Source organism: Oncorhynchus keta, chromosome 3 (genome assembly GCF_023373465.1).
Source record: "Oncorhynchus keta strain PuntledgeMale-10-30-2019 chromosome 3, Oket_V2, whole genome shotgun sequence".
In the NCBI taxonomy this organism is placed as follows: Eukaryota; Metazoa; Chordata; class Actinopteri; order Salmoniformes; family Salmonidae; genus Oncorhynchus; species Oncorhynchus keta.
In genome coordinates, this window is record NC_068423.1 from 3,872,076 (window position 1) to 3,981,323 (window position 109,248).

General features: G+C 42.6%; 3 protein-coding genes across 9 annotated transcripts; 1 reads left to right on the top strand and 2 right to left on the bottom strand.

Annotated features, from left to right (window-relative positions):
- Window positions 1-1,272: 1,272 nt before the first annotated feature.
- Window positions 1,273-55,796, bottom strand: LOC118363975 (ataxin-2-like protein). Its single transcript, XM_035745255.2, is given in 25 exon segments — window positions 1,273-1,974; window positions 3,973-4,147; window positions 4,548-4,726; window positions 5,089-5,130; window positions 5,133-5,198; window positions 5,390-5,528; window positions 5,756-5,931; window positions 6,512-6,575; window positions 7,183-7,320; window positions 9,920-9,989; window positions 10,724-11,028; window positions 12,787-12,848; window positions 13,272-13,349; window positions 15,611-15,724; window positions 17,376-17,462; window positions 17,915-18,342; window positions 18,819-19,052; window positions 19,425-19,516; window positions 24,114-24,235; window positions 25,932-26,085; window positions 37,946-38,017; window positions 38,270-38,326; window positions 38,661-38,700; window positions 54,920-55,046; window positions 55,506-55,796. Coding segments are annotated over 24 exon segments (3,057 nt in total). The 5' UTR covers window positions 55,033-55,046; window positions 55,506-55,796; the 3' UTR covers window positions 1,273-1,924.
- A 6,571-nt stretch (window positions 55,797-62,367) lies between these two features.
- mto1 (mitochondrial tRNA translation optimization 1) lies at window positions 62,368-87,233 on the top strand. Of its 5 annotated transcripts, none has more exons than XM_052486427.1 (14): window positions 62,368-62,383; window positions 63,304-63,452; window positions 64,466-64,679; window positions 64,828-65,027; window positions 65,450-65,567; window positions 77,869-78,167; window positions 78,406-78,518; window positions 78,608-78,798; window positions 79,465-79,595; window positions 80,071-80,275; window positions 80,702-80,873; window positions 82,800-82,909; window positions 83,107-83,264; window positions 84,215-87,233. In XM_052486427.1, the coding sequence occupies exons 3-14, from the start codon at window positions 64,484-64,486 to the stop codon at window positions 84,386-84,388; spliced, it is 2,067 nt and encodes a 688-aa protein (XP_052342387.1). In that variant the 5' UTR covers window positions 62,368-62,383; window positions 63,304-63,452; window positions 64,466-64,483; the 3' UTR covers window positions 84,389-87,233. The 5 variants fall into 5 exon arrangements, with proteins under 5 accessions (XP_052342387.1, XP_035601157.1, XP_035601161.1 ...); XM_035745264.2 differs by lacking the exon at window positions 62,368-62,383 and adding an exon at window positions 62,427-62,505; XM_035745268.2 differs by lacking the exon at window positions 62,368-62,383 and having other exon boundaries at window positions 62,576-63,561.
- Window positions 84,433-108,251, bottom strand: LOC118364024 (tectonic-3-like). Of its 3 annotated transcripts, none has more exons than XM_035745288.2 (15): window positions 108,114-108,251; window positions 107,528-107,791; window positions 107,334-107,448; window positions 104,269-104,369; window positions 104,060-104,178; window positions 103,844-103,952; window positions 103,311-103,423; window positions 97,425-97,466; window positions 94,498-94,578; window positions 94,260-94,379; window positions 90,830-90,925; window positions 89,400-89,503; window positions 89,025-89,172; window positions 85,396-85,539; window positions 84,433-84,840 (listed from the first exon to the last, which is right to left on the bottom strand). In XM_035745288.2, the coding sequence occupies exons 2-15, from the start codon at window positions 107,712-107,714 to the stop codon at window positions 84,604-84,606; spliced, it is 1,716 nt and encodes a 571-aa protein (XP_035601181.1). In that variant the 5' UTR covers window positions 107,715-107,791; window positions 108,114-108,251; the 3' UTR covers window positions 84,433-84,603. The 3 variants fall into 3 exon arrangements, with proteins under 3 accessions (XP_035601181.1, XP_035601174.1, XP_035601170.1); XM_035745281.2 differs by having other exon boundaries at window positions 108,043-108,251; XM_035745277.2 differs by having other exon boundaries at window positions 107,528-108,250.
- Between the last annotated feature and the right edge of the window lie 997 nt (window positions 108,252-109,248).

Sequence of the window (109,248 nt, forward strand, 5' to 3'; positions counted from 1 at the left end):
GTAGGTATGGTGTTCTTTGGATGCAACTCAGCATTCTTTGTCCTCCAAACATGACGAGTTGAGTTTTTACCAAAAAGTTATATTTTGGTTTCATCTGACCATATGACATTCTCCCAATCTTCTTCTGGATCATCCAAATGCTCTCTAGCAAACTTCAGACGGGCCTGGACATGTACTGGCTTAAGCGAGTCCCTGGCGGCGTAGTGTGTTACTGATGGTAGGCTTTGTTACTTTGGTCCCAGCTCTCTGCAGGTCATTCACAAGGTCCCCCCGTGTGGTTCTGGGATTTTTGCTCACCGTTCTTGTGATCATTTTGACCCCACGGGGTGAGATCTTGCGTGGAGCCCCAGATCGAGGGAGATTATCAGTGGTCTTGTATGTCTTCCATTTCCTAATAATTGCTCCCACAGTTGATTTCTTCAAACCAAGCTGCTTACCTATTGCAGATTCAGTCTTCCCAGCCTGGTGCAGGTCTACAATTTTGTTTCTGGTGTCCTTTGACAGCTCTTTGGTCTTGGCCATAGTGGAGTTTGGAGTGTGACTGTTTGAGGTTGTGGACAGTTGTCTTTTATACTGATAACAAGTTCAAACAGGTGCCATTAATACAGGTAACGAGTGGAGGACAGAGGAGCCTCTTAAAGAAGAAGTTACAGGTCTGTGAGAGCCAGAAATCTTGCTTGTTTGAAGGTGACCAAATACTTATTTTCCACCATAATTTGCAAATAAATTCATAAAAAATCCTACAATGTGATTTTCTGGATTTTTCCCCCCTCATTTTGTCTGTCATAGTTGAAGTGTACCTATGATGAAAATTACAGGCCTCATCTTTTTAAGTGGGAGAACTTGTACAATTGGTGGCTGACTAAATAATGTTTTGCCCCACTGTATATGTCTGCTGCAGAGGGACAAGAGAGCCACGAGAAAGCACATTTTGTAGATAAGTACTCAAAACATGTTGGCTCGCCATTTAAAAAGAAGACGGAGAAAAGGCTATGATGAGAAATACAGCCGACCAGCACTAGCTATTGTTAACTACCTAGCAAATCAATACTCAGTCACAGTAGCAATATAAAATTGGCAAAATTATATCACGGTACCCTATACATTTTTTGGACACATTACTACATAAATAGTGAGCATTTAAGAACTCTGGGTTGGACTGTCATTTTGCAACCACGCGTCATGTGTAGACATGTTTATGTGGTTATTATGAGATGAGACTTGACAACTAATATATTCTTCCAGTAAAAAGTTATACATTCAACAAACAAGATGTTTCTGTAGTTAAGTTTAAAACTTTATTTTTTTTGGTATTTTCCATATTTTTATTATTATTATTCATAATTTGCTATAAGAGAGAGGAAAGGGGAAGGGTGGGTTGATACCGGGTTAAAGTAAAAATACAATCTCCTCTTTTATGCCGTTCCGTTCACTCCTCCTTTTTGCGACACTCAACGATTTCTGAGCAAGTGTTTGTATTTCTTCTGTCCATTCGCCCAATATCAAGGAACTTAAACTAAAGGAGTCAGTCTCAAAGCGATTTGATGTTGTCAAACGTTGTGTCCTTCGCTCATTTGGTGTCCATGTCTTTTCTCTCCACTATGATGATCTCATGTGGTTGTGTCTTTTGTCTTTAAAATGGAAGGAGCTGGAAGAGAGAACGGGACGAAGGTTTGGATTGGGTGCGGCTTCTGTTGGCGCCGCTTATCATCATCATCCTCAGTTGGGCTATAACCAAGGCTTTAGCAACGATGCAGCTGAGAAGTGTAGCTGACCAATGAGGTCTTGCCGCTTCTCCCTGCAAGCCAATCACTGTGTCACGTGATTGTGTCACTTCTTGGTCGGGTGTGGTCATGTCCAGAGGGCGAGGGGGGGTGGACCGTTCCAGAGGGACAGTTCTTTTGGAAGGGGAGAACAGAGGAGCTCAGTTTCCAGGAGGGTGGAAGGGAGAGGGGTGCGTCTGTACCTGCATCGCTGTGGGGGAAAAAACAGAAGGAAGAATTGAGTATCGATTAACACAATATTACTATGGATGAAAAAATAAGATGATTAGTAGTGTTTCAGTTCAAAAGGCCACCATTCACCCATTTGATATTTATCGAGGATGTAATAGTACCTTTAAACAAAATATTACAAAAGTACTTTTCAACTACAGTCATCACAAAACACATTAGAAACCAGCATTTTAGGAGTTTCCCAGTTTTTAGGAAAGTTCTATATACACGGCCAACAACAAGACTGCACAAGACAATATATATGCAAAGAAGTCCAGATACTGCTTCTCCAATAGAAATCCCAGATGACGCTTGTAGGTGATGTCATGGCAGCTAAACTCATATACAAAAACACATCCTAGGGTCCAACGGAGTCGCTCTGAACTGTGCATGTGCAAACCCGTCAAATGAAAAGGCACTTATTCGCTATAGTTTTTGACAAATGTAAACGTGTCAGTTTGTAACTAGTGATGACATGTTCAGCTACTTAAGACATTGAATCAGGGGTGAAAGTAGATTTAATTTCTTACTGGTACGAGACACGCAAGCACGCTTAATTACACATTGAATCCCTATTAATTTTACATGTGATCTTTCTATAAATAAAAGGGGCCAATGTGTCACATTAGGATAAACATTTCAAAATGTTTTGAAACAAAAATAAAAAAGGATTTTCATGCAGTTCCACATGTACTTAGAGGAATATATAAAAGTGAATATATTCAAATTATCCCATAACTCAACCTATACAACAACATAGGCCTAGGACTAAACATCCTTTAACTTTAAGCAGGGTTCATAAAGACTAGATGGAGATCTTTTCTAAATGAAACGTTGAGTATTTATCTAAAGTTATCATTGGTAAGTCAAATTCAAGAACTATCAGGGACTTTTTCGAGAAATTAATTGTAATTTTCAAGGACCTCAATGTTATATAATTGTGCATTCGGGAAGTATTCAGACCCCCTTGACAGCCTAATAATGACAAAGCAAAAATAGAACCGGAAATATTTAATTTACATAAGTACTCATTTACATAAACCCTTTACTTTGATGAAGCACCTTTGGCAGTGATTATAGTCTCTTGTCATCTTGGGTATGCCGCTACAAGCTTGGCACATCTTAATTTATGGAATTTCTCCCATTCTTCTCTGCAGATCCTCTCAAGCTCTGTCAGGTTGGATGAAGAACGTCGCTGCACTGGCTGGGCCACTAAAGAACATTCAGAGACTTGTCCCAAAACTACTCCTGCATTGTCTCGGCTGTGTGCTTAGGTTTATCAAGAGTTCAAAGCTGTCATCGAGGTTACTTTGAAGAATCTCAAATATAATATATATTTTCATTTGTTGAACAGTTTTTTTGGTTACTACATGATTCCATATGTGGTATTTCATAGTTTTGATGTCTCCACTATAAAGAAAAACCCTTGAATGAGTAGGTGTGTCCAAACTTTTGACTGGTACTGTGTGCCTATTGTAATGACATTCAGCGATTGTATAATTGAATTGCATCCACTGTTTTCCGCGCACGTCTGTCACTCACCTCCTGCGTCGTCTCGATCTCGGCCACTCATCTCTGCCTTGGGAAAATGTAAGTGTTCTCGTCGAACCACAACACAAGTTGTAGCGTATACCACCCGGTTTCAAGTTAATTCACTCATTTCATGCGGTAATGTAAAATAGTGATGTAATAGCCTAGTTTTCTTGTTATTTTGTATTAATTGTGATCGGCTCACGTTTTACCGGATACGGCGTAGCCCCACTATTTATTTTGCAGGGACGCCGGACCGGCTTACTCTTACCCCACGCTGAATCAAATCCAGGTTGTGCCTTTAGATTTTAGAGAAAGTTAACAACAAAGGATGCATTTTTTCACTTCCCAAACCCCGGTCTTTTTGCACTACGGAAATGTCGCGCCCCCTAGTATAACACTCCGATTACCTTCTCTGCACTAATACAAGCTTAGGGAACCTTCATACCTTGTGGATGTCCTATGTAGAAGTGTTGGTGGGCCCCTTGTTGGAGGCCGTGTTGGGGGTGCTGGGAGACTTGTCCAAGGCCATGCTGGGGGGGCGGGGCCTGGAGCATCACTACCTGCGGGTGGCCGTGTTGGCCCTGGTGGTGGGGTCCCTGCAAGGCCCCTTGGACGTGAGCCTACGGAGAGGGACCAGGGACATGCAATATGCAGAAACGTACATAAAATGTGTCACACGATATGTAAAAAGACATGGATCTGCCTAAATATAAACATTAGGACATTGTGTTCTTACAATCACTCTAAATTCCTTATTGCTTGGGCATAGAATTTGATGGACAGTTATGCTTTTTCATTTTAGTCATTTATCTGACTGATCCAAAGCAATTTAGGTTGAGTGCCTTGCTCGAGGACACGGAGACAAACGTTTTACCTAGTCGGCTCGGGGATTCGAACCAGCGACCTTTTGATTACTGGACCAACGCTCTTAACCACTGCCACCCATTTTGGATGGAATTGAGTATTTTTTTTTCACCCTAATGAACAGAAGCCAGAGTAACTCCAGCAGTGTAAATGTACCTGTGTTATCTGCCCCAGGCCGGGGTACGTGTGCGGGATTCCCTGGTGGCCATGCAGGCTGTAGCCCTGAAGGGGGAACGAGCCCTGGGGCGATGTTTGTCCCGGGGGCATATTAGAAGGGGTGGGGGCTGAGAGCGCCCCGGAGTGATATAGAGACTGGGTTTGGGGTCCCGACTGGGCAGAGATGGAGAAGGAAATCATTAGCATAGGATAATCTTAGAGAAAAAAAAAGCTCAGACTCAGCAATATGACGTGACCACGAGTAGTAGTGTGAAACAAAGATACCGCAGATTGTGATAGCCGTGTGACGACAACAGTTGAGAAGATTCATCTCTTGCTTCACGCTCTTTGTATTGAAAGTCAGCCCACTTATCCTATCGCTGTCTGAGTATACCTTTAACATGGCCCTTCAAAAGGCCCAACAACACTGTATGTCGATAAAAGAAAACGTGGCCAAGACAAAAAGGGGTATGTTCTAGAACTGGTATACGGTCCGGAGAGGGATGGTGAGATTTGAAGCTGTGATGAGGGGGTGTTGGTTTTACCTGTCCAGGGCTGGGGGCGTGCTGCTGGGGGGGTGGTTACATGTAGGGGTGCTGGAGGGCCGGGGCTGGTGCACTGCACCCTGGTGATGGGAGAACGACTGGGGGGCTAGAGAGGGGCGAGAAAGAGAGAGCTGAAGACACTTTCCATGATAAATTTCCCAAAACAATGATCCAGTAGCCTGGTACAAGATGTGTTTGGCTATACAGCACAAACAGCAAACAGATCTTGGACTAGGCTACCCCCCCAAAAAACAATGATCCAGTCTAAATCCAGGATCCAACAAGTTTTGGACTCACCATAGATACCCTGCTGTGGCACCAGAGGCCCCTCACCTTGGCCGGGGAACTGGGGGCCCCCTGGAGGGCCCATGACCTGGGGGTGACTCCCTCCCTGGCCCAACATCCTCGCACCGCCCTGCAGCATGGAGTACATCGGCTGGGGAAGGGAGAGCGGGTTAGACACATAGAGAAAGACAGAGACATTGTTTTCAGTATCTGACCGCTACAGTTATGATGACCAAAACTGGATAACCAATAAGGCAAAGGGAGGCAGTTTGATTCAAAACTCTGGGGATAGGAAATTGAGGTCTGACACCCCCCCCACAGTACAGCCATAGACACGGACAAACACACACCTTCCCACCCACCTTCCCACACACTGACCTGTCCTGGGTAAGGCGTCATGGCCTGGATGACCTGCTGCTGGCTGTACTGCAGGTAGGGCTGGGGGTAGGGCGATGGCACCAGGGGGGCTCCGGCTGCAGACCCTGCCGCCTGTAGCATGGCTTGCGGCGGGCCAGAGTTGCCATGGTCCGAGCGGGGGGCCCCCAACCCTAAGCCTGGGGGAGACCAAAACATGACTGCATAACAACATTGACAGGGAGGGGAACTCTGACGCACTAGCAGATATGAACATGCTTTAAAAAGAACAATAAAGAACTGATTTGATCCCCAGGGTGAAATTACGTCACATGCTTACGATTGAAACTTCGGAACAAGGATAAATTCACTACTAGTTTTGCCCGACATTCAACTTTACTATTTTACCTTAATTTAACTAGGCAAGCCAGTTAAGAACAAATTCTTATTTACAATGACGGCCTGCCCCGGCCTCCCCTAACCCGGACAACACGATGCCAATTGTGCGCCACCCTATGGGACTCCCGATCACGTCCGGTTGTGAGACAGCCCGGGATCAAACCAGGGTCTGCAGTGACGCCCCTAGCACTGAGATGCAGTACCTTAGACCGCTGCGCCTCTCGGGAGCCCCTCTTTGTAATATCTTGCCAACTCAGACTGACCATAGTAGTTGGCCAGACAGCACAAACAGATCTGGGACCAGGCTAGAGTATGTCAAGGTGTAAACAATGCATGCACACTGGTAGGGAGTCGTAGAGGAGGCGTGCAGAGCGTGCATACCTTTGACTCGGGGGTATTTCCCCTGGCAGACTGTAGACATGGTATACTGGTACATATGTGGAGGCTGGAGGGAAACAGAAGCCAGGAGACAAGAGGTCAATACGAAGATACAAGCCGCATTGGCTTTTCAATGAGGGGATTTAGGCAATTTTAACATGAACTTGTACTAGATCCTAAAATGAGCTCAAACAATATCGTAACACTGTATATAGTCACACACTACATCACCACTGGTGAAACTCAAGTATAGCATTGACTATAATTAAGCAATAAGGAACAAGGTGGTGTGGTATATGGCCAATATACCACGGCTAAGGGCAGTTCTTACGCACGACTCAACGTGGAGTGCCTGGATACCACCCTTAGCCGTGGTATATTGGCCATATATCATAAACACCCAAGGTGCCTTATTGCGATTATAAACTGGTTACCAATGTCATTACAGCATTACAAATTAATGTTTTGTCATACCCGTAGTATACGGTCTGATATACCACGGCTGTCAGCCGATCAGCATTCGGGGCTCGAAACACACAGTCAAGTATAATATTACCAATAATCCCAAAGCCTCGCATTCATACAAACAGGGGGAGCAGTATTTGATGGGAAAACAGAATGTCCCACAGCATGCAGTCAATTCAATCGCAGTGTCAGAAGTGTGTGTGCGTTACCTGTACAGAGTGGATCTGGGAGATGTAGGAGAGGTAGGGGGCGTTGTAGATGGGACCCTGGCTGCCTGGGTGCTGCAGCACCACCGCAGGGCTGGGAGGGGGTGGCCGGGGGGGCGTGGGTGAAGGGTTGGGCTTCGTCTGCAGACACAGAGGGAAGGGGAAGAATCATTTATATTTGTTTGGTAAGTAGATGTCTAGGCAGTGTTTGGTACACTCCAGGGTGAACTTTCCCCTCGATACAGATAAGATCAGCTTCCCCTCCCCCCAATCTAGGGATGGGCACGTTTATTTGAATATTCGATATCTCCCCAAAATGAATGACATTATTTGAATATTGAAATGATTTCAAATGCCCATCCCTACCCCAATCCTAAATCATTAGTGGGGAAAATGTAAAATGGACACAAAAATAAGTGTCTACGGGCAACTTTACCCTACAACAGGGATGGGCAAATGTATTATTAAAAAAAGTTGAGTTAGAATTAGTAGAATACACACGGTGCAAATGTTTTTCTGTTGATTTTTGCGCAACAGCAATCTCTTATGTCAGACAGCTAGGTTTCCATCCAATATACAACAGATTTTCATGCAAAGTTTAAAATCTGCATAAAATATGCACATTTTCCCAACAGAGATGTGTTTCCATCAAACGGACTTATTGCGAATAAAAGTATGTGCTTGATGACGTTGCGCACATAAAAATCAAATTTGCGGTTAAAATCCCCATGTACCGAATAAAAAAAATACAAGTTAAATGGTTTCCATCGCATTTTCAACTCTGATGGTTGTGTCACAAAAACAAATGTACCCACTCTGGTCTTGGCACGTGCGCTCTAGCCAACAGCTCGCAGATACAGTGCAGGTAGGCAACTAACAGTGGCTGTGAAAAAAGTATTTACCCTCTTTCTGATTCTCTATTTTTGTATATTTTTGACACTGAATGTTATCAGATCTTCAACCAAAACCGAATATGCAGTGTTGGGTCCATTTTATTTCTGCCGGAAACCTATCTCGTCCAAAAAGTTGATTCAAGTTTGCCAAAAGCACCTGGATGATCATCAAGACTCTTGGAATAATGTTCTATGGACAGATGAGTCAAAAGTATAACGTTTTGGACGACATGGGTCCCGTTATGCCTGGGCGAAAACCAAACACTGCATTCCACAGTAAGAACCTCATACCAACGGTAAAGCGTGGTGGTGGTAGTGAGATGGTTTGGGGATGCTTTGCTGCCTCAGGACCTGGACGACTTGCCTTAAAAGAAGGAACCGTGATTTCGGCTCTGTATCAGAGAATTCTACAGGAGAAAGTCAGACCACCCGTCTGTGAGCTGAAGCTGAAGAACAGCTGGGTCATGCAGCAAGACAACGATCCAAAACACACAATCAAGTCTCCCTAAAAATGGTTCAAAAGCAACACATTTGAAGTTTTAGAATGGCCTGGTCATAGTCCAGACCTCATCCCAATTGAGATAATGTGGCAGGACTTGAAACGAGCAGTTCGTGCTTGAAAACCCACAAATGTCGCCGAGTTAAAGCAGTTCTTTCTGCATGCCATAGTGGGCCAAAATTCCTCCACAGCGATATGAGACTGATCAACAACTGAAAGGAAAGCATTTGGTTGGAGTCATTGCAGCTAAAGGTGGCGCAACCACTTAATGAGTAAAGGTGCAATTACTTTTTCACACAGGGGAATTGAATGGTGCATACATGTGTTAAAATAAATAAATTAAGTCTCCATTTTTTTTGGTTATTTGTAAACTCAGGTTCCCTTTATCTAATATTAGGATCTGGTTGAAGAGCTGATAACATTCAGTATCATTTTTTTTCTTCAAAACTAGAGAAACTTAGAAAGGGAGCAAATACTTTTTCACAGGACTGTACATTATGAGATAATTATGGATAAGAGTGATATTCTTGTTATTTGTCAAACGGCAGCGAAGCATCGATCATCATGTCACAGAAATAGGACCCTCGATATTTTATTGGAAAGAAACATCACATGCAATTTCGCCACCCTGTGAAGTTCATCATAACTTATTTCATCTGTGGCCTAGTACACTGCATGGCTTTCCAAGTCGTAGTGGGAGAATCACACGACATATCATCGCGTGACTCCAAGTCGACTTCAATATGGCGGTTATTATCTCAATATTATATCAATATAAAAAGGCATTTCCACCACAATCTCGCATAATTCATTTTACTGGACACACAAAAAAAAAAGAGCCCACCAGGTCGAACGAACAAATTGTCCGTCTGCATTTATCAAATTGTACCGGCATAATTCTTTTTCCATCCACATGAAGTGGTTAGATAGAAACCTGGTTAGACACTCAAAAAATGCAAAACACTTAGGGTTCTCAAAAAAAAACGTCTGACTGCATGTGTGGGTACGCGGACCCACGAGCCACTGCGGCCCCTCATAATGAGTTTTTGTGGCCTTCCCCCCCCGATCGAAGTTGCCCATCCCTACCCTACACCATTTAGTGCGTAGACCTCTAGACATCGTTTGGTACATAGGCGCATCTAGAAAGTGTTTCGTAGTATAGATACAGTAGATAAGCAGACGCTTTTAACCAAAGCGACTTACAGTCATGATGTGTGCAAGCACCATACTCTACCAACTGAGCCACACCTCAAGAAAAAGTCATCGTTTGGTTAGTAGACATCAAGACATTTTAGATCCTAATTATTTTGCTCTTCTTGACAGGTGTCATTACACCTTCTTTGCTTACCAGAGTGAGCGCGATTTTGTTTGGGTTGAACTCTTTGGCGTTGGGATTCAGAGTTGACTTCCTGACTTGACTGAGAGTGAGAGAGAGAACACTGTTAGTACTGTATACACAATGATATCCACTGCTCTGTAACCAAATCCATCTATAAACCAGAAAGTAGTGCTGGGCGATGTGCTTTTTGAGGTAGGTTCAGTTTAGATTATTTTTTTAAATGATCCCGGTTATTGATTTAGGTTTAGATCATTTTAAACATAAAATGCATGTAGTATGTCAGTTGAATGCTTTAACAGAATTAAACTATTATTAAAAGTAGTGACTGCCCATTACTGCTTCAATAAAATATTTATAATTTCTATAGAGTGGCTGTCTATGTATACTTATGACTGCTAAATACCAACTATCAATCACTTAGATTATGTATTTTCAGGGAGGGATACCTCGTGGGGCAACTGCTCTTTATCCCCCTCGATCGCAAGTCTTCTTTCTCTTCTCTCCATTTCAGTGTCTTGACAAGTAGACGCGCAATGGATTATGGTCATTGGCTAAACTATGTTGAATTTTGGCCTGTTGGGGACTACAACTCCACACTACATTGCACAGTTTGGGCTTGATCTGATTCATCTCTAGATAAACTGCATGTTGAGCTCACAGAAGAAAAAAAAACCGAACTAAATTGAATTCTAATAATTGAACCGACTTTGGTCAATTCGTTTTTTTTTTTTTAAATGAAAAATAACTGACATTTTGGTTAATCGCTCAGCAGTACCAGAAAGAATTCTCCTTTCAGTCTTCAGCAAAACTCACTCAATCACACCCTCCACTTGCTCTGCCTTCTCCTGTCTGGACTCCTCACTTCCTGGGGTCCTGGCTGACTGGGATTGTCCTGGCAATTGCCTGTCTGAAATGGGGCTGGCGGTGGTAGCGGCTGCGCTGGAACTGGGCTCCTTGGCGGGGTCCCCTGAGGGGGAAGCGGAGGGCAGGGAAGTACTTTGGGGGGCGAGGGTCTGTTTGGAGTCTGAGGTGGCGGGGCTGGGGTACGAGGGGAAGGACTTGGCCGTGTCAGAGGGAGATACCGCTGCAGCACTGGAGCCACATCCGCTGGGCTGAAGCTGAGGAGAATCACATCAAATCAATCTTTATTTATATAGCCAATTCATACAAAGCAAGTGCAACCAAATGCACTCTATGCCAAAAAGAAAGAAACAAGAAGGACTTGCATTTCTAAAAATACATTTCCAAGTTCATTTACAAACACATGTTTAAAAGGGTTTAACAGTAGAAATGGGTTATAAACTAGAAATGTAAGTCATTTATTTCTGACTACTTATAAACGTGAATAAACTCAGCAAAAAAGGAAACGTCCTCTCACTGTCAACTGCGCTTATTTTCAGCAAACTTAACATATTTGTATGAACATAACAAGATTCAACAACAGACATAAACTGAACAAGTTCCACAGACTAACAGAAATGGAATAATGTGTCCCTGAACAAAGGGGGGGCCAAAATCAAAAGTCAGTGTCTGGTGTGGCCACCAGCTGCATTAAGTACTGCAGTGCATCTCCTCCTCATGGACAGCACCAGATTTGTCAGTTCTTGCTGTGAGATGGTGGAAGAGTGAGGTAACAAGGCAACTGCAGGTTCCCGGACATTTCTGGGGGCCATGGTAGAACCCTGACATTCCTGTCTTGCAGGAACTCACGCACAGAACGACCTGTATGGCTGGTGGCATTGTCATGCTAGAGGGTCATGTAAGGATGAGCCTGCAGGAAGGGTACCACATGAGGGAGGAGGATGTCTTCCCTGTAACGCACAGCGTTGCGATTGCCTGCAATGACAACAAGCTCAGTCCGATGATGCTGTGACACACCGCCCCAGACCATGACAGACCGTCCACCTCCAAATCGATCCCGCTCAAGAGTACAGGCCTCGGTGTAACGCTCATTCCTTCGACGATAAACGAGAATCCGAACATCACCCCTGGTGAGACCGCGACTCGTCAGTGAAGAGCACTTTTTGCCAGTCCTGTCTGGTCCAGCGACGGTGGGTTTGTGCCCATAGGCAACGTTGTTGACGGTGATGTCTGGTGAGGACCTGCCTTTACAACAAGCCCTCAGTCCAGCCTTTCTCAGCCTATTGCGGACAGTCTGAGCACTGATGGAGGGATTGTGCGTTCCTGGTGTAACTCTGGCAGATGTTGTTGCCATCCTGTACCTGTCCCGCAGGTGTGATGTCCGGATGTACCGATCCTGTGCAGGTGTTCTGCACAGTGGTTTGCCACTGCGTGGACGATCAGCTGTCCATCCTGTCTCCCTTTCTTAGGCGTCTCACAGTATGGACATTGAAATGCATTGCCCTGGCCACATCTGCAGTCCTCATGCCTCCTGCAGCATGCATAAGGCACGTTCATGCAGATGAGCAGGGACCCTCCTGGGCATCTTTCTTTTGGTGTTTTTCAGAGTCAGTAGAAAGGCCTCTTTAGCGTCCTAAGTTTTCATAACTGTGACCTTAATTGCCTACCGTCTGTAAGCTGTTAGTGTCTTAACGACCGTTCCACAGGTGCATGTTCATTAACTGTTTATGGTCCATTGAACAAGCATGGGAAACAGTGTTTTAAACCCTTTACAATGAAGATCTGTGAAGTTATTTGGATTTTTATGAATTATCTTTGAAAGACAGGGTCCTAAAAACGGGAGGTTTCTTTTTTTGCTGAGTTTATCTGTCCAACTTGGTCTGGTCCTGCTTCTTGAAATACCACCAGCCCAGGACTTGACAGAACAATTATTTTCACCAAGAGAATTTAGACTCAGAGGTAATTGCAGATTTCTCGTTTCACACACGGCTAAGGAGCAGCGACAGAAGTCTTACCCTGAATTCTTTGCCGAATTTCCGCAGCTCTTCAATTTGTGACCTTTGCTGAATGGAGGGAGCTGAGAGACAAGGGGGAGAGAAAGGATACAAAAAAAGTTCTCTAGCAGGGGAGAATGTAATGTGGGTGTGTTTGACTGCACTTTTCTTTCAGACAGCACCTTATGGCAAACAAACAAATGCTTTTCGACAGGAATACTCTTCTCATCTGCGACAACAGCTAATTGACACACTAACATGCACACACTTTTTGAGGTGAGACCCCGCGACAGCAAACAGTTAAAAATAGGGAGTGGCCACCAGCCATCCTACCGACCAGAATATCTGCCATCATTTTCCAATGGTGTCGACATGTTGAATCAGCGCAAAGAAAGTCCCCGCTCAACGACACCCAGCAGGTGCTTTAACCATTCATTGTCGAGGCGTGTCTGACCTCTAATACACACAAGCTCCCTCCCACAAACACACATTTCACAGACACACACCTTTACTCTTGCCATCTTCCGTGGTGCCTGGACTCTCCGCTGATCGTTCTTTGGCAGCCATGCAGAGGATGTCGTTCACTGTAGAACAGACAGACAGAATGAGAGACAGAGATATTTTTTTTAAACACACAGGGGAACAATAAGCCACTGGAAAACCCCAACCACTTGAACAGATTCCGACAAAACACCTGTCTGGTTCTTGTACAGGTGACCCTGTCCTGACGACAGTTGGGGCCATTTTCATGACTTAATATAGACTCGATAAGCAAAGTGAGAACAAATGGAGACCGGAGATTTGCTTTCAGCCAAATGTATGAAAGTTTGTTTTTATAAATACTTATTATCATGAGCAATTTCATTGTCGTCACTACTACTTCAACTACTTCAACTGAAAGAGCTGCAAAATCTGGACCCCTACAAATCAGCCGGGCTAGACAATTTGGACCCTTTCTTTCTAAAATGATCTGCAGAAATTGTTGCCACCCCTATTACTAGCCTGTTCAACCTTCAACCTCAACCTCTTTCGTGTCGTCTGAGATTCCCAAAGATTGGAAAGCAGCTGCGGTCATCCCCCTCTTCAAAAGGGGGGGACACTCTTGACCCAAACTGCTACAGACCTATATCTATCCTATCATGCCTTTCTAAGGTCTTCGGAAGCCAAGTCAACAAACAGATTACAGACCATTTCGAATCTCACCATACCTTCTCTGCTATGCAATCTGGTTTCAGAGCTGGTCATGGGTGCACCTCAGCCACGCTCAAGGTCCTGAATGATATCTTAACCGCCATCGATAAGAAACATTACTGTGCAGCTGTATTCATTGATCTGGCCAAGGCTTTCGACTCTGTCAATCACCACATCCTCATTGGCAGACTCGACAGCCTTGGTTTCTCAAATTATTTCCTCGCCTGGTTCACCAACTACTTCTCTGATAGAGTTCAGTGTGTCAAATCGGAGGGTCTGCTGTCCGGACCTCTGGCAGTCTCTATGGGGGTGCCACAGGGTTCAATTCTTGGACCGACTCTCTTCTCTGTATACATCAATGAGGTCGCTCTTGCTGCTGGTGAGTCTCTGATCCACCTCTACGCAGACGACACCATTCTGTATACTTCTGGCCCTTCTTTGGACAATGTGTTAACAACCCTCCAGGCAAGCTTCAATGCCATACAACTCTCCTTCCGTGGCCTCCAATTGCTCTTAAATACAAGTAAAACTAAATGCATGCTCTTCAACCGATCGCTATCTGCACCTACCCGCCTGTCCAACATCACTACTCTGGACGGCTCTGACTTAGAATACGTGGACAACTACAAATACTTAGGTGTCTGGTTAGACTGTAAACTCTCCTTCCAGACCCATATCAAAGTTAAATCTAGAATTGGCTTCCTATTTCGCAACAAAGAATCCTTCACTCATGCTGCCAAACATACCCTCGTAACTGACTATCCTACCAATCCTCGACTTTGGCGATGTCATTTACAAAATAGCCTCCAATACCCTACTCAACAAATTGGATGCAGTCTATCACAGTGCAATCCGTTTTGTCACCAAAGCCCCATATACTACCCACCATTGCGACCTGTACGCTCTCGTTGGCTGGCCCTCGCTTCATACTCGTCGCCAAACCCACTGGCTCCATGTCATCTACAAGACCCTGCTCGGTAAAGTCCCTCCTTATCTCAGCTCGCTGGTCACCATAGCATCTCCCACCTGTAGCACACGCAGGTATATCGCTCTAGTCACCCCCAAAACCAATTATTTCTTTGCCGCCTCTCCTTCCAGTTCTCTGCTGCCAATGACTGGAACAAACTACAAAAATCTCTGAAACTGGAAACACTTATCTCCCTCACTAGCTTTAAGCACCAACTGTCAGAGCAGCTCACAGATTACTGCACCTGTACATAGCCCACCTATAATTTAGCCCAAACAACTACCTCTTTCCCTACTGTATTTAATTCATTTATTTATTTTGCTCCTTTGCACCCCATTATTTTTTATTTCTACTTCGCACATTCTTCCATTGCAAATCTACCATTCCAGTGTTTTACTTGCTATATTGTATTTACTTTGCCACCATGGCCTTTTTTTGCCCTTACCTCCCTTATCTCACCTCATTTGCTCACATCGTATATAGACTTGTTTATACTGTATTATTGACTGTATGTTTGTATGTGTCGAACTGCTTTGCTATATCTTGGCCAGGTCGCAATTGTAAATGAGAACTTGTTCTCAACTTGCCTACCTGGTTAAATAAAGGTGAAATAAATAAATAAAACTACCACAGCCTGTCTCCACTTGTTTATAAATATAGTTTGTTGATTGATACCATTCTTCGTACCGTCGATGGGGAAGAGCGGGGCGAGGCCTGATGTTTTCTGGGAGGGCGTGGAGACAGATGACGTGTCAAGGTAATGCACCGAGTCCTGCGAGCCAGATTTCGGGGAGCGGGAGGCTGAGGGAGGACAAGACAGAACAGAGGTCAGAATGAAAGACAATGAGATGTTATAAATGGTTAGCATTTTGGCTGTGTCTGAAATGGCACACTGCTCCCTTTAAAGTGCACCACTTTGTGCCATGGCACCCTAGTACCTATATAGGCCCAAAAGTAGTGCACTGTATAAAGTTGAAGTCAAAAGTTTACATACACCTTAGCCAAATACATTTAAACTCAGTTTTTCACAATTCCTGACATTTAATCAGAGTAAAAAATCCCTGGTCTTAGGTCAGTTAGGATCAGCACTTTATTTTAAGAATGTGAAATGTCAGAATAATAGGAGAGAATTATTTATTTCAGCTTTCATTTCTTTCATCACATTCCCAGTGGGTCAGAAGTTTACATACACTCAGTTAGTATTTGGTAGCATTGCCTTTAAATTGTTTAACTTGGGTCAAACGTTTCGGGTAGCCTTCCACAAGCGTCCCACAATAAGTTGGGTCAATTCTGGCCAATTCCTCCTGACAGAGCTGGTGTAACTGAGTCAGGTTTGTAGGCCTCCTTGCTCGCACATGCTTTTTCAGTTCTGCCCACAAATTTCTATAGGATTGAGGTCAGGGCTTTGTGATGGCCACTCCAATACCTTGACTTTGTTGTCCTTAAGCCATTTTGTCACAACTTTGGAAGTATGCTTGGGGTCATTGTTCATTTGGAAGACCCATTTGCAACCAAGCTTTAACTTTAACTGATGTCTTGAGATGTTGCTTCAATATATCCACATGATTTTCCAGCCTCATGATGCCATCTATTTTGTGAAGTGCACCAGTCCTCCTGCGGTAAATCACCCCCATAACATGATGCTGCCACCCCTGTGCTTCATGGTTGGGATGGTGTTCTTCGGTTTGCAAGCCTCCCCCTTTTCCTCCAAACATAACAATGATTATGGCCAAGCAGTTCTATTTTTGTTTCATCAGACCAGAGGACATTTCTCCAAAAAGTACGATCTTTGTCCCCATGTGCAGTTGCAAACCATAGTCTGGCTTTTTTATGGCAGTTTTGGAGCAGTGGCTTCTTCCTTGCTGAGCAGCCTTTCAGGTTATATCAATATAGGACTTGTTTTACTGTGGATATATATACTTTTGTACCTGTTTCCTCCAGCATCTTCACAAGGTCCTTTGCTGTTGTTCTGGGATTGATTTGCACTTTTCGCACCAAAGTACGTTCATCTCAGGAGACAGAACAAGTATCCTTCCTGAGTGGTATGACGGCTGCGTGGTCCCATGGTGTTGATACTTGCGTACCTTTGTTTGTACAGATGAACGTGGTACCTTCAGGCATTTGGAAATTGCTCCCAAGGATGAACCAGACTTGTGGAGGTCTACAATTTTTCTCCACTTCGTGGAGTGGTTGAAAAACAAGTTAATGATTTCAACCTAAGTGTGTGTAAACTTCAACTATATATAAGGAATAGTGTGCCTTATCAGATGCATATGAAATGTGAGTTAGTAGTTAGTTTACTAACCAACCTCTACCATTAGTAGCAATTCTCAATGGATTCATTGGACTTAAGTCTATGATGAGGCAGAATGTCTGTGTCTTGAGTTCTGGAGTGCGTCTTGAACAAGTGTGTAGACAAAGTGTGAGATAAAAGGCATAGTTGTATGTTAACCTGTGGACTGGGTGTGTGAGTTAGGTGTCCGGACCAGTCGGTTTGACTGGGCGGGTCTCTGTAATTTGGGAGACATCCTAGAAGACACTGAGGCAGGGAGAAAGAAGAGAGAAGGTTAAATTTCCCGACAATCAACTGGCAATATATTATTATAAGCTTCACCTATTACTTTTCAAGACTGCACACAGTGCAAACTTAAGAAATAAGGCCCGATGAGGACACAGCCCTTAGCCGTGGTATATTGGCCATATATCACAAACCCCCGAGGTGCCTTATTGCGATTATAAACTGGTTACCAACGCAATTAGAGCAGTAAAAATAAATGTTTTGTCATACCCGTGGTATAGGGTCTAATATACCACAGTTGTCAGCCAATCAGCATTCGGGGCTCAAACCACCCAGTCTATAAAAACAAATAATTCATGACTGCCATGTACACTTTCTGGAGTAACACATCCACGTAGACACACAGATATCCCATTACAACACAGATAACTCCCCGAACACACACAAACACACCCACTAATAACTTCACTCACCTCCGTTGACGGGCCTACCAGTGTCCGACGGAGACAGAGAGTTGGAATGGGGGGTGGGGGGACTAGCTGAAGAGGGGGCGGCGTTGGCCGAGGCCGGACCCCCAGGGGAGGCAGGGGCGTAGGGGCTGGCAGTGCCAGGGCTGCCCTGGGAGTGGTGGGGGGAGTAACCTCGGCCAGAGAGGGGGCTGCTGCACTCCGAAGACGGGAGAGGGGGCTGGGGGCCACCAGTGGCCAAGGGCAGGTGAGGTTTGGGGGAGGAAGAGGAGGGAGGGGCTGAGCGGTAGCCGGCGCTCATGCGGTTGTGACCTTGGGGTCCGCCGCTTCCTCCTCCAGGGCCTCGCTCCGCCCGCTCGCGTTCTCCTCGCATGCTGCCCCCCGATGCGCCAATCTCCCTAGCTCGCTGGGGTAACGGAATGTATTTGCCTTCCCTAAAAGAGAGAGATAAACAAAGAAAGAATGGGGGGGTACTGTAGATCATGTTTTCCCCAATCCATCCACTGCTGCCAAATACTTTCAGCATGATGAGGGGATGAGTTTGAGCAAGGTGAGGGGCAGAATCACTAACCTTGATCACATAATGAGTATTTAATTGGGATGCCAGTTGATTTGTAGACCAGCCATTCTACTCAGTCGGAATGAAATGTGGTCAATCTCAAATACACAAACCACTGAGCAGTAGCCAATAGTGACACCCCCCCCACACTAGCCAAAGGACACATCCCAATTTTCCACCCTTCTCCCAAAGTGTGGACTTTTTTACTCACCATCATGTATTTAAAAACATGAAATCATTGGCTAGAAAGAGTTAATTTCCACCATTGTTGAATCCATGAAGTGCACACTTCTGGGAAAGGGTGGAGAATTGTGATATAGCCAAAGAATACAGCCTGATCGGAGCATTCACCTGCTGACTATGCTGGGGCTGTCGCAGCCTTTCTCCCTCTCCCTGGGGCTTCCCCCCCCCTGCTCGCCACTGCGCACCACAGCGCTGCACTTGTCCTCCTCGCTCTTGCCCTCCTCGTTCTCCAACGAGACGCGTTGGCGGTACTGGGGGCTGGACTCGATCTCACTAGCCATGAGGGCGGCACGTGCCTCCCGCTGCCGGAAGCCCTCTGTGCTGCCCCTCTCCAGATGGACCCTGAGGGACAGGGAGGGAGATGGCGAGAGAAAAGGATAGAGAGATGGTGAAGATCAACACAATGCATAGATACATATATACAAACAATCATGTATGAAGATCAGATCTGGGTTCAAATACTTTTGTGTTTGCTCGAGTCTGCTTGGAGTGCCAGATGGGCGAGAATTGCAGTTTTGGGACTCCTCTATTGGATTATTAAGCCAGACATGCTCAAACAGGAACAGATTAAGTATTTCAAATTATCTTTCAAGTATTTCAAGCCCAGCTCTGATGGAGATTCAGGGGAATATTCTTTCAAAAGGTTGTCCTTTTGCTTAGACTGTTTAGGCCTTGAAGACTGTTTTTTTTGTCTTGACATGGAGGTGGACTTACGTGTACATTGAGAGGCTGGAGTCGTAGGTAGACTCGACACCGAAGTTCACCTTATTGTAACGAAACATTTCGTTGGCATCCCAACCGTTGGCCTGAGAGAGGGCGAGAAAACTTTGTGTAAGTTGCCAGAGCCTGTGGCGGTAAGCTCCAGGTTGTGTGTGTCAATGGAGGCTCCTCAGAGGAGGAAAGGGCGGACCATCCTTCTCAGTAAATTTCATAAAAATGTAAAAAGTGAAACTATACTAAATATAATCACAACGCCAAATAATTAATTATAACACATTGTTTTGCAATGTAGGTCTACAGTAGCTTCAACAGAACTCTCTGGGGTAGCACCATGGTGTAGCTGGAGGACAACTAGTTTCCGTCCTCCTCTGGGTAAACTGACTTCAATACAAAATCTAGGAGGCTCATGGTTCTCACTCCCTTCCATAAACTTACACAATAATTATGACAACTTCGAGAGGATGTCCTCCAACCTATCAGAGCTCTTGCAGCATGAACTGACATCTTGTCTACCCAACCAAAGTAATCGAGAATTAATCTAGTACTGAAAGAATTAGCTACATGTAGCTAGAACTGCAGAGCATAAAATGTGGTGGGTAGTTGACTAAAAGAGAAAGACAATAGTTGAAAAGTTTTGAACAAATTCATTTCTTCAAAAATGGAGAGAGCGAGAGCTAGCAATATTTCATTGTATTTAAAAAAAAGAATTGTACGTTCACTTGTTTAGCTAGCGAAGGCAGCTAGCTAGTCTACTCAAACACCTAGCTCAAACAGAGAGTGATACTATGAAAGCTCGCTGGCTATCAAACACTGGAACGCTTCCAAATCAAGGTAAGCTTTTGGTTTTATAAATGTATTGCCACCGGGGCCTGCCGGTGTAACTGCTAAACTGCTTGCTGTACTGCATGATTGCAGCGGGTTATAGTAGCTATGTGAACAACGATGTAGACAGTGTGTAGCGTTTATGGTATGAAGGTTTGGCTTGGGAAGGTTCTCTCACCTGGTCACGGATAGCTACGAAGGGAAAAGGTGAGAGGAGGAGACCGCAAAGATGCGAGAAGGAATTATACAACGAGTAAAGTGATCATGCAGTTTGTATATGGCAGCTATGAAAGTGAACTGTGTTTGTGGGTGACCAGGGGTGTATTCATTTCGCTGATTGTGTTGAAAAATGTTTCTTAAACTGAACGGGGATAAACATACCTGAATTTATCCAATAGAAACTTTAATTTTCAACTGTTGGACTAATGATTACACCCTAGATCAGCTGGATGCAGGCAAGAATGTGCAAGGCGGTAGAGGGCGGGTCCCAACAGAGATCATTGCGGCGCTGTCTGCATTTTTAATTCTGCGGGCTGGAGCGGGCAGACAGATGACGCTGGGCAAAAAACATTCTTGTTGTCCCTCAGATTATGTGGAAACTGTCATCTTTCTGCTTTGTATGCGTTAAACCACATTTATGCTTGATCTGTAAATGAGGCCAAATCAAGCTCTGTACCGCATCACCGCGCACCTCTCAAATTGTGAAACAACGCAAAAAGGCTCCGTATAGCTCCGCATTGACATGATTGGTTGACGGTAGGTGGAGGAGGTACGTCCTGTATAAACACAAACTCACTTCCTTGACAACTTCACACAATAGCTCTGCTCCGCTAAGCGCAAGAAGTATGTGTCAGGAGTTCACCTAGGGGTCATGATTGGGGCTGTACCAAATGATTGATGTATTAGAATAATTGATTATGCTTATGTTCTATTAATAGAAGGGGGGGAGTTATAAAACCCCTCCCTCCTTACATTTATAGGGTCCTAGATTACAGATTAAAAATATATATACAGTGGGGAGAACAAGTATTTGATACAGTGCCGATTTTGCAGGTTTTCCTACTTAAAAAGCATGTAGAGGTCTGTAATTTTTATCATAGGTACACTTCAACTGCGAGAGACGGAATCTAAAACAAAAATCCGGAAAATCACATTGTATGATTTTTAAGTAATTAATTTGCATTTTATTGCATGACTTAAGTATTTGATACATCAGAAAAACTTAATATTTGCTACAGAAAACTTTGTTTGCAATTACAGAGATCATACATTTCCTGATTAACCTGAAAGGCTGCTCAGCAAGGAAGAAGCCACTGCTCCAAAACCCGCCATAAAAAAGCCAGACTAAGATTTGCAACTGCACATGGGGACAAATATTGTACTTTTTGGAGAAATGTCCTCTGGTCTGACAAAACAAAAATAGAACTATTTGGCCATAATGACCATAGTTATGTTCGGAGGAAAAAGGGGGCGGCTTGCAAGCCGAAGAACACCATCCCAACTGTGAAGCACGGTGGTGGCAGCATCATGTTGTGGGGGTGCTTTGCTGCAGGAGGGACTGGTGCACTTCACAAAATAGATGGCATCATGAGGATGGAAAATTATGTGGATATATTGAGGCAACATCTCAAGACATCAGTCAGGAAGTTAAAGCTTGGTCACAAATGGGTCTTCCAAATGGACAATGACCCCAAGCATACTTCCAAAGTTGTGGCAAAATGGCTCAAGGACAACAAAATCAAGGTATTGGAGTGGCCATCACAAAGCCCTGACCTCAATCCTATAAAAACTTTGTGGGCAGAACTGAAAAAGCATGTACGAGCAAGAAGGCCTACGAACCTGACTCAGTTACTTACATCAGCTCTGTCAGGAGGAATGGGCCAGAATTCACCCAACTTATTGTGGGAAGCTTGATGAAGGCTACCCGAAACATTTGACCCAAGTTAAACAATTTAAAGGCAATGCTACCAAATACTAATTGAGTGTATGTAAACTTCTGACCCACTGGGAATGTGATGAAAGAAATGAAAGCTGAAATAAATCTCTACTATTATTCTGACATTTCACGTTCTTAAAATAAAGTGGTGATGCTAACTGACCTCAGCTCACTGGTCACCATAGCAGCACCCACCCGTAGACAATTCCTCCTTTGGCCGCCTTTCCTCCCAGTTCTCTGCTGCCAATGACTGGAACGAATTGCAAACATCCCTGAAGCTGGAGACTCATATCTCCCTCACTAACCTGAAGCACCAGCTGTCAGAGCAGCTCACAGATCACTGCACCTGTACATAGCCCATCTGTAAATAGCCCATCCAACTACCTCATCCCCATACTGTAATTTATTTATTTTTGCTCCTTTGCACCCCAGTATCTCTACTTGCACATTCATCTTCTACATATCTATCACCCCAGTCTCTATCACTCAAGTGTTTAATTGCTAAATTGTAATTATTTCACCACTATGGCCTATTTATTGCCTTACCTCCCTTCCCTTATCTTACCTCATTTGCACACACTGTATATGGACTTTTTTTCTATTATGTTATTGACTGTATGTTTTGTTTATTCCATGTGTAACTCTGTTGTTTTTTGTGTCGCACTGCTTTGCTTTATCTTGGCCAGGCCACAGCTGTAAATGAGAACTTGTTCTCAACTAGCCTACCTGGTTAAATAAAGGTGAAATAAAAAAAATACAAAAATAAGACCGGTAATTTGTACTAGGATTAAATGTCTGGAATTGTGAAAAACGGAGTTTAAATGAATTTGGCTAAGGTGTATGTAAACTTCTGACTTCAACTGTACTTCCTACATATGATTAGGCTATAGTTTACTACATTGCCTGGAAATAAATATGAATCACCCATATTTCTCTGTCTAAAAATCTTCCCACTACGAAAACGTAGGCTATAGAAAAAGCTCAAGAGAAAGGTCAAATCTCTCCAACTATGCTCTCTTAAACTACATTTAGCATATTGGCTGATATAGTCCAGTAATACAGATAGCCTAATATAAATGGGCCACGTGAAAATCTCTAGTAAGTTAACCTATTTCTTAAGTTATTTTTGTGTATTTGATATTGCCTATGGGGCGCAAAATTGCTGGGACCATGGCGGGCAAGTGAGCTGCGTCACATTGGCCTAAAATAATATTGCTGTTTGGGACCAGTTCTTGTGATAGCGGGTGGAAGTCGGACCCAAAGGCAGCAGGTGCGGGTGGGGTATGAAAAGCTGCGGGTGTTGGCGGGAGCGGGATGAAGATAGCACTCCCATGCAGACCTCTACAAGGCAGTATTGAATGTGTCACTGTCACCTTGCTTACTCTCGCTCTCGAGTGTTATCTTCATCCCGCCAACACCCGCAGCTTTTCATACCCATACCTGCTGCCTTTCAGTCCGACTTCCACCCGCTATCACAAGAACTGGTCCCAAACAGCGATATTATTTAAGGCCTATGTGACGCAGCTCACTTGCCCGCCATGGTCCCAGCAATTTTGTGCCCTGTACGCAAACATTGCTGTGTGTGTGTGTGTGTGAGAGTGAGAGTGAGAGTGAGAGAGAGAGAGGCTAGGGTGAAGCAACCTCATGATGGGTAACGGGAAAATTTGAGTATCATATAGTAGCCTAAACCTATCAATGTTACATTGAGCTGGGTGAATGGAATATGAGTGCTAGTCATCCAATATGCTGAAATAGAAATAAGGCCCATAAATTGTTTTTAAATCATCCTCCCTCATCTCAAAAAGGCACAGACCGCCACTGGTGTTTGTGTGTCAAAGAGAGTGATGGTGTGTGTGATTGTCAGAGTGAGTGAGCGGAGTATAAGCGGTTGTATGTGTGCATACATATAAACGTGTCAGACTCACAGGATCGTTCTCCAAATCGAAGGCCTCTCCGTTGCCATCTCCTCCCTCCCACCTCTGCAGCACCTTCTCTTTGTCTTCCCCGTTGACACGGGTCGAGCTGACGGACGTGTCTATGAACGTGTCTGCACATACAGGGTAGAGAAGCGACCGTTATCCAAAAAGTCATGCGTGAGACAGAGAAGAGGTATATCTCTTAATCGGACCCATGAAATGTCCCCACAACGTGTGTTTATCGTAGGCAGACAACACATTGCATTCTTACACAACATAACTATGACCGCATGCAAATTACCCTAACTTCTTATTAGTTTAGCACTCAAGATGTCAACTTGGAATTTTGCCTTAAAGGAATAATTCACTCAAAATCCCCTTTATTTGTTTTATTAGTACATTGTTGATACAGTCCCCAAAAGGTTTCGCATTACAGCAATCATGTTTTCAAGATATAGGACATTCAAAAAGCAAATTGCAACTTGCCACATCATCATGATGTGCCAAATTACAATTAGCTTTCTGAAAGTCTTATATATTTTAGATTTTAGAATATTCCGATTTTAGAATATTCACATAAACCTGTCACCCATTGGATGGAATCTTGATTGCTGACATGCAAAACATTTCCCATCCAATTGGTGACAGGTTTATGTGAATATTGTAAAATCTGAATAAGAAACAGAAGTTCAATGTGATTCCACTGCATTTTCTACTGATGGTTTGGTCTGATGGTTGCGATGAATAGCATACTTGCCCAATTTGGTTTTGGCGCATGCTCTATAGACAACAGTTCGCTGATAAAGTGGAGGGGCAAGTTTATGATGATGATATGGATAAACGCAAGATCATTTTTATTTGATCATTGGCAGCCAAGCACCAATCATCATGTCACCAGCATCATTCAAACAATACCCGACCCTCAATATTTATTTCCATGGCGCTCATCACCGTGCACTTAACCGTCCTTTCTGATGAAAGGACCGTTAGCGGGGGCGGCAGCGTAGCCTAGTGGTTAGAGCGTTGGACTAGTAACCGGAAGGTTGTGAGTTCAAACCCCCGAGATGACAAGGTACAAATCTGTCGTTCTGCCCACTGTTCCCAGGCCGTCATTGAAAATAAGAATGTGTTCTTAACTGACTTGCCTGGTTAAATAAAGGTAAAAAATTAAAATTAAAAAATGAAAATGTTATGAAACAAGTTGAGGTTCATCCTATCTTAACTATGCTGTTCCACATCGAGGTGGTGGTAGAAGTAGTGAAATGTAACATATCATTGTGTGATTCCAAGTTTAGTGCGACATGATTGTTTTTATATCAATATTTGCATATAAAAGTGTGTCCACCGCAATCGTCGCATAATCTACTTCACCGCCAAAAAAGTATCCAACCTTGTCTAGCGTATTTTGTTTCGTCGACATCAGGGCATTTTACTGACAAATGTCCTTGTTCCATCAGGCCTGTCGTGACTTTTTATATGAAATAGTTGGATGGAAACCTGGTTAATGTATCCATCGACAATGACCTACAAATCCATTAAACCACTCGTCCCTTACCGGACAATGCAGACAATCTACACGTTGATCAAACACTAACCCATAACACATTCCTCCCTCCGTCCAACCCTCCCGATCCCATTTCTCCCTAGCTGTCTCAATTGATTCAAAGTTCGTCCTTCTTCCTCTGCAATTGCAAAGTGAAAACAACATGATGGAAGATCATCATTAGGTTGGCTTTCACCTGGTATGTTCTTATAGATTAGTGAAGCTGAAAGAGAGGTGAGGGGGTGACAGATTTGATACAATTGAGAAAAAGCACTCATCTGTACCTCTGGTGGCGTAGTTTAGGTCCACGTCTCGGCAGGTCATGGTGACCACATCGTAAGAGCTGAAGACCATGGTGTCGGTGATGTCCTCCCTCCGCGGCAGGGCGGGCCTCTCGTCTTCGCCTCGCTTGTGGACTGCGTCCACTGCCAGCTCACACTGCAGACAGAAGAACATTTAAGTCAAAGGGAAGTAGGGCTGACCCCAACAAAAAATACCTTAAATCGACCAAAAGGTCATCTGTTCTTTCGACAAATCGATTGGTTTACATTTTAAAAAGTGTATTTTTCCATTTTAAAAAGTGTATTTTTCCATATGTAGACACCCCCTGTGTGTTAAATTAAATCAACTACACACAAAATATATATACAGCACCAATCAAAAGATTGGACACCTACTCATTCCAGGGTTTATCTCTATTTTTAGTATTTTCTACATAATAAATAATAATAATGAAGACATCAAAACTTAGAAATAACACACATGGAATCATGTTCTTCAAAGTAGCCACCCTTTGCCATAATGACAACTTTGCACACTCTTGGCATTCTCTCAACCAGCTTCACCTGGAAACTGTTCCAACAGTCTTAAAGGAGTTCCCACATATGTTTGGACACACTTACTCATTCAAGGTTTTTTCTTTATTTGTACTATTTTCTACATTGTAGAATAATAGTGAAGACATCAAAACTATGAAATAACACACATGGAATCATGTAACCAAAAAAGTGTTAAACAAATCAAAATGTATTTTATGAGATTTTTCAAAGTAGCCACCCTTTGTCTTGACAGCTTTGCACATTCTTGGCATTCTATCAACCACCTTCATGAGGTAGTCATCCAGTAATGCATTTCAATTAACAGGTGTGCCTTGTTAAAAGTTAATTTGTTTGAGCCAATCAGTTGTGTTGTGACAATGTAGGGGTGGTATACAGAAGATAGCCTTATTTGATAAAAGACCAAGTCCATATTACGACAAGAACAACTCAAACAAGTAAAGAGAAACGACAGTCCATCATTACTTTAAGACATGAAGGTCAGTCAATGCAGAAAATGTTAAGAACTTTCCAAGTTTCTTCAAGTGCAGTCGCAAAAACCATCAAGCGCTATTATGAAACTGGCTCTCACAAGGACCGCCACAGGAAAGGAAGACCCAGAGTTACAGTACCTCTGCTGCAGAGGATAAGTTAAGTAGAGTTTCCAGCCACATAAATTGACAAATAATTGCTTCCCAGAGTTCAAGAAACAGAGACATCAACATCAACTGTTCAGAGGAGACTGAATCAAACCTTCATGGTCAAATTGCTGCAGAGACACCACTACTAAAGGACACCAATAAGAAGAAGAGACTTGCTTGGGCCAAGAAACATGAGCACAAAGACCGGTGGGAATCTGTCCTTCAGTCTGATGAGTCCAGATTTGAGATATTTGGTTCCAACTGCTGTGTCTTTGTAAGACGGAGTAGGTGAACGGATGATCTCCGCATGTGTGGTTCCCACGGTTAAACATGGTGGTGGTGTGATGGTATTTTGCTGGTGACTCGGTCTGGGATTTACTTAGAATTCAAGGTACACTTAACCAGCATGTCTACCACAGCATTCTGCAGCAATACGCCATGCCATCTGGTTTGCGCTTCAAGGGACCATCATTTGTTTTTCAACAGGACAATGACACCACACACCTCAAGGCTGTTTAAGGGCTATTTGACCAAGAAGGAGAGTGATGGAGAGCTGCATCAGATGACCTGGCCTCCACAATCACCCAACCTCAACCCAATTGAGATGGTTTGGGATGAGTTGGGACCACAGAGTGAAGGAAAAACAGCCAAAGAGTGCACAGCATATCTGGGAACTCCTTCAAGACTGTTGGAAAAGCATTCCAGATGAAGCTGGTTGAGAGAATGCCAAGAGTGTGCAAAGCTGTCATCAACGCCAAGGGTGGCTGCTTTGAAGAATCTAAACTCTAAAATATATTTTGATTTGTTTAACACTTTATTTAAATACTACATGATTCCATGTGTTACTTCATAGTGTTAATGTATTCACTATTATACTACAATGTAGAAAATAGTAAAGATAAGAAAAACCCTAGAATGAGTACAGTTGAAGTCGGAAGTTTACATACAGTGGGGCAAAAAAGTATTTAGTCAGCCAACAATTGTGCAAGTTCTCCCACTTAAAAAGATGAGAGGCCTGTAATTTTCATCATAGGTACACTTCAACTATGACAGACAAAATTAGAAAATAAATCCAGAAAATCACATTGTAGGATTTTTAATGAATTGATTTGCAAATTATGGTGGAAAATAAGTATTTGGTCAATAACAAAAGTTTCTCAATACTTTGTTATTTACCCTTTGTTGGCAATGACAGAGGTCAAACAATTTCTGTAAGTCTTCACAAGGTTTTCACACACTGTTGCAGATATTTTGGCCCATTCCTCCATGCAGATCTCCTCTAGAGCAGTGATGTTTTGGGGCTGTTGCTGGGGAACACGGACTTTCAACTCACTCGGAAGATTTTCTATGGGGTTGAGATCTGGAGACTGGCTAGGTCACTCCAGGACCTTGAAATGCTTCTTACGAAGCCACTCCTTTGTTGCCCGGGCGGTGTGTTTGGGATCATTGTCATGCTGAAAGACCCAGCCACATTTCATCTTCAATGCCCTTGCTGATGGAAGGAGGTTTTCACTCAAAATCTCATGATACATGGCCCTATTCATTCTTTCCTTTACAAATCAAATTTATTTGTCACATACACATGGTTAGCAGATGTTAATGCGAGTGTAGTGAAATGCTTGTGCTTCTAGTTCCGACAATGCAGTAATAACCAACGAGTAATCTAACCTAACAATTCCAAAACTACTACCTTAAACACACAAGTGTAAAGGGATAAAGAATATGTACATACAGATATGAATGAGTGATGGTACAGAACGGCATAGGCAATATGCAGTAGATTGAGTACAGTATATACATACGAGATGAGTAATGTAGGGTATGTAAACAAAGTGGCATAGTTTAAAGTGGCTAGTGATACATGTATTACATAAAGATGCAGTAGATGATATAGAGTACAGTATATACATGCAGTGCCTTGCGTAAAGTATGCGTAGGTGCTCCCTTGAACTTGAAGAGGCGCTGCTGCGCCTTCTTCACGATGCTGTCTGTGTGGGTGGACCAATTCAGTTTGTCTGTGATGTGCCTACCCTCTCCACTACTGTCCCATCGACCTTTTGCCACATTTCAGGCTTCAAACATAAAGATATAAAACTGTATTTTTTTGTGAAGAATCAACAACAAGTGGGACACAATCATGAAGTGGAACGACATTTATTGGATATTTCCAACTTATTTAACAAACCAAAAACTGAAACATTGGGCGTGCAAAGCGGGCAAAAAGTTATTTAGTCTGCCTGGGAGCAAGACATCCTGGTCCGTGACAGGGCTGGTTTTCTTTTGTAATCCGTGATTGACTGTAGACCCTGCCACATACCTCGTGTCTGAGCCGTTGAATTTTTGCGACTCTACTTTGTCTCTATACTGGACGCAGGGAGTTAGCTTGTTTGATTGCCTTGCAGAGTACCCAGGAATAGCTACACTGTTTGTATTTCGGTCATGTTTCCGGTAACTTTGCCCTGGTTAAAAGCAGTGGTTCGCGCTTTCAGTTTCACTTTGCGTGATTGAATGCTGCCATCAATCCACGGTTTCTGGTTTGCAGAGGGGGAATGTTTTATTCGGTCATCGGTTGCTATCAGGGAACGTCATCTTCTGGTTTGGGAATGTTTTAATCGGTGCTATGGGAACGACATCTTCAATGCACGCTCTAATGAACTCGCTCACCGAATCAGCGTATTCGTCAATGTTGTTGTTGGACGCAGTGCAGAACATATCCCAGTCCACGTGATGGAAGCAGTCTTGGAGCGTGGAATCAGATTGGTCGGACCAGCGTTTAACAGACCTCAGCGCGGGAGCTTCTTGTTTTAGCTTCTGTCTGTAGGCAGGGAGCAACAAAATGGAGTCGTGGTCAGCTTTTCCAAAAGGAGGGCGGGGGAGGGCCTTATATGCGTTGCGGAAGTTAGAATAGCAATGATCCAAGGTTTTACCAGCCCTGGTTGCGCAATCGATATGCTGATACAATTTAGGGAGTCTTGTTTTCAGATTAACCTTGTTAAAATCCCCAGCTACAATGAATGCAGCCTCGGGATATGTGGTTTCCAGTTTGCAAAGAGTCAAATAAAGTTAGTTCAGAAAGTTAGTTCAGAGCCATCGTCGATCTGTCTGCTTGTGGGGGAGGGGGGGATATATATACGGCTGTGATTATAATCGAAGAGAATTCCCTTGGTAGATAATGCGGTCGATATTTGATTGTGAGGAATTCTAAATCAGTTTAACAGAAGGACTTGAGTTCCTGTATGTTGTTGTGACCACACCACGTCTGGTTAACCATAAGGCATACGCCCCCGCCCCTCTTCTTACCAGAAAGATGTCTGTTTCTGTCAGCGCGATGCGTGAAGAAACCAGCAGGCTGCACCGATTCCGTTAGCGTCTCTCGAGTGAGCCATGTTTCCATGAAGCAAAGAACGTTATAGTCTCTGATGTCCCTCTGGAATGCTACCCTTGCTCGGATTTCATCAACCTTGTTGTCAAGAGACTGGACTTTGGCGAGAAGTATGCTAGGGAGTGGTGCGCGATGTGCCAGTCTCCGGAGCCTGACCAGAAAACCGCTTTGTTTCCTTCTTTTACGACGTCTTTGTTTTGGGTCGCAGGCTGGGATCCATTCAGTTGTCCTGGGTGAAAGGCAGAACACAGGATCCGCTTCGGGAAAGTCATATTCCTGGTCATACTGATGGTGAGTTGACGTTGCTCTTAAATTCAGTAGTTCTCCCCGACTGTATGTAATGAAACCTAAGATGACCTGGGGTACCAATGTAAGAAATAACAGGTAAAAAAATGTTTTTTAAATACATAGTTTCCTAGGAATGCGAAGCGAGGCGGCCATCTCTGTCGGCACCGGAAGTACACGGATCAGTCGTCCTGGTCCCTTTGCAGAAAAACAGCCCCAAAGCATGATGTTTCCACCCCCATGCTTCACAGTAGGTATGGTGTTCTTTGGATGCAACTCAGCATTCTTTGTCCTCCAAACACGTCGAGTTGAGTTTTACCAAAAAGTTATATTTTGGTTTCATCTGACATTCTCCCAATCTTCTTCTGGATCATCCAAATGCTCTCTATCAAACTTCAGACGGGCCTGGACATGTACTGGCTGAAGCAGGGGGACACGTCTGGCACTGAAGGATTTGAGTCCCTGGCGGCGTAGTGTTTAATGATGATAGGCTTTGTTACTTTGGTCCCAGCTCTCTGCAGGTCATTCACAAGGTCTCCCCGTGTGGTTCTGGGATTTGCGTGGAGCCCCAGATCAAGGGAGAGTATCAGTGGTCTTGTATGTCTTACATTTCCTAATAATTGCTCCCACAGTTGATTTCTTCAAACCAAGCTGCTTACCTATTGCAGATTCAGTCTTCCCAGCCTGGTACAGGTCTACAATTTTGTTTCTGGTGTCCTTTGACAGCTCTTTGGTCTTGGCCATAGTGGAGTTTGGAGTGTGACTGTTTGAGGTTGTGGACAGGTGTCTTTTATACTGATAACAAGTTCAAATAGGTGCCATTAATACAGGTAACGAGTGGAGGACAGAGGAGCCTCTTAAAGAAGTTACAGGTCTGTGAGAGCCAGAAATCTTTCAATTCATTAAAAATCGTACAATGTGATTTTCTGGATTTGTTTCTCATTTTGTCTGTCATAGTTGAAGTGTACCTATGATGAAAATGACAGGCCTCTCTCATCTTTTTATTTTTTTAAACTATGTTTATTACGTTTTACACACACACACACACACACACACACACACACACACACACACACACACACACACACACACACACGACAAAGCAATACAAATAATATACTCAACTAGAAAAAAAATACAAATAAAAAATAGCTTTAAAGATACCATACTTTTGACAAGTTAAACACACCAGGCAGAAGGCTACAGAGGTTAAAGGGCAATCTATATTACAGGGACGGAGCAAACACCTCACCATTGTTCCTGTAAACAGTCAAGGGATAAGGGTGGAGAAATGCAACCACTCACAGACAGTCATGGTCACAGACCGACCATCCACTGGACCAAAAATAAAGTTTACAATGCTTTAAAATAAAAAATATAAAAAATAGAATGATTATTCATGTAGGCGTGAACAAAATGTAAAAATAACTGGTTAAATCAAGCTCACACTTCAGTCTCTGCCTGGGCAAGATGAACAAGGCATCCGCGGATCACAATCAATAAGCACATGGACCTTAATGCCCCCAGCAAAAACACAGGGCTCCTCAACACCTTAAGTCACAGACTTATTTTAGTATTAATTGGAATGCCATCAGAGGATTGACTGTTTTTTCATTAAACAGTTTGGGGTTCCCAGAATTGAATTGAATTTTTTCTAGTTTCAGAACACACACATCTCTCACCCAATATTTATAAGATGGGGGAGCTGCCATCTTCCAGTTCTGTAGTATTAGCCGTCTAGCTAAAAGAGTTGTATAAGCAACAGTGTCCGACTGGATTCTTGATAGGGGGGTACCCATGGGCAGTACTCCAAAAAGGGCTGTAAGGGGAGACGGATCTATAACAGTGTCATATATGTCAGAGAAACATTTAAATATTAATTTCCAGAAACCTGACAGTTTATGACAGCCCCAAAACATATGCAACAGTGTGGCTGGTTCCACTTTATATCTGACACAGGTAGGATCAAAATCAGAGAATATTCTTCCAAGTTTGGCCCCCGACCAGTGGATATTGTTTCAAGCAGTCTGCTAGAGCAACAAAGTTTTCCTGAAACAAATTTTAATATTTCCTTGTCACTTTGACTCCCAAGTAGGTGAATTGATGCCGGACAATCCTAAACTGAGAACTTGTAAAAGAGCACTTTAAAGCAGCCTTGTTTACCGGAAAAAGCTCACTCTTGCCGAGATTCAGCTTGCACCCTGAGATTGATCCAAACTTTGTAAGAACAGATAGGGCACGTGGCAATGAGGTATCGGGGTTGGAGATAAACAAAAGTCAGAGGTTGTCAGCATATGAATGGGCGAGCTCAGTTTCATGCTAACGCCAGCCCACCCCTGAATTATACCTTTGAATGGCATCATTAGAGCGTAGTGCAATGGCGAGAGGCTCGATTGCCAAAGCAAACAACAAGGGGGAGAGTGGACAACCATGTCTGGATCCGCGGTGCAAGGGAAAATAGTCAGAGGACAAGTTATTAGTCCGTACCGAAGCCATGGGGGAAAAATAAAGAATCTTTATCCACGCAATGAATTTGGGGCCAAAGCCAAATCTATAAAATGGCAGCTGTTAGGTAATCCCACTCAACGCGGTCAAACGCTTTTTCGGCATCAAGTGAGACCACCACCTCCGGGTCCTCCGACGCTGGGGAGTACAGTATATTCATAAGGCACCTAATATTGAAAAATAAATGCCTATTTCTCACAAAGCCAGTCTGGTCAGAGTGTATTAATTGGTGCAGCAAGCCTTCCATACGGATGGCTAAAAGCTTAGCTAGGATTTTGTAATCACAGTTTAAAAGCGAGATTGGGCGATAGGATCCACATTCCAGGGGGTCTTTGTTTTTCTTTAGTAGTATTGAAATGGAAGCCTGATAAAGACTAGGCTTTGAAGTATTAAGGCACTCTGCAAATAGTCGAGACAAGAATGGGCAAAGCAGCCCAGAAAACGTCCTGTAAAATTTGGTTGGAAAACCGTCCGGACCCGGTGATTTACCACTTTTCATTACGGACACTGCTGTTGCAATCTCCTCAAGCGTAAATTCTTCTTCTAGACAGTCATGGGAGTCTGTATCAATTGAAGGCATATTCAAGCCATTAAAGAAGGAGTCAATCAGCAAAGGGTCTTGAGGGGATTCAGAGGTGTATAGCGCAGAGTAAAATTGTTTAAATTGATCATTGATCTCTTTATGTATAACTGTGGTGGCACCAGACGGGGTCCTTATTTGTGGGATTAAACGTGAGGCCTCAGATTTACGGATCTGATGCGCAAGGAGTTTTACTAACCTTGTCGCCTTGTTCATGGACTTTGTATCGAGCTCGCAAGAGCAACTGTTCAACGTGCCTGGTAGAAAGCTCATCCAATTCAGATTGGAGTAGTTGGCGCTCTTTATGCAGATCAGAGGAAGGATCCGTAGCATATTTCTCATCCAATGTGGCTATGGACTCGCTCAGGTCCCGAAGTCGCTGGGAGCGAACACTGTTTTGGTTGACTGTATAAGAAATAATTTGGCCACGTAGGTATGCTTTGAGAGACTCCCATATGGTAGAGCAGGACATACCTGGTGTTGAATTAGTTTCTAGGAATAAGGTGATTTCAGAAGAAATTAAATTGACAAACTCCTTATTTGAGAGTAAAATGGGGTTGAGACGCCATTGATAACACATAGGAGGTCACTGGGGAAACTCTAGTTCAAGCACTAATGGTGAATGGTCAGAGATAACAATACTCTCGTAAGTACACTGCCGAAGGTTAGGCAGAAGTTTTTGTCCAAAAATAAGTAATCAATCCGGGAGTATGTTTGATGAACATGAGAATAAAAGGAATACTGTCTATCTGTAGGATGTAGGAAACGCCAGGCCTCAAACAGCATATTTCTGAAGAAAGGATTGAATAAGTAGGGCCCATTTAGATGGGCCTGTATTTGTTTGTGAGGACTTGTCAAGAACTGGGGACATTTTACAGTTGAAACCCCCCCTTAAAATCAACAAATGAGAATCTAAATTGGGAATAGCAGACAGAAAGGAAGAAATTAATCTTGTGTCATCCCAATTGGGAGCATAAACACTAGCCAAAACAAGAGGGGTAGAAAACAGTTCACCGGTTACTATGACGTATCGTCCCTTAGGATCAGCAATAACCTCAGAAGCTACAAAGGGAGTAGCTTTATCAACCAGAATAGCAGCACCTCTTGATTTACTATGAAAGTTTGAGTGGAACACTTGACCAACCCAGTCCTTACGCATCCTAAAATGCTCACCAGTCCTCAAGTGAGTCTCTTGTAGAAATGCAATATTTGCATTCAAACCCTTTAAGTGTGTCAACACCCTCTTACGCTTCACCGGGTTATTAACCCCTTTGGTGTTCCATGAAATGTACTTGATCGCATTATTTCGGCCCCTCTGGGCATTCCCATTATTCAACCCTGTCATTAGAGCATAGAATCGAAAAGCAATGAGCGCCCAAAACCCCCAGAATAACTTGTCTCGGAGTAATAATGTACGGTGGTAAATGTTTGGAAAAAGTACAGGAATAAAAACTAAAAAAGACAGAATGACAACATTAGAACTGAACAATTCAACCTGCCCCCCCACCCCCTCCCCCCATCCCAGACAATACCTCCCCAAACGAGGTACAAGCCTAAATAGAACATGTTCTCTTCGCACAGTATGTCTGTGAGAGTGCGGTCTTAAACCCAAACCCACAGTCCCACTCTTTAAAGTTGCGTTTTGTGAGTGGCTCAAGCAGCAAAAAGAAAGATTTGTATGTATTTTTTTCAAATACAAAAGGCGAATCCCTTGTGCAAATGGAATGACAAAAGCACCACTTGTAGATGTATATAATTGTATTCCCAGTCATATAACAGGCATTGAGAGAGAAAATAAATCAAATGTATAAAGGCTCTCAGCCAAAAATCTAATTTGAAGTAAGGAAATCGTAGTAAGACAATCAAAAATAATAGTAATTATAATAGTAGTCTAGTTGACGCTGAGACAGCTTTTACAACCAATACCAAAAAACTGTGTGCGCAACGTTGAACGTTTGCAGGGCATAAATGACGCTCAAAACTTTTCAAATTAAAGCGAGACCCCAAAAACCGTGTAGCCTCGGGAGACATTTACTGTTTACTGGGTCAATGCAAACAGATGCAGTAAACAAATAACCAAAAATATTTTGAGTCACTGAGACACTGTGTAAACAAACTAAATAGGTGAGCGAGCCAGCCTAGAAACACAGGAGTTAAGTAAAACCTTAATACAATTAAATTAAAATGACTGAATGCTTTGCACGCACAAGATGATCAAACATTAGATCACATCAAGTAAGCCTGATGATTTTACATTTCAAAGTCATTAGATCACATCAAGCATTCAATGCCTAGAACAGTCAGTTTACAATAGTGCATCTAAATCACCAACTATACAAGACTAGCCTGTTATATCTAAACACAATTGTACCACAGTTCGCAAGCAACAGTTGCTGAACTGTGAGCATGTTCAAGACTTATTGATGAGACGTTGAATGTGAGCCATAGCCTCATCCGGAGATTCAAATGTGTAGTCTTTACCCTCATGAGATATCCATAAACGGGCCGGGAATCGCAGTCCATACTTCACACTTGGATGGTCCCGAAGTACTCGTTTGGCCTGTCCGAAAGCTGCGCGCTGCCTGGAAACAGTGGGGGAGTAGTCCTGGTAGATGGAGAAGCTCTTTCCTTGAAAGCTCAGAGTGGTATTGCGGGCTTGTCGGAGGATCTCCATCTTCTCATGAAAAAAGTGCACTCGAAGAATTAAGTCACGGGGCCTCTCCCCATCCCGGGGCTTTGGGCGCAGCGACCGGTGGGCTCGATCAATCAGGGGCTTTTCATCTAAGGTAAGAACATCCTTCAGCAGCCCTGAAACGAAATCCGTGGCGCGATGCATTTCCGCTGACTCTGGGACCGATACAAGTCTCAGATTATTGCGGTGAGAGAATCCCTCTAAACTCACACAGCTCTCCTTCACCTTTTTCAAATCCGCAGCTAGGTGTTTAACTTCAGCCTCCAGGGATGTAGTTAAGTCGGAGACATTAGTAGCGGAGGTCTCCAGTGCTGCAATCGTTGTAGTGTGTGACGCAGTTGTTGTTTTGAGTAATGTGATTGCTGGCACAGTCTCGTTCCGCAGGATGGTTAAATCTGCTTTTAAAGTATCAGAAACCTCCTGTAGTCTGGCCTCAATCGTTGCAACCACCTGTGTTTTCATTTCAACTATCTCAGAGCGTAGTAGTTTGATGGCCTCGAGAATGTTCTTTCAGCGCCGCCAGGCCAAGCCGCACCCCCGGGTAAAGTGTGTGTCCCCGGGCCCTCAGACTCAGGAGAGGGCGGTGATGAGAGTGGGTCTTGTAGGCCGGGTTTTCTCAAAGTCATGCTTTTGGCCTTATGTTTGGTCGACATGCTGACATTCGGAAGCAAAGTAGTCTTGGTTTTTACGGAAAGGGATCACCAAATTAATAGTTGAAAATAAATACGGTTCTGCTGCAAAATTCACATAAACTTTAAGAATACCACGGGAGCAAACGGAAAACACGTCAGTCGCACATGGCGTCCCTCCTATCCTCTCTCATCTTTTTAAGTGGGAGAACTTGCACAATTGGTGGCTGACTAAATACTTTTTTGCCCCACTGTATATATTAAATGCATTAACAGAAATTACTGTAACAAAACAAACATTGTAGTTTAGAAATTATGGGAATTAATGGTAAATGTAGGCTACTACTGATGATACTGTATATGTAATGGGGAATTGATAGACACTAACAACCAAAGGGCAAACAATTTACACAGTGAAGTTATTAAACAACGAATGCGCACAAAGTGGCGGAAGAGAGCCGTGCATTGCGGCCTCGCAATGGATTAGTCCACCGAGACAGGCCTGAATCGGAAAGGTGTCTCGTTTGTCATGAAGAAAATACATCTGTAAATCTATTTGCGATTGCTCAACTAAAATAATCTTGGTCGACCAACAGCCTATCTACCAAACAATTGACCAGTCGACTAAATGGGGTCAGCCCTATATGGAAGACAACCTTCTTTAGGCCGTAAAGACTAGTAGAGACATCAGAGCCACGAACACAAACCGTGGTCCCTGGTCAAGAACTACACAGTGTGGTTTGGATCTTAGAGACTTTCATGTACTTACCCGTGAGCCGAGGGTCTTGAAGATGCCCTCGTACACGTTGCCGTTCTTCACTCTTACGTCACAGGTGGAGCCCTGTAAAGTAGGCAAAAACATAGAGGGGCATGGAGGGAGGTATGTAGGCAGGAGAATGAGAGAAGGAGCAGAAGATTGAAGAAAATACTATCTAACACAGTCTATGATGAGCCATGTCAACAACATTATGGTTCGATATAACAAGATGCTAAATGTCCGTGCAGACATAGCCCTGAGAAAATGGCTGTAGACTACATTGAATTCTACAGCCATGTCTCAGGACTAAAACAGACAACAACAAAAATAACTCACCACCACAGCTGTGAGGAAATGTATCATTCTGGCATTGTTGTAGACACCCTCAAACACCTAGGAAAGGGACCAGAACATTCACCTTGAAAGAAACTCCATTCATTAGACTGCAGCTTTGTGCAGTATGGCCAATGATTCAGAAATCGATGACAATATATGTGATCTTCAAATATCGACAAGAAATAGACACTGCTTTCAAACGGAGAACAAATGTTAGTTGCGTGCCTATTTCTTAACTGATATAATACTACAGCTGAAGACATAAAAAACTGAAAACAACATTCAAATGTACTGAACAGGGATGTATTTCAAAACAAACCCAGGGGGTAATAATTACGTAGTTCTATGGAGTTTTGGTTTTGTTGTTCTACAACCTTTGAGTCATACTCACAGGAGAGGACAGGAAAGGTTGCTTCACAGAGGTTCGACTCCTGGGGGGAGGGGGGAAGAGAGTACAATGGGGTTAGAACAGATTTGACATTGAACAAAAATGCAATAGTCCTTTCACTATATAAAAGGCTGGTCCTACTATACAGATTGCATTAGGTGTGCTAATGTCATAGCGAACCACAAAATTAAGAAAGTCACATTTCTAAATGGACTCCTACAAAGTGTAGATAGCTGTAATATGCACTTGACAAAACTGTGGATGTAGAACAATACAAAGCAGAGGTTTGGTGACTAAACTAATCAGCTAACATGAGATAACTCATTTGCTTACAAACCTAGCATGACATCATTGGAAAATAGCAAGATAACTTTGTATACCTTTTCGTCTGACAATCTCTGTGAATGAATTTATGACTAATCTCATGCTTTGTTAGCAGATGGTCATTAGTCAAAAATTCTTTATTTCGCGCCACAAAAAAAACCCCGCTTAGAGTCAACGTCCTCCTCTGCAACACAGTGAGCGGTTGGCAGAACGATCAATATCCCATATTGTCCCGCCTTATTTGCTCATCAAAGCTTTCAAACTTTTTACTCGCCTCACATTATCGTCTATTTGCCCAAACTCGATATGAAAACTCGGATTGGCTAGTATGTATGGAGGACCGTTCCCGCCACCCCCAAAATAAAATCTGACTAGGAGCTGTGATGATAGCAAGTCATTATGGGATGGTAATTAGAGCCTAACAAATTTTTTGGGCTGATTAGTTTTTCACAGAAATGTTTATAAAATTGGTCTTTATTTTACACATAAAGCGCATATATTATAAACATGGATTGAACAAATGCATACATCTGCTCATTTGTGGTCATTTTTTTTTAAGTCAATGATTGTCTGAAGAGGGCGCTCTACGCGCTGCTCAATGAACATCATATAGCTCGGAAGTCCCGATGTGAGAGAGTGGGCATGGTGGTTTGACGGTGAGTAGCTTGCAACAGCCAGCGTATTTGAATAGGTAAATAATCAAAAGTATTTTGTACATAGTGTTGATGCAACCGTCTCTTTTAACTGAAAATAGCTTCTGGTTATCAGATCAGCGATTACGCCCCTCGAACTGAAGTAAGATGTTCTCTTTCATGAGTCTGATGCAAAATATATAATGTTGCTCCCGGACTAAGAAAATAAGGAAATACAGGGGGTGCAGATCAAGATGCTTGTGAGAATTCGTCGGCGAGTGGGTAACCTGCCACTACCATCCGTTCTATTGGCCAACGTGCAATCACTGGAGAATAAACTGGATGAGCGAGACTATCCTACCAACGGGACATTAAAAACTGTAATAAACTGTAATATCTTTAGTTTCACAGAGTCCGCACAAGCTAATAAAAAAATAATAAACTCTAGACCACCTTTACTCCACACACAGACGTGTACAAAGCTCTCCCTCACCCTCCATTGGCAAAACTGACCACAATTCTCTCTTCCTGATTGCTGCTTACAAGCAAAAAGTAAAGCAGGATGTACCAGTGACGAGATCAATAAAAAAGTTGTCAGATGAAGCAGATGCTAAGCTACAGGACTGTTTTGCTAGCACAGACTGGAATATGTTCCAGGATTCATCCAATGGCATTGAGGAGTACAACACCGGTCATCGGCTTCATCAATAAGTGCTTCGACGACGACGTCCCCACAGTGACCGCACGTACATATTCCAACCAGAAGCAATGAATTAAAGGCAACATCCACACCGAGCTAAAGGCTAGAGCTGCCGCTTTCAAGAAGCGGGACACTAATCTGTACACATAAAAAATCCCACTATGCCCTCAGACGAACCATCAAACAGGCAAAGCGTCAATATAGGACTAAGACTGAATCCTACTACACCGGCTCAGATGCTTGTCGGATGTGGCAGTGCTTGCAAACTATTACGGACTACGAAGGGAAACCCAGCCACGAGCTACCCACTGACACCAGACGAGCTAAATGCCTTTCATGCACCCCAATTTGCATACTGCCGCAACAAATCCACAGATAACCCAATCTTAATTGCACTCCACACTGCCCTTTCCCACCTGGACAAAAGGAATGCCCATGTTTGAATGCTGTTCATTGTCAACAGCTCAGTGTTCAACACCATAATGCTCATCACTAAGCAAAGAACCCTGGGACTGAACACCGCCCTCTGCAACTGGATCCTGGACTTCCTGAAGGGACACCCCCAGATGGTATGGGTGGGCAACAACACATCTGCCATGCTGATCCACAACACGGGGGCCCCTCAGGGGTGCATACTTAGTCCCCTCTTGTACTCCCTGTTCACCCACAACTGTGTGGCCAAGCACGGCTCCAACACCATCATTAAGTTTGCTGACGACAACGGTGGAAGACCAGAGGTCAGGAGGAGGTCAGAGACCTGGCCGTGTGGTGCCAGGATAACAACCTCTCCCTCAACGTGAGCAAGACAAAGGGAGATGATTGTGGACTACAGGAAAAGGAGGGCCGAACACTCCCACATTCCCATCGACAGGGCTGTAGTGGAACAGGTCGAGAGACAAGTTCCTTGGTGTCCACTATCATGGTCCAAACACACCATGAAAAGTTGTGAAGAGGGCACGGCAACACGTTTTCTCCCTCAAAAAAGATTTGGCATGGGTCCCCAGATCCTCAAAAAGTTCTACAGCTACACCATCGCGAGCAGTCTGACCGGTTGCATCACTGCCTGGTATGGCAACTGCTCGGCATCCGAAAGTAAGGCACTACAGAGGGTAGTGTGTACAGCTCAGTACATCAAGCTTCCTGCCATCCAAGACCTATATACTAGGCGGTGTCAGAGGAAAACCCCAAAAACTGTCAAAGACCCCAATCACCCAAGTCATAGACTGTTCTCTCTGCTACCGCATGGCAAGTGGTACCGGAATGCAAAGTCTAGGTCCAAAAGGCTTCTTAATTAACAGCTTCTACCCCCAAGCCATAAGATTGCTGCTCAATTAATCAAATGGCCATCCAGATTACTTTTGTGATACTTTTATTTTTCACTTTAGTTTATTTAGTAAATATTTCTTAACTACATTGTTGGTTAAGGGCTTGTATGTAAGCATTTCACTGTATTCATTGCATGTGACAAATAACATTTACAGTAGTTGCATTAATCAACCCCCATAGTCTCCACAGCCGGACAATTTTCACTAGGCTTCTGAAAATAAATGCTGTTGGCATTCTCAGTGTCGCTCATTCAGCCAACAGAAACTTTCAACTGTTTTTTCCCGACTAAGCAACGAGTCGGAGCCCAAGCGTTCTCAGTTCTCACCTCCACCCATTACTGGGTCTGAGCCGCCGAAGCCTCCCCACCATTAGCTCTGACAAATTCAAAAACCCAAGTCATTGGTGACTTCATTACCCGCAATATTAGCCTTAAATAGAATCATCCAGCGATTATACATTGTTTACCACGAGGCAGGGCTACCGATGTAAAGGATCATCTGAAAACGTTGCTGGCTGATGTTCAAACTAGCGAGTGTAGAGAGAATATGGATATTGTTATCCACGTCAGCACAAGCGACGTTAGGATGAAACAGTCAGAGGTCACCAAGCGCAGTAACTTCAGCGTGTAAATTAGCCAGAAAGATGTGTCGGCATCGAGTCGCTGTCTCTGGCCCCCTCCCAGTTAGGGGGAGTGATGAGCTCAACAGCTGACTTGCACAACTCAATTGCTGGTTGAAAACTGTTTCCTGCCCTCCCAAAATATAACATTTGTAGATAATTGATCCTCTTTCTGGGCCTTTTGAGAAATGACAGACTCCATCCTAGCTGGAGGGGTGCTCTCATGTTACCGGTCAACAGACAGGGCTCTAACTTCTCTAGCTCCACATTGAGAGGGTGCAGGCCAGACAGCAGGCTGTTAGCCAGCCAGCAAGAGTGGAGTCTGCCACTAGCACAGTCAGCTTAGTGTTCCCCATTGAGACAGTGTCTGTGCCTCGATCTAGGTAGGGAAAATCTAAACATGTGGTGTTCGCTTTAGCAATCTCACTGGAATAAAGTCCTCCTCAATCCCTGTAATTGTTTTAAGAGACTGATAATACCTCAACTAAAAATAGGACTACTTAAATGTTAGATCCCTCATTTCCAAGGCAGTCATAGTCAGTGAACTAATCATAAACTTAATGTGATTGGCCTGACTTGAAACATGGCTTAAGCCTGATGAGTTAAAATGAGACCTCTCCACCTGGTTGCACTTGTGACCATATCCCCCGCGCATCCCTCAAAAGTGGTGTTGCTACCATTTGTGACAGCAAATTTTTCTTTAGTAGTGAAATCTATGCAGCCTACCCAATCACTTTTTATAGCTACTGTTTACAGGCCTCCTGGGCCATTTACAGTGTTCCTCACTGAGTTCAATGAATTCTATCGGATCTGTTAGTCATGGCAGATAATTCAATTTTTTTGGTGACTTCAATATCAGAGGCCTCCTCCGTAAGTTTGTTTTACTCACTGCTTTAGCACAATCCGCCAAGCCTGATGTCCTTGTCGTGTCTGAATCCTGGTTTAGGAAGGCCACCAAAAATTCTGAGATTTCCATCCCCAACTACAACATTTTCCATCAAGATATAACTGCCAAAGGGGAAGGAGTTGTAATCTATTGCAGAGATAGCCTGCACAGTTCTGTCATTCTTTCCAGGTCTATGCCCAAACAGTTTTAAAAAGTAATCTCTCCAGAAATAAGGCCCTCACTGTTGATGCCTGTTATAGACCCCCCTCAGCTCCCAGCTGAGCCCTGGACACCATATGTGAATTGATTGCCCCCCATTTATCTTCAGAGTTCGTTCTGTTAGATGGCCTAAACTGGGATATGATTAACACACCAGCAGTCCTACAATCTAAGCTAGATGCCCTCAATCTCACACAAATTATCAAGGAACCCACCAGGTACAACCCTACATCCGTAAACATGGGCACCCTCATAGATATTATCCTGACCAACTTGTCCTCCAAATACACCTCTGCTGTTTTCAAATCAGGATCTCAGCGATCACTGCCTGTATCCGCTATGGGTCCGCGGTCAAACGACCACCCATCATCACTGTCAAACGCTCCCTAAAACACTTCTGCGAGCAGGCCTTTCTAATCGACCTGGCCCGGGTATCCTGGAAGGATATTGACCTCATCCCGTCAGTCGAGGAAGCCTGGTCGTTCTTTAAAAGTAATTTCCTCACCATCTTAAATAAGCATGCCCCTTTCAAAAAATGTAGAACTAAGAACAGATAGCCCTTGGTTCACTCCAGACCTGACTGCCCTCAACCACCACAAAAACATCCTGTGGCGGGCTGCACTAGCATCGAATAGTCCTCACGATATGCAACTTTTCAGGAAAGTCAGGTACCAATACACGAAGTTAGCTAGGAAAGCAAAGGCTCACTTTTTCAAAACAGAAATTTGCATCTTAACTCCAAAAACTTTTGGGACACTGTAAAGTCCATGTAGAATAAGAGCACCTCCTCCCAGCTGCCCACTGCACAGAGGCTAGGAAACACTGTCACCATGATAAATCCACGATAATCAAGAATTTTAATAAGCATTACTCTACGGCTGGCCATGCTTTACTCCTGGCTACCCCAACCCTGGGCCAACAGCTCCGCACCCCCCGCAGATACTTGCCTAAGCCTCCCCAGCTTCTTCACCCAAATCCAGATAGCAGATGTTCTGAAAGAGCTGCAAAACCTAGACTCGTACAAATCAGCCGGGCTAGACAATCTGGACCCTCTTTTTCTGAAATTATCAGCCGACATTGTTGCAACCCCTATTACCAGTCTGTTCAACCTCTTTTTAATCGTCCGAGATCCCCAAAGATTGGAAAGCTGCCGCGGTCATCCCCCTCTTCAAAGGGGGCGACACTCTGGACCCAAACTGTTACAGACCTATATCCATCCTGCCCTGCCTTTCTAAAGTCTTTCGAATCCCATCATTCCTTCTCCGCGGTGCCATCCGGTTTTCGAGCTGGTCACAGATGCACCTCAGTCATGCTCAAGGTACTAAACGATAACATAACCACCATCGATAAAAGACAGTACTGTGCAGCCGTCTTCATCGACCTGGCCAAGGCTTTCGACTCTGTCAATCACCGTATCCTTATCGGTAAACTCAACAGCCTTGGTTTCTGAAATGACTGCCTCGCCTGGTTCACCAACTACTTCTCAGAGTTCAGCGTGTCAAATCGGAGGGCCTGTTGTCCGGACCTCTGGCAGTCTCTATGGGGGTACCAGAGGGTTCAATTCTCAGGCCGACTCTTTTCTCTGTATATATCAACGATGTCGCTCTTGCTGCGGGTGATTCCCTGATCCACCTCTACGCAGACAACACCATTCTATATACATCTGGCACTTTTTGGACACTGTGTTAACAAACCTCCAAACGAGCTTCAATGCCATACAACACTCCATCCGTGGCCTCCAACTGCTCTTAAACGCTAGTGAAAAAAAAGCATTATTTTCAACTGATTGCTGCCCGCACCCGCCCGCCCAACTAGCATCACTACTCTGGACAGTTGATTTAAAATATGTGGACAACTATAAATACCTAGGTGTCTGGCTAGACTGTAAACTCTCCTTCCATACTCATAAACATCTCCAATCCAAAATTAAATCTAGAATCGGCAAAGCATCCTTCACTCACACTGCCAAACTTACCCTCGTAAAACTGACTATCCTACCGATCCTCGAGGATGTCATTTACAATATAGCCATCCAACACTCTACTCAGCAAACTGGATTGCAGTCTCTCACAGTGTCATCCGTTTTGTCAACAAAGACCCATATACCACCCACCACTGCGACCCGTATGCTCTTGTCAGCTGACCCTCGCTACATATTAGTCACCAGACCCACTGGCTCCAGGTCATCTATAAGTCTTTGCTAGGTAAAGCTCCGCCTTATCTCAGCTCACTGGTCACCATAACAACACCCACCCTTAGCACGCGCTCCAGCAGTTATATCTCACTGGTCTTCCCCAAAGCCAACACCTCTGCCATTGCAGTCTTTCTTTCCAGTTCACTGCTACCAAATGACTGGAACGAATTGCAAAAATCGCTGAAGTTGGAGACTTTTATTTCCCTCACTAAATTTTAGCATCAGCTATCTGAGCAGCTTACCGATCGCTGCAGCTGTACACAGCCCATCTGTAAATAGCCCATCCAATCTACCTACCTCATTCCCATATTGTTTTATTTACTTTTTTGCACACCAGTATTTCTACTTGCACATCATCATCTGCACATCTATCACTCGTGTTGATTTGCTAAATTGTAATTACTTCGCTACTGTGGCCTATTTATTGACTTACCTCCTTACGCCATTTGCACACACTGTATATAGACTTTTTTCTATTGTGTTATTGACTGTACGTTTGTTTATTCCATGTGTAACTCTGTGTTGTTGTCGGTGTCGTACTGCTTTGCTTTATCTTGGCCAGGTCACAGTTGTAAATGAGAACTTGTTCTCAACTGGCCTACCTGGTTAAATAAAAAGGTGAAATAAAAAAAATATTGCCACAATCATCCCATGGAATAGATATTGTCGATCTAAATGTTTTTCCTCATAATTCTGGATCGTCAGACCACGTTATGATGTTTGCAATCACAAAAAAATAATGTGCTTAGACCCCAACCCATGATTATCAAAAGCTGCATTATAAATTCTCGAACAACCCAAAGATTTCTCAATTCCTTTCCAGACTCCCTCCACCTACCCAAGGACATGGGAGTACAAAAATAAGTTAACCGCCTAACCGAGTACCTAAACCTTGTGTAATACCCTTGATGTAGTTGCAAAGTAATTGCCTCTAAACCTTCCAGTTGTCTACTGGATCCTATTCCAAGATGCGGAATATTTAAGCAAACAGCTGGAGGCAGGGCTTTCTCCTATAGAGCTACATTTTTATTGAATGGTCTGCCCATGCATGTGAGAGCTGGAGACTTAGTCTCAACCTTTAAGTCTTTACTGACAACTGATCACTTCACTAGGTCCTATGATTAAGTGTAGTCTGGCCCAGAGGTGTGAAGGCGAACGGCAAGGCTGGAGTGACAAACCACCCTTGTTGTCTCTGCCTGGCCGGCTTTCCTATCTTCACTGGGATTCTCTGCCTCTGACCATATTACCTGGGCTGAGTCACTGGCTTGCTCGCGCTCTTCCATCCTTCCTGTCCTTGGACTCGTGCGGTGGGGAGATCTTTCTGGGCGATATTCAGCCTTGTCTCTGGGTAATAAGTTAGTGGCCCATTGATTTCCCTTTGGTGGTGTGGGGGCTGTGCTTTGCCAAAGTGGGTGGGGTCATATCCTGCCTGGTCATCCCTGTCTGGGGGTGACTTTGGAAGGGGCCAGTGTCCCTGACCCCCACCCTGTCTCAGTCTCCTGTATCTATGCTGCAATAGTCTATGTGCCGGGGGGCTAGGGTCAGTCATATCTGGTGTAATTCTCGTCTTATCTGGTGTCCTGTGTGATCTTAGATATGCTCCCTCTAAATTTCCCATCTCTCTGTCCCCTCCTGGAGGACCTGAGCCCTAAGACCATGCCTCAGGACTACCTTGCCTGACGACTCCTGACTGTCCATGTCCCTAGCCCACCTGTTCGTTCTGCTAATCCAGTTTCTGCTGTTCTACAGGCGGCTATGGAAGCCTGACCCCCCCTGGATATGCTGTCTCGACCTCTAAATGCTCAGCTATGAAAAGCCAACTGCCAGTAACTCTTGAGGTGCTGACCTCTTGCGCCATTTACAACCATTGTGATTATTATTTGACCCTGTTGGTCTTCTATGAATGGTTAAACATCTTGAAGAACGATCTGTCCTTAATGGCCATGTACTCTTAGAATCTCCAACCGGCCCAGTCAGAAGAGGACTTGCCACCCCTCAGAGCCTGGTTCATCCCTCTAGCTTTCTCCCTAGCCGCTTGCGCTCTGAGGTTTTAGGCTAGGTTATTGTATTAGCACTTTGTGACTGCAACTGCTGTTGTGAAAAGGGCTCTATAACTACATTTGATTGACTGAATAGTCCTGCAGGTCGACCACTTATAAAAGGGTCAATCTGGGATTCAAACAAAAACAAAGCGTACTCCTCGCCACTTTCTTTGGTAAACGGCTGAGAAATGGGGCAGAAGAAACGTAACCAATCTCAAATACATAGAAGCAAGGACTCTCACATATGGAGGCAATGACTGACCATCCATGAGATCAAAATAATTTAAAAGAAGTTAAGCTATACAATGTTTGTAGACCATGCAATTGTAAACAAACACTGTATAGCTTAACATTTGTATTATTTTGATCTCATGGATGGAGTAAGTAATGGATTAAAACAAAATTTGCTTTGGGTTCTGATGGGGTAATACATACCCTTTTTTACACTATTAAAATGCTCTGAATTTAAGAAATTGTACCCTCTCTCATCTTTAACAACCAGGAAGCCTGAAAGAACAGGCTGAGTGGGCAGGGATCTTATATTCATGAGCTCACCTTGACTAACTGCTCTTTGATACACCCTTGTGTTCATTGCCAGGTAACAAGGTAAACAATGGGCCACATGTCATTACAAGCCTGAATAGTATGCCTCAACCCATCTTCTCTGCAAAATGCTCACATGATCAACAGAGCTAATCATGGACTGTTGGACATCAGACAAACAGCAGCAACACACAATTGTATTTCCATTGATTTGTAAGCAATTACAGAACACAGTTCACTGATAAGCTTCTTCGCAAGAATTAGTAAAGCCTGGGTCAACTTAGAAGATTAGACATAAGGGAATGTACATGAAAACAGCAAACAACAAGTGTACTGGACAATTTATTGGTGCCTCTACATTAGCATTATAAATGACAATATGTTCAGAATTATAAACACTGCTCAAAAAAATAAAGGGAACACTAAAATAACACATCCTAGATCTGAATGAATGAAATATTCTTATTAAATACTTTTTTCTTTACATAGTTGAATGGGCAGACTACAAAAATCACGCAAAAATTATCAAAGGAAATCAAATTTATCAACCCATGGAGGTCTGGATTTGGAGTCACACTCAAAATTAAAGTGGAAAACCACACTACAGGCTGATCCAACTTTGATGTAATGTCCTTAAAACAAGTCAAAATGCGGCTCAGTAGTGTGTGTGGCCTCCACGTGCCTGTATGACCTCCCTACAACGCATGGGCATGCTCCTGATGAGGTGACGGATGGTCTCCTGAGGGACCTCCTCCCAGACTTGGACTAAAGCATCCGCCAACTCCTGGACAGTCTGTGGTGGATGGAGCGAGACATGATGTCCCAGATGTGCTCAATTGGATTCAGTTCTGGGGAACGGGCGGGCCAGTCCATAGCATCAATGCCTTTCTCTTGCAGGAACTGCTGACACACTCCAGCCACATGAGATCTAGCATTGTCTTGCATTAGGAGGAACCCAGGGCCAACCGCACCAGCATATGGTCTCACAAGGGGTCTGAGGATCCCATCTCGGTACCTAATGGTAGTCAGGCTACTTCTCGCGAGCACATGGAGGGCTGTGCGGCCCCCCACAGAAATGCCACCCCACACCATGACTGACCCACCGCCAAACCGGTCATGCTGGAGGATGTTGCAGGCAGCAGAACATTCTCCATGGCGTCTCCACTCTGTCACGTCTGTCACATGTGCTCAGTGTGAACCTGCTTTCATCTGTGAAGAGCACAGGGCGCCAGTGGCGAATTTGCCAATCTTGGTGTTCTCTGGCAAATGCCAAACGTCCTGCACGGTTTTGGGACACGGCCTTTAAAGTATGCAGGTACCATTGATTCATAACATAACACTCATCGCTCATCCAAATGCTTAAAAAAATACAAAGCAAATAAATGTGATATCAAACCAAGTAAAAGTGAATTACTTAGGCTTTAGGAAGTGCAAGAAACTACAGAGGTTGATGGGGAGGGGGACCCATGTACCCCGCGTCAATCAAGCAGGATTCAGATTCCGAGTGTTTAATAGTCACGTGTCGTGACTACCATTAATGTGATGACTGCTATTTATCAAATAATTACCTACTCTGTTCAATTAGTACTCGATTAAATTAATCATCTAACAATAAAGTCATTAGGAACAATAAAGTCATTAGGAACTTAGTCACACTTTAAACAACTTTTCCGTGGTGCCCCATCTCCCGACTTAAACTCTAAAGATACATAGATCTCTTACATCAATACAGTCAATTATTACCTGTCTCATTCTGGACTTCACAAATATCTTAATCCACAAGAAACCTAGCCTGAGTGATGAATCAGCAATTCACAAAGTTAGTAAATAAATAATTAAGCCTAACTCAATAAATCACACAGAAACAAAGACACACAGTATAGGTTTTCATTTTATGTTAGTAATCGATAAGTCCCTAGTGGACTAACCCAATATGACGGCTTGTTACACAATGGAAGGGAGGATAAAGAGCGGGAGAGTGGACTTATCCTACATACACTTGAAACTACGCTCACCATAAATAGAAATATTTAGCACCCTAACAGCCACTCATTCGGATTACAAATGCAACATATATTTACGCGTAGATGTCTTTCTCTGTCGTCTCTATGTTGAAACCACGATCCGTTTATGGCGAGTAGTTTGATGCAAGTCTCGGGTTGTCCACCAGAGGTCAATGTCCTTAGTTGTCGGCTCCTGTCTTGGGAGTGTTCGTTAGACTGGATACGCCAAATGGTGTACAGTGGGATCTGCACTTCCCCCTGTCCGTTAGAGTAGAAACCTCTGAGGTATCTATGCTGGTGAGAGAGATTTGTCCTTCCCTCTCGTCTTGGTCAATTTACCTAGACAACATCACATACCAGCTGCAGACTGGGAATGTTTTGCTCTAGTCTTCAACTTCTTCACTCCTCTAGTTTGAAGGTCAATCAAGCCTACTACATTTTCTGGTCTTGTAGTTAACCATTTCATGACACCCGGCTTACACCATCCCCCTGCTTGGTCTAATGTACATTGTTACAAATCCTTTTAAACACTCTGGCCAGAAAGGCAGTTCCATCATGTTGACAAACTCTGAGCTCACTTGGGCATAGCTACTGATTGGCACAAGTTTTACAAGAAAAACAATTCTCATTTAGAAGGATAAAATCACATTGCTATATTTATTCATATAAGTTCTACAACATTTAGATGTAAATCTGATATACACATTGTGAAAGCTCTCAGTTACAATGTTTCCATTATAACTTATTTCTGATAAGTTTAATGACATGACAAAATAGACAAATTTTCTATATTCCATCTGTCATAATTCCCAACATTTGGATATTTAAATATATTGTCCCAATGTTCATTGTTTGAGGTTTTGGCAAAGTCTCTGTTGTACTCAGACATTCCATTCTCAATACTGCAGAGCCAAAGGGGGAGTTTCTGGCAGGTATTTAGGATCCGGTTGTTAAGTCAACTCCCGAGAGAGAGACAGAGAGAGACACGGAGAGACAGAAGCTTGGTTGCAAATGGGTCTTCCAAATGGACAATGACCCCAAGCATACTTCCAAAGTTGTGGCAAAATGGCTTAAGGACAACAAAGTCAAGGTATTGGAGTGGCCATCATAAAGTCCTGACCTCAATCCTATAGAAAATGTGTGGGCAGAACTGAAAAAGCGTGTGCGAGCAAGGAGACCTACAAACCTGACTGTTACACCAGCTCTGTCAGGAGGAATGGGCCAAAATTCACCCCACTTATTGTGGGAAGCTTGTGGAAGGCTACCTGAAACAGTTGACCCAAGTTAAACAATTTAAAGGCAATGCTACCAAATACTAATTGAGTTTGTAAACTTCTGACCCACTGGCAATGTGATGAAATAAATAAAAGCTCAAATAAAATTACAATTAAATAAAATCACTACTTTTATTCAGAAATGTCACATTCTTAAAATAAAGTGGTGATCCTAACTGACCTAAGACAGGGAATTTTTACTTGGATTAAATGTCAGAAACTGTGAAAAACTGAGTTTCAATGTATGTGGCTAAGGTGTATGTAAACTTCCGTCTTCAACTGTCACCCTCTGAAGAGCCTTGCGATCCGTGGAGGTAGAGTTATTTACCATCTCCACAGCAGCCCCGTTGATGAAGATGGGGGCATGTCCAGCCTGGTTCCTCCTGAAGTCCACAATCAGCTCCTTTATTTTGCTACCGTTAAGGGATAGGTTGTTTACCTGGCACCACACCTTTAGAGTGCCCACCTCCCTGTAGGCTGTCTCGTCATTTTTGTCAATCAAGCCTACGACTGTTGTTTCATCAGCGAACTTGACGATGGAGTTGTAACTGTGCGAGTCTACGCAGTTGTGGGTATACAGGGAATACAGGAGAGGACTGAGGACGCACCCTTGTTGAGAACCAGTGTCGAGGAGGTAATGTTGCCTACCTTCACCACCATGGGGGGGCCCTTCAGGAAGTCCAGGATCCAGTTGCATAGGGAGGAATTCAGACCCAGGGCCGTGAGCTTTCTAATGAGCTTGTCGATAATAGTAGACATCTTAAAGCAGGTGGGTATTGAAGTAGGAGACAAATCCAGCTATGGACTCCTACTTGCCTTCTACTTGCTTTGGGAAATCTGATTTTGTATGACTGCTGCAGTGATTTTGTAATCTTGCTGCAGATGTTGTCTGGGAAGCTATGCAGACAGAGTAGATGTTGAATTTTCTAAAATGTCTGCTTTAAGATAGTGAAAAGAGAAAAGGAGCTGGAAAGTGAAATAACAACAGCATCCGTATTAGCTTCCTGGTAAGACCCATCAAACGTTCTACCGAATTGATGAAGCAACTTTGCTCTCATGTACACTGCACACACACACGACTGTAATTTTCAGTGCAGCCTGTCCACCCGAAATTAAAAGCAGACTGCTGTTGGATTTCTTCACAAAATAGTGTAACGTTAAATTTACTCTCTGGCATCCAGTCACAGCACAGTGTGTGCTTTTGCCGGCATGCTGGTAAGTAGCTTGCTAGCTAACAGTCACACCACAGAGTAAAGGTTACCAGTATCTTTGTAAACAAAGCCAAAGCAAGGTGTTGGCACACGTGATGACGGTTTAAAAATAAAAGATTCACCCATTTTGAACGTTATATTGTTTTTGTGCATCTCTGATGTTCTTTCGATTCCCTGGGTCATTTCATGTTGCCATGTGTATTTGAGCTATTGCCGTTCAAACAGGCATACATTTGGCCAGTATGACATCGCATTGCGATAAAGCCGCTCTCACTACGCTGAAAGTTAATAGGAATACAACTTTTAGATTGCGAAAACGTCCATCATACATGTCAGATTTCAATACTTCCCAATGTCATAACGCAGGAGGTTGTCTTCTCTTGAATAAGCCATTGATCATATTTTTGTGGTATTCCTACCTCGAGAAATGTGTCACTTAAAAGAGGGTTTAACAGATTTCCACGATGATTTTCACGTTGCTTCCAACTTTATTATAACGACAACAGGAAACATTTGTCAACACTAATATGTGAAGAACAATATTTTTTTTGTCATGTAAAACTAAATTATAGGAATGAGTGGATTTTGGTGGAATTTTCCTTCAAGGCGGTACATACTCACATTAGTAAAGATGATAACACGCTACCATTGGTGTACATTTAAAATCGATGCCTGCCTCCTGATTCCAAGTGTTTGACATGAGGGAGGGGGACCAGTAACTTAATCAAAGTACCAGCTACAGTCATTGTTCATGCTTAGGTAACCCTAATTTTAACTGGCTTCATCCAAGTATCATCCAATTTGACAGAAAACATGATTTCCACTGTTCAGGACCTTTAATATACAGATATTGCAGGGTTCTCCCCAAAGACTGTAAGAGGGGCATTGCACCACCTTGTGGACTAGCTGCGCCACTATGTAAAAACATTAACACAATTGTTTTTGTCACCATTTAAGGCCAGGCACCACACCCTAACACAGTATATATGTTTTGCTGTAGATTGAAGGAAATGGCAGTTACAGGTGTTCAAAAATGCTAAACTCTATGAGTTACAGTACTCTCTCACAGTAAGTCAGATTTGTTTTCTCTGGGGGGGGGCAGGAACAGGCTTCCATACTTCAAGAAACAATAACTATTCTGTATTAAAATGTGATGTACCAACAATAGATTGCTCCTTTAATGGGTTTAATTGAATTAATAAATTAAATCTGATGCCAACCAGAAGTCATTAAACATGCACCAACTCACATCAACAAAACTGAAACAATAACTCCCTCACGTACACACTTTGATTGACTATAGGCTGTACATAAGATTTATCCTTGGAAGTTGAGGCGGGCCTGATGCAAAGTGCACATTGAATTCATGTGATACATATCGCCTAAACGTATCTCACAATAACAACTTACTGTTTCACAAAAACTACGTACTATGTCACAACTCCATCTGCGGACCGCAGTTACTACATGGCATGCCCACTACTTGTCATGACATCCAGCGCCCACTGCCATTGAGGCTGCTAGCTAGCTACTTCCCTCTAAGTAATGTTAACAGAGAACAGTTTTCGGCAGGCGGGGGCAAAATACACCGGGGGAATCTCAATTTCACACTCCTTGTGTCTCTCCTCACCTTCTCAAAACCCATTGAAGGTGGTCAGGGAGGAGGGACCTCTGGCTTTCTCATCCAATGGGTTTTGAGAAAGAAGCAAGGAGAAAGGACCGAGGACGCGAGGAGTAGGCAATTGAGATTCTCCCATAGTGCACCGGTGTCCCCTAGCTAGCTAGCAGCCTCCTTCGGTGGGGTTTTCAGAGGGTGGCATCCAACGTTATTGGTACATTACCGCCACCTACTGCGCTGGAGTGTGGACCAGAGACAGTGCTAGCAGCACAGTGGGTGTGGCATAGTGGGCGTGGCATGTAGTAACCTCTTGTCAACTGATAGATTACATAATAATAATAATATATGCCATTTAGCTGACGCTTTTATCCAAAGCGACTTACAGTCATGTGTGCATACATTCTACGTATGGGTGGTCCCGGGAATCGAACCCACTACCCTGGCGTTACAAGCGCCATGCTCTACCAACTGAGCCACAGAAGGACCACATCTTTTCTTGGTGCCTTGAAATAGCTTCCATAAGAACTTGTCAATCACGCACAATATATTTTCACAGGCCTATCAACATAACCCCATTTCCCACAACAAGCTACACATGCTTTGATCGGTAGGCCTTGAAGCCATGATAAAAATCCCCAGCCTTTCCTATCTGGACATCCTAATTTCACTCACCTCCCAACCTGTGCTCTGTTGTTGATTCCACTGGCCGTGGAAGACATACTGGCAGGGCCCGAAGTCCAGTTGGATGTTTTTCGCCCACATGAGCTGGGCTGTTGTTTCAACATGGCCAAGCAGCAAGCTTTCACAAAATCAAGTTACAAAACTAAGTATTATTCGAGCAAATAATTGGAGACAATTTGATACACCTACAACGGGAAGTTACTTTTTCGTAGCAGGATGTTTGGAGAATTAACGTTGAAGATTAGTATAATTATCTTGCTAGGTTAATGTTAGGGAAAGGGGTAGGGTTAGCGAAAATGCAGTCCTAACCTGCTACCGATGGTCACTTCCGGTCGTAGCTGTATCTTAGTTGAGTGTTTTTAGGGAGTCCCAAATAATTCGTTTAGCCTGTATTAATCTCAATGACTGAGAACTGCCATGCTAACTAACGCTAATAGTAATTGGCATCGCAAACTGGAAAGCTACAGTAAGGCGGCCCGACATTAAAATATACCTTGATTTCTGATTGTATTCCCTGGCTGGCTACTTTGTTGCTACACAGAGAATAAGTCGATACAAAATAGCAATGTTTTCACACCAGATCGTGGTTTAGGATTCTTCTGATCCAGGCTAGCTACGTTAGCTAGCTGGCAGTCTCTTGAACATTCGCTTGGTAGCTTCCCTGTCTGGATTACTTGCTTCTTTAGGTCAACTTGACGTATTCTTCTTTAAGGTTATACCTTAGAATCTCAGTTGTGATGCTAGTATACTGGTCATAAGCGTTTTAAATTGTATTTTCTTCACGTTTCGGGATGAAAACCCGCAGTCGCTCGCCACCTCTCGGTGTAAGCTTCACTCGATCAGAGGACTGGTGAGTGGTCGTCACAAGCCAATAATAAATCAATTGTTCCGGGTCAGGGATTTTTGGAATCCTTCAGAATAAGAGTCCCATCGTGTGTAATAATTGGGTTGAAAATGATGCACAATTATCGATGTATTTTCTACTAGTTATCGAGTAAAAGTATTTCTATAAGATACGTTTTTTCTTTGTTCAAGCCAAAATGGTCAACAATGTGTTTTGTGTGTGTACTATCATTTAATGCACTTACACACTTTTCTGTATCTTGTGTTGCAGAGAAAGGGGTGTCCATTATACTCAGGAGCACTTCTAGCTTCTAAATCCACAGAGTTAATATCCAGAGGAGCGTGGCTGCTCATTTTAAAGAGTGACCTATCAGCCTAAATCCAATCGTTTTCTCATATTGGGCATATACAGTGGGGAGAACAAGGATTTGATACACTGCCGATTTTGCAGGTTTTCCTACTTACAAAGCATGTAGAGGTCTGTCATTTTTATCATAGGTACACTTCAACTGTGCGAGACGGAATCTAAAACAAAAATCCAGAAAATCACATTGTATGATTTTTAAATAATTAATTTGCATTTTATTGCATGACACAAGTATTTGATCACCTACCAACCAGTAAGAATTCCGTCTCTCACAGACCTGTTAGTTTTTCTTTAAGAAGCCCTCCTGTTCTCCACTCATTGCCTGCATTAACTGCACCTCTCCACAATGGCCATGACCAGGGGGCTGTGTAAGGACATCAGGGATAAAATTGTAGACCTGCACAAGGCTGGGATGGGCTACAGGACAATAGGCAAGCAGCTTGGTGAGAAGGCAACAACTGTTGGCGCAATTATTAGAAAATGGACGAAGTTCAAGATGACGGTCAATCACCCTCGGTTTGGAGCTTCATGCAAGATCTCATCTCGTGGGGCATCAATGATCATGAGGAAGGTGAGGGATCAGCCCAGAACTACACGGCAGGACCTCATCAATGACCTGAAGAGAGCTGGGACCACAGTCTCAAAGAAAACCATTAGTAACACACTACGCCGTCATGGATTAAAATCCTGCAGCGCACGCAAGGTCCCCCTGCTCAAGCCAGCGCATGTCCAGGCCCGTCTGACGTTTGCTAATGACCATCTGGATGATCCAGAGGAGGAATGGGAGAAGGTCATGTGTTCTGATGAGACAAAAATAGAGCTTTTTGGTCTAAACTCCACTCGCCGTGTTTGGAGGAAGAAGGACGAGTACAACCCCAAGAACACCATCCCAACCGTAAAGCATGGAGGTGGAAACATCATTCTTTGGGGATGCTTTTCTGCAAAGGGGACAGGACGACTGCACCGTATTGAGGGGAGGATGGATGGGGCCATGTATTGCGAGATCTTGGCCAACAACCTCCTTCCCTCAGTAAGAGCATTGAAGATGGGTCGTGGCTGGGTCTTCCAGCATGACAATGACCCGAAACACACAGCCAGGGCAACTAAGGAGTTGCTCCGAAAGAAGCATCTCAAGGTCCTGGAGTGGCCCAGCCAGTCTCCAGACCTGAACCCAATAGAAAATATTTGGAGGGAGCTGAAAGTCTGTATTGCCCAGCGACAGCCCCGAAACCTGAAGGATCTGGAGAAGGTCAGTATGGAGGAGTAGGCCAAAATCCCTGCTGCAGTGTGTGCAAACCTGGTCAAGAACTACAGGAAACATATGATCTCTGTAATTGCAAACACAGGTTTCTGTACCAAATATTAAGTTCTGCTTTTCTGATGTATCAAATACTTATGTCATGCAATAAAATGCAAAATAATTACTTAAAAATCATACAGTGATTTTCAGGATTTTCGTTTTAGATTCCATCTCTCACAGTTGAAGTGTACCTATGATAAAAAATTACAGACCTCTCTCTACATGATTTGTTAGTAGGAAAACCTGCAAAATTGGCAGTGTATCAAATACTTGTTCTCCCCACTGTATATTGCACCGTACACAATTTTATGTTGTGTCGCAGAAAAGTTTAGTCCATTCTACTCAGGAGGGCTTCTAGTATCCAAATCCAGAGTTTACATCAAGAGGAGCTGCAAAATGAGCAGCGATATTCCTCTGGGTGTAAACTGTAGACATGGTTTACTAGAAGTGCTCCTGAGTAGAATGGACTCCGTTTTTACTGAGACACAAAGTACCAAAAATGTGTTTTTTTTTGTGGTTGAACCAGTGTTTGATATTCACTGTTCCACTGAGGAACCTTACAGATGTGTGGGGTACAGAGATGAGGTAGTCATAAAAAACGACTAAACAGTCCATACAACTTATTTAGACTTGCCATAACAAATGGGTTGAACACTTATTGACTCAAGATATTTCAGCTTTTCATTTTTAATCAATTAAAAAAAATGTCTAAAACCATAATTCCACTTTGACATTATGGGGTATTGTTTGTAGGCCAGTGACACAAAATCTCAATATAATCCATTTTAAATTCAGTCTGTAACACAACAAAATGTGTAAAAAATACTTTCTGAAGGCACTGTAGTATGTCCAGGGGCAATTTTAGCATGTAAATCTTCGTGAGGCAAACTCCACATTTTCGGGGGGTTGCATGCAGCAAAGCCACTACACAATACTGGACAATACATTAATTTCACTATAACGGTGACAAATGGTGTCATTACTGAACTTCTAGTAAAAAACAAACACTTGAATGGGAAGAGACTGTAACTGGGCAACATGGTTACAGACCCAACAACATTATTTAGTATCTCCTCCTCGTCAAGAAAAGCACATGAGCTAATTATAATGCACAAAGTACCCCAAAAAATTCAATCATTCCAACATTGCCTAAAATTATGTATAAGATACTAATTAGATAGACCTATATAAGCAATGGGCCTATAACAATTGTGATGTACAAACTATACCATAAGGGAACAAAGAGCAAATAAGAGGCAATCTGTAATTTCGATAAAGACATTCATGAGCGAGCTAAGATGGACTTAGTCAATATAGCTATTTGTTAAATACTTATTCAACGTACAGCAGCATAATTCAGAACACGGGCCATTCTTACAGTATTCTCCCTGTACACCAAGACAGAACCATATAATAAATGGAGGCATATAAGTAGACAGAGAGCTCTTACAATATTCAATTATGGCATTTCTCTAAAACAGGCTATAGGCTACATGTGCACTACCAAGTCTGAACAGTAGGCTAAGTTCTGAGGGGGAAAGGGACCAAATTATTAGGGTAAGGCACATGGGCTACTAATAGCTTAGTACACAACATACACTTAGTATTACTTTCTTAGCTACTATATACATATCTTCCTGGCATATCATATCATTTATGCAGCAGCATACAATACATTTTGTGATCACTTGAACAGGAAGGTGGCACGACGGTCCTTCTTGTGGGCAAATTTTGTCATGAAACTTTGGCATTAAAGTCTGGCATTCTCTGGATTTATGGTGCTTTCAAGACAACTGGAAGAAAAAAAAGTTTGAATCATGACATCAGTGATCTTCAGGTCGGAGCTCTAGAAAGAGGCCTGAGTTCCCAACTTGGAATTCCGAGGTGGATGACGGTTCAAAACACGTATGTTCCCAGTTGTCTTGAACTCATTGAAGTCTGAGATTTCCCAGTTCCGATTTTCCAGTTGTTTTGAATGCGGCAGAAGTCATTCTGGATTGACAGCATGACCAATGTATTCAACCTTTTCTAGCCCATGTGGTTGCGTGTGAATGTTGATACTTTTAAACCTGGAAAAGAGACCCTTTCAGACAGATATTTTAAATCCTTAAACCCAGACTTTGACCACACATCCTCTCCACCAAATAGCAGGCAAGGGAAGCAAAATATTGATTGCTTTGCAACTCTTGCAGTTAGCAATTGATTCCTTCCAAACCACTCATTGTAGAGTTTGCTTTTTCCGACTTAATGTTTATGTCCAATGGCCGATGAGCACAGATACGTTTTATCTATCATTTTTCTTCATATAACAAGGATTGAAAAGGATTTGCAAGTAGATTGTCGAGGTGATTCATCATGATGACTGCTTGCTAGGTAAGATTTTGAAAGTATGATGTTGACATGATCAGTCCAATCAAAGCTACAGTAGATATAACGTGATTTTAAGTCATTTTATTTATGGCTAATGAGGGATGGGCACTTCTAATGTAAATCTATGGCAGCACCAAAGGGGGCTTGAATTGCCTAGCTCTCCCTGTACATTATGATGTGACGTAGTGTCCCTATGAGTGACAGAACACTGAGCCAATCACAGCGCAACTAGAGAAGATTACCATCATCTATCCTCTGTATTTTCCGCTGGCTTCCGCTCCACCACAGAAAGCACTGGGCTAGGCTGAAACACATGTATTGTGGAGCTGCCTTACTCAAGTCGGCAAAAAAAGAGATTATTTGTATGTGGCTTTATTTGCTTAATAAATGTGTTTATACATTGTTTGTAAACTGATATGACACAAATGAATGCCAAAATAACATGCAAAACAGGCAACAATATATATGTATTTATTATTATTTTATTTTATTTTAGCTAAACAGGATGGGCTCAAAACCTGCCCTGAATGACGGGTCACCGCTGAGTATGTTCAATATGAAAAACGCACTAAACATTGTGCAATATGAATAAGTTGATTGGTATAATTATTATAATATTATTAATAATATCAATATTGTTATTTGTATTACCGTTGTTACCATAATAACTATTTAACTACCATAATAAGTAACTATCGAATTACTTTTAATGCTGGTAACAATAATGTCAATGCTATAATATAATTTTTGCTATAACGGCGATTAACTTTTGTTTATTTCTTCATACTGTAAAAAAAAAAATATGTAAAAATAAAAAAGTCTGCTCACATTTCCTCATAAAATATGACGAATTTCGACCAATTTTTTTTTCTTCGCCATCTTCATTGCGGGACTCTTACTTTGAAGGGAAATCGCTGAGGTCACGGACTTATTGCTGCTAGGGCGTCTTTCCCCCCTCCAAAGTAGGGATAACCAAAGCCACCCCACTTTTCAGCTAGGGGCGTATTCCAGCCTACATTGTCCACGTATTTAGTCAACAGCATAAAAGCGGTGATTGAATGGATTAAATAATGCGCATAGGGTGACTGCAGGTCAAAATCCGTGCTGATTTGGGCCTGGCCTGTCTGGGACGCCATACCGGCACTTGGGGAATTGTGTTCCAGCACCTCTATGAAAACAAAGTATCCTATTGCTGGCCCAGATTCACACATCGAAGGCGGGATCTTCAATGAATACCAATACTTTTCTGATTCCGCTATGTTCAAATTCATTTGATGCTAGTCTGTGAATCTGTGCGTGGCAGTAGGCTGTCGAAATATAATGTGTTGGCCTGAATGGTATGATGCGCTGTTCCAAATTGACAAGGTTTGTAAGGTCATTCAAAGTCACGGAAATGTGTTTCATAATTGTTGTTAATGTAATTTATGAAAGCACACTTTTAAATATGACCAATCAATAAAAACACATATCATCTATTATTGGAATGACCCTTCAGTGCATGTCTGTGATACTGCTTGTGTGCCAGTGTGAGTGCGACATTTCAGCAGCTGGCATAAAATAATGACAGACAGACTAACTAGATCACCAATTCAAAACAGAACTTGTAGCAGTTATCTCTCTAGTTAACTATAGCTAACTAAGCCTTAATTTCGTTGTTGCCTTCCACCGGCACTGTAGAGCCTAAATAAATCTGCACCCCTGGAAAGCTAAATCGGCATTTTCAATACAGACCTCTTTTACCGCACTATACAGCTATTTGTTACTGTACTGTTGTAACTATACAAGTTGTCTCTAATAAAGGGGGGTGATTTGGAATCCTCAGACACTCTGCTAATAGGACCTGGTATGATATCATGAAGATTTAAGTCACGCAATAGATATTTGGAGGAAAACCCACTGTCAACTGTTACCAAAGCCGCTTTTTTATTGTAGCACTATACATATATTTGCTACTTATTTATTTTTATTTCACCTTTATTTAACCAGGTAGGCTGGTTGAGAACAACTTCTGATTTACAACTGCGACCTGGTCAAGATAAAGCAAAGCAGTGGGACACAGACAACAACACAGAGTTACGAATGGAATAAACAACAAACAAGCCAATAACACAATAAACAAGTCAATGACACAGTAGAAAAAAATAACGTCTATATGTATATGTGTATATGTATATATGTGTGTGCAAAAGGTATGAGAAGGTAGGCAATAAATATGACATAGGAGCGAATAACTACAATTTAGCAGATTAACACTGGAGTGATAAATGAGCAGATGATGATGTGCAAGTAGAGATACTGGTGTGAAAAAGAGCAGAAAGTAAATAAAAATAGTATGGGGATGAGGTAGGTAGATTGGGTGGGCTATTTACAGATGGACTATGTACAGCTGCAGTGATCAGTTAGCTGCTCAGATAGCTGAAGTTTAAAGTTGGTGAGGGAAATAAAAGTCTCCAGCTTCAGAGATTTTTGCAGTTCATTCCAGTCACTTGCAGCAGAGAACTGGAAGGAATGAGGTGTTGGCTTTGGGGATGATCAGTGAGATAGATATATATACCTGCTGGAACGTGTGCTACGGGTGGGTGTTGTTCTCGTGACCAGTGAACTGAGATAAGGCGGAACTTTACCTAGCATAGAGCATGGAGACGAATATGTAGCGCGGGCCAGCTGACTAGAGCATACAGGTCGCAGTGGTATAAGGTGATTTGGTAACAAAACGGATGGCACTGTGATAGACTGCATCCAGTTTACTGAGTAGAAGAGTACCGTGCTTCTACACCTGCATTGCTTGCTGTTTGGGGTTTTAGGCTGGGTTTCTGTACAGCACTTTGAGATATCAGCTGATGTACGAAGGGCTATATAAATAAATTTGATTTTGATTTGATTTATTGGAAGCTAGTTTGTAGATGACATCGCCGAAGTCGAGGATCGGTAGGATAGTCAGTTTTACTAGGGTACGTTTGGCGGCGTGAGTGAAGGAGGCTTTGTTGCGAAACAGAAAGCCGATTCTAGATTTGATTTTGGATTGGAGATGTTTAATATGAGTCTGGAAGGAGAGTTTACAGTCTAACCAGACAAGTTTATACAACTATTTATAGTTGTCCACATATTCTAGGTCGGAACCGTCCAGGGTGGGTGCGGGCAGCGAACGGTTGAAAGCATGCATATTTTGTATTTATTTTACCTTTATTTAACTAGGCAAGTCAGTTAAGAACAAATTCTTCAATGACTGTTCTGGGGCAGAACGACAGATTTGTACCTTGTCAGCTCGGGGGGGTTTGAACTTGCAACCTTCCGGTTACTAGTCCAACTCTCTAACCACTAGGCTACCTTGCCGGGGGGTGACTTCAAATCCTCAGATACTAATAGGATATAGTGTCATACCATTCATATTTGCATCATTAGGGTGTTTTTCCGGCAGAACGCTACTTCCAGTGCAACCAGCTACTGACAGTACAACTTCACCTGACCCAGCCACAGCCCTGTGTCCCATTCCAGGTGTCCAGGCTGCCCCTGCCCAGCGTGCAACACCTGACCCAGCTCCAGTCCTGGTCCTGCTGACGTGACTGTGGGGGACACACCAGACCTCATCGGGGGCAAACACCATTCCAGGGACACATAATTGGCGTAATGAATAGCTATCCAGCGTTAGTTTTGCTCCGAACACCACCACGAAAGCGTACTGTAACTGGGGAGAAAGTGTAGTTCGTCAACTGGAGGCATACACAACGTATCGATCTGTGCAAATCTGCAACAGTAATTGTATATATTTTTTATTTGAAAGATTATTATTCGTTGATATGAAAGATAAGGGCCATATGTTCTGAAAACCATTTGGCAAGTGATGTTTATTTACGTTTCCAAACGTTAAAACCAGCACCAGAATTATAGTTCACATGGCTAGTTGTGGTTATTCGCAGAAGGGTTTTCGAGAGCTAAACTGGACCTACAGTACCGACATCATCATCATCATCATTAAACATAACTGTGCCACATTTTTAGTGCGCATATACACACTGTATTACGGTTACGGGCACTGACGGCAAAACAATGGCGGCCCCCGGTGGGAACGATTAGATTAATGTTTTGTAATACCTCTTCACAGCAATTTACCTATTGTTCTGATACTTCGTGACCAGTAAAACGGATCACATTGTTAATTCTGATATGAGGGCAGTTGGTAAGTGGACATGGTTAACGTTAGCTATTCAGAACCAGAATTTAGTTTTGTAGTTGAGGTCGGATGAGATAGAGCAAGTCTACGTTGAGATCAATAACGTTACATCTTATTCAAATGCTCTTGCTTTTTCGAAAATGCAGGCATCTGAGTTTTTTTTGTCAAATGCTTAGTAAACAACAGGCTTAGACTAACAGTGAAACGCTTACTTGTTGGCCGGGAACCTTCCCAACAATGTAGATTTTTTTGTTTAGAAATAATAACACGAGTAAAGATAACTTGGCTATATACACGGGGTATCAGTACCAAGTCGATGTGCAGGGGTATGAGGTAGATTTTGTTAGGATAGTCTTGGAGGTAGTGCCATATTGTCATTCTAACATGTTTCATTTGATCATATTCACTGATTTATTATCAACAAGTAAAATCATTTCAAATGTTGATTATCTGCACAACCTAACTCTTCTTCTCTTACTTTGATAGTTGTCATGAAACTTTGACATGTTGGCACAGAAACTGCACCTGCTCCGACACAACGTCCTGTCATTTGTATCCTCTCGGACTGGCAGTGACCTCACCAGGCGCCAGTATGATGTCATCGTAGTGGGGGGAGGACATGCTGGGACTGAGGCGGCGGCCGCAGCAGCCAGATTGGGGGCAGAGACTCTCCTCATTACCCAGAAGATCATGACTATCGGTGAGAGAGAGGAAGAGCCGCCTGTTATTTACTTGTGGGATCAGTAGGAATAGAGCAGTATCTCTCTGAGCCACCCACCCACTCAGACTCACTCCCCCTCTCTCTCTCTCTCTCTCTCACACACCCTTCTCCTCTCGTTGTACCTCAGGGGCCCTCTCCTGTAACCCATCTCTGGGGGGCGTGGGGAAAGGCCAGCTGGTGAGGGAGGTGGATGCTCTGGACGGTCTGTGTGGGCGAGCAGGCGACTCGGCCGGGGTCCACTTCTCCATCCTAAACCGCAGCAAAGGGCCCGCTGTGTGGGGACCCCGGGCACAGCTGGACCGGGAACGCTACCGCCAATTCATCCAGGTACCTACCACTCAGCACAGCCAGGATCTGTTCAAGTTCATTTAATTGAATTGTTTAAACAGGAATCAGACAAGTTGTTTACATAAAGTCCTCTGTCGGCTTCGTTGGTAAGAGCATGGCGCTAGCAATGCCAAGTTTGTGGGATTAATTCCTGCATGTATCACATAAAGATACATGTATACACTCACTGTAAGTCCCTTTAGATAAAATTGTCTACCATGTGGGAGATAAAAGAGCACATATTGGCTCCAAATCCATGTTGCAGTGATACTCTTTTTAATTTACCATGTATGCACACATGACTGTAAGTCGCTTTGGATAAAAGCGTCTGCTAAATGGCATTTATTATTATTATATTATCTCAAGAAAATCTGTATCTAAAAAATGATTAGTGCTTTAATCCTCTCCTGACTCCTCTGCAGTCAGAATTGCTGTCCACTCCCAGGCTGACAGTGTTGGAGGGCTCAGTGGATGAGTTGCTGGTGTCACAACCCAACCCAGAGGAGCCTGGACACCACAGAGTCACTGGGATAAGACTGGGTAAGACAGACTGATAGACTGACTCTCTCACACAAACACACACATTCACACACTACACTCTACACAATGTCTCTCTTAGTATCTGGTACTTGTGTTTTCTTGTTGAATCTTTGACCATTCCCCTACAGTGTCATTTATGTAGGATGATTGTAGGTTTATATGTTGTATTTAAAGTATTTAAACCGTAGTAGTATGCATCCCCTCTTTCTCCCTCCCTCTCTCTCTCACACACACACACACACACAAATTCCTCTCTCGCTCTCTCACACACACACTCTTGCACACACACTCCTCTCTCTCTAACAAACCTCTCTCGCTCTCTCTCTATTTGAATTCAATTCAAAGGGCTTTATTGGCATGGGAAGCAAGTGGAATAGATAATAAACAAAAGTGAAATAAACAATCTGAAATGAATATGAGAAGATTACACTCACAAAAGTTTCAAAAGAATAGAGATCTTTCAAATGTTATATTACTGGCTATGTATAGTGTTGTAACAATGTGCAAATAGTGTGCAAGTACAAATGTGAAAATAAATAGATAAATATAGTTTGTATTTACTGTTAGGTTCTAATGAACCTATTAAAACTCACTGACAATTAGTAAAGCTCAAACCAAGTTTATTCACCCGCTTGGTCATACAGCTGCATAAGACACAGACATGGTTCCAACATTGGTAGTGTTTATATACAGTTGAAGTCTGAAGTTCATACACCTTAGCCAAATATATTTAAACTCAGTTTTTCACAATTCCTGACTTTTAATCCTAGTAAACATTCCCTGTCTTAGGTCAGTTAGGTTCACCACTTTATTTTAAGAATGTGAAATGTCAGAATAATAGTAGAGTGATTTATTTCACCTTTTATTTCTTTCATCACATTCCCAGTGGGTCAGACGTTTACATACACTCAATTAGTATTTGGTAGCATTGCCTTTAAATAGTTTAACTTGGATTAAACGTTTCAGGTAACCTTCCACAAACTTCCCACAATAAGTTGGGTGAATTTTGGCCCATTCCTCCTGACAGAGCTGGTGTAACCGAGTCAGGTTTGTAGGCCTCCTTGCTCGCACATGCTTTTTCAGTTCTGCCCAAAAATGTGCTATAGGATTGAGGTCAGGGCTTTGTGATGGCCACTCCAATACCTTGACTCTGTTGTCCTTAAGCCATTTTGCCACAGCTTTGGAAGTATGCTTGGGGCCATTGTCTATTTGGAAGACCCATTTGCGACCAAGCTTTAACCTCCTGACTGATGTCTTGAGATGTTGCTTAAATATATCCACATATTTTTCCTGCCTCATGATGCCATCTATTTTGTGAATTGCACCAGTCCCTCCTGCAGCAAAGGACCCCACAACATGTTGCTGCCACCGCCGTGCTTCACGGTTGGGATGGTGTTCTTCGGCTTGCAAGCCTCCCCCTTTTTCCTCCAAACATAACAATGGTTAATTATGGCCAAACAGTTCTATTTTTGTTTCATCAGACCAGAGAACATTTCTCCAAAAAGTACAATCTTTGTCCCCATGTGCAGTTGCAAAACGTAGTCTGGCTTTTTTATGGTAGTTTTGGAGCAGTGGCTTCTTCCTTGCTGAGCGGCCTTTCATGTTATGTCGATGTTTTACTGTGAATATAGATACTTTTGTACCGGTTTCCTCTAGCATCCCAAGGTCCTTTGCTGCTGTTCTGAGATTGATTTGCACTTTTCGCACCAAAGTACACATCTCTAGGAGACGTGTCTTCTTCTTGAGCGGTATGACAGCTGCGTTGTCCCATGGTGTTTATACTTGCATACTATTGTTTGTACAGATGAACGTGGTACCTTCAGGCGTTTGGAAATTGCTCCCAAGGATGAACCAAATTTGTGGAGGTCTACAATCTTCTTTTGTTTGAGGTCTTGGCTGATTTCTTTTGATTTTCCCATGATGTCAAGCAAAGAGGCACTGAGTTTGAAGGTAGGCCTTGAAATACATCCACAGGTACACCTCCAATTTACACAAATTATGTCAATTAGCCTATCAGAAGCTTCTAAAGCCATGACAATTTTCTGTAATTTTCCAAGCTGTTTAAAGGCACAGGCAACTTAGTGTATGTAAACTTCTGACCCACTGGAATTGTGATATAGTGATTAAGTGAAATAATCTCTGTTAACAATAGTTGGAAAAATTACTTGTGTCATGCACAAAGTAGATGTCCTAACCGACTTGCCAAAACTATAGTTTGTTAACAAGAAATTTGTGGAGTGGTTGAAAAACGAGTTTTAATGACTCCAACCCAAGTGTGTGTAAACTTCCGACTTCAACTGTATACCCCAATTTGGGTGACATTCCCTCTTCTCTAAACATGACATATTTATTATTATGCAGGAAGTTAAGTGATGCGGGCAACAAACTGTTCCTTCTCCTTAATGTGACCAGACCTGACCTTTGCCCCCCATTCCTCACTGAACCACATCTCTCCATCAGTGCCTTCCAACATGTGATTGCATTTCCTTTACTCAGTACATTCCAAGCTTAATTGCCTTGATCATATACATTCCTTCTACAGATAACCATTAACTTCTGGGCTCAGAACTCAGAACCCATCATTACAATAGTGTTTGTGCTTCACTGACTGCCCTTTTCTTGTGGCAACAGGTGACATATTCCACATGTTTTTCCAGCAGCAGATTATGATCGATAATGTCAAAAGCCACACAGAAGTCTAACAAAATAGCTGCCACAATCTTTTTATTTAACCGTTTTTACTGTCATTTTCTTCATGGGTGCATGCTTATTAGTAAATGGAATAAGCAATTTCATAAATGTGTCAAGTGCAGCGTTTGGTTGTTCCTCATTACACACCAGCAAATATGATTTATATCATCAACATAATAATCACTACAAAACTTATTGTATGACCTCTTATACACTATATTAGGCCCAGGCTTTGGAACTTTGGTTTTCCTAGATATGGCTATTATATTGTGATCACTACATCCTATGGATTTGGATACTGCTTTAAAGCAAAATTTCTGCAGCATTATTAAATATGTGATAAATACATATTGATGATTTCATTCCTGTGCTATTTGTAACTACCACGGTTGGTTGACTGACAACCTGAACCAGGTTGCAGGCACTGGTATAAGTTTGATGTTTTTTTCTTGATTGGGCAGCTTGGTGGAAGCCAGTCAATATTTAAATCACCCAGAAAATATACTTTGTTGATATGACATACATTATCAAGCATTTCACACATATCTTCCAGATGCTGTCTTGGTGGTCGATAGCAGCTTCCCACAAGACTGGGCTTTAGGTGAGGCAGATGAACCTGTAGCCAAACAGTATTTAACATGAGATCCTCTAAGCTTTACAGGAATGTGGTTCTGAATATAGACCGCAACACCACCCCCGTTGGCATTTCTGTATTTTCGGTAGATGTAATAGCCATGTATTGCTAAGTGCGTTTCAGAGAGAGTCAGTATATGAATGTAATCTGTTTCAAGAAAGTTATTGACTTCATGAACCTTGTTTCTTAGACTACATATGTCAATATGGGCTATTTTTAGCACTTTTCTGTGTTGCTTTATTGTTGTGAATGCTTTACTGGTAAGCTTATCAGAAGTAGACTTGCTTATGTTATTTATACTGGAGCTGATGGTGCATGGTGAGCTTCACACAGTGGACTTCCTACTAGGGCACACCTCAGTGTTAACAGTGTAACTCTGGTTCATAGGCACATGATTACTGCATACAATAGCTGTAGAATCAGAGGTATTCAGGGCTGTTAGTGGGACAAATTAAGTGACTTACAATGTGCCTTCCAACGTCCCTGGGATAATGTACATTTGATGCAGCATTATGACAACTTATTGTCACAATGGTAGGGATAAACTGAGCTGGTCATTGAGAAGTCTTAACACAGCCTTGAAATGCATCCAGGAGCCAAGATGATTTGGATGGACTCTGTTTTTCCTGTAGAGTATCTTCTGTTTCCAGAAGGAGTCATAGTTATCTATAAAAGTGATTCCAACAACACTCCAGTAATCTTTTAGCCAGATGTGTAATGTTGAATCTTTCACACCTGTGGCCTAACGATGGTACTGGCCTGAAATGATTGACCGCTTTTTGGAATCTTTCAATGCTTGAAATACATTTTCAGAAGTTGCGAGCTAGCCCTCCCAATGTCGTTTGACCCCACATGGACTACGACACCATCAGCTCCTGGCATCTGTCGTAGAACGGTCAGAAGCAGCCTTGTAATGTCCTGTACTTGTGCTCCTGGGTAGCACAGGGTTCTTGCACTGAAACCGAGATGTGTCTCTCCATAGGCCCGCCAATGATGACAAGTAGTGAAACAAGACCCCTTGTGGACCAGAGCCGGCTGTAGCATATGTGGTAGAGACCCCCCCCCCCCTGGGCTGGAGAAAGTGTAGAGGATTTTTTAAAATTGTTTTATTTTACCTGTATTTAACTAGGCAAGTCAGTTAAGAACAAATTCTTATTTTCAATGACGGCCTGGGAACAGTAGGTTAACTGCCTGTTCAGGGGCAGAACGACAGATTTGTACCTTGTCTGCTCTGGGATTTGAACTTGAAACCTTTCGGTTACTAGTCCAATGCTCTAACCACTAGGCTACGCTGCCGCCCCAATGAAGGAATCTCTGGAAGCAGGTGGGCAAAACTGTTGATCAGCGGGATGGGATCCTCCAAAGCCATTTCAGCCCCCTTCACCAAAGACCGCTGCCTTGCGCTGGGCTTATTGTGTGTGACGTGCCTCACATGGATCAATAACAGTGGCATCCACCAGCTCCTCATAAAGCGTCCTTGCTCTTTTATTCTCTGAGGGGAGGTCGGGAGGGTCTCTGCAGGGCAGCCCTGGCCAGTAAGTCAGAGAGTGGCAACGTGGCGAGGCAGTGACACGACGACCAGCTGAGGAGTAGAAAAGGAAAAGGTCTTCGAGTGGGAACTATTCAGGATACGCTGTAATGTCTCAATTTGCTTACTCTGTACGTCCAGCTCAGACACACAGTACCAGTCAAGAGTTTAGACACACCTACTCGTTCAAGGGTTTTTCTTTATTTTTTACTATTTTGTACATTGTAGTATAATAGTGAAGACATCAAAACTATGAAATAACACGTCGAATAATGTAGTAACCAAAAATGTCTAAATATAAATATATTTGAGATTCTTCAAAGTAGGCATCCTTTGCCTTATGACAGCTTTGCACACTCTTGGCATTCTGTCAAGGGTGGCTACTTTGAAGAATCTCATATCAAATATATTTAGATTTGTTTAACACTTTTGGTTACTAAATTATTCAATATGTATTATTTCATAGTTTTGATGTCTTCACTATTATTCTACAATGTGGAAAATAGTAAAACATTTATGAGTAGAATGAGTAGGTGTGACTGGTACTGTATATTCCTCCATAAGCTGACAATTTCCACATTGGAAATTTGACCTGACAATATTATCCCGGAACTGAAAAGTAGATGCAGCTCCGACATGGGATGAAATGTTCACCGTAGTCTCTGAAGGTGGTTGCTGCCAATCTGGAAAAAGTTTGTTTCCCCATATGGCGGAAAGTGGTAGACGCCATTTTGGAACAACTCTGTTCAAATCCTTGCAAATAAAATAGGTTGTCAAGGAATCAGATAAAGGTCAATCAATCCACACAGTGTGATTGTCAGATTGAATCACACAGTTTGTGGGATCACCACAGTCATAGGCAACAAGCCAGAACCCAACCACAGACTCGAAACTAGCCAGCACCCACAATAAACACAACCAAGGCACAAAACTCGCCAGCATAACAACAGCAAGGAGAGAGCGGTGACTTACTCAATGCGATTGAATGCTGGGGCCCACCAGCAACGCAATGAAGGCTGTGTTACCAGTACGATAGCCAAGAGAGAAGCACCTTGGAGAGATGTAGTTTCCAGTACAGGTCGGTGGAAAGTCGGGAGGGTGGCAAGCGCTACACCGGGACACGGGAGAGTCAAAAAGAGTAAATTCATGTGGTTCAAGTTTGGCAATAGTCCAAAAACATCCACGGCACAATGTCAAGTGGAAGGATGAAAGCAACAGTATGCAGGTGTCTGTATTGTGTTTCTGCACATATGCGATGTAGTACACAATTTGAAGGGACCCACTTTCAAAACGACTGACTAAAAAGTATAAAAAAGTACTGGATAATCCCTTGAACCTGTCCTATCTGAAAGGACACAGGTAGAGGGCAAGACTGCACAGCCTCCCCTTGAGAAACCAAATTGAATATGTCTAACAGGAGCTCAAACAGGTACATATAAGCACTTGGCCCCTCCCAGGACCAAACAATTACCCAATTGGCAATTACAACCAATAAACTGTTCTGTTCGGCAATTTCCACATCCATTGTTACAATCAGAATTATTGATAATTCATCACCATACATATGAATGGAACAAACAATTATTTTCTCTCATTCAACGTACTGACTCCAAAGTGTGCACGCTCCTATTATGCACAACTAGAATGACAGAGACATAGGACACAGACACAAGGAACTCCAGCATAACCCCTTAAATATGAACAAAGGAAACCATACATCGAATTAAATAAACAGAACTTCTACCTCAAGTCATGAGACTTGCGAACATTCAGGTGCACAATAAAGATTGTGCCCACTCAGAGGGTAGGGCTATGGGGCTAAATAAAAAATGTATCAAACATGAAACAGAAATGTCGAAGTGTTGCAATAAACGGTATGGGGATGGAATGATGAAACGCTAACATGAGCAATTATTGTATGATTCGTTGGAATATAGATTTACCACATATGTGTTTTAAACATGTGAAAGCAACAGCAAACATAACAACAGAACAAGCACTCCCAACTGGCCATAGGCGGGAGTTTGGGGAGCGCAAGTGTGTCTTCGCCACTAATCATTTTAACAACAAATTCCAAATTCAAGCTTCATGAGTAAATTATAAATTTCAAGCAATTTTGACCAAAGACCAGTAGGCCTATGTGAGTAATTGTTACTTGATGCCCCATTGCTGGTGAGCTTGCAAAGTAGGCCTAAACAGTAGTGATGTTACGTTTGATACTGGAGCTCTGCTAAGCAGATAATGCAGTGTTCACATACTAGTTGGAACTAGGAAACTCAAATGTGCGACTTGTTGATTCATTGAACGCTGCACGTGTATAACTAAAACCAGCTAGCAAGTCAGACATTTCAGAGTTTCCTATTTCCAAAACTGTTTCAGTTTAGCAATATTCTTGGGATGTCTGGTGTGAACTGCTCTCTTGAGGTCATGCCACAGCATCTCAATCGGGTTGAGGTCAGGACTGGGCCACTCCAGAAGGCATATTTTCTTCTGTTGAAGCCATTCTGTTGTTGATTTACTCCTGTGTTTTGGGTCGTTGTCCTGTTGCATCACCCAACTTCTGTTGAGCTTCAAATGGAGGACAGATAGCCTTACATTCTCCTGCAAAATGTCTTTATCAACTTGGGAATTCATTTTTCAGTCTGATAGCAAGCTGTCCAGGCCCTGAGGCAGCCACAAAACATGATGCTCCCTCCACCATACTTTACAGTTTGGATGAGGTTTTGATGTTAGTGTGCTGTGCCACACATAGTGTCGTGTGTTCCTTCAAAACATCTCAACTGTAGTTTCATCTGTCCACAGAATATTTTGCCATTAACACTGTGGAACATCTAGGTGCACTTTTGCAAACTTCAGACGTGCAGCAATGTTTTTTTTGGACAGCAGTGGCTTCTTCCGTGGTGTCCTCCCATGAACACCATTCTTGTTTAGTGTTTTACGTAATGTAAACCCGTCAACAGAGATGTTAGCATGTTCCAGAGATTTTCTGTAAGTGTTTAGCTGACACTCTCTAGGAAAGTGCATTAAAATATAATTGTATTCATAATTCTGGCTTGTAAAGGTCATGATAGGAAACTTTCCTGATTCAAACATTTCTGCCCAAGTAGAATTCAATGCCGTTCCACGACTGGTTTCCAGGCAACCCAGAAGCTTGTGCATTCTTGTAGTTTGTACATCCAGGTACTGAGCACCACAGCATGACTAAACTTTACAGATGTTGTCGACACAAAAATACAATATTTATTCGCAAGCTGATGTTCTATGAAAGAGTGGCTGGTACGGTGAGTAACGTTAGCTATCTGTTGACCCCCATTCTCAACTGCATGCACCTCGACAGGGACGTACTACATCCTGAAATCGCAATGAATTCTGGATATTGTGGTTTAGTTACAACCAGGAGATGTAGATGGCCTTTTTCTACCGGTGAGATACAAAAACACTTATATTTGCATGTAGTGAGGAAATTCTTGATTTTCATGACATATGTCAATAACATATTGGACATATACAGTGAAAGAGCAGCAGTAAAGATGTCCCTTAACAGAACTTTGTCAACTGACCAGTAATGAATTATTTTAAAATAGAGAGTCTGAAAAAAATCATATTGTTCAAATATGGAGAGTCCGGGTGCTGGTGAACAGCAACAAGTGAAGACGCGTTTTCTCTGTGCTCCGATCCAGGGCGAACAATTTACTATTAATACTTAACCAACACCTCCCCCAGCGTGTTAATTTTGTAACATTTAAATTGGAACCCAATTTACTCATCTGCAGTCATGAAGAAGAGGTCAGCCTTCAATGAGGTGAGGGAGCTCCTACACTGCTGTCTGGACACAACATTTGGCATTCTTTACCCAGTTGTACTGAAGATCACTACTACCTCCGGCGAGTAGAAGACATTCAAAGACCCAACCAAGGCCAAAGGATACATTGTTGTGCACCTACAGTGGTTCCTCCTTTTAAAAGTTGCGAGCTTGCACCGCGGGACTTAGAGGTACCCAGCGTCACGCCTTCATTGCTCCAGACCACCACACGGGGGAGTTAGAGCACTCATTATGCATTTGGGTCCCAAGGTTTTTATATGACCAATCATATCGAGTGATTCCAATGACGAATTTTGACGCAAGCCACCTGTCCCTGGGTGAAGATGGCTGACAAAATGTACAATTGAGGGGAATATGTTAGCTAATGTAGAGACAAACATTTGTGCATATTTTTTGTCATAAAGTTAACTTGCTAAATAGCGATTTTTCGTAAATTATCTGACTAGCTAACATTAGCCAGCTAGCTAGTGTTGGGAGAATAAGTTTGTGATTCGTGGTGTTTGTTTTAGGGACTCCTGAGATCCAGCAAACCAGGCTGTCGTCTTGTGAAACAGTGGATGTAAAGAATCTAGCTAGCTAAAGCATTTACTGCAAATTGAATGTACAATTGTGTAAGCTTGCCTTGCAATGCAGCTGAAGTAACAGCACATTTTTCCTTGCATATTGTGTAGTGGAGGATAAAAATAACTGTATGCCTATGGATGTGTAGCTAGCTACAGTATGTAGCCGATCTGTGTATGGACCCTAAAACTTAGGTTCTGAACTACTATTCATACCATATCTATGAACCTCAGCTATCATAGTTGTTGTATCAGCTTCAAGTCTGAATGGCATTAATGAAGCCTATGTGGACCCGGTGAGAAATGGCTGGCTAGTTAGCGGGGTGCGCGGTAATAGCGTTTCAATCGGTGATGTCACTCTCTCTGAGACCTTGAAGTAGTTGTTCCCCTTGCTCTGCAAAAGCCACGGCTTTTGTGGAGTAAACAATGGGAAGACCATCGTAAACAATGGGAAGACCATCGTAAACAATGGGAAGACCATCGTAAACAATGGGAAGACCATCGTAAACAATGGGAAGACCATCGTAAACAATGGGAAGACCATCGTAAACAATGGGAAGACCATCGTAAACAATGGGAAGACCGCAGAGTTCCAATATTATTTTTGTTTACATTTTAACTATAGAATAACGTGAGCAGGTCTCATTGCCAATAATAGTGAATGAGGCATTGTGACGTTGAACAATAAGCTGGGAAAAGAACGTTCGGAAGGTGAGTTGGTGCCACAGTGCTCAATAGAACTAATAGGAGCTGGCACCACACAACTGCCACAGACACTTACCCAGGCACCTATTTTGGTTTTGCTTAAAAAAGACGAATCCACCTAGACTGTGGCTCATACCGCCCTATAATCCTTTTGTGCTGCAATTATACAATTCTCACTTAGGTCCTCTCCTGCCGTTTAGAGACAGTGATGCCTAATAACTAACTGACCAAACCAGATTTTTCTCAGGTAGGTAATCTTTCTATAATAATATTTAATGTTCTTTATTCTGCCCACTCAGAGGTTGTCTTCTTTCTTGATGCTGAGAAGGCTTTCGACCGGGTTGAGTGGGAATATTTCCAGTACTAGAGAGATTTGTATTTGGCCCGTCATTCCTTTCCTGGATTAAGATTTTGTACTCGTCCCCAGTGGCTTCTGTTCGCACCAACAATGTTACCTCCAGCTACTTCCCTCTCCACAGGGGGGCCAGGCAGGGTTTCTGTTTATCCCTTTTCCTATTTGATATGGCTATTGCCCTGCGGGCGGAGGAGAGGATTATGGGAATATTAAGGGGCAACATAACTCACAAGTTGTCCTTATATGCATGGACATGCTACAAGGTTTTGGCACATTCTCTGGTTATAAGTTAAATCTAACAAAAGTGTGATCCTCCCCATTAATCAGTTAGCAGAAGGTATTGGGAATGCCAGCTTCCCATTTAAGGTGGAGCATCAGGTCTTTACTTATTTGGGGATAAAGGTCACGCACTCATTTAAGGCTCTGTTTAAACAACTTCAAAACACTCCTGGAGCGCACGAAGCAGGATTTAATAAGATGGTCGTCTCTTCCCATTTCATTAACAGGTCGCATTAATTCTGTTAAGATGCCTGTACTACCTAGTGTAGCAGGCTCAAGGGGGTGGGGTTTCCACGTCACCAAGTTCAATAACAAAACACGCACACAACTAGAATACAAATGGGCAATTTATTAGGGAGATTGGCACACTGTGGGAAAGAGGGGAATTCAGCAACAAATCCACAATCCGTTCTCATTGTCCGTTCTGTTCTCCAGGGGCAGGAAGTCCATATAAGGCTAGGTTAGGTACACTCTGCATGGGTCCCGACAAAAGTTTGACTAAACCTGGTCCCCATTAATACAATACGTGGAGAGCCTGCCTTTTACTTCGTGTAGTTTGGTAAGCAGTTATGTCTGTTCTAGTGGCCATTTTGTGCTGATAATAATTTTTATATAACTTTTTTCCCATAGTTTTTTGTTTCTATTACTGTTTGTTTCTTTCCTATTTAACTTACTTTTATAGATGCCTTGGTGGGTGGGTGGGAGAATGTGGAGGGTATGGATGGGAGAATGAGGGGTTGAGGTTGTACTGCTTTTGTTGTTATATCTGAATCTATAAATAAAAGTATTTTTAAATAAAATAAAAATATGAAGAGTCAGATGGGGCATATACACTGAGTGTACAAAACATTAGGAACACCTTCCTAATATTGAGTTGCACACCCTTTTGCCCTCAGAACAGCCTCAATTCGTTGGGCCATGGACTCTACAAGGTGTCAAGCGTTCCACAGGGATGTTGACTCCAATGCTTCCCACAGTTGACCAAGTTGGCTGGATGTCCTTTGGGTGGTGGACCATTCTTGATGCACACGGGAAACTGTTTAACATGAAACCCAGCAGCATTGCAGTTCTTGACACACTCACACCGGTGCGCCTGGCACCTACTACCATACCCCGTACAAAGACACTTAAATATTGTGTCTTGCCCATTCACTCTGAATGGCACACATACACAATCCATGTCTCAAGACTTAAAAATCCTTCTTTAACCTGTCTCCTCCCCTTCATCTACACTTAAAGTGGATTTTACAGGTGGCATCAATAAGGGATCACACCTTTCACCTGGATTTACCTGGTCAGTCTGTCATGGAAAGTTCCTAATGTTTTATACACTGTGTACATTGCACACGTCAATGTCTTAATCTGAATTGACTTTCTTTTTTTTCTTTATGTATTATTTATATTCTCCCTGCTGTGATATAATTTGAAAGATCTTATTTAAACCATATTATAATCCCTCCTGAATCTCAGCCACAATTTACATGTGGATGTTTCACTGAAGATACAGTAAACTCCCTGTAATTTTTTGGAGAGGATGTTTGTAAATCTATTCAACTCCCTTGTCTCTAGAAGTATAATAATGTCTACATACAGCATTTACAAGGTCTGGGTCTGGGCTTTTCACACCAAGAGAGCACAAACCCTGAATATTATAGCAGCTTATACTTAAGGATGCTATGTTTCAAATGTTCCTTTAGGACATGTTCTCTCTATTCTCTCCTCTTAGTCGATGGAAGCCACCCCATCTTGTCCAGCTCAGTGGTACTTACCACTGGCACTTTCCTGTCTGGCTCCCTCTTCATGGGCCAAACCACCTCTCCCGGGGGGAGGATGGGGGATGCTCAATCATGTGCCGGACTTTCATACACACTGAAAGAGACATTGGGGTTGAGGGTGGGTCGGCTGAGGACTGGCACACCCCCTCGGATAGTGAAGGAGTCCGTGGATCTGTCCTTGGCTCAGCTCCAAGCCCCGGACAAACAGCCCACTCCCTTCAGTTTTCTCAACACCCACACCCACTGCAAGGTAAAAACTACAAAGAAAGACTACAACTGCCAATATGCCAACATAAAACTTTACACCAGGCAAAGATTGTTTTTGGGTTAATTCGAAGGTAAAGAAGTAGTACAAAGCGATTTCAGGTATTTCTAAATCTTATTCTTGAAAAAAAAAACGTCTAGACAAAATTATAAACAAAATGTTGCATAATACACCTTAAATTCTCTAGAAACTGGCTGTGATTCTAACATGCTGTGCCCTGTAGCCAGAAGAGCAGCTCCCCTGCTATCTGACCCACACCACGCCTGGAGTGGAGAGAGTGGTCAGGGAGAGTGTCCACCTCAACTGTCACATACAGCAGGACGCCAAAGGTCCCAGGTACATGCACACACAGACAGAGACACACACTCAGTGAACTGTGTACACATTACTTTACAAACTGCATTTTGTCTTTCCTCCTCTCTTAGATACTGTCCTTCCATCGAGTCGCGGGTGCTGCGGTTTCCGGGGCGAAGGCACCAGGTGTGGCTGGAGCCGGAAGGTTTGACCTCTGACCTGTTGTACCCCCAGGGCTTGTCCATGACCATGCCCCCTGACCTGCAGCTCCGCCTCCTTAGGGAGATCCCCGCCTTGCACCGAGCCGAGATCCGCACTCCTGGTATGCAGCCCAAAATACAGACACCCACTCTGGGTCCCCAATAATCTGTCCTTTCTCCCAAAGTTTGCACTTGTTCACTTCCAATGAGTGAGGGAGGAGTGCAGGCAGAAAAATGGTCTGCAGAATCTCAGGTCAACCTATCCCGTACCCCTTCATCGTTTATGCACCTTTCTAGATCTGAAAGAATTGGATGGGTGTTAACTATATAGTAATAGCTCTACCTTGCTAGCCTTCTTGTATGCTAGTAGGATTTTTTCATTTTTTTTTCCATTTTTCCATCCAGTTCTTTCAAGTCTGAGGAGGAATCCAGAAGTTAACTAACTGCTAAACTTTCGATCAGATTTAAGTGCACCTGTTCAGCTCAACTGTTGTAGTTGTTTTGTTAGATCAAGTTAGACACAGTTATCATCAAGCTTGATTGACCGAAAGACGTTTTAGTTCGCTGCCTACATCTACATTAGCACTCCGAGGTGTGTCATTGCGGTTGTTTTTGAGAGGCTACACTATAGTTGGACTGCGCTTAACCACTGACCTACAAATCACCTTCCATCCCAAATAACTACTCATTATTATGTGAAATAACTAAAGTTATGAAAATTAGCGATTCTGCATCTCACCTCAAACTGATTTCCTCAAACATAACCTCCTTATCTCTCTGGATTCCAGGTTACGGGGTGCAGTATGACTTCGTGTGCCCCACCCAGCTGACCCCGTCTCTGCAGGTGAAGAGCACGCAGGGGCTCTTCCTCGCGGGTCAAATCAACGGCACCACGGGCTACGAGGAAGCAGCCGCACAAGTAGGGGTTAAATCTGTTCTAATCTGGGAACTGGGACACCTGGGTCGTGTTGTTAGGGCACATAAGGGAAAATGTTTTGAAACTAAAATGTGCATTTCTTTTTGGGCAAGTACAGGTAGTCCCTCCCTGTTTTAGTCTGTTTTCTTCCATTTGGTGCCTAGTAAACACAACCCAGGTGTGTGGACTCTCTGGCCAACAAACAGTGACATTAATTGTTCACCTTACTATCAGAAAACAGGCAGCGCTCTTGGACTGAAGGCTGGTAGCAGAATAGCCATTTTACATGTTTGTAATTTAGCAGACGTGCTTATCCAAAGCGACTAACGGTACAGTGAATGTATACATTTTTTGTATGACCACTGTGGGACTTACTCTTAACCTTGGCAATGCTACCGGCCATTTGCCACTCTTTTTTACCAACTGACCCACCACAGGACCCTACAATATATGCTACAACAAACCCCTTTCTCTCCAGGGCTTGTGGGCGGGGGTGAATGCAGGTCGGACGGCCCTCTCCCTGCCCCCCATGGCACTGTCTCGTACCCAAAGCTACATCGGGGTGCTGATCGATGACTTGGTGGGCCGAGGGGTGACAGAACCTTACCGCATGTTCACCAGCCGCGCCGAGTTCAGAACCTACCTCAGGCCCGACAACGCAGATCTCCGTCTCACCCCCAGAGGTATCATAATGTGTGTGTCTGACAGTCCCCAACTACTGGGTGCACTTGTTTTGGCTTACATAGGGCCCCGGGTAATGTAGTGATACATGAACAGAGTGTATTATTGGCTGTGTTCAGTTATGAGGTCAAACATGAGTCACTGACAGGAAATCCAGCAGCTTGAAGCTTAATATTGTTAACGAAGTGCACATTATCATTGGCCGCATAGGTTAATAAGATAATAAAATGACTACTGTCATTAGCCAACTGGAGGAATTCTAAGATATATTGCATCTCTGGCCATGTTCGACTGATCACAGACTGAGCAATCTTACTGATACAAATAATAATCTGTCTGCAGTCACCAACTGCAATGTAGTTAATCTCAAAATTCCATGTCAGACTTTGTGGATGAATAATATTTTGACCTTTGACCCGGTCTGCAAGGGTTTGAGGAGGTGGGCTGCGTGACTTTGCGGCGATACAAGAAAGCGGTAAGTGTGAGGGACGGCCTCCAGGAAGCCCTGATGGCCCTGCAGTCCGTGGCGCTATCCTCCACCCGCTGGAGAGAGAAGCTGGGCAACATCAGCCTGAGTGAGAACAAGAGCACCACCTTAAAGTGAGTGGGAAGTGGTTCAGCGGTGGGTGGTTCAGCATGCATTTACTGGGATGCGCTCAGCAGAAAACAATGTTGGACGTTTAGAATAGAAATATACGGTGTATTCAGACCCCTAGACTTTTTCCACATTTTGTTACATTACAGCCGTATTCTAAAATGGATTAAATATATATTTTTCCCTCATCAAGCTACACACAATACCCAATAATGAAAGCAATAACAGGTTAAAAAAAAAAGAAATGGGGAAAAAAAATACTATTTACATAAGTATTCAGACCCTTTACTCAGTACTATGTTGAAGCAGCTTTGGCAGCGATTACAGCATTGAGTCTTCTTGGGTATGACGCTACAAGCTTGACACACCTGTATTTGGGGAGTTTCTCTCAATCTTCTCTGCAGATCCTGTCAAGCTCTGTCAGGTTGAATGTGGATCGTCGCTGCACAGATATTTTCAGGCTCTGGCTGGGCCACTCGAGGATATTCAAAGACTTGTTCTGGAACCACTCCTGCATTGTCTTGGCTGTGTGCTTAGGGTCGTTGTTCTGTTGGAAAGTGAACCTTTGCCCCAGTCTAAAGTCCTGAGAGCTCTGGAGCAGTTTTTCATCAAGGATCTCTCTACTTTTCTCCATTCATCTTTTCCTCAATCCTTACTAGTCTCCCAGTCCCTGCCACTAAAAAATATCCCCACAGCATGATGCTGCCACCACCATGCTTCACCATAGGTGCCAGGTTTCCTCCAGATGTGACACTTGGCATTCAGGCCAAAGAGTTCAATGTTTGTTTCATCAGACCAGAGAATCTTGTTTCTCATTGTCTGATAGTCCTTTAGGTGCCTTTTGGCAAAATCCAAGCGGGCTGTCATGTGCCTTTTACTGAGGAGTGGCTTCAGTCTGGCCGCTCTGCCATAAAGGCCTGATTGGTGGAGTGCTGCAAAGATGGTTGTCCTTCTGGAAGGTTCTCCCATCTCCACAGAGTAACTCTGGAGCTCTGTCAGTGACCATCGGGTTCTTGGTCACCTCCCTGACCAAGGCTCTTCTTCCCCGATTGCTCAGTTTGGCCGGGCGGTCAGCTCTAGGAAGAGTCTTGGTGGTTCCACACTTCCTTTTCGGAATGCTGGAGGCCACTGTGTTGTTGGGGACCTTCAATGCTGCAGACATTTTTTGGTACCCTTCCTCAGATCTGTGCCTGGACACAATCCTGTCTCGGAGCTCTATGGACAATTCCTCCGACCTCATGGCTTGGTTTTTGCTCTGACGTGCACTGTCAACTGTGGGACCTTAAATAGACAGGTGTGTTCCTTTCCAAATCATGTCCAATCTATTGAATGTACCACAGGTAGAGTCCAAGTTGTAGAAACATTAAGGATGATCAATGGAAAAAGGATGCACCTGACCTCAATTTTGAGTCTCATAGAAAAGGGTGCGAATACTTATGTAAAAAAAAGGTATTTGCAATAAATCTGCAAAAATGTCTAAACCTGTTTTCGCTTTGTCATTATGGGCTATTGTGTGTGTGGATTTAGGATTTTTTATTTGGTCAATTTTATAATGTTGTAACGTAACAAATCAAGGGGTCTGAATACTTTCCAAATGCACTGTATGATATGTAGAATAAGAAATCATATCAGCTCTATTCAGGAAATGTCTCTGCAACATTCAAGGTTTGCCTACTGAATATAGCCCTGACTTTCTATTGTTCTATGTATGGGAACAGTATCCTTAAAACATCTGTATCTGGTATTTGTGTACACACACAGGTTGTCAAAAAGATAGTGACTCCTCATTCTGAAACAGACTAACAACACTGCAACCTATGAGAAAGTGAATGCGTTACATCTTGCTACATTTTCAAAATTATTTTCTAAAACAGAGGTGTGTATATAGTCTGCTCATTAACTTTACTATACCATGTATCTTTCTCTCTCAGTGGTTTGGATCTGTTGCAATACAAAGATGTGTCCTTTGAAATGTTGGCCTCCGCCTTCCCAGAGTGCCTTTCACAATATGTTGAGTACTCACAACGACTCAAGATTGAAGGTAAAGGCTCTTTTTAAGTCTCAATCAGTCTGTGTCTGAAATGGCAGTCGATTTCCTACATAGTGCACTGCTTTTGTGGCTCTGGTCAAAGGTAGTGCACAATATAGGGCATAGACTGTCATTTCAGACACGCACTCAGTTTAGTCTGTTAAACTTTACCTTAAAATGTACTGAACCCTGTGCTTTGTGGCTTTCAGCTGTGTACAGACCCCACTGCGAGAAGCAGAGTCGAGAGATGGAGAGAATACGGAGCGAGGAAAGTCTGTCTCTCCCCTCTGACATGGACTACCTCTCCTTACCAGTGTCCCTCTCTCAGGAGGTCAGAGAGATACTGGACCGAGTCAGGCCCAACACTGTGAGTCTCAGTAAAACTACAACAAACCACATTTCCACAGTTTATGCGAGTAAAGTCATATTGAAAAAAATATATAATTACAACAACTGATGGAAACAGGAAGTTTCGGTAAAATGTTATAAATACCAACAGATAACGTGTTTGATCGACAAACTGGGATATTTTCTAAGTCAGTAAAATTAATTAGGCTAGAAATGGTGGTGGAAACATAAAATTGTATTTGTTACACGCGCTGAATTACAACAGGTGTTGACCTTACTGTGAAATGCATATTTTCAAGCCCTTAAACAACAATGCAGAGTTAAAAAAAATAAAAAAGGAAAAATAATTCCAGACTATATACAATCGGTACAGAGTCAATGTGCAGGGGTACGGGTTAGTTGAGGTAATGTGCACATGTAGGTAGGGGTAAAGTGACTATGCATAGATAAGACAAGAGTAGGGTGTTGAAAGTGCACTGTGATGAGCTTGATGCACCTTTCCAATAAATATTGAGGGTCTTATTCTGATGACATGATCAATGCTTAACTGCTGTTTGACAAATATTCTCATCATGTAGACTAGCCTACCCACACTGTATCTGCCAGCTGTTGGCTAGAGCACACGTGCCAAGACCAGAGGAGGTACATTTGCTATTTAACACAGTTTGTGACAAAATCATCAGTAGTTGAAAATGGGATGGAAACAAATTCGGTACATGAAAACTTAAGCGAAAAATGATTTCTATCCGCAATAAGTCCGTTTAATAAATCTACATGGTAGATTATTAGAGACACAAACTTTTGACTGGTACTGTGTGTGGGCCTATAGCTTCAAAGGAGTGTTCCTTGATGAAAGCTAACTAAGCTCTATCTACCAAACGTTGGGCTGTGCTTAAATAGTCATGATAATACATTATTTGTAAAATGATTGTTTTTGAGTTTGACACTTGTCTTGTCTTTGTAAATTAGCTGGGCGCTGCTACTCGTCTACCAGGCATGACGCCTGCTGGGATCATCCACCTTCTCAACTATGTCCTCAGGACCGGGCAGAGGAACAGACACACAGAGCACAGAAACCGATCGAGCCAAAAAGAGGGGGGAAAGGGACAGCTGTGTGCAAGCAACATACCGATATCTCAGTGAAATAATGACTAAGAAAAAAATAAATGTACAAAAACTAACTATGGTAGTTTAGGAAAACATCGCTGTTTAATTTAAAATGACCTGAGATTTCAAACCAAACAATTGTGCCCAATTTCACTAATTTCATCTATTCAGCCTCAAACAGTAACAAAAAAATCTAACATGCAAGCTAAATTGATTATCAAGTGAACATTTCTAGTTCTGTAACAAACATTTTAGTGAAACCAGCACAACAGTAGTAGTACAACCAACATTATATCCCACGTGACCTTTTTGAGGTCACTACTGTTGGTGGTGACAGTCTGTCCATCCAGCTCGCCTGTCCCTCTGGAGAAGAAGTCAAATGGAAATTTCCACTTGGGCTGTGGCGTTCCCCTGGGGGGTTCTGGGTAGACTGTAGTGTCAACAAACATCACCTCTGTGGTCACAGCGAAAGGCGAGACGAGGGGACACTGAAGAGGAGAAAGACCGTGTGCAGGGGGAAGAAGGTGGTTGAGAGGCATTCCAGGTCATTTATTTTGCAGTGACATGTCTCAGAAGACTGCAGCTATATCATATTAATGTGGTTCCAGAGAAGTTCAACACTTCTGGCTGTAAAATCTGCTCAGCACAGATACAGCAATTATCATACACAATAAGCCCTTGAGGTTTATGCACACGTTATTGGGATAGTTTACCGAAATGACACGTTTCATTGGTGAACTATCCCTTTAAAATGGCAAAGGAGGTCATAGGACACCCACCAGTTTAAACTACATTAACCGGGACTAGAGCAGGGGTATTCAAGTCTTACCCTATGAGGACCAGACTACTGCTGCTTCTACCTGATAATTAAATTGCACCCACCTGGCATCCCCAGGTCAAAATAAGTCCCTGGGGACTTATGGGGAGGGAAAAAAGCAGTGGAACTGGATTTGAGGTCCAGATTTGAATTTGAGGGGATTAGAAGATATTGAGGGAGCTCAAACTGTTCACCCACTGCAAGAGGAGACATGCTTGACCCTTACCTTGACCTTCTGACAGTGGAAGAGGTATTTGGCCCCTAGAATGTAGTTCTGGGGAAAGGCCAGGAGACCTGTCTGAGCCCACAACACCTGGACTGACAGGGAGTGGGGAAGGAGACACCCGGACTCACACGACTCCTCCGGAGACTGAGGGAAGAGAGAAGACATTTATATGTGTAGAAAATCCCCCTGTTGAGGGACAATCTTCTGTGTATTCCACAATCATCGGTTGCACACGGCCTTGCGCTCCCTCTCGTGGTTTCACAGACTTAATTAATCTGCTGCATTTCACCTGATGCAAGCCTGCATCTGTCAGCAGCTCCATTTTAGAGATGGTCCTTGCTATCCGGGATCATTGGGACATCCCTACCCCATTGACATTTAAAATTAGGGGTTAAGGTTAGGGACAATTCAAGGATCCCAGAGAGCAGTAACCATTTAGGGATGGTTTGAAATTTACAGAATGGAGACCTGGAGGAGGGTCATTATTTACATTTTTTTTTACTTCAAAAAAGGGGGAGGGTTTAGTTTTTTTTTTTTGGAAAATAAATAAATAAATAAAAATCTAGTCCAGGGGAGGGTCATGTAATTTTTTGTAATTTATATTTCAAAATAAGTTGTTTATTAGGCTATATATCGATGTGTGCTCAATGTCTCCCCTCATCTCTGATTTTCCATCAATCAAAATGATCCATGCGCCATGCTCGGAGAAGCACAGCACAGCACACAGTTACACTCCATTTAGACTTGAGTACCTTGAGCATCAGCAATTGTGGGTTCGATTACAGGCTCAAAATGGCCAGAAACAAAGAACATTCTTTTGAAACTTGACTGTCTATTCTTGTTCTGAGAAATGAAGGCTATTCCATGCGAGAAATTGCCAAGAAACTGAAGATCTTGTACAACGCTGTATACTACTCCTTTCACAGTACAGCGCAAACTGGCCCTAACCAGAATAAAAAGAATGGGGGGCCCCGGTGCATGACTGAGTAAGAGGACAAGTACATTCGAGAGTATCTAGTTTGAGAAACAGACTAAACAAGGCCTCAACTGGCAGCTTTATTAAATAGTTCCCGCAAAACAACAGTGAAGAGGCGACTCCGGGATGCTGGCTTCTAGGCAGAGTTCCTCTGTCCAGTGTGTTATTTTTCCCATCTTAATCTTTATTGGCCAGTCTGAGATATGCATTTTTCTTTGCAAGTCTGCCTACAAGTCCAGCGTCCCGGAGTCGTCTCTTCACTGTTGACGTCGAGACTGGTGTTTTGCGGGTACTATTTAATGAAGCTGCCAGTTGAGGACTTGAGGCGGCTGTTTCTCAAACTAGACACTAATGTACTTGTCCACTTGCTCAGTTGTGCACCGGGGCCTCCCACTCCTATTCGAATGCTCTTTAAATCAGAACAACCGTTTTCAGCTGTGCTAACCATGACACAGGAGTCATGGTTGCTGATAATGGGCCTCTCCATCAAAGAATGAAGATGTTTCCAGCTACAATAGTCATTTACAACATTAACAATGACTACACTGTATTTTCTGATCAATTTGATGTAATTTTAAATGGACCAACAAAAAAAATAATCAAAAACAAGGACATTTCTAAGTGACAAACTTTTGAACAGTAGTGTACATTTTATGGACACAGTATATTTTACATGTTATTTTTTGTCCCACATTTCAGCTCCCCTATCTCTGAACACTATCCAGTTTTGATTTCTATTTGCCATAATTTAACTCTGCCGTGATGTTTCACAACAGTTATGAATCGTTTTATTTTCATAGTTTCTACAGATTGTAAATTATACATTTCTGCTAAGAGTATTATATTATTGATCAACTGACAATGACTTTTCAGATCACTCAGCAGTGTTTTTTGCAGAATTAACTCCAGGTAAATGTTGCAATTCTTCAACCATTCCTGAACCTGTGACCAAAAACAAGCTACATATGGACACTACCAAATGATTGTCTCTTCACAGCAAAATCTGCAGAGCTGGGATGGTTGTATTCCCTATATACAGGGCCTTCGGAAAGTATTCAGACCCCTTGACTTCCACATTTTGTTAGGTTACAGCCTTATTCTAAAATTGCTTACATTATTTTTTTGCCCCCTAAATCTACACACAATACCCCCAAAAGACAAAGCAAAAACAGTACAAATAAAAAACATCTAAATATCACATTTACATAACTTTCAGTACTTTGTTGAAGCACCTTTGGCAGTGATTACAGCCTCAAGTCTTCTTGGGTATGACACTACAAGCTTGGCACACCTGTATTTGGGGAGATCCTCCCATTCTTCTCTGCAGATCCTCAAACTCTGTCAGGTTGGATTGGGAGCGTCGCTGCACAGCTATTTTCAGGTCTCTCCAGAGATGTTCGATCGGGTTCAAGTCCGGACTCTGGCTGGACCACTCAAGGACATTCAGAGACCACTCCTGTAGTTGTCTTGGCAGTGTGCTTAGGGTCATTGTCCTGTTGGAAGGTGAATCTTTGCCCCATTCTGTCCTGAGTGCTCTGGAGCAGGTTTTCATCAAGGATCTTTGTGCTTTGATCCTGCCTAGTCTCCCAGTCCCTGCCGCTGAAAAACATCCTCACAGCATGATACTGCCACCACCGTAGGAATGGTGCCATGTTTCCTGCTTGGCATTCAGGCCAAATAGTTCAATGTTGGTTTCATAAGACCAGAGAATTTTGTTTCTCATGGTCGGAGAGTCTTTAGGTGCCTTTTAATGAGGAGTGGCTTCCATCTGGCCACTCTACCATAAAGGCCCGGTTGGTGGAGTGCTGCAGAGATGGGAGAACGTACCAGAAGGACAACCATCTCCTCAGAGTGCCCATCAGTTTCTTGGTCACCGCCCTTCTCCCCCGATTGCTCAGTTTGGCTGGGTGTCCAGCTCTTCTAGGAAGTCTTGGTGGTTCTTCTTCCATGTAAGAATGCTGGAGGCCACTGTGTTCTTGGACTTCCAATGCTGCAGAAATGTTTTGGTACCCTTCCCTAAATCTGTACAAAATCCTTTCTCGGAGCTCTACGGACAATTCCTTCGACCTCATGGCTTGGTTTTTGCTCTGACAAGTGTGGGACCTTATATAGACAGGTGTTTCTTTCTCAACCATGTCCAATGAATTGAATTTACCACAGGTGGACGATGATCAATTGAAACAGGTTGCACCTGATCTCAATTTGAGTCTCATAGCAAAGGTTCTGAATACTCACGTAAATGAGGCATTTCATAATTTTTTTGCAAAAATGTCTAAGCCTGTATTGTGAGTAGATTGATGAAAAAAATGTATATAATACAATTTAGAATAAGGCCGTAACGTAATAATGTGGAATAAGTGAAGGGGTCTGAATACTTTCCGAATGCACTGTACATCTGTAGTCATACTCATCTCGTATTCCACAGAATATTAAACTCAATTACATGAAGTACATTTTTATAACACTGACATTGAGGAATATCAACACACCGACAAACTGTTGATTTTGGAAGTAACTGTGCCTTTAAAGAAGAGCATCGTTGCCTACTCAACTCACGCTGTGCCGTTGCCATGTGCCAAATGTCATATTTAAATGAGTAAATTAAGAGTCTGCCTGAGGTAAAGCATTAAAGGGATAGTTTACTACGACTCACCTGTGGCGTCACAGAGCATGCCTGTGTGATGACTCTTGCCCAGTCTGGTTGTGACCCCACAGTCATGGCAACCAGATTGGGTGTGGCAACCCCCCGGAGGACCCTATAGAGCTGGGAGCGCAGCTTAGAGCAGTTACTCGAGGGAGAACTAAGAATGAGAGAGAGACAAAAAATAAACTAAATGCGGCAAAGAGGTTCAGGAACTTTCTTTAAAGGGATATTTCGCTTAAAAATGAACTAAAGATGAACAAAAAACAAAAATAAGACACCAATAATTTTGGACCGGACTGCATAGGAAACTACAAATGGAAAAGCCAGGTGGACAGGGCACTGTCACTAAGGGATGAGCATGATGGATGGGTAGTGTAGTCTCACCTGAAGGTACAGCCTGTGATGGTGTTGTGAGTGAAAAGGATGGGCATGCGGCTGCTGGGGTTAATAGAGCACTCTCCCCCCAGTGACACACCCAGAAGAGTTAGCTGACCCGGAGTCAAAGAACAGGAAATCTCAGTATATTGGCACTACGCCTCACACAGTTTAAACCAGTGCAGTGTAGTATAAGAATGGAAAAGTAAATATAGCTGCAAGCAGCAATGAAACATGGTGCTGGCTATAAGCAGGCTTAAAGAGAGTTGCATGGAAGCATTGTATGTCCTCCCTTCTAAAAAATCAAAACAAGTTCTATGCAAATTGAGGTGAAGTTAGGATTCTAGCTTATTGAGACAAATATTTGGGGAAAATAGAAATTTATTTTCCAAAATGCATCATACGGGGATGATTTCCGCATTTTGATAGTTAGATCTTTGAAACTTGAGTGCTGCCAAGCAAAACTGTGAATGTCAACAAAGGACGAATGAAACAAGTAACAAAAGAGTGTGTGGAATTGTCCTTTAACTCCTAACGTACTTGAGACCGACGTGATTGAGTTGTCAATCGGATGTACGGTTCATGATGATTTTCGAAGATGTTTGTTCCTTAAATTGAGAAACTCATACTGAGTGTTGTGGTTGCATGGGTGGACCTGACCCTTAGACGTCTTTATCACTGGCATAAATGCTCACAGTTTGAGATTCACAACTGAATTGCATGCAGTTTACATGTTTGAGATCAACACCTGCGTCAGCATACACCTTCCTACTACTGACCACAAAACCCTCAAATCAGTTTCAAGTTTAGTTATTAGGGTTTCATTCAGAACACAATATTTATTTTTTTAGAAAGGTTCAATTTTGTCCATTTGACGTTCATCATTGATTTTTTTTAGCGACTGACATGGTGAAAATACTGTATATTTGGAGTTCCGAGTCAGATTTACAGATTTTATTTAAAATCCAGGATTGAAAAAAATCCAACATGGTTCAAATTTGTTCCTTATGATGAGAAACACTGATATACCAAGCTTCGTGTTTATACATCAAACAGGGAACTGGGCCTGAGCCTTAGAATGCTTATTACAGCACCACCTATAGACCATATTGCCAAAGTATAATTGTTTTTAACAATCGTGCATTGCGATATTGAACAAGTGTGAAAGAATAATCAGAAGGGGAAAAAAAATCCATCAAATGTTTTCTTGCAGCCAGCACCCCTAATAAGAACATTCAGTACATAGTTGCTGTAAAGAATCACAACCGTGACACTGTAGTGTAGGCCCATTGATTTCACTGATCTTCTGTGTCTTCTCTGAATAGTTTTTAAATTAAAACAAAGTCGCATACATGTCTCTGTATATCAACAAGTAGTATGCCAAAAAATGAAAAACATTGGTTCTGCATGTTATGATGTGTGCTATTCCCAAAGGATACAGGTTGGACCGCGTCACCAAACTGACCAATCACAGGAGTCCCCATTGTTAGTCCCACCACAGGGGTTGGTTCAGGAGTAGGAGGGGGCGTGGATAACTGAGAAATAGATTACTTTCAATTAAATTTGAATATTGAACCATAGCATTGATACAGTGCATTTGGAAAGTATTCAGACCCCTTCCCCACATTGAGGAAAACAATTTACACACAATAGCCCATAATGACAAAGTGAAAACAGGTTTCTAGAAATGTTTGCAATTGTATTAAAAATAAAAACATACCTTATTCAAGTATTCAGACTCTTTGCTATGAGACTTGAAATTGAGCTCCGGTGCATCCTGTTTCCATTGATCATCCTTGATGTTTCTACAACTTTATTGGAGTCCACCTGTGGTAAATTCAATTGATTGGACATGATTTGGAAAAGCACACACCTGTCTATACAAAAAGGTCCCACAGTTGACAGTGCATGTCAGAGCAAAAACCAAGCAGAGGTCGAAGGAATTGTCCATCCAGCTCCAAGACACGATTGTGTCGAGGCACAGATCTGGGGAAGGGTACCAACACTTTTCTGCAGCATTGAACGTCCACAAGAGCACAGTGGCCTCCATCATTCTAAAATGGAATTAGTTTGGAACCACCAAGACTCTTCCTAGAGCTGGCCTCCCAGCCAAACTGAGCAGTCGGGGGAGTAGGGCCTTGGTCAGGGAGGTGACCAAGAACCCAATGGAACTCTGTCAGAGTAACCTCTGGAGATGGGACAACCACCTCTGCAGCGCTCCACCAAATCAGGCCTTCATAGCAGAGTGGCCAGATGGAAGCCACTCGTCATTAAAAAGGCACCTAAAGGACTCGGACCATGCAAAACAGGATTCTCTGGTCTGTTGAAACCAAGCTTGAACTCTTTGGCGTGAATGCCAAGCTTAACATCTGGAGGAAATCTGGCACCATCCCTACGGGGAAGCACGGTGGTGGCAGCATCAAGCCGGCGGGACGGTTTTTCAACGACAGGGACTAGGAGACAGCATCAAGGGGAAGATGAACGGAGCAAAGTAGAGAGATCCTTGATGAAATTCTGATCCAGAGTGCTCAGGAACTCAGACTGGGCAAAGGTTCACCTTCCAACAGGACAACGACCCTAAGCACACAGCAACGACAACACAGGAGTGGCTTCAGGAAAAGTCTCCGAATGTCCTTGAGTGGCCCAACCAGAGCCCAGACTTGAACCCGATCAAGCATCTCTGGAGAGACCAGAAAATAGCTGTGCAGCGACTCTCCCCATCCAACCTGACAGAGATTAAAGGATCTGCAGAGAAGAATGTGAGAAACTCCCCAAATACAGGTGTGCCAAGCTTGTAGCGTCATACCCAAGAAGACTTGAGGCTGTAATCACTGTCTCAGGTGCTTCAACAAAGTACTGAGTAAAAGGCTGAATACTTACAGCACCATTCAAAAGTCGACACCTACTCATTCCAGGGTTTTTCTTTGGAATAGCATATGGAATCATGTATTAACCAAATCAAAATATTTTATATTTGAGATTCTTTAAAGTAGACACCCTTTGCCTTGATAACAGCTTTGCACACTCTTGGCATTCTCTCAACCTGCTTCATGAGGTAGTCACCTTTTGGAAATAATTTCATTAACAGGTGTGCCATATTGAAAGTTAATTAGTATAATTATTTTCTTAACGCGTTTGAGCCAATCAGTTGTGTTGTGACAAGGTAGGGGTGGTATATAGAAGATAGCCCTATTTGGTAAAAGACCATATTACGGCAATAACAGCTCAACTAAGCAAAGAGAAACGACAGTCCATTACTTAAGACATGAAGGTCAGTCGATCTGGAAAATGTCAAACTTTGAAAGTTTCTTCAAGTGCAATCTCAAAAACCATTAAGCGCCATGAAGCTGACTCTCATAAGGACCGCCACAGGAAAGTAAGACCCAGCGTTACTTTTGCTGCAGAGGACAAGTTCATTGGAGTTAACTGCACCTCAAATTGCAACCCAAATAAATGCTTCAGAGTTTTCAAGTAACAGACACCTCAACATCAACTGTTCAGAGGAGACTGAGTGAATCTGGCCTTCACGTTCGAATTGCTGCAAAGAAACCTCTACTAAAGAACACCAATACGAAGAAAAGACTTGCTTGGGCCAAGAAACACAAGCAATAGACATTAGACCGGTGGAAATCTGTCCTTTGGTTCGATGAGTCAAAATGTGAGATTTTTGTTTCCAACCACTGTGATGGTGATTTGCTGGTGCCATCCCATCTGGTTCGTGCTTAGTGGGACAATAATTTGTTTTTGAACAAGACAATGATTGATCCAAAACACACCTCCAGGTTGTAAGGACTATTTGACCAAGAAGGAGAGTGATGAAGTGCTGCATCAGATGACCTCCACAATCACCCAACCTCAACCTAATTGAGATGGTTTGGGATGAGTTGGACTGCAGAGTGAAGGAAAAGCAGCTAACAAGTGCTCAGCATGTGTGGGAACTCCAAGAGAATGCCAAGAGTGTGGAAATCTGTCAAAGGCAGCTTTTTTTGGTATATACATGATTCCATATGACTTATTTCATAGTTTTGATGTCCTTACTGTTATTCTACAATGTAGAAAATAGTCCAAATAAAGAAAAACCATTAAGAACGTGTCCAAACTTGACTGGTACTGTATGTAAATATCAGTTTTAATTTTTTTTAAACCGTTTTTGCTTTGTCATTAAGGGGTTGTGGGTAGACTGAGGGGAAACAAACAATTTAAATCCAACTTTAGAATAAGGCTGTAAGGTAACAAAATGTGGAAAAGTCAAGGGGTCTGAATACTTAACAAATGCACTGTACCAGGGTAGGTGTCAATTTAATTTTTATTTAGTCAATGCAGGAAGTAAACAGAAATTCCAAGATTGAATTGAAATGGAATTGACCAACTCTGAGACAGATATTTCCTGGATGCATAACTATAACCATCAGTTGTGTTTTCATGGTCATCACCCACATTCACTGTTAAAGGGATACTTTGGCAATGATGTCTATGTCTCTGTGTCCAGTATAAAGGTACAAGTAGTTTTGCGGGCCAACGCTAACTAGCGTGAGCGCATGACTAGAAGTCTATGGGTATCAGTTAGCGCAATAACTAGAAGCTAGCAGATACCCATAGACTTCCCGTCCTTGCACCAGCTAGTTAGCAACTTCCTTCAAACTGCATGCAGAGACAAAAAATTGTATCCACAAGTGCATCTGCCTCTGGCAAAGTAGAAAAAGGGCCTCATTGCCAAAATCCCAAAGTATCCCTTTAAGTTTGTCAAAGTCCCGACATCAGCGTATAGTTACTCTGCAAAAGGGCTATTTGATGCGAGAATGCATGCACATTGCTGGAACACGTTTGTAAACCAAAAATTGCTCTATACACCATCGATTGAAAGCTTACCTGGAAACGGACAGTGTGCTTCTGCAAAAGATTCGTATCCGAGTCCGTGTCTACCAAGACCATGTTTACTGTTGCCATAGCGATCTCCCCTATAATTGTGTACCATATAAGATAGTCCACCTGCATGTGGAAAAGAATAAGAAGATGTGAGCTAGGAAGATTAAATGGATATTCAGTCATTTTGTCAAAATTAGTCTATTCTTGGACTATTATTTTACTTGATTGTTTAATCTCTAACCTTTGACACCACATTGAGACAGGAACCATTTTGTTCTCTCGGTTTAGGCCAACCATGGCCAACTACTGGAGTGATTGGGATCTATAACAGAGGAAGAGAATGAGAGGTCAGTGTGTGCGGTCCAAATCTTTCCCCTTAGCCTCAAAGAATGCACTTCACTCCCTTCCCCAAAGTACAATGCCTAGTGAAAGGATTGCGGTCTTCAAATGTTGCTGCTTTCCTTTTTTCCCCCCTACTGATCTCACAACCTACTCAACAATCCAAATGAATAGAATACATAATTGCATATACTTGGTGGAAGCACCTTAGACAGCCATTACAGCTGTTTTGTCAACATTTCTCAAGCTCAATACATTTGGTTGGAAATCTTCGATGGACAGCAATGTTCAAACCTCAGATTTTCAAGCAAATTTAAGTCAGGACTGAGTGAGCCTGGACTATTCTGGTGTGTCTTTGGCTTTAAAATGTGTGTAATTTAAAAAATAAACTATCCCAGGGTTAGGTTTTCAGAAGATCGAGACATGTTTCTCTAATCCTTTAACTGGGCTTTCCAGTCCATCCTGGTGAAAAGTATAACCATAACATGATGCTGCTGCCACAATACTTAAAAATAGAGAGTGGTTCACTGTGGTGTGTTGTATTGAATTTGACCCAAACCTGTCATTTTTAATTTAGGCCAAAAATGGTAATTTCTTTGCTGTGTTGTATTACTTAACAGCCATATAGCAAACCCAATGGATGATTTGGAGTAGATTGTTATTTTTGTTTTTTCACAATTTTGTGATATCCAAGTGGTAGTTAGTCTTGTCCCATCGCTGCAACTCCCGTACGGACTCAGGAGACGCGAAGGTCGAGAGCCATGCGTCCTTCGAAACACGACCCTGCCATGCCGCACTGCTTCTTGACACACTGTTTGCTTAACCCGGAACCAGCCAAACCAATGTGTCGGAGGAAACACCGTACAACTTATGATCGGCCAAACCCTTCCCTAAAAACAATGGATATAATGTACAGTGGGGCAAAAAAGTATTTAGTCAGACACCAATTGTGCAAGTTCTCCCATTTAAAAAGATGAGAGGCCTGTAATTTATCATAGGTACACACTTCAACTATGACAGACAGAATGAGAAGGAAAAAAAAAAAATCCAGAAAATCAGTTTTAATTAATTTATTTGCAAATTATGGTGGAAAATAAGTATTTGGTCAATAACAAAAGTTTCTCAATACTTTTATATACCCTTTGTTGACAATGACAGAGGTCAAACATTTTCTGTAAGTCTTCACAAGGTTTTCACACACTGTTGCTGGTATTTTGGCCCATTCCTCCATGCAGATCTCCTCTAGAGCAGTGTTGTTTTGGGGCTGTTGCTGGGCAACACTGACTTTCAACTCCCTCCAAAGACTTTCTATGGGGTTGAGATCTGGAGACTGGCAAGGCCACTCCAGGACCTTGAAATGCTTCTTACGAAGCCACCCCTTCATTGCCCGGGCGGTGTGTTTGGGATCATTGTCATGCTGAAAGACCCAGCCACGTTTCATCTTCAATGCCCTTGCTGATGGAAGGAGGTTCACTCAAAATCTCACGATACATGGCCCCATTCATTCTTTCCTTTACACGGATCAGTCGTCCTGGTCCCTTTGCAGAAAAACAACCCCAAAGCATGATGTTTCCACCCCCATGTTTCACAGTAGGTATGGTGTTCTTTGGATGCAACTCAGCATTCTTTGTCCTCCAAACACAACGAGTTGAGTTTACCAAAAAGTTATATTTTGGTTTCATCTGACCATATGACATTCTCCCAATCTTCTTCTGGATCATCCAAATGCTCTCTAGCAAACTTCAGATGGGCCTGGACATGTGGATTTGAGTCCCTGGCAGCGTAGTGTGTTACTGATGGTAGGCTTTGTTACTTTGGTCCCAGCTCTCTGCAGGTCATTCACTAGGTCCCCCCGTGTGGTTCTGGGATTTTTGCTCACCGTTCTTGTGATCATTTTGACCCCACGGGGTGAGATCTTGCGTGGAGCCCCAGATCGAGGGAGATTATCAGTGGTCTTGTATGTCTTCCATTTCCTAATAATTGCTCCCACAGTTGATTTCTTCAAACCAAGCTGCTTACCTATTGCATATTCAGTCTTCCCAGCCTGGTGCAGGTCTACAATTTTGTTTCTGGTGTCCTTTGACAGCTCTTTGGTCTTGGCCATAGTGGAGTTTGGAGTGTGACTGTTTGAGGTTGTGGACAGGTGTCTTTTATACTGATAACAAGTTCAAACAGGTGCCATTAATACAGGTAACGAGTGGAGGACAGAGGAGCCTCTTAAAGAAGAAGTTACAGGTCTGTGAGAGCCAGAAATCTTGCTTGTTTGTAGGTGACCAAATACATATTTCCACCATAATTTGCAAATAAATTCATTTAAAAAATCCTACAATGTGATTTTCTGGATTTTTCTTTCTCATTTTGTCTGTCTTAGTTGAAGTGTACCTATGATGAAAATTACAGGCCTCTCATCTTTTTAAGTGGGAGAACTTGCACAATTGGTGGCTGACTAAATACTTTTTTGCCCCACTGTATGTTGCCTTAAGAGTTGTGCAAAGTTGGTCTTATTAAAGTCTTATTAAAAATGATTCACACAGATTTTCACTAGCAACTGTGTACTCATTCACCTTTCTCCCCGAAGGATGTACTCATTCACCTTTCTCCCCGAAGGATGTACTCATTCACTGCATATATTGAAAGCATGGAATTTGTGTAAGAAGAAAAAGGTGGAGCTGCTCTCCAGCTCCACACTCACACCAATCCAATGCTTTGAAATCTGAGGGGAAGTGAATGAGTGCACTTCGGAAAGAGAATGGTGCCGCAGAAAGTGAGTGCCATCCAACCCTGAGACAAGTCACATGTTTTTGCCCTCTAATGTGTGGTCAATCTTACCAGATTATCTGGTAAAATCTGAATACTCTCACGGACTGGAATCTGTAATGACAATTAGTTGTGGCAGAATGTGTTAACATTACTGGAATTTTCACAGTGAAAGATAAGGCAATATCAATGTGGCCAATTGCAACCAAGAAGCTGAACTTCTTACATAATACGGTGTACATACAAGATTATAAAAAAGTAGTAGGCCTATATTTCACTCAAACATTTAATCGTAAAATAGAAAATTATAGCTGAATGTGCCATTTGAAATAACTTTGTTAGACTACATTTTAATTTGATAAAGATGACTCAATTATGATTGGCTTGATTTAGTTACACATTTTAAAATATGGACAGTGCAGGGATATCCCCTCATTTTTACATTTTGTCTGAGAAATTAAGCTAATTGATTGCACCCAAATTGGTCATTTTAATTTATAGGATTCAGATATTAAAACTTCTTAGGGCTGCAATCCCGTTAACGGGATCAATATGACAGCCAGTGAAAGTGCAGGGCGCCAAATTCAAAACAGAAATCTCATAATTAAAATTCCTCAAACATACATGTATTTTATACCGTTTTAAAGGTAATCTTGTTGTTAATCCCGCCACAGTGTCTGATTTCAAATAGGCTTTACAGCGAAAGCACCACAAACGATTATGTTAGGTCACCACAAATTCAGCCATTTTTCCAGCCAAAGAGAGGAGTCACAAAAAGCATAAAGAGAAAATGAATCACTAACCTTTGATGATCTTCATCAGATGGGACTTCATGTTACACAATACATGTATGTTTTGTTTGATAAAGTTCATATTTATATATAAAAATCTCAGTATACATTCACTAGTTCCAAAAACATCCGGTGATATTGCAGAGAGCCACATTATTTTACAGAAATACTCATTATAAATGTTGATTTAGACATGGAAATATTGATATACCTCTCCTTAACTTCATATGGCTGCAGGGGCAGTATTGAGTAGCTTGGATGAAAAGGTTCCCATTGTAAACAGCCAGCTCCTCAGTCTCAGTTGCTAATATATGCATATTATTATTAGTATTGGATAGAAAACTCTAAAGTTTCCAAAACTGTCAAAATATTGTCTGAGTATAACAGAACTGATATTGCAGGCAAAACCCTGAGGAAATAGCCTCCCTTTGCTGGAATTAAAGGGATATTAACCCGATTCCTTTTCCTATCGCTTCCTCAAGGTGTCAACAGTCTTCAGACATAGTTTCAGGCTTTTATTTTGAAAAATGAGCCAGAACGATAACATCGCGTCAAGTGGTCACTTAAGTTTTGCTCGCGCAACAGAGTTTGGATAGGTATTGCTTTTCCCTCTCCTACTGTGAAAGACATTTGCAGTTGATATATTATCGATTATATATTTTAAAAACCTGAGGATTGATTATAAAAAACGTTTGACATGTTTCTGTGGACATTATGGAAACTACTTGGAATTTTCGTCTGCGTTGTCGTGACTGCTCTTTCCTGTGGATTTCTGAACATAACGCAACAAACAAACAGTATTTTGGATATAAAAATAATCGTTATGGAACAAAAGGAACATTTGTTGTGTAACTGGGAGTCTCGTGAGTGACAAACAACAACAGTTACACATGGAATAAACAAACGTACAGTCAATAACACAATAGAAAAAATATATATATACAGTGTGTGCAAATGAGGTAAGATTAGGGAGGTAGTAAGGCAATAAATAGGCCATAGTGGCGAAGTAATTACTATTTAGCAATTAAACACTGGAATGATAGATGTGCAGAAGATGAATGTGCAAGTAGAGATACTGGGGTGCAAAGGAGCAAAAAAATATGGGTATGAGGTAGTTGGATGGGCCATGTACAGGTGCAATGATCTGGGAGCTGATCTGACAGCTGATGCTTAAAGTTATTGAGGGAGATATGAGTCTCCAGCCTCAGTGATTTTTGAATTTGTTCCAGTCATTGGCAGCAGAGAACTGTAATGAAAGGCGGCCAAAGGAGGAATAGGCTTCGGGGGTGACCAATGAAATATACCTGAGTGCGTGTTACAGGTGGGGAGAGCTTACAGGTCGCAGTGGTGGGTAGTATATGGGGCTTTGGTGACAACACAGATGGCACTGTGATAGACTGCATCCAATTTGCTGAGTAGAGTGTTGCAGGCTATTTTGTAAACGACATCGCCGAAGTCGAGGATCGGTAGGATGGTCAGTTTTATCAGGGTATGTTTGGTAGCATGAATGAATGATAGGGTAGCCTAGTGGTTAGAGCGTTGGACTAGTAACCGAAAGGTTGCAAGATCGAATCCCCGAGCTGACAAGGTACAAATCTGTCGTTCTGCCCCTGAACAGGCAGTTAACCCACTGTTCCTAGGCTGTCATTGAGAGTAAGAATTTGTTCTTAACTGACTTGCCTAGTTAAATAAAGGTAAAATTAAAATAAATAAAAAATAAATAAAATAAAAGGATGTTTGTTGCGAAATAGAAAGCCAATCCTAGACTTCATTTTGGATTGGAGATGCTTCATATGAGTCTGGAAGTAGAGTTTACAGTCTAACCAGACACCTCGGTATTTGTATTTGTCCACATATTCTAAGTCAGAACCGTCCAGAGTAGTGATGCTGGACGGGCAGCGATCGGTTGAAGAGCATGCATTTAGTTTACTTGCATTTAAGAGCAGTTGGATGCTAAGGAAGGAGAGTTGTATGGCATCGAAGCTCATCTGGAGGTTAGTTAGTACAGTGTCCAAAGAAGAGCCAGAAGTATACAGAATGGTGTTGTCTGCGTAGAGGTGGATCAGAGAATCACCAGCAGCAAGAGCGACATCATTGACGTATACAGAGAAACGAGTCGGCGCGAGAATTTAACCCTGTGGCACCCACAGACTGCTAGAGGTCCAGACAACAGGCCCTCCGATTTAACACACTGAACTCTGTCTGAGAAGTTGTTGGTGAACCAGGCGAGGCAGTCATTTGAGAAATCAAGGCTGTTGAGTCTGCCGATAAGAATGTGGTGATTGACAGAGTCGAAAGCCTTGGCCAGGTCGATGAATACGCTGCACATTATTCTCTTTTATCAATGGCGGTTATGATATAGTTTAGGACCTTGAGCATGGCTGAGGTGCACCCATGACCAGCTCGAAAACCAGATTTCATAGCGGAGAAGGTACGGTGGGATTCGAAATGGTCAGTGATCTGTTTGTTAACTTGGCTTTCGAAGACCTTCGAAAGGCAGGGTAAGATAGAAATATGTCTAACAGTTTGGGTCTAGAGTGTCTCCCCCTTTGAAGAGGGGGATGACCGCGGCAGCTTTCCAATCTTTGGAGATCTCAGACGATATGAAAGAAAGGGAGGATGAACAGGCTAGTAAGAGGTTGCAACAATTTAGACATTTTAGAAAGAGGGACCAGATTGTCTAGCCCAGCTGATTTGTAGGGGTCCAGATTTTGCAACTCTCAGAAAATCAGCTATCTGGATTTGGGTGAAGGAGAAAAGGGGGAGGCTTGGTCAAGTTGCTGTGGGGTATGCAGGGCTATTGATCGGGGTAGAGGTAGCCAGGTGGAAAGCATGGCCAGCCGTAGAAAAATGCTTATTGAAATTCAAAAATTATCGTGGATTTATCGGTAGTGACAGTGTTTCCTAGCCTCAGTGCAGCTGATAGGAGGTGCTCTTATTCTCCATGGACTTTAGTGTCCCAGAACTTTTTGGAGTTTGTGCTACAGGATGCAAATTTCTGTTTGAAAAAGCTAGCCTTCGCTTTCCTAACTGCCCGTGTATATTGGTTCCTAACTTCCCTGAAAATGACGGCCTAGGAACGGTGGGTTAACTGCCTCGTTCAGGGGCAGAACGACAGATTTTCACCTTGTCAGCTCGGGGGATTCATCCTTGCAACCTTACAGTTAACTAGTCCAAAGCTCTAACCACCTGCCTCTCATTGCACTCCACGAGGAGACTGGCTTACTGCATTCGCGTAACAGGCAAAGTAAGTTGCTAGCTAGCATTAAACTTATCTTATAAAAAACAATCAGTCATAATCACTAGTAAACTACACATGGTTGATGATATTACTAGTTTATCTAGCGTGTCCTGCGTTGCATATAATCGATGCGGTGCATATCGTTGCTCCAATGTGTACCTAACCATGAACATCAATGCCTTTCTTAAAATCAATACACAGAAGTATATATTTTTAAACCTGCATATTTAGCTAAAATAAATCCAGGTTAGCAGGCAATATTAACCAGGTGAAATTGTGTCACTTCTCTTGCGTTCATTGCACGCAGAGTCAGTGTATATGCAACAGTTTGGGCCGCCTAATTTGCCAGAATGTTATGTAATTATGACATAACATTGAAGGTTGTGCAATGTACAGGAATATTTAGACTTATGGATGTCACCTGTTAGATAAAATAAGGAAAGGTTCCATATTTCACTGAAAGAATAAACGTCTTGTTTTCGAGATGATAGTTTCCGGATTCGACCATATAAAATGACCTACGGCTCGTATTTCTGTGTGTTATTATGTTATAACTAAGTCTATGACTTGATAGAGCAGTCTGACTGAGCGGTGGTAGGCAGCAGCAGGATTGTAAGCATTCATTCAAACAGCACTTTCGTGTGTTTTGCCAGCAGCTCTTCGTTGTGCGTCAAGCATTGCGCTGTTTATGACTTCAAGCCTATCAATTCCCAAGATTAGGCTGGTGTAACCGATGTGAAATGGCTAGCTAGTTAGCAGGGTGCACGCTAATAGCGTTTCAAACGTCACTCGCACTAAGACTTGGAGTGGTTGTTCCCCTTGCTCTGCAAGGGCCGCGGCTTTTGTGGAGCAATGGGTAACGCTGTTTCGAGGGTGGCTGTTGTTGATGTGTTCCTGGTTCGTGCCCAGGTAGGGGCGAGGAGAGGGACGGAAGCTATACTGTTACACTGGCAATACTAAAGTGCCTATAAGAACATCCAATAGTCAAATGGTATAGAGAGAGAAATAGTCCTATAATAACTTCAACCTAAAACTTCTTACCTGTGAATATTGAAGACATGTTAAAAGAAACCACCAGCTTTCATATGTTCTGAGCAAGGAACTTTCTTCTCCAACACTGTTTTTGCATTATTTATGAGGCTAAATTGATTTTATTGATCTATTATATTAAGTTAAAATAAGTGTTCATTCAGCCAAACTTCTTCCTACTAAATGATTTAAGACATAAAAATGGTCAAAAGCCAGCCACACAGACACGTCCCCCGGAGCAATGACGTGGTGGGGTACCATACTGAACCAGAAATTACCTCTAAGTCTCACGCCGTAAGCTCGCAACTTTTAAAGGAGGAACCACTGTAGTATGAAGCTGCATCTTGGAGTATTGCTTCTCCATATTATGTCATTTATTCCCTGTGAATCCCTCAGTTCAAAGAAATGTGTAATTGAAGTTGATTGCATTATTTACCACACAATTAATTAGCTTCATTTCTTAGGGATCAAATCATATTTCAACAAAATAATGTTTCAGGAATGATAATTGTATCTGTTACTAACCACAGAAACGATTTCAGAACAATCTGAGATGATTGGTGTCGAAATAGTCTTTCTTGTGCATTGAGGTGGAACGACCCTTGGTCTGCTCAATAAGCAGGTCCAATAATACCCACCAGAGGGTGAAAATGTCTTCAAAGATTTTGAACTAAAAGTTTAACACTGACATCAGCTTTAGGGAGTGGTAATCAAGTGGCCAATAATGGTTGCAATTGAAATCAGTTCTGTGGGTGATTGTATTGATCACTTAACGAGAGATTATCTTGTGTTAATACGGAAGCCAACGGTGGTTGCAATAGGCCCAGGATATTTATATTATAGAGATACTGTACGCATGCATCCAAAACTTTAGCACACACATGCACACACACTAACCTTGAGCAGGCTGATGTCATGGAAGTAGGACTGTGCATTGAGACTGGGGTCTGTGGCACAGGATAGGGGAGTCAGTGTGCGGGTGCAAGAGAGAGAAATAGACCTCAGGAACCCTACAAGGGGAGACCAGAAATAGAAATATAGAACAAACCAAAAACGTCGTAATACAAAAAGTATTACTTGAGTGCTGATCAAAACAAACATGAGCAACTCTTATTGGACAGGTCCTGGTAGACCATCCCTGTTTCAGTCAGTTTTCTTCCATTTGGTGCCAAATGAACAAGACCCCAGTCTCCCAAGACTATTAGCACCACCCAGCACTTCAGCCAACTGCAGCAGTGCGTAAGATTTATACTTTATTCAGAGTATAGGGACACGGTTCTGAAGGACAAAACTTTGGCCAACAGTCAGATAGAAATATGCTATTTAGAACAAAAATGTCTGACTGTTGAAGGAATCATGTCAACTCTATTCATGGCATGTCTATCTGCAAGGTTCAACAACATTTGGCTACTGAACAGGTGCCATCTTACTGGCAGGGTTACGGTCGACACAGGAAGACGTGGCGGCCCCTGGTGAAGGCTGTCGAAGGACCCCACGAATGGAGGAGCTGTTGAAATGGGACATGATTGTGTCATCAACCTGCGACAAAATAACAAGACCGATCAGAGAGAAAAATGACTAGGCCTGTCTGAATGATTAAAAATCACTGGTTAAGATTATTATACAGACACCACATCTCAACATACCCTGTAGAAATCTTTGGTGTGGGTACTATAAGTTGCGGATCCCTTCCAAGAGAAGTGGTAGGAGGAGTCCAATGGTGTATTAGCAAGAGCTGGAAGGATCTGGGAAACTGTAGTATTATCTGTAGACAAGGAATGGATGGATCACCATCAGGAAAATGTTTTTTTTTGTGTGTGTGTGTGTGTGTGTGTGTGTGTGTGTGTGTGTTTACCCTCTTCTGGTCGAATGCAGACAAATTTGTTTGTGACAGTGACGCATGAAGGATCCACATTGACTCTGAATATCAACCAGCTCTCAATGCATTCACCATATCTGTAAAACAAACCATTCAATTGGTCAAATCAATGTTCCTTGATGTGCTTTAGCAATACATAACTAAATAAATCACTTTACAGTGCATTCGGAAAGTATTCAGACTCCTTTACCTTTTCAACATTTTGTTACGTTAGTCTTATTCTAAAATTAAATTAAAACATTTCTCTACACACAATAGCCCATAATGACAAAGTGAAAACAGGTTTAGATTTTTTTGTAAATGTATTAAAAATTAAAAATAAACAGAAATACCTTAAGTATTCAGACCCTTAGCTATTGTAAGAATATTTGCCGATAAATACACAACACAGAGGACTAAAGGTCAAGAGGGAATTAATGATCAATAGAAATAGTTGTTTCTTTGTAATGGGGAACTGAAGATTAATGGGTCAGGGACACGGAAGGAATTTCAGTCGGACTCATAGCTACATGTGGCAAGTTCATTGGTCCGAATTGTCTATACATTGAGCCTCAAACAGAATACTTGGTATTTGGCCATTGCACCAATTTTACTGCAATGAAGTCTAATTGGTCAACCACAGGCTAGGCTTGGGTATAACTACATCCTGTCTCCTTTTTTTCAGTGGAGAAACCATTGAGGACAGGGAAGAATAAACATCTACTTTCCAGCATAACTGATTTGTTCTCTTTGAATAAATAGATTTTGCTCCCCATGATTTGCTTTGGGCTCTGTGTTATTGAAGAATGACATCAACAGCTAACACATGGTGCCGTGACCCGGATTAATTGGTCTTGACCAACAAGAAAAAAACAAATCAACTGTGTGTTGATCCAGGGGAAGGATAGTGGGTTGCGCACAGCCCTCTTCGGGGGAGTCAGCTCTTAATCTCCTGACTGCTAAGATATTGCTGGGTGAGTCTAGACCTATATCTAAAAGAACCAAATCAGGTTAAAATAAGTGCATGCATTGAGTGATACATATATGTGATGTATAGGGGTTCAAATCCTCTGTTAAAGCCCCAGCAGTTAAAATAAGGCACAATTGATTAAGGGTGTGAAACCTTGTTCCATAGAAGTGAGTTTCTAGTTGAGTAGCAATTTAAGGTAATGTAAGCTTTCTACAAGCTTTTGAAGTGAACTCACGTTTTAGGGGTATCCATGCCCTGTAGAAACAATGTGTTCTATAAGATAGGAGGTTAGAGTCCTCAAGTGGTTGTAAAACTATAAATACTTTTGAAGTTAATGTAATGCAATTTTTTTAAATGAGAGAACCACTCTGGAAAAGGGCAGGACAGCTGTTCTGGATGTGAACATGGAAAGTATCAAATTCACTGGCTAGTGGTCCTTCTGTGGCTCAGTTGGTAGAGCATGGCGCTTGTAACGCCAGGGTAGTGGGTTCGATTCCCGGGACCACCCATACGTAGAATGTATGCACACATGACTGTAAGTCGCTTTGGATAAAAGCGTCAGCTAAATGGCATATATATTATTAGTGATATGAAAAACCATTTCAAATTAGAGTGTAGGCAAGAAATAAAATAAATATGTCATAGTTGACAAAGATGGAATCTTTCTGATATACAAAAAGCTTGGGGAGAAATAGAATGTCTAACTTATTGACCAAGACACAATGGTCTTTAACTGTATTAGCCAAAGTAAGAAAACATGATAAATTCCTTTTGTGATTCTCATGATAGGACATTGCAGAGAGAGAAATTGAGGGCTCTTGGTGAACGGAGACATTAAAAGCCAAAATTCAACAATTACAGGAGGAAAGGGCAGACTTGGCCCCTACCTGTGGGCTGTCTATTCCCTCAATCTACCCCCATGCTGAGTTGCGCAAGGCAAATCAGGTTTAAAGCATCTGGTCAGCACTTCCTGGCTTTGAGTCAACAGATTTTGACAGCGGTGACGAACGAGGTCTTAGGGAGTAAAGACAAACCTCCAGTGACAGTAATCACACAAATCAGCATCTCCAAAACAGTTGGATGAATGGTCAAAGACTTTGAAGCATCCACGAAGCGTGGGTATAAAGACGTGGGACCATTTAAAGCGATATAAGGAACTCCACAATCTACATCCTTATGATGGGTTACAGTTGCTTGCCTTTGTTTTGAACAACCATGAACATTGTGTACTTGAAGAAAAGGTTTATAGAGCTGTGGGTGATGAAGAGCAAGATGTGGCCGATGGATGGAGAGCCATTAATGTTTTCCTTAAGGGTCTGACCAATGCTGTGGGGATTTTTTTTGTTTTTCAGCTCCAGGGACTGGGAGACTAGTCAGGATCGAGGCAAAGATGAAACGGAGCAAAGTAGAGATCCTTGATTAAAAACCTGCTCCAGAGCACTCAGGACCTCAGAATGGGCAAAGGTTCACCTTCCAACAGAACAACAACCCTAAGAGCACAGCCAAGACAACGCAGGAGTGGCTTTGGGACAATTCTCTGGATGTCCTTGAGTGGCCCAGCCAGAGCCTGGACTTGAACCTGATCTAACATCTCTGGAGAGGCCTGAAAATAGTTGTGCAGCGACACTCCACATCCAACCTAACTGAGCTTGAGAGGATCTGCAGAGAAGAATGGGAGAAACTCCCCAAATACAGGTGTGTCAAGCTTGTTGTCATATCCAAGAAGACTCAAGGCTGTAATCACTGCCAAAGGTACTTCAACTGAGTACTGAGTACAGGGTCAGAATACTTATGGAAATGAAGTATCTACGTTTTTATTTTTTTTTAAATAACATTTCTAAAAACAATTTTTTTCTTTGTCATTATGGGTATTGTGTGTAGATTGGTTAGGGGGGAAAACAATTTAATGCATTTTAGAATAAGGCTGTAACGTAACAAAAAGTGGAAAAGGTGAAGGGGTCTGAATTCTTTCCAAATGCACTGCACCTTGACACCAATGTAGCGAACAGTGGCGGTGAACGCAGCGTCCCTTGCGAGGATCGAACCTGGACAGTCATGACCCCAAGGCAAATGCACAGGCGTATAAACTTACATGACTTCATCTAAACAGCCATTGAAGACAGAGCTCAAGTCAGGGATGTCGCAGTCCACAATGTCGCAGCAGCAGCCAATATCACAGAAGTCTGGGGTCAAATCACATAAACACACTACAAGACAGCAAAGGTTAATCTCAAAACTATTGTAGTGCACTATAATGTATTTTTTCAATGACAATAGACAACCTACCTTTTGGAATCAAACTTGATTTGGCAGTAGTTTCAACAGGAGGTGGGACAGTTTCAATGACTGGCTCGGTGGTGGCTTCAGATGATGGAGCCAGGTCCGTGGTTACCGTGGAAACACCATCTTGAGTGACAGTTTCAGCAGAACCAGTTGCAAAAGTATCCAATGCAACAGTTGAAACGGTATCCATCGGGTCAGTGGTACTGAAAGGCTCATAGGTTTTTGGACTGTTCGTTGTTATTGAAGACTCTGTGTTGACTCCTCCATCTGTGGCCGCATGGGTCACACATGCAGAAAGTACAATAACGAGCTGCACTGCGCGATACAAATGGTATGTGGACATTTTTGTCTAACAGGTGCGAAGTCTACCGGCTAACGCTAGCTAGATAAAAACATAGCTAACGTTAGCTAGCAACGCAATTTGGCTTGAATAGGTTGCAAAGCTACTTCTGCATCACGTTTGCTAGCACCGCAAAACAATAGCTAGCATAAACTAGGAAACGAGACAAACTACTCACATGTGATCTATGCACGAAAATCCAACACTATTGAAGACATGCTAACAAAATGTAGCTATAAAAAGCCTCACGTTGCCAAGGAAGCTGAAACCGCTTAGCTTACATCCGTTTCTTCTTCTTCTATGGTATTTTGGAGGTCCGCGAACAATCAGCTGCCTACTGTGTACGGCCAGTCGTGTATACCCGTAACGGACATTTTGGTGACCTTATTTGACCTTTTCTGCTGCTTTTGAGACATGATTCGATCACTCCTTGGGGCACTACTTGAGTAAATAAAACACCAACCAATACAGTAACTATTTGTCACTATGTATTATTATTCTAATATGTATTCATTACAGAATTGTGTCAGTTATTAATGATAAACCTTTAAACTGCACTCTTCCACCCGTCCCTCCCCATCTCTCTATTTTTCAGCTCCAGGTGACAAAACCAATACACAGTCCAAGGGTTGCAGGTCTGCCAATTTCCATCTGGTCACACATTCAGAGGCGGCCACTCGGATGAGCATGTTTGAATGTTAAATGACGAGACACCCATAACAGAGCACTCTTTTCTATTTGACGATGCTTTTTTTTATATATGTATATCTACTCAGGTTGAGGTTAGTGCACCTGCCGAGTGATTATTTGGCCGGGTTTCAATACCTGCTATAGTCACATTTTTTTGCTCTCCCAAAAGCAACACAGGCTTAATATTAGACAAATAGCTACCTGTAAAGTAATGAGAGTGACCATTTTAGAAAATCATGGGACATAGTCTTTGGTTGCATGCTATATTATGTCAATCAATGCCTATAACTGATGCTTCGTGGTCTTATGCTGCCATCTATTGGAAATATTTAGCATTTAAGTTATTATTTTAGACATTGGTGAATCAGCTGAGAAAGTGTATTTTTCTTATTAATTCCTGAGATCAGTCTCAAACCTGCCCCAACTATCCCAGCCAATTGCTGTAATTTCACACATAGGTTACTAGGTCACACCCAGTTCAAACCACATTTGAAAAATAAAATGTGGCTTGTTTATCAAGTGTTCAGCCTTGCAATAATATATATTATAAAATAACTAACAAAAATGTCTAAATGCTTGCATAGGATTTGATTTAAAAAAAAGTCTAAATGCTATTTATTTAGTACTATAATGGTATTTACTAACATAATATTATTACAAAAATAGTTTAAATTGTTCTAGGCTACCCTACCCA

Bases quoted from the DNA above. Each gene is read 5' to 3' on its own strand.
- mto1 (XM_052486427.1), top strand. From the start codon at position 64,484: ATGTTGGCACAGAAACTGCACCTGCTCCGACACAACGTCCTGTCATTT. The intron at 78,519-78,607 runs GTACATGCACAC...CTCCTCTCTTAG, and splicing joins CAGGACGCCAAAGGTCCCAG to ATACTGTCCTTCCATCGAGT. The intron at 78,799-79,464 runs GTATGCAGCCCA...TCTGGATTCCAG, and splicing joins AGCCGAGATCCGCACTCCTG to GTTACGGGGTGCAGTATGAC.
- LOC118364024 (XM_035745277.2), bottom strand. From the start codon at position 107,867: ATGTCCACATACCATTTGTATCGCGCAGTGCAGCTCGTTATTGTACTT. The intron at 104,179-104,268 runs GTAAACACACAC...CCTTGTCTACAG, and splicing joins CTGCATTCGACCAGAAGAGG to ATAATACTACAGTTTCCCAG. The intron at 89,504-90,829 runs GTATCCTTTGGG...ACTCCGGGTCAG, and splicing joins TTGGTGACGCGGTCCAACCT to CTAACTCTTCTGGGTGTGTC.